The 139,009-nt window shown below is 50.8% G+C and overlaps 5 protein-coding genes across 12 annotated transcripts in view; 3 read left to right on the forward strand and 2 right to left on the reverse strand.

Moving 5' to 3' along the window:
- The first annotated feature begins 338 nt into the window (after positions 1 to 338).
- On the forward strand, positions 339 to 47,808 carry Ube2o (ubiquitin conjugating enzyme E2 O). 2 transcript variants are annotated; one of them, XM_029483952.2, is made up of 18 exons: positions 339 to 1,563; positions 36,614 to 36,673; positions 36,814 to 36,924; positions 38,720 to 38,817; positions 39,156 to 39,219; positions 39,726 to 39,869; positions 40,118 to 40,227; positions 40,356 to 40,431; positions 40,732 to 41,204; positions 41,533 to 41,687; positions 41,820 to 41,932; positions 42,016 to 42,144; positions 42,668 to 42,757; positions 43,509 to 44,208; positions 44,324 to 44,460; positions 45,388 to 45,591; positions 45,667 to 45,724; positions 45,812 to 47,808. In XM_029483952.2, exons 1-18 carry the CDS (start codon positions 1,153 to 1,155, stop codon positions 46,477 to 46,479), a joined length of 3,801 nt encoding a protein of 1,266 aa, XP_029339812.1. In that variant the 5' UTR covers positions 339 to 1,152; the 3' UTR covers positions 46,480 to 47,808. The 2 variants fall into 2 exon arrangements, with proteins under 2 accessions (XP_029339812.1, XP_021033300.1); XM_021177641.2 differs by having other exon boundaries at positions 342 to 1,563; positions 40,356 to 40,506.
- A 1,211-nt stretch (positions 47,809 to 49,019) lies between these two features.
- Positions 49,020 to 53,816, reverse strand: Sphk1 (sphingosine kinase 1). 5 transcript variants are annotated; one of them, XM_029483041.2, is made up of 6 exons: positions 53,574 to 53,816; positions 51,509 to 51,712; positions 50,669 to 50,821; positions 50,495 to 50,589; positions 50,302 to 50,417; positions 49,020 to 50,057 (listed from the first exon to the last, which is right to left on the reverse strand). In XM_029483041.2, exons 2-6 carry the CDS (start codon positions 51,516 to 51,518, stop codon positions 49,283 to 49,285), a joined length of 1,149 nt encoding a protein of 382 aa, XP_029338901.1. In that variant the 5' UTR covers positions 51,519 to 51,712; positions 53,574 to 53,816; the 3' UTR covers positions 49,020 to 49,282. The 5 variants fall into 5 exon arrangements, with proteins under 5 accessions (XP_029338901.1, XP_021033198.1, XP_085685537.1 ...); XM_021177539.3 differs by lacking the exon at positions 53,574 to 53,816 and adding an exon at positions 52,306 to 52,544; XM_085829411.1 differs by lacking the exon at positions 53,574 to 53,816 and having other exon boundaries at positions 50,669 to 50,818; positions 51,509 to 51,591.
- A 39,572-nt stretch (positions 53,817 to 93,388) lies between these two features.
- Positions 93,389 to 115,947, forward strand: Prpsap1 (phosphoribosyl pyrophosphate synthetase associated protein 1). Of its 3 annotated transcripts, XM_021177560.2 has the most exons (11): positions 93,389 to 93,695; positions 95,638 to 95,690; positions 97,837 to 97,903; positions 101,259 to 101,303; positions 106,554 to 106,726; positions 107,790 to 107,905; positions 108,314 to 108,369; positions 109,097 to 109,242; positions 113,779 to 113,849; positions 114,472 to 114,618; positions 115,243 to 115,947. In XM_021177560.2, the coding sequence occupies exons 1-11, from the start codon at positions 93,526 to 93,528 to the stop codon at positions 115,399 to 115,401; spliced, it is 1,203 nt and encodes a 400-aa protein (XP_021033219.1). In that variant the 5' UTR covers positions 93,389 to 93,525; the 3' UTR covers positions 115,402 to 115,947. The 3 variants fall into 3 exon arrangements, with proteins under 3 accessions (XP_021033219.1, XP_021033220.1, XP_021033221.1); XM_021177561.2 differs by lacking the exon at positions 101,259 to 101,303 and having other exon boundaries at positions 106,539 to 106,726; XM_021177562.2 differs by lacking the exon at positions 101,259 to 101,303.
- A 4,530-nt stretch (positions 115,948 to 120,477) lies between these two features.
- The window catches only part of Qrich2 (glutamine rich 2), a 26,878-nt gene continuing 8,346 nt past the window's right edge, over positions 120,478 to 139,009 (forward strand). The window contains exons 1-8 of the mRNA XM_021177558.2: positions 120,478 to 121,224; positions 121,343 to 121,408; positions 124,876 to 124,935; positions 125,412 to 125,525; positions 128,410 to 132,679; positions 133,240 to 133,325; positions 133,536 to 133,633; positions 134,054 to 134,168. Coding sequence (XP_021033217.2) covers positions 120,655 to 121,224; positions 121,343 to 121,408; positions 124,876 to 124,935; positions 125,412 to 125,525; positions 128,410 to 132,679; positions 133,240 to 133,325; positions 133,536 to 133,633; positions 134,054 to 134,168 — 5,379 coding nt within the window. The 5' untranslated portion in view covers positions 120,478 to 120,654. The remainder of the gene's footprint in view (positions 121,225 to 121,342; positions 121,409 to 124,875; positions 124,936 to 125,411; positions 125,526 to 128,409; positions 132,680 to 133,239; positions 133,326 to 133,535; positions 133,634 to 134,053; positions 134,169 to 139,009) is intronic.
- Positions 138,347 to 138,747, reverse strand: LOC110305545 (cytochrome c oxidase subunit 6C). Its single transcript, XM_021177559.3, has one exon. The coding sequence runs from the start codon at positions 138,717 to 138,719 to the stop codon at positions 138,489 to 138,491; it is 231 nt and encodes a 76-aa protein (XP_021033218.1). The 5' UTR covers positions 138,720 to 138,747; the 3' UTR covers positions 138,347 to 138,488.

Here is a 139,009-nt window from a genome sequence, read left to right on the forward strand (position 1 = left end):
CCCTATACCCTCCCCTGTCACTTTGGGGTTTTTTGTTTGTTTGTTTGTTTTTGTTTTTTTGTTTTTGAGACAGGGTTTCTCTGTTTAGTCCTGGCTGTCCTGGAACTCACTCTGTAGACCAGGCTGTCCTCGAACTCAGAAACCCGCCTGCCTCTGCCTCCCAAGTGCTGGGATTAAAGGTGTGTGCCACTGCCTTGCAAGACTCACTTTGTAAGTCATGGCTGGCCTCGAATTCACAGATATCCTCCTGCCTCTGCCTTCCAAGTGCTGGGATTAAAAGCATGTGCCATAACTAAACCGCATTAAAAAATTGTTTGGCTTTTTTTTTTTTTTTTTTTTTGGTTTTTGAGACAAGGTTTCTCTGTATAGCCCTGGCTGTCCTGGAACTCACTTTGTAGACCAGGCTGGCCTCGAACTCAAATCCACCTGCCTCTGCCTCCAGAGTGCTGGGATTAAAGGTGTGCGCCACCATGCCTGGCTGTTTGGCTTTTTTATTCTTTTGTTTGTTTTTACTTTTCGCGACAGGGTTTCTCTGTGTAGCCCTGGCTGTCCTGGACTCACTCTGTAGACCAGGCTGGCCTAGAACTCAAAAGTCCACCTGCCTCTGCCTCCCCAGAGCTGGGATTAAAGGCCTGCGCCACCACTGCTTGGCTTGTTTGGCTTTTTCGAGGCAGGGTTTCTCTGTGTAACCTGGACTTGCTTTGAGACCAGGCTGGCCTAAAACAGAGATGGGCATGCCTCTGCCTCCTGAGAGCTGGGGGTTAAAGGCGTGGCCACCACGTCAGACCCGGGCATAATTTTTTTTAAGAAATTACAGTCAGTTTTGCTTGCAGTCCCCGCCCCTCAACTCCGGTAGACCAGTACCCTTGCTCCTGCCCCTAATCCAGCATCTTTCGTTCGTGCAGCCCTGCCACGCCCCGCGGCAGTTCTTCCGCCCCCGCCCCAAGCATCTTCAGCGTCCCCTAGCGACCGGGCGGCGGCTCCTAGCAACAGCATCCCGGCGCCCTAACGACGGCGGCACGCAGGCCTACGTCAGTGCGCTCGGCCCCGCCCCCGCGCCGCCGGCCCCGCCTCCCCGCGCCTTAGGCTGCCGCCGCCGCTACCGCCGCCGCTGTCGCTGCTGCCGCCGCCCGAGACTCGCGCAGAGCAGTTATGGCGGATCCCGCAGCGCCCGCGCCCGCACCCGCTCCCGCCCAGGCCCAGGCCGCCGCCGCCCCGACCCCGGCCGCAGCCCCCGCCGCCGCCCCGCCGCCCGCGCCCGCTACGGACTCGGCCTCAGGGCCGTCCTCCGACTCCGGCCCCGAAGCGGGCTCGCAGCGCCTGCTGTTCTCCCACGACCTGGTGTCCGGCCGTTACCGCGGCTCGGTGCACTTCGGGCTGGTACGCCTCATCCACGGCGAGGACTCGGACTCGGAGGGCGACGATGACGGCCGCGGCAGCTCGGGCTGCTCCGAGGCCGGGGGCGCGGGCCACGAGGAGGGCCGGGCCAGCCCGCTGCGGCGCGGCTACGTGCGCGTCCAGTGGTACCCGGAGGGCGTCAAGCAGCATGTGAAGGAGACCAAGGTGAGGCGGGCCCGGGCGGTCGGCAGGGCTCGGGGAGGGGAACGCCGCCTCGTCGCCCGGTGCACCGTCATCACACCGGCCTGGGCGCGCACGCCGGCAGGGCTGCTCCGGGCGAGGGGAGGGGCCTTGCGAGCGATGCTCGGCTGTGGTGTTGGCCTCCGGGTGATGGACGCGCACGGATGCCCGTGGGGACCTCCTCGGGCGCTGAGGCGCATTCGGCGTTACACTAGTGCGGCGTTTTTTGTTTTTTTTTGTTTTTTTGTTTTTTTTTGCTTACAACCCCCACCGCTAAAGGAGGTCCGTGCTGCATTGTGCTTTCCGAAGGGAAGGCCGTGCCGGGGAGGGCTTGGCTGTGGGTATTCCAAAACAAAGATAGAGGTGAAAACCCAAGAAGTTGAGCAGATGCTGACGGAATGCATGGTGGGGCAGCGGCCCCACGTCTTTTTTGTTGTAACCCCTCTGCATCCTTTGCATTGCCTCGGAGAACTTTATGAGGAAAATGATAAACCAGTCCAGGGCCATGATATTAATAGTACTGAGGGAGATGGTGGCAGCTGCGACTGGGTGTCGTCTAGGACTTCTTGGGGTGGGGTGGCCTATGAAATCGTGGACAGAAGAGAGAGGGACCAATGGGAAAAGCTGCATCTTGTTTTTTCCGTTCTTTTGGTTTTAATCTGGGGCTCTTAAGCAAATACCACATTCTCCCACTGTTCGGGGAAGAGGCTTGTGAATGAAGCAGTTCCACAAGAGAGGACTGACATCATAAACCTAAGCCAAGATTGGTTTGCAGGCTTGTTTTCCTGAGTGTGTGTTTGTATCTGTCTCTCACATATCTTTACCTCACAGCTCCCCCTGTCCTGCCCCTCCCCATCAGGAAACATTTCTAAGCATGAATCAGGCCTCCTTTCAGGTCCCTGGAAGTGAGAGATCTGCTTTGGGGGAAGGCTGTTAAGTCTCTGTTTTTTGCAGTGCTGAGGGTTGACCCCAGGAACTTGATGCTAAACCTCCAGTACTTTGACATAGAGCTACGTCCTAAACCATTTTACTTTATTTTGAGAGTAAACCTTGCCAACTTGTTCAGACTGGCTTGGAAATTAAGATATTCTCACCTCAGCCTAGACAGTATGGAGGAGCCAAGCCACCAAAACAATCGCAGGAGGCTCTTCAGAAATTAATATAAGGTTGTATGGTGACTCATGTCTTTGTTTTTTCCAGACAGGGTTTCTCTGTGTAGCCCTGGCTGTCCTGGAACTTACTCTGTAGACCAGATTGGCCTTGAACTCAGAAATCCGCCTGCCTCTGCCTCCCAAGTGCTGGGATTAAAGGCACGCAGCACCACTGCCTGGCGACTCATGCCTTTAATTCCAGCACTAGGGAGGCTGAGGCAGGAGGATCTCTTGGGTTTAAGGCCATCCTGGTCTACAGAGTGGACAGCCAGAGTTATATAATAAGACCTTGTCTCAAAGAAAGCAAACGAACAAAAAAAAAGGTTTCTCACACTGGGTAAAAAAGACAGCAGAGGCACATGGCCTCATGCCATACTAAGAAGGGAGACACTGCAGCCGGAGGATGGCAGGAGACCAGCTGGGAAAAAGCCTGACTCTGAGGAGAGGCTGTGATCTAGTTCTTGTGCAGGGGTGATCTGTCTTTCAGTAACCAGTGTGTACCCACATCCACATGAAACACACACGCAGACACACGGTCTCAGCTTTTCCTCAGGAGCATGTAAATCAGGCAACAGCTTCTGACTCTTAGGAAAACTGAGTTCATTGGCAAAAGTGTTTGGAAAGTGCTCCATTTTGCAGCGGAATGCTTATTAAAAACCATCACAGCTGTGTCTGGGAAGAAGGGTCATTGCGCTCCTTCTGTGTCTGCATTGTGGGGCCAGAGGTTTTCTGTAAGGTTCAGAAAATATGTTCTGTCAGCCAGCTACTCCAGAAGTTTGACTCCCACTCTGGCTGAGGGATCTGAGCCTAGCTCTGCCACTGGGCACTGCCATTTTCTTTTGTCTGTTCCTGTTCATCTTGGAACTTTGCTTATGGCTATAGGCTATGTTCCCTCTGCCTTCCCCAACAGCATGTAATAAAATGCGACCTAAAAAGCCCATTTTGGAGGTACAGAGAAAACAACTTGAAAAGGCCTTGTTTTGGTAGGTTTTGAACATTCCCTCTTGAAATTTGGTTCGACTGCATTGGAGCCCATCTTGTCTCTGGCATTGTCTCCTCCACTATTGCAATTCTTGTGGCTTCCAGCAAAGGGATTCCAAGGAGGGTGGGCTGGGACTATCCAATGCAGGCCACAAGATCCAGGGCTGTTGTGAAGGACTAAGAGAATACATGTTTTGGGGAGGTTGTACATTTACAGGTAGCAGGTATCTGTCACCATGAGCTGTGGGCACAGGATAGAGGTGGGTCCTGGGACCCTGCAGCACTGTGTTTAGGGAGCTTGTCCCACCCTCCTCCACCTCATTGATCCTAACCTCAGGATGACAATGTGCCAGAGTAGACTCTCACTCTGGAGTCCTGCTCATCAGGTCTCTGGTTATGAGATGGGAGGACTCTGTTACTGGCAGTTTGTAGGCGAAAGTTCTCTGTCCTGGAACTCACTCTGTATATCCATCAGGCTGGTGGAAGACTTGGACCTGCCTGACTGCTTCTTCGGTGCTGGAATTAAAGACCTACACTACCACATCCAGCTGGAGTGACTTTTAGGAACTTGTTTGTTTGTTTCCTGATTTGGGGGAGTTGTTTGTTTGTTTTTTGTTTTGTTTTGTTTTGAGACACATTTTTCTATGTAGCTCTGGCTCTCCTGGAACTTGATCTGTTAAATCTGCCTGCCTATGCCTCCCAAGTGCTAAAGGCATAGTTTGTTTCTATAGCTGTGATAAAAACACCATGACCCAAAACAACTTGAAGGAATTAATTCAGAAAGATTTATTTCTCTTTTACTGCTTGTAGATCATCCAGAAATTCAGAGACCTGCCCCTGCCCCTGCCCCTGCCCCTGCCCCTGCCCCTGCCCCTGCCCCTGCCCCTGCCCCTGCCCCTGCCCCTGCCCCTGCCCCTGCCCCTGCCCCTGCCCCTGCCCCTGCCCCTGCCCCTGCCCCTGCCCCTGCCCCTGCCCCTGCCCCTGCCCCTGCCCCTGCCCCTGCCCCTGCCCCTGCCCCTGCCCCTGCCCCTGCCCCTGCCCCTGCCCCTGCCCCTGCCCCTGCCCCTGCCCCTGCCCCTGCCCCTGCCCCTGCCCCTGCCCCTGCCCCTGCCCCTGCCCCTGCCCCTGCCCCTGCCCCTGCCCCTGCCCCTGCCCCTGCCCCTGCCCCTGCCCCTGCCCCTGCCCCTGCCCCTGCCCCTGCCCCTGCCCCTGCCCCTGCCCCTGCCCCTGCCCCTGCCCCTGCCCCTGCCCCTGCCCCTGCCCCTGCCCCTGCCCCTGCCCCTGCCCCTGCCCCTGCCCCTGCCCCTGCCCCTGCCCCTGCCCCTGCCCCTGCCCCTGCCCCTGCCCCTGCCCCTGCCCCTGCCCCTGCCCCTGCCCCTGCCCCTGCCCCTGCCCCTGCCCCTGCCCCTGCCCCTGCCCCTGCCCCTGCCCCTGCCCCTGCCCCTGCCCCTGCCCCTGCCCCTGCCCCTGCCCCTGCCCCTGCCCCTGCCCCTGCCCCTGCCCCTGCCCCTGCCCCTGCCCCTGCCCCTGCCCCTGCCCCTGCCCCTGCCCCTGCCCCTGCCCCTGCCCCTGCCCCTGCCCCTGCCCCTGCCCCTGCCCCTGCCCCTGCCCCTGCCCCTGCCCCTGCCCCTGCCCCTGCCCCTGCCCCTGCCCCTGCCCCTGCCCCTGCCCCTGCCCCTGCCCCTGCCCCTGCCCCTGCCCCTGCCCCTGCCCCTGCCCCTGCCCCTGCCCCTGCCCCTGCCCCTGCCCCTGCCCCTGCCCCTGCCCCTGCCCCTGCCCCTGCCCCTGCCCCTGCCCCTGCCCCTGCCCCTGCCCCTGCCCCTGCCCCTGCCCCTGCCCCTGCCCCTGCCCCTGCCCCTGCCCCTGCCCCTGCCCCTGCCCCTGCCCCTGCCCCTGCCCCTGCCCCTGCCCCTGCCCCTGCCCCTGCCCCTGCCCCTGCCCCTGCCCCTGCCCCTGCCCCTGCCCCTGCCCCTGCCCCTGCCCCTGCCCCTGCCCCTGCCCCTGCCCCTGCCCCTGCCCCTGCCCCTGCCCCTGCCCCTGCCCCTGCCCCTGCCCCTGCCCCTGCCCCTGCCCCTGCCCCTGCCCCTGCCCCTGCCCCTGCCCCTGCCCCTGCCCCTGCCCCTGCCCCTGCCCCTGCCCCTGCCCCTGCCCCTGCCCCTGCCCCTGCCCCTGCCCCTGCCCCTGCCCCTGCCCCTGCCCCTGCCCCTGCCCCTGCCCCTGCCCCTGCCCCTGCCCCTGCCCCTGCCCCTGCCCCTGCCCCTGCCCCTGCCCCTGCCCCTGCCCCTGCCCCTGCCCCTGCCCCTGCCCCTGCCCCTGCCCCTGCCCCTGCCCCTGCCCCTGCCCCTGCCCCTGCCCCTGCCCCTGCCCCTGCCCCTGCCCCTGCCCCTGCCCCTGCCCCTGCCCCTGCCCCTGCCCCTGCCCCTGCCCCTGCCCCTGCCCCTGCCCCTGCCCCTGCCCCTGCCCCTGCCCCTGCCCCTGCCCCTGCCCCTGCCCCTGCCCCTGCCCCTGCCCCTGCCCCTGCCCCTGCCCCTGCCCCTGCCCCTGCCCCTGCCCCTGCCCCTGCCCCTGCCCCTGCCCCTGCCCCTGCCCCTGCCCCTGCCCCTGCCCCTGCCCCTGCCCCTGCCCCTGCCCCTGCCCCTGCCCCTGCCCCTGCCCCTGCCCCTGCCCCTGCCCCTGCCCCTGCCCCTGCCCCTGCCCCTGCCCCTGCCCCTGCCCCTGCCCCTGCCCCTGCCCCTGCCCCTGCCCCTGCCCCTGCCCCTGCCCCTGCCCCTGCCCCTGCCCCTGCCCCTGCCCCTGCCCCTGCCCCTGCCCCTGCCCCTGCCCCTGCCCCTGCCCCTGCCCCTGCCCCTGCCCCTGCCCCTGCCCCTGCCCCTGCCCCTGCCCCTGCCCCTGCCCCTGCCCCTGCCCCTGCCCCTGCCCCTGCCCCTGCCCCTGCCCCTGCCCCTGCCCCTGCCCCTGCCCCTGCCCCTGCCCCTGCCCCTGCCCCTGCCCCTGCCCCTGCCCCTGCCCCTGCCCCTGCCCCTGCCCCTGCCCCTGCCCCTGCCCCTGCCCCTGCCCCTGCCCCTGCCCCTGCCCCTGCCCCTGCCCCTGCCCCTGCCCCTGCCCCTGCCCCTGCCCCTGCCCCTGCCCCTGCCCCTGCCCCTGCCCCTGCCCCTGCCCCTGCCCCTGCCCCTGCCCCTGCCCCTGCCCCTGCCCCTGCCCCTGCCCCTGCCCCTGCCCCTGCCCCTGCCCCTGCCCCTGCCCCTGCCCCTGCCCCTGCCCCTGCCCCTGCCCCTGCCCCTGCCCCTGCCCCTGCCCCTGCCCCTGCCCCTGCCCCTGCCCCTGCCCCTGCCCCTGCCCCTGCCCCTGCCCCTGCCCCTGCCCCTGCCCCTGCCCCTGCCCCTGCCCCTGCCCCTGCCCCTGCCCCTGCCCCTGCCCCTGCCCCTGCCCCTGCCCCTGCCCCTGCCCCTGCCCCTGCCCCTGCCCCTGCCCCTGCCCCTGCCCCTGCCCCTGCCCCTGCCCCTGCCCCTGCCCCTGCCCCTGCCCCTGCCCCTGCCCCTGCCCCTGCCCCTGCCCCTGCCCCTGCCCCTGCCCCTGCCCCTGCCCCTGCCCCTGCCCCTGCCCCTGCCCCTGCCCCTGCCCCTGCCCCTGCCCCTGCCCCTGCCCCTGCCCCTGCCCCTGCCCCTGCCCCTGCCCCTGCCCCTGCCCCTGCCCCTGCCCCTGCCCCTGCCCCTGCCCCTGCCCCTGCCCCTGCCCCTGCCCCTGCCCCTGCCCCTGCCCCTGCCCCTGCCCCTGCCCCTGCCCCTGCCCCTGCCCCTGCCCCTGCCCCTGCCCCTGCCCCTGCCTCTGCCTCCTGAGTGTATACCACAGCCGGCTTGGGTATTTGTTTGTTAGTTTTGTTTTTAGGTAACAGCAGCAGTACAGGCCTTTAATCCTAGCCAGCAAGGCCTACACAGTGAGTGTACACAGGCAGAGATTTTGTATTAAAAGAAAAAAGTTGATAGTTATTGGAATAATTTTAACTGTGTGTGTTTGATGGCACCTCCCTCACATTCTGGAGTGTTTTTGTTTTTACATGTTCAGTTGGAGAGTGTGAATACTTCTGGGCAGTGGTGGCGCACGCCTTTAATTCCCGCACTCGGGAGGCAGAGGCAGGCGGATTTCTGAGTTCGAGGCCAGCCTGGTCTACAGAGTGAGTTCCAGGGAGAGAGAGGGAGAGAGAAAGAGGGAGAGAGAGAGAGAGAATATGAATACTGGCTTAATACGCTTTTTTTTTAAAGGTTTAGTTATTTATTTTATGTATATGAATGCTATATCTGTACACCTGAATGCCAGAAGATGGCATTAGAGCTCAGAATAGATAGTTGTGAGCCACCATGCTGGGAATTGGACTCAAGACCTCTGGAAGAGCAGATGTGCCAAGCCAGCTCTCCAGCCCCGACCCCTTGCTTATTAACCCCTTATTGTACATACTGACCTAAAACACAGCCTCTTGTCTCAGCTTCCCAAATAGTTAGGATTTCAGTGTGTCTGCCATGCCTAGCTTATACCTCCCTCTCTAAAAAGATTTGTCTTTAGTTATGTATGTAAGCATAAGCATATATAAACATGTCTGGAGGGGTGGTGGATATGCATAAATATGTCTGTGTGGATATGAGTAAATGTGAGTGCAGAGGCCAGAAGAAGACATGGCTGCTGGGAACTGAGCCTTGGTCCTCGGGAAGAATAGCAAGCTGCGGGCACATTTCTCCAGCCCTAATACCTGTCTCCAAAGGTCAGTTTTTAGCAAACATATTTATAAAGAAGGAGGAGGGGATGGGCAGCAAGCCTATTCCCTTCCTGTCCCCTCACTGTCAATGAGCAGCAGAAATAAGGTTGCTCCTGCCACAAAGCATGGGATTTGTGGCTGCTCCCAAAGCTCCCAGCAGCCAAGCTTAAGCTTCTCTAGAACCTAAAGAACAACTAGGCATGGTGGCACGCACCTTTAGTCCTAGCATCCTTCTCCATCTCTGTGAGCTGCAGGCCGCATGGTCTACGTTGTGAGTTCCAGGACAGCCAGATCTATATAGACCCAGTTTAAAAAAAAAAAAAAAAGACACCTTTCCCCCAACTCCAACCCAGCAGAAGACCTCAACAGCCAGCAGCTCCTCGCTCCTCCAGGCTCTCTTCTGGCATCCTGACTTCACCCTGGTGGCCCATTCCTCGGCTCAGAGCTTCTCACCTGGCTGGATAGTCTCTGTGGAAGCTTGCCCTTTCCCCAGCACTGCTGGCTAACCCTTTGAGTACTGTTCTGAAATAAAGCCAACAGCAACAGCCCCTTAGCTGCCCTGAACCCTGACTAGACAGGGAGGGAGCACTTCTTCATTTCCACCTATCCTGCTGGATGGAGCAGTCCTAGGAGGAAGGAGCCAGACTGCTGTCAGTCAGGTCAAGATTCTTTCTGGATCCAGGGTACTTGTTTTGGCTTGTTTCTCTCTCTCCTTCCTTCCTTCCCTCTCTCCCTTAATAGTGTCTCATGTCACCCATAGTGCCCTCAGACTCACCTTGTAGCAGAGGATAACTGTACTTCTGATCCTTCTGCCTCCACCTCCCAAGTGCTGGGAACGCAGGCAGGTGTGGGCCCCACACCCACTGTTGCTTTCCCACCTCTGTGTTGCCTTTTAAGTTGCTGCAGTACCTTGTGTCTCTAAGTTCAGGCTGCCTGGGATTACACTGCCTTTGTGAGGCTGGGGTGGGGGGTGGGGGAAGCTCCCTGATGACAGGTCCCTCCGGAATTGGCTTTGCAGTTTATTTTTGGTTCCTACTCAGGCCAGCATTTCCATGGGGAAAGCTATTTAGGTGTAGCATCATAGCCCAAGAAGTTTGTCTCACTTGCCCAGGTGCAGGGGCCCATTAAAAGGAATTGTTCTTAGTGATGTAGCAGGAAGGCGTTATATAGGGTTAAAGCAAGATGCAGGACTAAGTGATTCTAAATTACATTTTATTCAGATAGAATCACAGCTTGGAGACTCATAACAGCTGTCTTGTGATTTTATTTTGTTCCTTGATTTTTCTCTCTTCTAACTCCTTGGCCTTGAGGCCACAATTGTGTCTCTGTGTGGTAATTCCCTTACTCAAGGGCACTTTGACCAGATGAGGGATGTGTGTTTGTATTGCAATTGGAAGTCAAAACCCTTGGGTGCTCCCATGGCTGGCACTTGCTCTGCTTGACCTTGGCTGAGTCACTGCCTCAGCGCTCGCTCTTCACTGGCAGGTTAGATATGTGTCTCTAGCCCCTAGAGTGAGCCTGCACTGGTAGAGTGGTCAACAGGACAGTCCCACTTGTGCCTGGGATGGCCTCTTGGTCCTTCCTGATGCTCAGAATATCCCTTTTCTGTCTCATGGTGGGGTCACAGCAAAGAGGCACCTTGGAAAGCTTGTTTTGGTGACATGGGAATTCCTAACTCCTGTGTCATAGGGTGGGGGTAGTGGTGACAGGTGTGACTTGGGAGCCTTTTCCAGCAGTGCTCATGAAATCTCATGACTCTGTAAGTAATTTAGTAGTCCCTAGTTAATGTAGCATCTCCAGGAGCAGGCAGAACAGATGGCTACACAGATAGGTACTCAGCTGGCCGTGTGGCTCCCCAGGTCTGGAGATGATCATTACTGCCAGTAGTGGCAGCCACAGTTATTTTTGAGATAGTCTCACTATGTAGCACTGGCTACTCTGAAACTCAGAGTTTTGTAAGCATGCAGACCAGACTGGCCTCTGCCTCCCCAAAAGCTATGATTAAAGGTGTGCTTCACCACACGTGGCTGGAAGACTTCTTTTGAAGTTCCCAGAGGGAGGTAATAGATGAATCCCAAGGGTTGGAATGATGCATTGTCCTAGGATCACAGCTCAAACCTATCATGGTTGTTGTGCCCCAGGCACTTAGTGCTGTACTCTGTGCTCATGGCAACTGTCTGATCAAGATGCGGTTACTGACCTTGTGGTTCATAAACACTGTATTTCTGGGGAACCTTTGATTCCCTAGAATGTTGAATGAATACAACACTAGCCTGCCTCAGTCTAACACCTATCTACCAAGTGCCGCCTTCCACTGCTAGAAGCAAGAGGGCTTCTGTCAACAGTGGGACTCCAGCCTGACCTGCTGTCCCCTGCTGCTGCTGAGAATGCTGACTCATGAATCAGGGAAGCCTGAGCTCTGCCTCAGTCCCTTCCTCCCTCTGGCCTGTGGTCTGTTTTCTGCTTCAGGACATGCAAGGTGTCTCGTGCCTTCCCTGCTTCATTGATGGCCTTGCTTTTTCCTTTCTCATTTTTGTTTGATCAAGGACTTTCTCTTTTATTATTTTACGCAACATTGGGCCTCATGGAATTCCCTGGAACCTGTTTGGGGCCCACGTTTTAAAAAAGAAGTACCAGTATCATGTGTAATGTGAATGACTGTGGACACATGACAGTGTCAGCTGCCTCTGTGATCCCCTCAGAGTGGGAGTCAGGACAGTTGTGGGTGTCTCCCAGAACAACATGATCTGAGCTCCTGTTAGGTCCGTGGGAACTTTGAGACCCTAGTCTGTGACTAGCCTCTTTCTTGGGATTGCTAATCAGGCCTGACAATATAAAGTGAGGAAAAGAGCCCTCGGGAAGGTGTAAGAGCGTCCAGCTTAGGCGCTGTCACTGTCCTTTCTCAGTAGGAGTTTGGTAGTTTTGACTAGCTCCTTCCTCAGACTTTGTCTAATGGCATGGGGTTGGGGGGTCAGGAAGGGGAGGGGGCAGTGGTGGAGATGTATGTCAGTGCTGCAGCAGCCCTGGAACATTCTTTTGCTGAGCAGTAGTGTCCTTCAGAACCCCTCCGGACCTGACATCTCAGCCTGCCCCAGGGGTCTGTTAGGAACCACCCGATGTGTGGTTGGTTATACGGGGAAGAGCCAAGTGCTTACTGGAATTTTTTTGTAGATCAGAGTAAAATTGAATCACATTAATGGCTGTCTGAATTTATCTGTTCCAAGGTTATTTGTCCTTCAACTCAGGGTGACCGTGTTGAATGAAGCCTTGGTCACGTGTGTCCAGGTTGTCCAGAGTCCTCGACATAACCGGTGGTGTTCTTCCAGGGGAGGATAATTCAAAGCGAGATTTCATGATTTAATTGACCTTTGTCTTCCATCTGGCCCCCTCACAGTGGGCAAATGCTCCGCCCCTTCCTTCCAAGGACCCCCGTGGGCAGTGAATGTGGGATGGCTCCCCTTAGGGGTTAGATCTTGTTGGTTATTGTCTTAGTCAGGGTTTCTATTCCTGCACAAACATCATGACCAAGAAGCAAGTTGGGGAGGAAAGGGTTTATTCGGCTTACACTTCCATGCTGCTGTTCATCACCAAAGGAAGTCAGGACTGGAACTCAAACAGGTCAGGAAGCAGGAGCTGAGCAGAGGCCACGGAGGGATATTCTTTACTGGCTTGCCTCCCCTGCCTTGCTCAGCCTGCTCTCTTATAGAACCAAGACTACCAGCCCAGAGATGGTTCCACCCACAAGGGGCCTTTCCCCCTTGATCACTAATTGAGAAAATGCCTTACAGTTGGCATTTCCTCAACTGAAGCTCCTTTTTCTGTGATAATTCCAGCTGTGTCAAGTTGACACAAAACTAGCCAGTACAGTTATGTATGTGACTGGGCAGTCAGTTTGCTTGCCTGTTTTGAAAGACTGCAGCAGCAGCATTTGCTGTTCTACAGCTGGGCCAAGGGACTGAGACACTTGCTTTGTCATTTTTGGCTCAAGCTGATAACAGCCACATCTGGGGGACAGTCTGACTATGGCAATTTAAAGGTTTTAAAAAAAAATAAGATGCTGAGTCATCCGAGAGGCCGGGGAGAGCCAGTCAGCCCTACCCAACCAGAAAGATGAAGATGGGCTAGCACGGACAGATTTCCTGCAGGCTCCTTCAGAGAAAGCCTCCTTCATTTGCATACTGCAGCTAGAGCCTGGGTTCTGGCAGTCCTTCTGCCTGGCTCATCTCTGAGCCGCTTGTGAGAGCCTCGACCAGGGTGTGCAGAGTTCCTGAAGCAGCCTGGATGGCCTTCTCACCTAGTGCGTTTGCTGGCCCCTGAAGGGAAGTTTTACAGAAACACAACTGTCTGTCTCCTAGAACTTCAGGCTTGGCGTATGTGGTGCTAGAGGCATCCCGGATTTGTCTGCTTTTCCTTCATCTCTTAAGGGACATAGAGGGCCCTGAAGGTTGATGACATCATCTTCTGGCCAGGGAGAAGAGCTTCTCCTGGCCTGAGGGGCATCCAGTCCTGGGCTGGTGGAATTGGTTGTCTGCCTCCCATTTCCTCGTGACCCCTCACCTTTGGCCTTCCATCTGGCCTGTCACACTACATATGATGGCTCCCCAGAGGTTGTAAGTGACTAGGAGACTTCTGGTCACCATATTTGCTGCCTGTCTTAGTCACCGGACCTTTGATGCTATTTAATGCAGACACCTCAGCTCTCTTATTTTTGACATTTATTTTGTGTTTATATGTTTGTGGGCACATGTGTGCCATGAGAAGCATTTGAAGATCAGAGAAGACCTTGTGAGGTCTCTTCTACCTTACAGGTTACAGAAATCGAACTCTTAGGTTGTCAGACTCAGCAGCAAGCCCCGAGCACCCACGACCTGAGACTTTATCTTAAAGGACTTGGGTTCTTCCCTTTATATCTGACTTACCTTTTTGTTTCTTTTTTTCTTCTCATTTTCTTCCCTAGAAGCCTTGCTCAGCCTCTCCTTCCCTCCCCTCGGCTCCCATTTCCTCTTTTCTCTCCCTCCCTGGGTTCTGAGTACATGTGTGCACCTGGATGAGTGCCTGCCACGGCTGCATCACCTTCCCCGTTGCCTGGTGTACATCCTACCAAGCCATCTAACACCTCAGACTTTGTGGTGTAGTCTTGTGCTATGACTGCCCTCCCCTCCCCAGGTCTGTGGGATTCAAAACACGCCCCCAACTTTTTAATAGGAAAACATTGCAGACGTCCAGAAAAGCTGAAGAAGTAGACCACTGATAACTAATTGCCAGCCACCGTGAGTCAGCAGCCTTTGTCACTCTGCCATCTGGCTTCATCTGTGTATGTGAAAGTGAGTCCTTGGAAGCCACTTGTGAGTTGGGTGCAGACACGATGGCAGTGCACTCTGGGTGCTAAAGCTCGCAGCTTCTGACAGTCAGAATGCTGCCACCGCTAGGAGGTCCTTTTTGCCATCAGTGTCTTGTTGAGCCACCTGCTTCCTGGGCTTGCCTTTGCTTTTCTCCCTTGGTTATTTATGTGGGACTGAACATGGCCTCCTCATACATGGTAGGTGGGTGACCTCACACACCCCGTCCTTACTTTGGGTTCTGAGACAGGGTCTTACCCCAGGCTGGCCTTGAGCTCACTATAGTATTGCCTGCTCACTCGATTTCTGGAGTAGTTGGCACTACAGACCTGTAGCACCAGGCCTGGCTGCTCTGCTCAGTTCCTCCCTACAGCCTTGGCTTGTTCTTTTCCTGGTCTAGAGTGACCTTTCCTAGGGATCCTGTCTTCAGGTCCATCCCAGTTGTCTTGCTACTGATGACTTACACCCTCAGACCAGCCTTTCCCAGTTGTCTGCATCCAGTTTGACAGCTTTCCCCCAGTTGACAAGTGCCTCCCTCCAATGTCCTGTGGCTCACTGGCATTCCTTCTTGTGCAACAAGGGTAGCAAAAGAGCTGTGTGTGCAGATTCCTGGGAAACATGATGACCGACCCGCGCTTATTCACTTCAACTCACTCATGAAGGAGTCTTCAGTGCTCATCATCTTTCTTTCTCTTTTTGTGTGCTGCAAATCCACCCAGGGCCTTCCACAAACCGAATAAACACTCTGCTACTGAGCTGTCTCTGCAGACACCCTCCATCTGCAATGTCATGGTGCTGGAGCTGTGGGCCCTTCCTTACCTGCCCCTTATGCCAGCCCTTCTCCATTCTTGGTTGGCAGATTGACCATGCCCAAGCCGGGTTCCTTTGAAAGCACTATGAAGAATTACTCCAGGAGCAGCCCACACGCATATCCTAATACTAGGAGCAGATTAGTCATGAGACACCATATTGCAGTTTACTATTCTGGCAGCTTCCAGCACGGGCTTTCAGGCAAAGTACGATGGAGGGAGCTAGGACAGAGCTAGCTTCAGAGCACACATTCTTGCCTGCAAGGCTTCCCAGGAGAGGCTGGGTGGAAAAGTCAACCTGTCGGTCTGAGTTACCTTCTGTGCCTCTCAGCATGGAACACATCTGGGGGTATTGTCCCTGTAGGAGCTTTAAGTTCTAAAAGCTCTTGGCAGAATCTCAACGTGTGTTTTCTCCTTGGTGATCAGTGTGGCTCATTTGTTGAAAGCTCTGGTTATATGTGCTGCCTGCATAGACGCTCTTGGCGGAGCCTGCAGTTGCAGTGATTATAGCAGACTTGCAACTTGGGAGAAATTTAAAACCATATTAAAAATGGATATAATGACCACAGTTATCGGGGTGTCAGTGGTGGAGGAAGGGAGGGAGGCATGAATGAACACAGCCTAGGCTGGTCTAGGCAGAAGCAGCTGCCCACACGTAGACCTTTCCTCAGTGCAGATTACAGGACTCCTGAGTCACACTGATGGCATGTGGGGCCTTCAAAGGGTCACTTTTTTTTTTTTTTTTAAGATTTATTTATTTATTATATGTAAGTACACTGTAGCTGTCTTCAGACACTCCAGAAGAGGGAGTCAGATCTCGTTACGGATGGTTGTGAGCCACCATGTGGTTGCTGGGACTTGAACTCTGGACCTTCGGAAGAGCAGTCGGGTGCTCTTACCCACTGAGCCATCTCACCAGCCCCAAAGGGTCACTTTTTAACCCCTCTCCCCAAGTTTTAGTATGCAGTTGACTTTGAGTATTTCATTTCCAGTGTGTGTGTGAATAACCAGAAATCACTAAAATGACAGCCACGTCTTTTTCCTCCCTCTGCTATTGCTGCTGCTGCTGGTGGTCGTTAGTACATAGCACATAGTGCTTGCCCCTTTTGGGTGAAAACAGGGTCTCTGAGTGTGAACACTTAAGAGGAAGTACTGGTGAATTGAATGGACTTGCTGGTGAGTGCAGCCCGGCTCAGCGGGCAGCTGCTGGGGAGCACATGCTCTCTAAGCTTCGCTCCCCAAAGTGGCCAGCGCCCCATTTTAGAGATGGAGAGGGAAGCCCAGAGAGGGTTTATAACTTGCCCGAGACGAGTCCAGATTTGAAACCAGCCCTGTTTGTGCTGCTAAAGTACAGAGTTGATGAATTTAGTTAAGGCCTGGCCTCTTGCTTTAGGCCAGGTGCTTGAGGGAGAAGACACTTCCCACCCTCTAGACCCTGCAGCGGCAAGCTCTCTGGAAGGGGCTGAAGACAAATGGCTTAGGCTGTGGGCTTCACTGACTCCTCTCGTTCCTCACTCAGCTCTACGCATAAGCACTTAGGGTGATAATCAAGTGAACACCAAAGGAAGGGTCAGACTGAGTCCCAATAAAAGTGTTTGCTTGCTGAGACAAACTTTGTGTGAGACACTACATATCACTGGCTCAGGGAAGTTGCTAAGAGAGGGGGTGCATACCTGCACATTAGGCCACAAAAGCTGAGCCCATGTGGAGGGTGTATTTCATGTTCAGTGGTGCAGGAGCTTGGGGTAGGAAGAACTGTCATGGAGCGTACTTTAGCCTTTGAAAGAGAAGAGCATGGGACAGCAGTGGCAGATGGAAGGGCAGCTGGAACAGAGGTGCAGTGCAGTGTGCTAGAGAAATGGTTCGCTTTAGCTGTTCCAAACTGAGGGCCGAGTATGATGGCGCATGCCTGGAACCCCAAGCATTTGGGGAGGCTGAGGCAGGAGGAAGGAGAGTTTGAGGCCAGCTTGGGTTTCACAGACAAACCCTGTCTTACAACAACAAAACAAAACTTGGGCATCAGAATTCTTTTAAGCAGCCGGGTGCTATTGTCCTAGCACTCGGGAGGCAGAGGCAGGTGATCTGGTCTATGAGTTCCAGGACAGCCAGGGCTATACAGAGAGACCTTGTCTTGAAGAAAAAAAAGAATTCTAACCAAAAAAAAAAAGGTTATTGCGAACCTCAATGGGGTTTTATTTATATAGGTTGCATCTCTTAATGCTTTGGCATGGAATACATTAAAATAGATTTTAGAACACAAGAGTATCAGGTGCACATTCCATCAACCATAAGAGCAATGACATCATCACACATAGATCTGTGCGCTGATGAGAACGAAAAGGGGAATCACCTTTTCCCTGCAGCTGGAGTCAGAGTAAAACCTACTTTATAAAAGCTAAGCACACTTGGAGAGGCTTAGGGAGTTTCTCTGATGGAGTTTGTTAGGGAAAAGTTTTTTTTTTTTTTTTTTTGGTTTTTCGAGACAGGGTTTCTCTGTATAGCCCTGGCTGTCCTGGAACTCACTTTGTAGACCAGGCTGGCCTCGAACTCAGAAATCCGCCTGCCTCTGCCTCCCGAGTGCTGGGATTAAAGGCGTGCGCCACCACGCCCGGCCAGGGAAAAGTTTTGACATCAGACTTTCTTGGCCCTGAGACTGTGTTTTGAGCTAGAAGTGATATGGAAAGTGAGTGGCTTGGTTTGGTTTGGTTTTTCGAGCCAGGGTTTCCCTGGCTGTCCTGGAACTCACTCTGTAGACCAGGCTGGCCTCGAACTCAGAAATCCGCCTGCCTCTGCCTCCCGAGTGCTGGGATTAAAGGCGTGCGCCACCACGCCCAGCTTAAGCGAGTGTTGCTGAGAGATGCAGGTTCTGGCCAGGCGGTGACAGCTGCCATTCTCTGTGAGCTGCTGTGCTCCAGCCGAGGCTGGTAGTGTTCTCCATGCTCCCTCGAGCACTGTGACCGTCACTGTGTGTGTGGTGTTTGTTGCATGAATTGCCTGTGCACCACGTGTGTGCCTGGTGCTCTCAGAAGTCAGATCCCCTGGAGTGGGAGTTACAGAGGTTGTAAGCCTCCACGTGGGGATCAAAGTGGGCAAGTGCTCTTCACCACAGAGCCACGTTCCAGTTCCACGCTCGCTCGCTTGCTCTCTGCAGCCTTCTTGGCTGAGCCTGATGAAGCAGGTAAGGACAGGTCATGAGGCTGACCTGGAAGAGCTCCTGTGAAATCTGGGCAGTGTCCCCAGGCTGCTCAGTCAGCTGCTCCTTAGGAGACTTTGCGGCATGCTTGATCTGTGGCATTCAGGCAGGACTGGGGTGACAGACTCAGGAGCTAGTGAAGAGCCATCGCAGAGGGGTGAGAGGTGACCCACAGTGCTTGCTGTAGATTAGTAGCCAGCTGGAGTCTGCAGACAGTTAGGACACTTATGCAGTGCACATGAGCTGTCTTAGGGCATTTTGTAGGCATGACATCACATGCGTGGAGTGTTGAATTTGTTGAATTTTAGAACAAAATAACTCCCAGCTGTGAACCAGCAACTTTGGGACCCAGGGAAGAGAGCCTGTGTTGGACTTCTGATAGACTGGAGAAGCTTTCCCAGGTCAACTTCACTGCTGCTCTGTTTGACCAGAGCCCTGACTCCCCAGTTAGAACATCAGACAGTAGTGAAGGTTGGAATGAGGGTGAGCAGTGTGAGTGGAGAGGAAAACCAAAGCATGGAAAGCTTTGGCTAGTAACAGGCCTTCCTTCCCTGCATGACACACAGGAGCCATGTCCAGATGATCACAGCAGAGATGAGCAAACAGCCTGTGCATTCCTGGAGTCCCTCAGCCACCACCTCACCCCACCTTCCCATCATCCTGCCGGGGGCCCGCAGAACCTCTCTTTCAGAGAGACCCTTTATAAAGTAGGCTTTAGCTTGTGACTCCAGCTATTGGGGCATCTGATTCCATCTTCTGTCTCTGTGAGTATCCCCTCACATAAATAATAAATCTAAAAACAAACCATATTCACTATAAACATGGTTCCCTGTTGTGAGAATCTGAAAGAGTGACAGGGACCCAGGTGTGCTCTAGTGTCATGTCCTCAGAGGAGCAGAGCAGTGAGCACAGGAGACCAGGGTGGGAGGTTCTGGGCTCTTTTCTGTGTGTTTGTGTTTACATGTGTGGGTGTGTACATGTATACATGTGCACGTGGATATGGTGTGCACTTGCTCGGGGAGGCTGGAGGTCAGTACTAGCTGTTTTTCTCAATCACTTCTCCAGCCTTCTGACTGCCTTGGAACTCTAGAATAGGCTGGCTTCAAATTCAAGGGAATATAATATGCCCACCTCTGCTTCACAAGTACTGGGAATAAGGGTGTGTGCCACTATGGCAGCATAATTTTATCTATTTGTGTATGCTTGCATGCATGTCTGTGTATCTGGTACCTGGATATATCAGATCCCCCGATGGAGTTACACAGGGTTGTGAGCCACCATTTGAGACTGGAAATTAAACTCATGGCCTCTGAAACTGCTGAGCCATCTCTCTACTTCTTGACCAAACCTTTTTGATGATAGTGTTTATGTTTCAGATTTTATAGCATTTCAAAGTTTTGGAACAGGGATGCCCAATCTGTACCCCCCCCCCAAACCCAAGAATCTTTAAAAAAGAAAATGGGCTTATAAAAGTTTCCTGTAATATAATGTAACCACTGAGGTTATCTGCTTTTTATTTTATATTTCAGTGAATGTTAATTTTAATCTTTTACAAGTATACAAATATTTCTTTTCAGGAAAAAAAAATCACTATTCCCTGACTCTAATCTCTCACTTCCTACCACCTGACAAGCTGTACAAAGGGGTCAGGTTCCAAGGGAAGGGGCTCAACTTTGCAGCACCCTGTGCACTTCTAACCATGGAGACTTGAAAATCACTTAGCCTTCTCACTGTTGATGAATGTTCTAGAATGCACGAACAGCTTTGCTTTAGTGCGGTGGACCCCTTCTGGATGGCATTGCAGATTAGAGCTCAGCACCTGGACTGTCACCCACTGCATCCTGTCAGGGTCATTCCCTGACCCCTTGTCGGGATTCCTTCCTGCATGTTTGAAGTATCCCTGTGCACTTCCTGCTTGCTTTTTTACAGTACTGTTCAGTGGCACTCAATCAAATCCCCTTCTGAAGGGCAGTTGCAGTGCACAGGACCTTTGCTGTAGTGAGTGCAGTGGGCTCAGTGTTTGTCAAACATGTGACCAAGCCCTTGGCACAGAACCCCTTGGGTTCTTCTTTCCCCATAGTGCTCCTGAGATAGAGGTTCATGGGTGGAGGGGTCTGTGTGTCAGAAAGCCTTTCTGTCTCAAAAGAGCAGTGTTGGTTTGTTCACACATGTGTGTGTATGTGTGCATGCATGCACAAGCATGCGCATGTAGAATCAAAGGTTGTCTCCTGTCTTCCTTATGTTGTGAGTCAGGTCTTTGTAGTGGGTGTGGCCTACCGTGGCTTGTATTTGAGCTAGGTTAGGCAGTGAGCTGTGGGTGAACTCAGGCTCTAGTCTTCATGCTCGTCTGGCAAGCACACTACTGACTGAGCCACCCACCCAGGCCCTAGAAAAGCATCTTTACAGGGCTTCTGCTGAATGTATGCAATGCCCTTGGGAGGGTCTAACTGCTGTTTCCTCCTGGACCAGCTCAGTGCTCTCTCAGTTAAGGACTGGGGGACTAACCTGATTACATACACGTTCACATTACTATACTTTTTACATCTTCCTTTTAATTTGCTTAGGATAAATCTCAACATGGAATCACTGGGTCCATTTAAAGACCTTTGGCTCATGTTTCCCGTCATCTCAGATAGTGCCTGCTGCCTAGCAGGGTGGTAAGGATTTGGGGTGACATGCCAGACCCCTAGCTCATTAGCAAGCTCTAGAGGGCTTAGGCCACAGCTGACTCCTGCACCCTGGGCTGGGCTGTCCTTTTACCCAACAGATTGGTTGGTCTGGGCACCCTGAGTTACGGACGATACAGCCCTGTGTATACAAATAGACCAGGGGGTGAAGTGAGCCAGGAGGAACATGTGTAGGACTGTGATTGCCACGACAACTAGAAATGACACATTTCTTTCTTTCTTTTCTTTTTTTTTTTTTTTCAGTACAGGGTTTCTCTATGTAGCCCTGGCTGTCCTGGAACTCATTTTGTAGACCAGGCTGGCCTCGAACTCAGAAATCCACCTGTCTCTGCCTCCCAAGTGCTGGGATTAAAGGCCTGCACCACCACCGCCCGGCTGAAATGACACATTTCTACTTCCTGGGGATTGGATAACCTTTGAGGTGCTGAGCAGAGCACCTGACATTATGGGACAGTTTGTTCTGCCTGCTTCTCCCCACTTGTGGTTGGAAGCCCATTTAGTCTGATTGGAGGTATAGCGCGGGGCTGTACTGGCTTGCTCCTTAAAACTATTTTCTGGCTGAGCCGGAGATCATCTCAGAGCCTCTGAGGGCTAGGCAAGTGTTTACAACCACTGAAATACACCTGGAACCCTTTTGATATTTCTTCCTGATGGAAACTGTCAGAATCTCACCTTTAGGCTTTTGAAATATGCAGAGTACATTGTTATCTCTAGACTTAAGGCTGGCTTATATTCCTGTGTCCTAACAGATACATGCAAATGGCACAGTATTCCAAAAATGCCGGAAGAGTGTGTTCATGTTCCTGTGTTTCCATTCACCAAAGATGGGCTCTATGTCCAGATATGTTCCACGCATCTCTAGTGTGTATGTCTGGGTTATTTTTCTGTTCTTGTTTTATATAACCCTGAACTCTTCAGATCCTGCTTCCTCCATCCTCAGGGCTGAGGTTGTTAGGTGCCATCAGCCCTGGTTTATGTAGGTTGGATAATCAAACACAGAGCTCTGGTTTGCTAGGCAAGTACTTTATCCACTAAGCCACATCCCCAGGCCCCTTCTGTAGTTTTGGGGTTTTGTTTCTTTTCTTAGGGTCTCCCTGTGTAGCCGGGCAGGCCTTGAACTCATCATAGTGCTCCTTTCTCAGCTTCATAAAGAATGGAACTACAGTTGTGTACCACCACACCCATGTTTTTAATGATTTGTTTTGAGACAGGGTCTCTCTATATAGCCCTGGCTGTCCTGGATCTCACTATGTAGACCATGCTGGGCTCAAACACTCAGACCAGCCATCCCATGTCTCATAGAGTTTGCTTGTCTTGACCATAAAGAATATATCCTATACACAAATGATCCTCCTGCTTCAGTCTCTGAGGATCTCAGTAGCTGAGGATCTCAGCCCACATCACTTCGTATCTCTTTTTTGTATCTCTCTTTTTTAAGACTTATTTATTATTACTGTAGGTGTCTTCAGACACACCAGAAGAGGGCACTATATCTCATTATGGATGGTTATGAGCCACCAAGTGGTTGCTGGGAGTTGAACTCAGGACCTTTGGAAGAGCAGTCAGTGCTCTTACCCACTGAGTCATCTCTCCAGCCCAACTGCTTATCTCTTGTCTTTATTTCTTTACAGAGAAGAAAGGAAAGAAATGACATCCTAAACAGCTCTGAGGGACAGGATGGGAACCAAAGAATGGTCTGAGCCAGACCCAGCTATGCAGGTCCAAAGCAGTGACCCGCAGACTGTAAAGCAGCTACATAGGAAGCTCTATTTATGCATAAAGAAGCAAAGCTTTTGCTTTGTTCTGTTGGTTTCTGAGACAGGGTTTCTCTGTGTAGCCCTGGTTGTCCTGGTCACTCTGTACACCTGGCTCGCCACAAACGCAGAAATCCTCCTGCCTCTGCCTCTCCAGTGCTAGAGTTCTGGTGGGGTTTTTGGTTTGGTTTTTGGTTTTTGTTTTGTTTATTTGTTGGTTGGTTTTGTTTTTGGCTTTTTTTAAAGATTATTTTGTGTAAAGTGTTTGCCTGTATGCATGTCTTGTGTCATATGTATGCTGGTACCCATGGAAACCACAATAGGGTGTTGGATTCCCAGGAACTGGAGTTATAGATGGTTATGAGATATGTTGGGGGTAACCCAAGTTCTCTGCAAGATCAGCCTGTGCTCTTAAACCCTGAGCCTTCTCTCAGCCCCCTCCACTCCTCTGTTTTTGAATTGGATTACTTGTTGACCTGCTTGCAAGGCCTTGAGTTGGGACCTGTCTATCTATCCTTCAAGTCATACCACTCGTGTGCCGGTATCTTATATCATTTTGGTAGTTAAACCCCGTTCCTATTTATAAGTAATGTTGACCCTTAACAACTGAAAGCATTAAGTCTAAAATCTTCCTAGGAACAGTGTTCTAGAGCTGCACACCTTCCCTGGGTCTTTCTAGATGGTGTGTGACCTTTCCAAGGTACTGTCACTCCAACTGTAGTGTGCCGTGCCCAGTGTTGGTTTGTCAAAGGCAGAGGTCATACACTTGGCTTGGTCTCAGAGCCTCTGGAAGTTTGGAGTGTGACCCTCATAAAGCAGGAGCATGAACTATCTGTTGCTTGGCAGGAACTGCAGTGCTCCTGGGCTGTGTGACACCTGACAGTCATGGGAAAGAGGACCCTGCCTGTGTGTTTTGGGTGGGAGGTCCTGCGTTTTCCCAGTGGGTCCTGACTTCTAGCGCCTCACAGTTCATCCATCCCAGCATCCCAGTGCATGCAGGGGCAGCTCTCTGTCCAGGGCTCATGTGCTGCTATATATGTTGGTGACTTGGTTAAGGATTGCTTTTTAGTTTAGCATTTAAGAATCTTAATTTTATAAGTGTGTAAAGCGTTGACTACCTATGTCCGCAAGAAAGTCTCACCTGTATAAATGAAGCCTCTACTTACAGACTGACACATATATATCAATTAAAACCATGTTTGGGGGCTGGAGAGATGCCTCAGCAGTTAGAGCACTGGCTGGTCTTCCAGAAGACCTGGACTTAATTCCCAGCACCCATTTAAGTTGAAGGGGTCTGTCACCCTCTCTGGCCTCTGTGGGCACCAGATATGCATGTGGCACACAGACCATACGAGCAGGAAAAACACCCATAGACATAAAATAAAAATAAATAAGAAAATTATAGTGGTGCACGTGCCTTTAATCCCAACAATTTGGAAGGCAGAGACAGGCAGATCTCGAGTTCTAGGCCAGCCTGGTCTTCAGGGTGAGTTTCAGGACAGCCAGGCCTACACAAAGAAACCCTGTTTCAAAACAAAAATAAAAAACAAAATCCAACACCTGGGTTACCCCTAGAGACTCTGATCTTATCTGATCTCAGCATTCTAGAACAGGATGTGAGAAGCTGAGGCAGTCCCCTGCCACCAACAGCTCGCCAGAGCTGAGAACCGTGTTCATCATTTGTGTATCTAGGCTGTAGTTTGAAAGTAAAGTGAATGAGTACAGCCAGGTTGCATGTCTGTGATCCCTTCAGTCTAGAGACTCTCAGAAGGATTGAGAGTTCCAGGCTGGCATGGGCTACATAGCAAGACCCCGTCTTAAACAACAAGCAAGAGTGAGGCGATAGATTACCCCCAACCCCGTTCAGTCCCATGTGAAGCCAGGAGTGATGTTGAGTTCTAGAACCCACATCCACAGAGGCGGAGACTAGAAGCTCCTTGGGACTCGCTGGCTAGCCGGCCTTGCCCATAGGAGAGCCTGTGCTCTCGGGGAGACCCTTTTTCAAAAACCAAGGGGGCGGGGTGCTGGGGAGATGGCTCAGTGGGTAAGAGCATCCAACTGCTCTTCTGAAGGTCCGGAGTTCAAATCCCAGTAACTACATGGTGGCTCACAACCAACTGTAATGAGATCTGACTCCCTCTTCTGGAGTGTCTGAAGACAGCTACAGTGTACTTACATATAATAAAAAACAAAAAACAAAAAAACAAAAACAAGGTGGACAGCTCCTGGGGAATGAGTAAACACTCAGGGCTATCCTTTGGCCTCCACACACATATACACACATAAACACACATGCATGCTCACACATGGGCACACATTACCTTCTCCTCCCACAAATTAAGTTAGTGTGGTGAATGTAAATGTCCTTTTATATTAGTTCCCCATTTTACTAAGTGCTGGCTTTCCTGTCCCCCTGTAGATCTCTTGTCTGTCCAGCCCCCATGAGTGCTCAGTTCTCACCAAGCTGGAGTGTTCAGCTGGCTCACGGGTCCACTAGAGTGGGGTATTGTGCTGGCAGTAGATAGATGGGCAGGCCCTCCTGGAGCAGTGGTGAGTCTCTTGCCTTTGCGAGTGTAACTCTACCTGTAGAGCTAGAGATCATGGCTGACTCAGAATTTAAAGACCTCTTTCTGAACTGGAGTGCTACATAGAAACTTGGTTTCAGCCCTCAGATTGAAATTGCTGTTTTAAGGGTCCAAGCACATCTCCACCTACAGGGCCCATACCCTGGACCCTCATCATAGTCGAATAGTCCAATAGATAGGTGGCCCGTGGTGGGATTGGAAGGTGTGGTAGTCTGAACGACACTATAGCCGGGCAGTGGTGGCCCACACCTTTAATCCCAGCACTTGGGAGGCAGAAGCAGGCGGATTTCTGAGTTCGAGGCCAGCCTGGTCTACAGAGTGAGTTCCACAGCCAGGACTATACAGAGAAACCCTGTCTCGAAAAAACAAAACAAAAAAAAAAAAAAAAAAAAAGAAAAAGAAAAGGAAAGAAAGAAAGAAAGAAAGAAAGAAAGAAAGAAAGAAAGAAAAAGCTGCTATACGCCCCTGTGTGCTTATAGCAACACAGGAATTCCGGATTGGGGAAGAATTGGAGATGTGGAAGGGAGTGAGTCAAAGGACTCACCTCATCCCCAGGATGCGCTCTGCCCCTACAGATGGATCGGGATATGAGCTCTCTGCGTTTCTGCAGACATGCCTTTACTCTGCCAGCATGGACTCTGACCCTCTGGAACTGTGAGCCCGATTAAGCACTTTTATACGTTGCCTTGGTCGTAATGTTTTGTCACAGCAATGGAAATGTAACTAATACAGAAGACAAACAGCTGGGCTGGGATATTGGCCAGGCTTCTTGGGCATAGGTTCATGTGCCTGCTGTGGCCAGCGATTGCTGGGCTCTTGGGGGTCCCACTTGGGATTTAATAAGGACATACAGGGAAGCATTTGTATCCTGTAAGGCTGCTGGCCTGTTTGCTGGGCAGTCTCTCAGCTAGCCCATCTGACCTAACCCGCCTACCCGCCTTCTCCGCCACTCTCTCCACCTGGCCCTTACTCTGCCCTCCCTCCCTGCCTGCCCCGCTCTCCTCTGCTTCAGGGCCAGCTCTTTATTATGCAGAAAGCCAACCTGAACCAATCAGCAGCAGCACAGCACCTGCCCAGCTCTGTTGTACCTTTTGGCATAAGGATGATGTGACCTCTCCCACAGCTGCTTGCTTTCTTTTAGGGCATGTGAGGAAGCCGGAGACATTTATATATCTTGCCAGCCTGGCTTCTCCAGCACAGCAGTTAACAATTGAAAACACAGGGACTCAACTTGATAACCCACACTTATATTGTATCAACTGACTACCAACAGCTAGCCGTTAGGGACCACCCTCCCTGACCAGCACTGGCCTGCTTGAGGATTGCCCATATAGCAAAAAAGGGCTGCTGGGGGGGGGGTGTTTGGGGACCCACCTTTAAGGTTCTGGTGTATAGCCACTGTGGCTTCTCTGGGTGACAGCGACAGGTCCTGCTCTGGCCATGGGAATCCTGGCAGCCTACTGGAAACCCAGCTTCCCAGGGGGAGCAGTTTCTGACTGAGGCCCCCTGGCCTGGACAGTTTCCTCTTGGGCTTGGGTTCTGTGTGGACACTGCTCTGCACTGCCTCTGGCCTCTGAGAGCTATGGCTCATTCATCCCAGCTTCCCTCTGCAGTCTCCTGCTTAACCACATAAAACACTGATCTTAGTTCTAGTGGTGTATATGTAGATGTTTGTGCATGCAGGGGTCTTGAAGAAGGCGTTAGGTCTCCTGAAGCTGGAATTACATGCAGTTGTGAACCACTCAGTGTGGGGTTGGGAATCTTTACAAGAGCAGTGCTTTCTCTTAGCCTTAACCAGTGAGCCACCTCTCCAGCCTGTGCATTTTGTCACCTGCCTCTTCCTTTCCCCCTCTTTTTTGGTCCTAGTCTTCCAAGGGACATGAGTCTGTTCCTCTTTTCTGGGTTCTCTAGCCCCACCAGTGAGGCTTCAGCTCACACTGCCTACTGTGGGACCTTAGTGCTGGGTTAAGTGTGACACTGGGTCGCTCCACAGCACTGGACACTGCTTACCACTCTTGGCATGTGTCCTCTGTCCTGGGCTTCCCCTGCACAGTGTGTTTGCAGCAGCTCCTTAGGTACATCTTCCTGTGTTGCATGCTGTGGGGACACTGGCTACCCACGTGAGGTTCACACTTGGACCCATAGGCATCCAAAGACAGGGAATCAGGCCATAAAGTGCTGTGGAGAAGAGGAAAGCAAGGGTCAGGGTCACCATAGTGTACTTCTGTCAGAGAAGTGACATCTGGGCAAGAGATTAGTGTAGCCATGTTGACATGTGGACTGTTTGCCACCCTGTGCTTGCCCAAGCTAGTTTCTCCATGTTTCATTAGCATCTGGGACAGGGTCTATGGGACCCAGTAGTGTTTGATTGAATAAATGAGTGGACAGTATACCATGGAGCAAGTGAGTAGCGTCGTAAATGAGAGAAATCGAGCGGGCCAGGCAGCAGGAGCCTAGACTTCCTTATTGGGTAGCTGCCCAGCCCTTTGGGGAGGAAAGGTGAGCTTGGACACCACTATGTTAATGTTAGATGCCTCCTGTTCATACCTCATCCCTGTACCTTGGTTTTAGTTGGCATATTATCTGCCTTACTTGGAAAGGGGTGGATACATGAGAGAACAAAAGATAGAATCTCTGTGCTTGCAGTGCTCCTGGTTTAGTATAGCTGGGCCATCACCTAACCTTAAGAGACAGGTTTAATGGGCCCTTGAGATGCACTCTGTTCTCATCCTTCTAGGGATTGGTGGTCCTTGGGTACAGGGCCACTCCAGACACAGTCAGTCTGGTGCTCTTCCCGGTCATCTTTAGTTTCCAGGCCTGCTGCGTGCATACATCCCATCCCAGTCCCCCCAGGGCCCTGGGAATAAGGGAAATCGAGCCAGCTCAGGAGAGGGGACAGGCAAAGCATTTGTGAAAGGACTATATCTTCCTTCCAGGGTTTGAGCCCCTACATGCCAGTTGTGCAGTCTGCCTCTCCAGTGCTGCTGACCCCAGCCTGTGACAGTAGAAGGCGGGTACTCAAACCTGGGTACTGGTAGCTTCAGTGAGGATTGAGAGGTGTAGGATTGTGGGTCAGCCTAAGCCTAGACCCACAATAGCTGCCCCTTTTCTAGTGTTGTTCTTTGATTAGGTTCAGCTGTGACATTTCCCATTTTTCTGCCAGGGAAAAAGACCTGCTGGAGGGTCTGCAGCACCCATCAACGGCAATTCTCCACCTACCTACAGTTTCCCCAGCCTTGCCAATCACCACAGATGACTGCACATTCACAGTTAATTTGTCTTAGACCAGTGTTTCAGCCTCCGAGTGCTGCAGCTCTTTAGTACATTACCTTTAGTACATTTAGTCAGTGGTGACCCCCAACCATAAAGTTAGTCCATTGCTACTTCAGGACTGCATTTTGCCAGTTAAGAATTATGATGTGGACTACCCTTGGCCATTTCTGGAGCAGGTTAACGGACTTCTGTTTACCCTAAGTTGTGATCAAATACCCTTCAGTAGGACACATTACACCTTCACTGGGAACAGAAAGATCACAGAAAGTTCCTAACAGCCAGAGGTCTGGAAGAAGCAACACCTTCCTTCCAGGCATGCTCTGTGCAGTCATGAATCTGCACCACCTCTGGTTACCTGTACAAGAAGTACACACGATGAAGCCAGCCTCCATTCCAGAATGGAAGCAGGGGTGCTCCCAGCCCAGGTCCTAGACAAGTTATGGACAGTCGTCGTCGGGGGCTCCTGGGGGGAGGGAGAGTTGCTTTGTCTTGAGGGTGGGTCAGCCATCTCCAATGAATGGCCCCACACTCAAGAATTTATGGGCAACACAAACTGGGTCAAATCGTTTGAGGAGGGCGGGCTAGTCAGAAACTTGGAAGAGGGTAGGGATGGATCTGGGATGAGTTAGGGGAGATGTGGGTGTGACCAGGACACAGTGTATGTATGCAGTGGTAAGCTCATTTAAAGAAGAAAAAGAAACATGGCAGCACTGTCTGGTGAGCGGCCCTGACCCACAGGTTGTGAAGCTCTGGCTTAGGAGGTGCTTTTCCCGTTCTCACCAAATCCCAGTGGTTAGAGGTCAGTGTGGTACCTCTGCCAGCTCAGCAGGGCCAGCCTGTCCATGGGCAAGGTGACAGCATGGTGTGTGCCAGGCTTTAGAGACTGTTGGGACTGTCCCAGCCTCCTCTCATCCCTGGGGTCTTACAGCTCACCTGTGGCTTCCATGACTTTCCCAGGCTTTTGCTTCCCCGGGGAAAAGAGTCTCAACAGGCTGCAGGGCTGTGAGTGGACAGTGCTATTTCACAGTCGTTCTGCTAGGTCATGAGACCTCTCCCTGCCTGTGTGTGAGTGCTCATCTGCACGTCACTGGAAAGTTCTAGTGTAGTCTTCTTTGGCCACCAGGAATGATCCAAAACAAACGTAAGAGCATTCAGGAACCGAGTCTGCCATAGGAGGGTGAACGCCTCATGCTTCAGTGGGAAGGACCTGCCTCTGCCCCCACAGCCTCGGACCAAGGCTTTCATGGATCGTTTGTACTGCCTTTTCTTACCAGATTTGCAGTTTTAAAAATAGCAGTGCTGAGTGACTCCTTTCTCGGGCGAGTCTGCCTAGCGAGGCAGGGTAGTGCACTTTGTGGAGTGGCGATTGATTAGCTGTCATTGCCCAGCTTTGGGGAGCCTGGCGAGTCACTGTCCTGCTTGGGTGGAGCTCCTTGCTTCAGCCTTTCAGGAAGGGTGGTGGCTTGACGCTGCTGAAAGACCACATTATACAGATGAGGGACCAAGCAGGAGGAACACCTGCAAGGAGGTACCTAGGGCTGCCCCAGTGATTGAGACCACATCCTCCCACCAGGGCCACGGCTTACTCATGACCAGGAACCTACCTCTAAAATTGCCCTCTTGTGCAGGAAACCCTTCCCCCTGGAAGTCTTGAGTGGCCAGTGTCTTCTAGGCACTGGCAGAATCTGATCTGTGCTTCCATGGCAACAGCTGGCTGGACCCAGTTCTTGCCTCTGTATCTGTCATTCTCAGCACTTCCCATCGCCCTAGTACTGGCCCACCTGAGCAGTCTCCCAAAGCTCAGGCCATATCCTTTGAGAGCTTAGTGCTAGTGTGTCTGTCCCAGGCTGAGCCACAGAAGGGGTTGTCAGGGAGTTCTGGGTAGGGCATGGTGTTCATTATTTTAAGCCACCTTGTTTTAACACCTTGACCTACAGGTCAGTCTGTTAAAAACAAATGTCCCAGTGGAGTATGATAGCACAACCCTGTGATCACAGCACTCAGGAGCCTGAGGTAGGAGGACCATGAATCAAGGTCAGGTGTCTCTGGGCTGTGTGGTGAGACCTGAAGAAAGAAACAAGAAGGGAATGGATTCCTGATTTGTATGTCAGTGGTGGAGTGCGGCACCCATGATGCTCCGGGTTTGGTCTCCAGGCCTTGGGGGTGGGGTTGAGGGACTACGTGAACATTGCTGTCTTCATCCACATATTCATTCGGTAGGTTTGAAGTGAAAAAATTAGAACTCTAGTTTAATTAGATGTTTTTTCTTTCTTGTTTCTGTCAGTTTTCTTTTTTTCTTTTCTGAAACAGGGTCTCGCTGTGTAGCCTTAGCTGGCTAGGAACTTTATATATGTAGACCAGGATGACCTCAACCTCTGGCTCTGCCTCCCAAGTGCTGGGATTGAAGGCATGTGCCACTATATATACTACATGTGTATTGGTGGCTTGCACCATGTGTATGTCTGGTAGAGGCTAGAAGAAGGTGTTGGATCCAGTGGGGCTGGAGTTACAGACTGATGTCAGTTACCATATGGTTGCTGGGAACTAAACCCTGGAACTCTGGAAGAGCAGCCAGTGGTCCTAACCACTGAGCCATCTCCTGCCCCAGAACGATCTTTAAAGCACTTACTGGGATTCTGATTAGCAGCCACCCTAAACAGCCCCTTCCCCCCAGAGCTCCTTTGGCCACCTCTGGTTTTCACTGCTCCATGACCTCTCTGATGCCAGTCAGAATTTGAAGGGGTCCCTTGTCTGTTTCCACCAGCTAGTTGCCCTTCAAAAGCAGCGCGACAGCATGTAGCCAGCTATGCGCCATCTTGTGGTTGCTTAATGTAAAATGCAGCATCTTGAAACCGGCCGGCGCTCTCAGGACCTGTATCTTCTGTCAGGGATATGATGCGCTCATGAGATCAGAGATTCCTCTAAAGGTGTGCACTCCCAGGGAAAGGAAGCTTTGTGTGTAATTGTGCAGGAAGCATCATCTTTTGTCCTGGTCTTGGTGCCCTCGTACCAAGGGTCTGTGTTGTCCTGGGCTGGACCTGACTCCGAGGCTTACTTCATTGAGGCTCAGCCCAGCCCTGCACCTCCTATCTCTGAGTGGGACCAGACCTCCCCTTGCCGTGCCCAGCTGCAAAGCCCTACTTGTTCTCTTCCCTCCAGCTACTGCCGGGCCTGAGATAGCACCTGTTTCCTGTCCTGGGCTTGAGTGTTGCTGTTTCTTCCTGTAGCCAAGAGCTCTTTGTAATACTGTTGAGGGGTCTTAGCAGTAGCCTCTGAAGACAGACACACATCCACACATTCTGATGTGCTCAGACTCAGCCTCTAGCCATAAGCCATCACTAGGATTGGAACATCCCAGCACATAAAAGGAGGTAGGTAGAGAATGTTGACCACATAAGCTAGAAGGTTATTAATACTACACAATTCATTATGGTGTTTACTCATGACTCTCCCTGATAGACTTAAAATCCTTCCAATTTAATAATGCACTGAAGTCATGATACAACCTTGTTAATTTCTGCATCTCATTCCAGCCTTGGCGTTTTCACGAGCATTTGGCTTCTCTAGCTGAGCTATTCGCTCCTCAAAAGCCTGCCGTGGTGCTCTGGGCCCCGAGGGCCATGCTGACTTGCTTTGGGATTCTGTAGGATGTACTCCTCAAACAGACTACTCATGTGGTAAAGCAAAAGCATGCCTGTGGCAAGAAGAGGTGCCAGGCAGGTGGCCCCCAGGGCGCCTGAAGACTGTGGAACATAAGCTCTGGGGTTGCACCTGCAAGAGTGCATCCAGCCCAGGGCTGTCCTGTCCACAGGGAGACTTCTGGTTTCTAGGATGTGTGCTGGTACCCACTCGGGAGTGGCAGTGCTGTGTCCTCAGCAAAACCCGGTTCTTGTGTGCTCCCCATGCCTGGAGTCCCACTTTGCCCTGTTATTTTGCCTCCTGTGGTTTTGTCTAACTCTCCCTGAGAAATAGACAGATCTTGCTCCCAGGTATCCTGAGCACTTTTGGTGCTATTGTTCTGCTCCTATCCTGAGGTACTTACTGCTGCCATGTTCTAGAAGAAGTGGAGGTGCAAAGATGGGTGTTTGAAGCCTTTGAAGCCTTTGACTTAGTGATTCACCTAAGTAGTGATGTCACCCCTCAGAACCCATTTTGGTTAGCTCTGGTGTGTGCTCACCAGTTGTTACCTTGGGATGCCAGCATGCCCTGGCGCTTTCTTCTTATTGGCCTGGAAATAGCAAGTGTGTTTGTACAGCCAGTGATGCTGCTGTGGGCCGCGGTAGGTGGGTTCTTCCACAAAGGGTTGCCTGGAACCAGCTCTGCTCACTGACTCAGCCTGGCCTTCTAGTTCCCTCTCCTCCTGGGGAACATAGCTGCAAGGGATGCAGTCTCAGCTAGTTCTGTAACGTTTCCCTCTCTTTTTCTTTTCTGTTTTGTTTTTTAGACACAGTCTCTCTGTATTGCAGCATGCCCTAACCCCCAACTCCTAATCTCTTGTCCCCAACTCCTGAGTGCTGAGATGACAGCTGCACACCACCATCCCTGGCTGCTTTCTGATCTTGCATGCTAGCCTGGCATAGTGTCCCCTTCAGGAAGTGGCTGGAGTCCTGGCCTGTCTCTATGTGGCCTGTCAGTTTGGAGCAGAGGAACAAAAACAGGGTCCACTGCAAACTGTCTCTGTGTCTCCACTCATTCCTCTTCCAGGGATGCAGTGAGGGCAGTTTATCTTTGAACACTTATCAAGCTTCAGTGGGTGAAGCTTGGCTGGTGCTGGGTGCTCCTGTTCCCACATAAATGAAAGACCTGGTCGTGGATACACCACTGCCCCTGGGAAATACGGAGATTTATTGCTCTGAGATTGAAACCTGGCCACACCTCCCGTCTTGGCCTTCACTGGTGTGGCTGGTAGCTCCTGCTCTCCAGACATATATACTTAGGCCCATTAAAGCCTTTCCTGTGGGGACTGGAGAGCTGGCTCTTGCAGAGGACCCAAGTTTTGTTCCCAGTGTTGATGTCAGGTGGCTTACAGTTGCCTGTAACTATAGCTCCAGGGACTCTGGACACTGCACTCATGTGCACATGCCCACACACAGATGTACTAGATGCACAGAATTAGAAATAAAAATGTTTAAATAACTCTCCCTGTGGCCTTCTGGCAGCTCCTCCTTGGGTGAGGAGCCTGTTACCTGCAACTGTCTTTTTAGCTTCCTTCTGTTTTCAGACACTTAGTCGTGGAAGTTTTTTATACAGGAATTTTCTAGTGCATCTGATTGACCATGGCCAATTTAATGAATGGGCTTCTAGACTGGAAGCAGGACAACTCAGGTTCAAGAGCAGGCCAGGGAGGCATTTCGAGGAGGTGGCCTTGTTAGCAGATGGGCCTCTAGACCAAACCAGTTGATGACAGTGCCTGCTCACTCTACAGCAGCGCCTTCTCCCAGAACTGCAGCCCTTCCCTCTGCCCCTGCCTCATGGCTGTACAGTTGTGTGTGGAGGCCAGAGGCCAGGATCGGTTTCCTCTTGCCATTCTCCAGTTTGTTTGTTATTATTTTATGTGTATGGTTGTTTTGCCTATGTACATATGTGTGCACCACTTACATATAATGCCTAGCCCAGGAAGCCAAAGATGATATTGGATGCCCTGGAGCTGGAGTTACCAATGGTTGTGAGCTGCCGTGTGAGTGCTGGGGAGTCCCAATAATTGTATAAAAAGTAAATTGTTTAAAAGGCTAAAGTGGCTGAGCTGGTGAGAGTGATGGCTGCCCCTCGAGCACCTGAATTTGGTTCCCAGCACCCATGTCAGGGAGTTCACAACTGTTTCTAACTCCACTTTCAAGTGATTGACCACTCTTCTGACCTCCAGGGTACTGCACACGTGTGTGCACAGATACACAGAGAAGAAGGGTACTGCACACGTGTGTGCACAGATACACAGAAAAGAAGGGAGGGAGGGCGAGCGTGTGGCACATAGCTTTAATTCCAGCTCTCAAGAGGCAGGGTCGGCCTAGTCTAAATAGTGAGTTGCAGGCCAGCCAGAGCTATACAGTAGACCCTCTCAAGCGGGGGGTGGGTGTGGAGGGGGGTACAGTAGAGGTAGTGGAGATGACCTTTGACCCATCTTGTTTCTAGATGTCCTAAGCAGCCAGGAGTTCCTCGGCCTAGACACTGTTGATAATGCTGTCCAGTCATTGTGACGGGAGCTGTCCTGTGTCTCTAGGGAGGGGAGAGGACAAAGTGGCTCTAGCTAAAAACCACAGAGCCACTGCCTTCCCTTCCTAGGCAGGTGACCCAAGTGTGTTGCCTTGGCTCAGGCCCCACAGGTCCTCCTTTGCTCAGGGTTCCTCTCCTAAGGCCTGAGTAACTTCTCTGTCCTGCCAGCCTCCAGACAGTGCCAGCATCTAGAAGGCTGGCGTTATCTAGGAAGATCACTGCCTTATTCAGCCAGGTACATGGTCAGAGTGGCCCCTTTAGAACCCCGGGTTGCGTTGTTTATAGCTATGAACACAGCCTGGCCTGCGTCTGCTGTGCTTCCCTCGCTGCCCTAGAGCTGGGGCCGGAGTCAGGCAGAGCAGAGGCTAGTGTTGTCTGAGCTTAGACGCCATCAGTGTTGTCCGGCTCTGGGTTGTTTTCAGCGGAGGCAACAGAGACTGCCTCTTGCCCTGTTCCATGCCATTACATGACCAGTGTCTATTTCACGTAGCCCATGACTTCCCCCAGGCTATTTTGGAATAGCTTCTTTCCTGCTATTCCAAAACTTCGGTTCGCCGATGCTTTCCAGGAAATGCTAGACACTGGCTGGTAAACTCGGAGTTGCTGCTGGGCTTTTCTTTTTTTTTTTTTTTTTTTTTTTTCTTGCTTTTTAATTTTTAATGATAGAAACAAAAATATACCTAAAAGCATAGCTTGTGGAAAAATCATTTGTTCTCTCCTGTCTTGTATTGTTCCTCCAACTGACCTTGGCCTCCCCAGCCTTGCGTTTCAGAGCTGAGTCTCTAAAGACATCCTTCTTGACAACAGTTCCCTCTGAGAGGATATCCAGAGCACCCGTCGGCGTGAGGTGGTTCTAGTTATAAACGCTCATAAAGAACTTGATCTTGGAGGTTTTGGCAATCTTCTTTTTGCCTCCATTTCACACGTCCTGTACGAGCTTGTTCTGATCAGGCTGTCCATGTGGATCCTCCCCACCTCCCCTGGCAGTACCTGGACCTGACAGAGGCCAACGGGGTGTGTGCAGACGCAGCTCAAGGCTCTCGTCAAGGCCTCTCTACTCCTTGAATTTCCCTCCATGTGCAGCTTCTGCTTTCTGCGATGACTTAGGCCCCGTAATTGGTGGTGGTATGACATCTAAGCTAAGAAGACAGTTGAGGTGAAGCTGAGGGTGGGGCAGGCACAAAGGGTCTTCACATTAGAAAAGGGGGCTGGCCTCTCCACGTTCCTTTCAGTGCCTTGAAGCTAGCCTTTCGGGACCTCAGCCTGTGTCCCTGTGGACGGGGAGTCAAGCAAGTATGGATGGTTGTAGTGGCTGTATGTGACTGCCTGCCTGCCTGCCTGCCTGCCTGCGTGCGTGCGTACATGCGCACGCCAATGCTTTCTTTGTGGCTTCAATCCTGTCATGGGTCTCAGAGTTGGCTGCTGAGATACCATGTGTACTTGGAAGCAGCAGGCTGACACCAGTCACAGTGTTGTCTGTGGAACAGGTCCTGGGTCCCTGCAGCAGTTTATGCTTCCTGCTTGGCGGTGTGCTTCAGTGCTCCCTGTTAGGTCACAGCTTACCTAGAGCTTGTGTGAGTTGTCCTTAGTGAAGCTTCAGTGACCTTGTACTTGCTTTTCAGCACTTCTGTCCTGCTCCTCTGCCAGTCACCTTTCACAGCAGAGAGCAGAGGACAGAAGGTTGCTGAGAGATGGGTAGAATTGGAGAGAGCTCTCCCTGGTGTGTGCCTGTCTGTCTTTGAGCAGGGGAGGGAGATGCAGCAACCACTTACAGGTTGTCCAAGAATGACAGAACAATCCCGATTTGGAGATACAAGAACAGAGAAGACAAACCAGCCTAGCAGAGAAGCAGCTCTGTCTGGGCCACAGAGGCCGCCCAGCAGCAAGAGGTGGCAGTTCTGGGGGTTCAGTTGGGTCAGGACAGGGTCTGCACTGCCACAGATAAGGAGCAGGATGCAGCTGGGCAGGCAGGATAGCCAGATTAGAAGGGTTGTGTCTAGTGACAGCTGGCTTCAGTGCCATGCCAGTCCTCCAACCACTCCTGAGCACCCACAAGCCAAGGTCAGAGGGAGGACCCTCAGAGAAGGATTTGACTCATCAAGATGTTGGTTTTTGTAGGATGAGCTAACCTTGTGTGGTGTGACTATGCTTCCCAGTGCACAAGACTATCTCCAGTGTGTATGCTGGGGGGGAGGGGGGTACAGATAAAATCATCCTTTGTCTGCCTTTGGTGGGATGTACCTGGGTGGAATGCGTTCTGCCTCAGATGTCTGTTTCCAAGCCTCTCATTCATGTTTTCTTCACAGCTGAAACTGGAGGACCGCTCTGTGGTGCCCCGGGATGTGGTTCGACACATGCGCTCAACTGTGAGTCCCTCATCCCCATCCCGCCCTGGCTCTTGAGCCTGTGTGCTCCCACTCTTATTTGGAAGAGATCTGCTTGGTTGGAGGAGTGTCTTGGTGGGGTCTCCTATGGCAACCTGTGGGATGTTTCCTTCCTCCTCTAGGACAGCCAGTGTGGCACGGTGATAGATGTCAACATTGACTGTGCCGTCAAGCTCATCGGCACCAACTGCATCATCTACCCTGTCAACAGCAAGGACCTCCAGCACATCTGGGTGAGTGGCTGTGTGGCCTCTGTGCTGCTGCTGCTGCTGCTGCTCCTGCCAAGTGTAGTCTTAATGGGTCAGATGGCTCGGTGCTTGGTCACTGTGGCCAGCCTGCTCCAGGCAGGCTCCGTGTTGCCCTTGCCTATGCGCTACTAGACAGGAGGTCAGAGTGTGCTCTGCCTCAGGCATCAGGACAGATCATGACAAATGTGGTCACTTTACTTGTTTCTCACCGACCACAGACACGGACGTACATTTGTTTGGTTGTTGTATGTGGGTATTTTGCAGGAATATAGTCTGTGTGTACTACTTGCATGTCTGACACCAGAAGTGGGAGTTGGATACCTTGGAACTGAAATAAGAGAGTTGTGAGCCTCTGTGTGGGTGCTGGGAATGGACCCAGGTCCTCAGCAAGAGCAGACAGTACTGTTAACTGCCGAGTCTCTATCTCCATCCAACACTTCTCTCAAGAAGGCTGGAGAGATGGTCCTACGGCAAGACTACTTACTACTCTTGCTAAAGACACAGATTCCGAGGACCCAGCTCTGTCCTTGACTTCTGAGAACACCAGGCACACACATGGCTCACATACACACATGCAGCAAAGTACTCATACACATAAAAGTAACAGCAAAACAGTGTTCTTTTTAATAATAATTTCTTTTGTAAAGGACTTTAAACTTACCCAGAAGTGCTAAGTCTATGTGCCCACTCTCCAGTGTGTGCAGCTGCTGACCTCCCACTGACCCTGGTCATCTTCATCTCCTGAACCATCTGAAAGCAGCCCCCAGCACTACTGCTCACTACTACATTTTGTGCTTTCCAAAATTTGGATATAGCCCGTAGACGGGGGAGTAGTGGTAACCATACTGCCTGAGCCTCAGACTGCTCGGCTGTCCTTTCCCTCTGGCCCTGAGCCCATCCACCTGGCATTTACCTGTCAGTTCTTTTTCTTTCCCATCTGGGATGTTCTTGTACACCCTGGACAGTGGTGCTGCAAAAGCTTATGCATGATGATGTCTCCTGGACAGACTCACTCCCAGGATGCCTCTGTGCTGTGCAGCTAGCTCTGTCTGGGCTTTTTTTATGTCCAGTGCTACTCTGCCGCTGGAGATGCTCACTCTGCGCACAGGTCATGTTGGTCTTCACAGCCCTCACCACTGTAAAATCATCCTTTACCCTCAGTAAGCAATTATATCCCACACATCACAAGCTTCCGTGTCAGACCTGCAAGCCTGACAATGTTCTTGGGAACATTGCCATGTAAACAGTCGCAGGTGGGGTCTTCCTCAAGTCACTGCCCCCGCATTTCTATTGGTTGGCATTCTTGTGTGTGCCTACAGAGCTGTGCCTACTGCCCTGTTTCTTTGCTTATTCGTTTTTCTATGAGGTGCACTTGAGAGTTGTGTTTAATTCGGCAGCTCAGTCCTCTCGTTAGTCAGTCCTCACATCCCATTTTGCTTCAGTTGTCCCAGTGAGGAAGGTCCTTTGGGATGGCTTCCGTTTGCCGAACACTTCAACAGTGAGAACACTGCGCTCAGTGTTCCCAGTGGATCACCCTTGATTCATGCTCTTTACCTATCCACAAAGCCCACCCCCACCCATGCCAACCTCCTAGTGCTGTCCTCTGCCGCTGGGACACTCCCACCCACGAGGCAGCCATAGGCTGCTGCTGCCTGCTTGGTGGAAAGGGACTTGGGATGCAGTGCAAATACAAATACCTTTTACATCCTAATGGGGCGAAGAAGACCCCAGGCTCCATGGTGTCTGCCCTTGCTCACTGCTCTGTGTCCTTGATCTGCAGCCCTTCATGTATGGAGACTATATCGCCTATGACTGCTGGCTGGGGAAGGTCTATGACTTGAAGAACCAGATCATCCTCAAGTTGTCTAATGGTGCCAGGTAGGTGTCAGCTTAGGGACAGCTGCCTGCTCTACAGTCCAGGAGAGTTGTTCCAGGTCTGGGAGGTCGGGTGTGGTCCAGGACAGTAATGGTGATGCTGGCATTCAGCTTCTGGAGCTCAGTGCTCTTGTCTCTGCTGCTACAGCTCAGGAGTCTCTGAGGGCCAGTGCTCTGTTGTGCATGTCTTAATAATGGCAGGCACTTAGGTTGAGCTGGGGCTCCTGTCCTGTGGCAGAGGCTGAGCTGTAGGAGCAAGGTGAATGGTGTGTGTGTTTTAGTGTTGGTGTTTGGTGCTGACTGAGCCCTGGTGGAGACCAAGCCTCTGCCTACTGTTTCAGGTGCTCCATGAACACAGAAGATGGTGCCAAGCTCTACGATGTCTGCCCTCACGTCAGCGACTCGGTACATATCTCTGCCAGAGGGAGTCACCCCTGTCTGTTCCCCAGCTTCTTAGGCATGAGGACTGTTGGAGGCTAGGCAAGACTGTGAGCCAAAGGGAAGAGGGCACCTGAGTAGCTTGAGGCTTGGGCGGGGCCGTTGAACCAACACTGAAGGTCATAGTATCAAGCAGGATTTTTGTTTGTTTGTTTGTTTGTTTGTTTTTTATTTTAATTAATTAATTTATTTATTTATTGGTTTTTGGTTTTTCGAGACAGGGTTTCTCTGTATGGCCCTGGCTGTCCTGGAACTCACTTTGTAGACCAGGCTGCCCTTGAACTCAGAAATCCGCCTGCCTCTGCCTCCCGAGTGCTGGGACTAAAGGTGTGGCCACCACGCCTGGCCAGCGATAGCGAAGAGCTCTTAAAGGGCTGGTTTCCTAGCAACAGGGCGTCCTTGAAAGCATCAGGTCCACCTGGTGAGTCACCAGAGCCGACTTGTGCCCTTTCCTCCGCTCTCACACCCTGCAGGGTCTCTTCTTTGATGACTCCTATGGCTTCTACCCAGGCCAAGTCCTTATTGGCCCAGCCAAGATCTTCTCCAGTGTCCAGTGGCTCTCGGGGGTCAAGCCTGTACTCAGCACCAAGAGCAAGTTCCGTGTGGTGGTGGAGGAGGTGAGCACATTACTGGGGTGAGGGCCGATGGGCGCCTGCTGCCTCCCCAGTGCCCAGACCCCGGGGACCCGGGTGAGATCTGAGCATTGGAGCAGCCTAGGCTCTAGTCATGGCTTGGCTAACTGGCACTGATCCCTCCACCTGCCCTGCTATCTGTCCATCCATGTGATGAATGGATGGTTGGCTGACTGATTTGTGTTAGGATAGGCTCTGGGCAGCTATTTGAAGGACGTATCCACTGTCCTCAGGTGCAGGTTGTAGAATTGAAAGTCACGTGGATTACCAAGAGCTTCTGCCCCGGCGGCACGGACAGTGTTAGCCCCCCACCTTCCATCATCACTCAGGAAAACCTAGGCAGGTGAGTGAGCGTGCCCCCACCCCAGAAACCCAGCACTCACCCCTAGCATGTATTGGTCTGCCTATAAATGACCAGGCATCCCACGGAGCTCTCAGAAGTGCTGCCAAGCTCCCGGTTTTTCTCTTCAGGGTGAAGCGTCTCGGATGCTTTGACCATGCTCAGCGGCAGCTTGGGGAACGCTGTCTGTATGTCTTCCCAGCCAAGGTAGAGCCGGCCAAGATTGCCTGGGAATGTCCAGAAAAAAACTGCGCCCAGGGGGAGGGCTCTATGGCCAAGAAGGTATGTCCTTGAGGTGGGCGGGTGTGGGCACTCAGAGAACTGGCTGTGAGCCATTTCCACAGCCAGCAAGGTGGGTCTGGGCTTTAGGCCTTAGGGAACAGCCCTGAGGACCCTCGCTGGCCACTTAGGTGTGTATAGCTCTACTCCCCAAGACAATGTCTGGGGCCAGGATGGCCCCTGCCTGCCTCAGTCTACAGCTCCCTCCCCTTTGTTCTGCTCTTGTAGGTGAAGCGTCTGTTGAAGAAGCAAGTTGTGAGAATCATGTCCTGCACACCAGATACCCAGTGTCCTAGGGACCATTCCATGGAAGACCCAGACAAGAAAGGGGAAGCCAGAGCCGGAAGTGAAGTAGGGTCTGCCAGCCCGGAGGAGCAACCTGATGGGTCAGCGAGCCCCGTGGAGATGCAGGATGAGGGGTCGGAGGAGCTTCAGGAGACATGCGAGCCATTGCCCCCCTTCCTCTTGAAGGAGGGTGGAGATGATGGGCTACACTCGGCAGAGCAGGACGCAGATGATGAGGCGGCTGACGATACAGACGACACCAGCTCTGTGACCTCCTCCGCCAGCTCTACTACCTCCTCCCAGAGTGGCAGTGGCACTGGTCGTAAAAAGAGCATTCCCTTGTCCATCAAAAACTTGAAACGAAAACACAAGAGGAAGAAGAATAAGGTCACCCGTGACTTCAAGCCTGGAGACAGGTGAGTTCCTAGTGTGTTCCTTATCCTGCGGTGCACATGTAGACTCAGTAGCCGGAGCTCTGTGTGCCCTGTAGGGGCTTATGGTGCTCCCATCGCCAGATGATGGTGGCTAGGGTAGGCCTGGGTACGTGGGGGAAGATAGCAGCTAACCCTCCCTAGCCTGGCTTGCTGGGATCACGTTTGGGGCACCGTACAGGTGAGCTTTACACACACTAGACATTCACCCTGCCCGTGTGAGACTTGGTTAGGCCTAGAAGGTGGAAGGTCACCTGCTCTGTCTACAAGAAGCATATTTTTGTGGCCTGGCTCCTGGGCCTACACTTCACAGGGTGGCGGTGGAGGTTGTGACCACGATGACCTCAGCTGATGTGATGTGGCAAGATGGCTCTGTGGAATGCAACATCCGCTCCAACGACCTTTTCCCTGTGCACCACCTGGACAACAATGAGTTCTGCCCTGGGGACTTCGTGGTGGACAAGCGAGGTAGTGCTGCTTTCCGGGGGGAGGGTGGTGCATCGGACTTGGGGTCCAGCGGGTGCCTGTGTGGTTGAAGTGTGTTTGCAGGCAAGCACCCCAGAGCTCTTCAGTTAGTCACGGCCCTCCTGATTTCCCTAGTCCAGAGCTGCCCAGACCCTGCTGTCTATGGTGTGGTGCAGTCTGGGGATCATGTTGGCCGGACCTGCATGGTGAAGTGGTTCAAGCTGCGACCAAGTGGGGATGACGTGGAGGTGAGCATACCGCCCTGCTTCCTTTGGGTGGGCTCGGGCAGAAGGGGGGAAGCCTGGCTCATTCAGCCCTGCTTTTGCCACAGCTCATTGGCGAAGAGGAGGATGTGAGCGTCTATGACATTGCTGACCACCCTGACTTTCGCTTCCGCACAACTGACATTGTCATCCGCATTGGTAACACGGAGGATGGGGCTCTGCCCAAGGAGGATGAGGTAGGTGTGATGAGGTAGACTGCAGCTTCTGTCTGGGTGGTGGCTGCAGTCCCTCACACTGCCACCAGATGCCACCAGAAGCTCAGACTTGAAAGTCTTTGAATTCTGCATCTCAGGATGGCTGGCATGGCTGTGTGGACACTGGCAGTTAGGTTCCCTCAGGGGCTACCCTCCATTGCAGCTGAGAGCCCACACAGTCAAGTGCAGCAGAGCCTAGGCAGGCTTAGAGATGGAGCCTGAGCTAGAGCTGGAAGAAAAGCTGGAGGTGTTGAGAAAGGTCAAGACAGTCTGGACCCAAGGGGCAGAAACAAACTGGTGGCAGGGTACCCACCTGGGAAGAGTGCCAAGCCAGGGAGGCCAGAGCACTGCTTGTGGGGAGAGAATTGCTGCAGACTTGGGAAAAGACATTTAGTGTTTGCTACAGTCCAGGGGATGGGAGACGGCTGGGTGGAACCCACTAGAGCTTACATCCTTTGGAGTCTTGCCCCTGCACCCATCTCACCCCACGCCCTCTGCCCTTCAGCCCTCAGTGGGCCAGGTGGCCCGAGTGGATGTCAGCAGCAAAGTGGAAGTGGTGTGGGCTGACAACTCGAAAACCATCATCCTACCACAGGTGAGGCTCCAGGACCCAGACCACTGGCCACTTAGAAGCCCAGCCTCCTCTGTAGCTTTCCCACGTAAGCCCCAAGGACAGGGACAGCAGCTTTCTAAATCTCGTGGGTGTACGAGGTTCCCACAGTGTGCTAGGAAGTGCAGGGTGTTCCCTGCTGCTGTTTCTAGGACAGTTGTTGGCACATAAGGAAGGGAAGGAAAAGGCTGGCCGATTCTAGCCATCTCCAGCTGGCCCCCTTCTTCTGCCATACTTGAGCTGACCCTGTTGTCCAGCTCTGCTTTCCTGGTGCACACAGGGGCCGGGCCAGATGGAGAGTGGCTGATCTCTCCCCTCGGCAGCCATTCAGGGGGAAGCAGGCCACAGTGTGGCCAACTCTTGTGCCCCTACTTTGCCTTCCAGTAAGGTTACCTACTCATTCCTGGTGCAGGCCACACCAGTACCTGGCCTGAGTCCTGGTGGTAGGCGGGCTTTGCTGAGGTTCCTTGTGCCCCACACTCACTCCCGCTGCCCAGAGCCTGCGAGGAGGTAGCACAGGTGTTAACTTAGCTCTGTGTACTGCTTGGGGTGCAAGATGGGCAAAGGGTCTGTTGCAGAGAACGGGGAATCTTGTAGCAGAGACAGGATCTCAGATGAAAGGTTGAGAACAGGGAATGGGGTCACCCAGGCTTCGGTGAGCTGTAGACAGCAAAGAGGGGACACCAGAGCTCCCCAGTGTTAGAGTTGTGTCTGGACTTAACTCCTCTTCCCCTAGCACTTATACAACATCGAGTCTGAGATCGAGGAGTCCGACTACGACTCGGTGGAAGGCAGCTCCAGTGGGGCCTCCTCGGATGAGTGGGAGGACGACAGCGACAGCTGGGAGACTGACAACGGGCTCGTGGACGACGAGCACCCCAAGATAGAGGAGCTGGCCGCCATCCTGCCTGCCGAGCAGCCCGCTGCCCCCGAGGAGGACAAGGGCGTGGTCATCAGTGAGGAGGCGGCCACGGCTGCCATCCAGGGCGCTGTGGCCATGGCTGCCCCCGTGGCAGGGCTGATGGAAAAAGCTGGGAAGGACGGGCCTCCCAAGAGTTTCCGGGAGCTGAAGGAGGCCATCAAGATCCTGGAGAGCCTCAAGAACATGACTGTGGAGCAGCTGCTCACAGGCTCGCCCACCTCGCCCACTGTGGAGCCCGAGAAGCCAACCCGAGAGAAGAAGTTTTTGGACGATATCAAGAAGCTACAGGAGAACCTCAAGAAGACCCTGGACAATGTGGCCATTGCTGAGGAGGAGAAGATGGAGGCAGTACCCGACACAGAGCGCAAGGAGGAGAAACCTGAGGTGCAGTCACCAGTGAAAGCCGAGTGGCCCAGTGAGACACCTGTGCTCTGTCAGCAGTGTGGTGGCAGGCCTGGCGTCACCTTCACCAGCGCCAAGGGCGAGGTCTTCTCTGTGCTGGAGTTTGCACCCTGTGAGTCACCATGAGTGGTAGTGTTCTTGCCTGCCTCTGCCATCACCCTGTGTCCTGGGGGATTATAGTGCGCCACCCCGGGCTTCTCTCCCTGCTGACTGTCCTCTTCCCGCAGCAAACCACTCTTTCAAGAAGATTGAGTTCCAGCCCCCGGAAGCCAAGAAGTTCTTCAGCACAGTGCGGAAGGAGATGGCTCTACTGGCCACCTCGCTGCCTGATGGCATCATGGTCAAGACTTTTGAGGACAGAATGGCAAGTGGGCTGCTGGGAACTTGGGGAGGCGCCTGGGTACAGATGCCATGGGGCATGAGGGGTGGCAGTGTTACCTTGCTGTGATTCCAGACATGGTGGCTCAGGTAACTGAGGTATCAGAATAGAGCCCTGCAGCCACATGGACACCCTTCTGGGAGAAGCACTGTATCCATGTAGCTGTAGGAGATTGGAGCCTGCTAGGAGGAGGCTGCCTTTGGTATCCTTTATCCAGTCCCACAAACTCAAGGCCTTTGCTCCCTCCTAGTGGCTCCTTCCAAAGGACCTTTTCTGAATGTAGGCTGTCCTCCCTGTCACCACAGCACATGGTCCTCTGTGCAGCCTGTCATTACACACAGCTACCCTTCTCAGTCCGTGCCAGGAACGCACAGTGGTCTTGCTGGGACTACTGGTGGCAGTTGTCACGCCCAGCCTTGCTTAAGGACCCTAGGGACATCTGTTTCTCTTGGGTTTAGTGAAAATTCTTTTAGGAAGTCCCCAGCCTGGCACAGTTCAGCTGAGGGGGTAAGAGAAACACACAAAGCAGACTTTTCCCAGTCCTCAAGGCATCGTCCAGGGCACCTCAGACCCCATGCGAGGGTCCTTCTTTCTCTGCTATCCACTCTGCTCTGGTACCCTGGCGAGGGTTCACACATGCAAATACTTAAGAGACACACAATGCTGGATAGCATAGTTCTGCTGGCCTCTGCCAGTGTTTGCCTTCCAGCTCAGACCCTCAGTACCAGTGCCATCCCTCCAGCTGTGACTCTACACCCCCACCCCCACCCCGAAGCAAATGCTGCTTGGCTTAGATGTCTCCTTGGCTGTGGCTCTGGAGTGCTGCCCTCGGATCTGCGGATCTCGGCAGTGCTCTGGGAGGATGTCAGAGCAGACCGCAGACATGAGCCCTCCTCCTGTGACTCCTTCTAGGACCTCTTCTCTGCACTGATCAAGGGCCCCACTCGGACTCCCTATGAAGACGGCCTCTACCTATTTGACATCCAGCTTCCCAATATCTACCCTGCGGTGCCCCCCCACTTTTGCTACCTCTCCCAGTGCAGTGGCCGCCTGAACCCCAACCTGTATGACAATGGGAAAGTGTGTGTCAGCCTCCTAGGTACCTGGATTGGAAAGGTGAGTATGGGCCCCATTGCCCGGTAGAGCTGGTGTCCATTTGGGACAGACCTAAAGATTGTGTTTGTGTTTCAGGGGACAGAGAGGTGGACAAGCAAGTCTAGTCTTCTCCAGGTGCTCATCTCCATCCAAGGTAGGATGGGCTCTGGGCGCACTGACAGTCTGTCCTCTTGAGGGCCTCGGGGCTTACCCCACTCACCTAAGGGACGCTTCCTGGCAGGTCTGATCCTGGTGAATGAACCATACTACAATGAAGCTGGCTTTGACAGTGACCGGGGCCTGCAGGAAGGCTATGAGAACAGTCGCTGCTACAACGAGATGGCATTGATCCGTGTGGTGCAGTCCATGACCCAATTGGTGCGACGACCTCCTGAGGTCTTCGAACAGGAGATTCGGCAGCACTTCAGTGTGGGTGGCTGGCGGCTGGTGAACCGAATTGAGTCCTGGCTGGAAACCCATGCCATGCAGGAGAGGGCCCAGGTGATGCCCAATGGGGCCTCTAAAGACAGCAGCTCTCTGGAGCCCATGGCTGCAGCTGAACTCTCAGACTCCGGCCGTGAAGAGCCTGAGGATGTCGGGATGGCCCCTGGGGAGGCATCCCAGGGCTCAGACTCAGAGGGTGGCGCCCAGGGCCCTGCCTCAGCCAGCAGAGACCACACAGAGCAGACTGAGACAGCCACTGATGCATCTGCACCTCCCAGCGTTAGACCAAAGAGGAGGAGGAAGAGCTACCGCAGCTTCCTGCCTGAGAAGAGTGGTTACCCTGACATTGGCTTCCCCCTCTTCCCGCTCTCCAAGGGTTTCATCAAGAGCATCCGGGGGGTCCTGACACAGTTCCGTGCTGCCCTGCTGGAGGCAGGCATGCCGGAGAGCACAGAGGACAAGTAGCTGCCCACACTTGAAAGGGAGTGTCATGGTGGGAGAGGTCAGCCGCTGCCTGCTCCCTCCCTTCCTGAGGTCCTGCCCCTCTTCCCGCCCCTTCCTGTACCTAGTTGGAGCCTTCTGCTGCCCTCTCCTCCCTGCGGCAAGTTTGATGCTGAAGTGCAAGAAGTGTCCCAAGATGCTGCGTTCTATCCCTCATTTATGTTTCAAAGGCAGGCACCTGAGGCACTGGGAACTCACTCCGGTTCCCTGTCACCCCAGGCAGAGAGTCCTGGCACTTGTTCCCTAGCTGTCCCTTCTCAGGTCAGAGGTGGGGTGTTGAGGAACCTGCAGATGGCAGGAGGGTGGGCGTGCCTTGCATGAAGTGTGGCTGCTCCTGCAGTGTTCCCGGTCCCTCTCCTCTCCAGCTTGACAGTAGCCTCCCCATGTCCCAGCCCCTCCTGCGCCACACACCAGGTCCCTCATCCCCTGTACCTCCATCTCGGAGCTGTGGCTGCTGTGGCTGGCTCTGGCCTGCCAGTGCGTTATAGCCCTTAGGCCTATTGAACTTACTCTCTAAGAGAGGATAGGATTAAGCTAAGGTTCAGAGTGACACCAGGAGAGGCTGCAGCCCTCACGGGAACGGAGTTGAGAATGTGCTGCCTGGACAGAAATGGCTACAGGTGCCTTGCTCTTCCAGTCCAAGATGGCGGTGATAATGGCAGTCCTGCCCAGACCTGCCTGTCATCTGCTCCATCCAGCCTCATTTTATCCCCACTGAGGTGACAGGAGCATCTGCACAAACCAGGCTAGAGACAAGGGCCTCTCCCATCCGGTGGCTCAGCCTCTCCAGTCAGCCTTGGCTTATAGACTCTCTGCAAGGGCAGTCTGAGGGGGGAGGCTGGCCGGCAGCGGGAGCTCCACCCCACCCCACAGGCCCAGAGGTTTACAAGTTTCTAAGCTTTTGATAATGTGAAGCTCCAGGTAGAGAGAGAGGACGCCTGCCGGTGAGCACATTACAACGCTTGTCGTTTCTGGTGTATGTAATATTTAAGGTTGAAAAAATAAATCTCAAAAGCAAAGATACTAATAACTCTTACTAGAAAACAAAAAGACAGACAAAATACAAAACACAAAAAAAGCCAAAGCATGATGCGTCTTGTCAGCCTTAAGTGGGCTCCACACCTGTGCTGTGCCAGGACCACCGGGGCAGCAGAGCCTTGGGAACACTCACCAGGGACATGGGCCTGGTGGGCCATGCTTCCCGGGCCATTGTTCACGTGGAGATGTGAATGCCTACTGCTTACAATACCTGTATAAAGTGCTGTGTGATTAAACTTTTTTTTTTAACTTGCATTTTTTGGGGGGAGCTGGCTCATTAACAAAACAAGATGGCACATTAAACCTGCCTCTGCCATTCATTCAGGCTGTGTGCCAGGACCCACCCCCCTAGACAGCTTCCCCAAGGGAGACTGGTGGTGGTGGGTCTGGCTCCACTGCCTGATGCCTTCATCTCTTGTCACGTGGAGTCTGTTGGGGTGAGTGTGATTATCCAGACAACAGCCACCTCTCACCGCTGGGTATCGGAAGCCAGTATCCTACAGCTGCCTCCTCAGCTTCTTCTGGGTTCCCGGGAAATTGATACCACAGCATCTAGCAATGGTCAAGTGTCAAGGATTGTGGGCTCCAGGCTGGAATGGTTGCCCAGGATAGGGGATTGGCATCTGCCCTGTCCCACAGCTTCCTTTCATTCTGCCTAGAATTCCTGTTAAGTGCAAGCAGGGAAGGGCTGAGGTGTCCGGGGTGGACCCAGAGATAGCTCATGGGTGCAGCCCAGTTTATTTTTTAAGAAATTGCGCCTGTCATTTTTCAGTTTGGTCAGAAGAGTCCCTTGAGACATAGGCAAGTCTTCCTCTCACAGGGTCCTAACAACGTGCAGGTCCACCAAAGCTTCAGGCAGGAGCACGGGGCACTGACGCAGCCACACTAGAACATCCACCCAGCACGGATGGTGGCTTCCCTGTAGCTACAGGAAGCCCACTGCATAATACTCTCTAGCACTTCCCAAGACCACTTGAAATTAGAGCAGAATTAAGCCGGGCGTGGTGGCGCACGCCTTTAATCCCAGCACTCGGGAGGCAGAGGCAGGCGGATTTCTGAGTTTGAGGCCAGCCTGGTCTACAAAGTGAGTGCCAGGACAGCCAGGACTATACAGAGAAACCCTGTCTCGAAAAACCAAAAAAAAAAAAAAAAAAAGAATAGAGCAGAATTGTATGTAAATGGCTGCAGAGGAGGTCCCAGCGTCTGTGAAGAAACCAGCAATTGACAGTGCCTAGTAAAGAGGTACGGTTGATCTGAGGTCCACAGTGTGTGAAGTAGGGCTGCTGGCCAGGCTGAGGGCCTCTGCAGCTGAAGTGGGTCTGATTATCAGCCCATAGGGGGTGAAGTGCCCAACACCAACATGACTGTAATGAGTTCAATCCCTGTTAACACAATTCCATAGCCCTTGCTGGTGTTAAGACCCCATTCCCTTCCCAATCCCCAGGATAGGATCAGCAGGTTGGAAAAGTCTCTTTATTTGAATTTGGTTCCCAGGGAAGGTCCCCAAGAGCAATGGGGAGTGTCTTCTATATGCTGGTCCAGCCAGCAGGGCTCTACTGGGGATCTCTAACTGGAAGGTAGAGCCTTTCTTTCCAAGACATAGCCCCACCTTCTAGCTTTCTCTTCAGGAGTCCCCACCACCTCCATAGGAACTTTAGAAATAACCTCCCATACCAGGAGATGGGTGCGGGGGAGGGTCCCATCTCAGCGTAGACAGAAAGGCACAGAGTCATGGATCTTCTGGAGGTGGCCTCCGCCGGGAGTCCCGGCCAGACGGGGCATCTCGACTGCCACAGACCATCCAAAGGTAGTTTGGGTGCACTTGGCCCTGCACAGCTTCACATACCATCAGCTCTCCATCCACAGAAAACACGCCCCTCTGGCTCCTGGGCTCCAGGCGGAAGGCAACCACGGGCACGTGAACCAGGTATGGACAGTCAAGTTCCATATGCTTGCCCTTCTGCATGGCCAGGAAGAGGCGCAGCAGCACAGCCCTTGACACCCCCGCACGTACGTAGAACAGATGCATAACACCAGCCTCACAGCGGCCCATGGGTGCTGCAAACAGCTCGGAGCTCAGGTGGGTGTGTAGCAGCACCAGCACCAGGACAAAGTCCTGTTCTGGTACCACAGTCCAATGAGAAGGCACTGGCTCCTCCAGAGGAACAAGGTGTGTGTCGACGGGGCCCTTCTGCACCAGTGTAGAGGCGGGTCTCTTAGAGGCCACAGTTCCTACAGGAAGGTAGGCCAGTTGGCCTTGGTAGATGCGCAGGCTTGCTAGGCGAAAGAAGGTGCCCACCGTGAAACGAATCTCCCCCAAGCGCCTGTACTTCTCACTCTCGAGGTCCACGTCGGCAACAAAGCCCCAGGACAGACTGAGCACAGAATAGAGCCGCAGCCCAGAAGCAGTGTGCAGGGACAACAGGTTCATGGGTGACAGGCGCCGGCGGCATAACAGCAGTGTGCAGTTGATGAGCAGGTCTTCATTAGTCACCTGCTCGTACCTGCAAAGTTAAAGGTCAGATGGGACAGGAGCCCTCTTGTGTTCTCTTTGTTCTCCTTTTGAGGAATGGGGGCTAGCAGTGCAACCGTGGTCCCTAGGGAGTCACTGGAGCCAGTGACAGTAGATGGAGGCTCCCTAGGGCCAGTAAACTGAGGACGAGACTCCAAAAGAAAGTGGGGCTTCCCACAGGAACTCAGAAAATGGCGGTAGGGGACATGATGCCCACTCTGACCCTCAGCTCTCACCCAGCATAGTGGTTCACGGAAGCTGCCAGCGCATTGCCAGAGCCTCCAGGGAGGCTACACAGGGGTTTCTGGATGGCGGTCTCCCAGTCCGGCCGTTCCATTAGCCCATTCACCACCTGTTAAATAAGCAGAGTGTCTCAGTCTAGGAAAACCATCCCAAGCCCTCTGGGCCATCCTCTAGCCCATCCCTGACCTCATGCATCAGACCATCACCGGACATGACTGCCAGGGCGTCCCAGCGACCCAACTCCTCTGCGCACACCAGCTCCCGGGCATGGTTCTTCCGTTCTGGTGGAAGAATTGATGTTCTCAGAGCTGGTTTTCTGGCATGAAATGCTCCCTTCACCCTTTTGGGGTCAGCACTTACCGGTGAGTATCAGCTTAAAGGATATCTCCGCCTCCTCCAGGAAGGGCTGCACACGGCTCTGGAAGAGCTGCAGAGCCTTGCCCTTGCCACTCCGGGGGTTCAGCAGCACCAGCACTCTGCATGGCCGTGGGAGCAGTCCTCGGGGGCAGTCTGCTACAAACAAAACACAACCCCACCACATGGGGCTGGAGAGAGGGCTCGGTAGGTAAGAGCACTTGCTGCTCTTCTACAAGACCCAGGTTCAGTTCCAGCACCAGAAAGGTGGCTCACAGTGGTCCCAAACTCCCAGGTCCAGTTCCTGGGGATCTTACGTCCTCTTCTGGCCTTCAACGGCGCCAAATACACAGCCTAGTGCTTATACATATAAGTGTTCTGTCAAAACACTTAAACACGGCCCGGCATGGTGGCGCACGCCTTTAATCCCAGCACTCGGGAGGCAGAGGCAGGCGGATTTCTGAGTTCAAGGCCAACCTGGTCTACAGAGTGAGTTCCAGGACAGCCAGGACTACACAGAGAAACCCTGCCTCGAAAACCAAAAACAGAATGGTAATGTCCACAACCAGCCGCTAGAGGGCCGAAGAGAGCTGCGGGAACATGGGTCCCAGTTCTCTGGGATCCTCCACCCATCAACACAACCCTGTCAGAGGAAGTGGCCTCCCACAGGTTGTCTGGGAGTGAGTGGGACACCGCAATACCTCTTTCCTTGGCCCCGGGACAGACGTTGTCTGGCCTCGCGGGACAAAATGTTTCTTTCGAGTGACCCTAGGCTTCTTTCTGCTGTCCATCATTTCTTGGGGAAAGAGATCTCATTAGCCTTTCCCAGACAGGTACCCCACAAACCTGGTTCCATAGCCAGGTCCCGGGGCTCCCGCTGACAAGGGGCCACCGGTGCTGCCCTGGCGCTGCTAGAGGTAACGGCGGCTCCTGCGTTCAGCTTCTTATCGGTGTTGCCCAGGAGGGTGTCTGGCGACTGGCCGTGGGGCTCGCCCTCTCCACCTCCCTGGGCTGTGTGAGCGCCCTCGTCATTCCCCGAGGCGGCCAGATCTGAGGGACAGGAGGAAAGAGTGGTGGCGTTCTCTGCCTGGGCTCCATGCACGTGGGACAAAGTGCCCAACCAGAGCCCCTGGCTCGCGACTGAATCACCAGAGCCCTGTGGGTCGGGGATCTAGCTTTCCAGAATGAGCTTCCCACCCCACGGACATTCCGTTCCAGGGGACACCGGATTCGGGCCCGACGCATGAGTCAGTGACCCGTGGCTCTCTTCGTCGGGCCGGCTCTTCACCCTTCGGGGTTGGTGGAGAATCCAACTGTATACAGTTGAGAGGCGCGTACTCTGGGACGAGAGTACTCTGGGACGCATCGCAACCTGCGCAGTCGCCGGGTCCCCTGCCTGAACTACGAAGCCGCTGAAGCTCCGAGTCTCCAAGAGGGTGGGGGTGGGGGTGCGTGCCGCACTCGTGAGAACAGCGCCCAAGTCCCGCCAAAACCTGCCCGTGCTGGGCGGACCCACAACTATGGTCTGCCCTGCTGGAGCGCGAGTGTGCACTGAGGCGCAGGCGTGGGGCCGTCTCCTTCACGGACCCACGAAGGCACGGCCAGCTACGGGAGGGCGCGCGCGGGGGAAAGGGGATCCCTACCCAATCTGTCCCACTGGCGGCCAGTGGCGGAAAGCAGCTCCTCTCCCGACTCAGACCCGCGACAGAGGGACAACTGAAGCACTGGGCTGACACCGACTCCAAGCGATCGCCCCCCTCCGGTCTCAAACTTTTTGCTCAATTTCGCGGTGGCCCAGGGAGGGCGCTGAGCCTCTGGGCCGGCCTGGCCACGCCCCGCGTTCCTTGTGCTCTCGGGGTGGAACCAGAGTTGCGCGCCGCCCTGGTCCCCCACCCGCCCGGGATCTCACTGCATGGGCTCGGCCACGCGCAGATGAGGGGCTGGATCCCCGGACACGATTGTGCGCCCCGTGCTGGAAGAACAGCTTAGGAAGTCCGCAAGAGGTGGGGTTCTGAGCCCGGCCTGAAGCAGCGCATCCGCGGAGCGCGAAAGCGAGGGCGCAGCCCACATGCCGGCGCCCAGAATCGGAGCGGGCTTCGGGTACGCGTGGGTCTGCGCTTGCTGAACCTCGAAACTGCTGTTCACAGTAGGGAGGCAGCGCCTCTTTGGCGTCGCCTAGCCCTAGCCTGAATTCCACATCCAGACCCTAGTGCTGTCCTGACTCTGGGCCAGGATCGGGTCACCCGCCACCCGCGAACTTCTCTTCCTCCCCTGCTCCTCCGCCGTGCCTTTACTTTTAGCTTCCAGATGCAGCCGCTGGATCACTCAGACGCCGAACCCGAAGCAGTCTGGCACGCCTTTCAGGAGAAAGCTGAACCGGTTTGGGGACGAAGTCGAGAAGAGAGAACCTCGTCAGCAACCTCCAAAGGTGGAGTCTTTCCCCCCAGGGAACACTATCAAGGCCTGAGATGCTGCCTGCCGCGGATGATCCGGATCCACGATCCTCACCGACTGCAGGAACCCAGCAGTGTGGACAGGGCAATGGGGGCTCTCATCAGGATTGGAGAGGCTAGCATGGGGGCGTGGTCCCACCGCTCCCCACCCCTTCGGGCGAACTCCGGGTGAAAATGCACACGTGCCCCGGTGTATGCGCTTCGGTGGAGATAAACAAGACGCATAGTTGTGTAAGTGATATATTTCATGGCAAGTGACCTGACGGTGTCCGTGACTAACCGGAGTTAAATTCTTGGAAGATTATTAGCGGAGACTGGGAAAAAGAAGCTCCCAAATACGACTTGGTGACCTACCAAGCACCAAAACAGACACCAAACTCCCAAGGAAGCTGCGTTGGTTTAGCTCGGGTTACAGAGAACTGGCGCGCCCACACCGGCCCCCGCGCGACCCCACCCACCTCTATCTTCGCATCGCTTCTTAAAGTCCAGAAGAGGCGAGTCCAAGAGGAAAACGGACCCAGATAAGAAAGGATTGCAGTGAACTAGGTCACGACTTGAAGGTGGCTTCTCTCCCAGAGGACCCTGGAGTTCCCCGACCGAGTTTCTCAGTATTTTAGGAGTCCCCAGGAGGGCCAGGGGCACAGGCTGGACCTGCGGTTCCTCACGCGTTACTGCAATATATGCCTTGGCTCTGTACCGCCGCGGGACAGCCTGACCGGATCATGAACGCCCCGAGTGCCTTCCGAGAAGGTGACTCAGCGACACGCTCACGGGTGGAGAAACTCCCGGAAACAACCAACCAACCCCCCAAAAAAATGAGGGAGCAAGGGCGTCATCACCCACCCCCGGTTCCGCGACTCGTGGCCACCAAGATCTGGTCCTGCACCTACCCCCATCCCCGGCTTCCCACCTTACACCCCTGGAATCTAGCGAGGACAAGGAAGTATTGCAGCTCTGCAGCCGCAGTGCCGTGGTCACGCGCTGCGGGGACACGAGTCGCGGTGGGAGGAGGGGGCTCTGCGGGGGAGCCAGGCTCTCTGCCGCTCGCTCCCTTGTCTACCCTGCTCCCTCCCCTTACCAGAGACCTAGGGTCCAGATCTGGCGTTGGTATCTAGCAGACTCAGGGAGGAGGCTATTCTCTATTCTATTTAGCTTGGAGGGGGACTGGCTGCCCAGACTGTAGGAAACCCCCTCCTCTGCTCTCCCACGGTTTGGGAAGGAGTGTCTATCAAGCCCGAAAAGCAAGTCATTAACAACTAAAGAGGAGAAACTGAGGCACGGGGAAGGAAAGATCGGGCTGTGTGTAAATTTACGCTCAAAATGCCGACCTGGATCAGGGTCTAGCTTTTCTTTAAGGCCGAGGGCTGGAACTTCTCATACTCTGCCAGCAAGCGTGGAGCAACGTTGACTGTAAACTCAGTCCGTGGGAGAGAGCAGAAGCAGCCTGCAGGACATTTTATACTTGGGCCTCAGGACCGGTTCCCCTTCTGCTCAGAAGAGACCCAGTGGGAGGGGGGTTCCAGTCTGGCACTGGTTCCAGTGGACACAATGGCTCCTCTGTGTCGGCTGCCGCCTCATCCTCTGGCCTCCTCACCTCTCTGGTCTCTGCCTCTTTCGTTCTTGTTCACCTCCCCCATTCCATGCAGCTTTCTAGACCCTTTCCTTTCCTAAAGAACTTTACCCTATCTGTAGAAACCGGCAAACAGCACCCCTGGCCCTGTAGCCGGGAATGGACGAGAACAAGATGTTGGTTTTCTTTTGTGTCTCTGGAAGGATTGGGAGGTGAAGGGCCTTATGGGAGCTGTCAAACCAATTCCCAGCAAAGCTTATAACAAACCCCAAGCCCTTCCCCCAGTCTGGGAGGCCAAGTACCACCAGAGCTTACTCTGTGTTAGCTAGGCTGGTGTGTTGCTCCCCACTTCAGGAACCCAAGGCCTGAGAATCTCCAGGAGAAGCAGTAGCTAACTCCAAGCACAAGTGCACAAACACAAGCATGCAAGCATACACACACACACACACACACACACACACACTCATTAACCAGCCTGTGTCAGCAAGGCCCACCTGGCCTTGGCCTTGGGCCAGTCTGGAATTTTGACTTATCAGCTCAGCCACTGTTCCCAGGCCATACCTGTCTCACAGGTGAAAGGAATTGTTTTCCTTCCTAGGCTCCTCTGGGCAGCTTTCCCTGAGATAAAATACCCACGTGCCCCCCACAGCGCCACCTCCTCCCTCCCACCTCATGCTAGAGAGAAGACCAGGAGTTATTCATTAGCCCAGGCCTCTGCACCCAGGAATTTAAGGCTGCCAAGTGGCCAAATGTTTAAATTGTGTGTGTGTGTGTGTGTGTGTGTGTGTGTGTGTGTCTATGTCTCTGTGTCTCTCTCTGTCTGTCTATGTGTCTCTCTGTGTGTTTGTGTGTATGTGTGTGTGTATGTGTCTGTGTGTGTTCATGTGCACACCTGTGTGCCACAGTATGAGTGTAGAGGTCAGAGGACCTTCTAGGGTCTGCCCTCTGTGTCCATCACGAGGTCTCAGGGTTTGAACTCAGGGTGTCAAGCTTGGTGGCGCGTACCTTCACCTGCAAAGCCTTCACTGGTCCTGGTTGTTTTCATTAGGCAAGAATACCTGGAACCTTACCTGCCATGCCTGAAGCTAACTTCCCTGGGTGATTTTTTTTTTTAATTTTTTTTTTTTTTTTAAAGAATCTGGTCTTACTGGAAAGAGATGGCTCAGTGGTTAGGAGCACTGACTGCTCTTTCAGAGGTCCTGAGTTCAAATCCCAGAAACCACACAGTGGCTCACAACTGTCCTGGGACTCACGCTGTAGACCAGGCTGGTCTCGAACTCAGAAATCTGCCTGCCTCTGCCTCCCAAGTGCTGGGATTAAAGGCATACGCCACCACGCCTGGCTTTTTTTTTTTTTTTTAAGTTGTATTTATACTGTCCTCAGAGACACCAGGAACTAAAAAACTAGGAAAAACTAAAGGTCCCACCCACCCTGTCTCCCAGTCTTTGGCCACTGGCATCTTTCTTGATCGATCCAAACCAATGGGGACAGGGACCTTTAACATTTGGACATGCAGATTCCCAATTAAATCAAAGCATTAGAACCAGTCCCCATCAAAGAGAGACCCTCCTGTTCCCAGACTGTCCAGGACATGATGTTCCATGCTGAGAGTTCATAGATGCTGTTCCATGATACCAGGCACTGGCCTGGGGTGCTGCAAGCCACGTGGGGAGACATGAAGGCACAGATCCCTGGCTGCCTGTTGGACTATAGACTTTGGGTTTCCTCTTCTGTGCAATGTTTTTACTACCACATCTGCATGGTGACAGCCCTCATCTCTGTCATATGAATAAGAATGAATAAGAATGCCCCCCCATAGGCTCATACATTTGAATGCTTAGAGAGAGTGGTCTTAAGAGGTGAGCCCTTGGGGGCTGGGGAGATGGCTCAGTGGGTAAGAGCACCCGACTGCTCTTCCGAAGGTCCGGAGTTCAAATCCCAGCAACCACATGGTGGCTCACAACCATCCGTAACAAGATCTGACTCCCTCTTCTGGAGTGTCTGAAGACAGCTACAGTGTACTTACATATAATCAATAAGTAAATCTTTAAAAACAAAAAAAAAAAGAGGTGTACCCTTGTTGGAGGAAGTGTATGACTGGGGGTGGTGAGCTCTGAGGTTTCAGAGCCCAAGCCGGCCCAGTGTCCTCTCTCTTCCTGCTGCCTGAGAATCCAGATCTAAGAACTCTCTCCAGCACCACACCTGCCTGTGTGCCATGCTTCCCACCATGCCAGGATGAACTAACCCTCGGAACCTGTAAGCCAGACCCAATTAAAAGCTTCTCTTTATAAGAGTCGCTGTGGTCACCTCATCTCTTCACAGCCATAGAACACTACCTCCCTTGTTCTCTTGGGCCACTTTACTAAGACTGGGGCTCAAGTCCCACTGAGCCTTTAGGCTCTGTCTCCCATATAAGCCTTACCTTTAGGCCTCGTTGACCCTGGCTACACCTCAGGATCATTAGAATTCCAGAATATTCTGAATATGAGCACCCACAGGGCATGCTGCTTTGCTGATCCCAGCAGCTTACCTGACATCAGTTTCCTGGTGTCTTCTGAGATTTGGGGGAGGGTAGCCCTGAGGACTCTACTGTCTTCTGCTGCTTGGCCTACAGTCTTTGCTGTTCCTTGACCTGTTTGTGATCATGGTAAGCTCTTCTTTTCACCCAGTGTCATCTCTGTCGTACGGCATTTGCTTATATCTTTATACGCATGAACAATGTTTTTGAAGCTAGGAGCACTCACTGGCACATCATATGTGAAGGCCAGAGGTTAGTTAGCTCTGGTGCCTTCTATCGATATTCATTTGTTTCGTTTTTTTGAGGTAGAATCTCTCTGTGTAGCTCCGGCTGGCTAGAACTTGCTGTGTAGACCAGGCTGTCCTTGAACTCATAGAGATTCACCTGTCCCTGCCTTCCAAGTACTGGAGTTAAAGATACACACTGCCACTGTGCCTGCCTTACTTTTTGTTTTGTTTTGTTTCTTTGTTTTTTTTTTTTTTCCCAAGACAGGGTTTCTCTGTGTAGCCCTGGCTGTCTTGGAACTCACTTTGTAGACCAGGCTGGCCTCGAACTCAGAAATCCGCCTGCCTTTGCCTCCCAAGTGCTGGGATTAAAGGCGTGTGTCACCACTGCCCGGCTGCCTTACTTATTTTTGAGACATTTCTCTGTGAACCTAGAGCATGCTGTTTTAGCTAGATGGTGGGCCAGCATGCCTCCCGGCACTGCCCTTCCATCCTCACCCCGCTCCATTGCTGGAGCTTCAGCCATGTGCCCTAATACCCAATTTTAACGTGGATGCTGTGGACTGAATTCCGGACTCTATGCTTACACAGCAAGCATTGAACCTACTGAGCCCAACACCTGAAGAATATCTTATGTAATAAAATGTCTTAGCCGGGCGTGGTGGTGCACGCCTTTAATCCCAGCACTCGGGAGGCAGAGGCAGGCGGATTTCTGAGTTCGAGGCCAGCCTGGTCTACAAAGTGAGTTCCAGGACAGCCAGGGCTATACAGAGAAACCCTGTCTCGAAAAACCAAAATAAATCAATAAATAAATAAAAATAAAATGTCTTTATGTGGTACTGGGGCTTAAATCTGGCCCTGTGAGTACCTCTGAGCTACACCTCCAGCTTACTGTGCCCAATACCTGAATGATATCTTAGATACTAAAATGTCTCTATGTGGTACTGGAGCATAAATTCTGGCCCTTGTGGCTACTCTGCCTCTAAGCTACACTCCCAGCCCACAGTGTTGGTTAGACTTGAATGGGTCCTTCATTGCCTTGTGTAGAAATGTTCCTCAAACTTGAAGGATTGAGAGGGAGAACCAATTAAGCTATTAGGACCGATATGAAGTAATATTTTATGCCTTCAGTGGAAAGATGTAACAACACTGGGCATCTTGAACAAGGGAACTAGTGTGAATAGTTCCTGCGGGTTCAGGAGAGAAAACATTGCCGGGTGCAGCCTCTTGCTTGTATCTGTGGACGGCCAGGCTCCCTCTCTATTTTGGTTCCTTGACCTTCAGATCCTGGCTTTGACCTTGGTTTATGGCATCTTCAGCTTCCTGAGCAGATGGGTTTGTTCCCAGTGACTGGGGGAGCAAAGCTGGGTGAGTTTCGGGTGTTTCATTATGTGTCTTCACTTCCGATCAGACTTCACACAAATTCATCCTCACTGTTCTGGAAGCCAAAGCCCAGGGTGGACTGGGTCTGTGCCACTTGGCCTTTTAGCTTTTAGAAATCACCTGCATTCCTTGGTCTGAGGACCCTTCATGCCCAAAGCCACCAATCAATGCATCTTCAGATTTGATTTCAATAGTCATGGCTCCCCCTTCCTTATTCCTCTGGTAAGGTCTCTGAGAACATTGGCACCAGCCAGGTGCCCCTAGATACGTTTCTATCTCTAGGATCTTCCTCCTTTTTTTCCTCCTCCTCCTCCTCCTCTTCCTCCTTTCCCTTCTCTTCCTTCTCTTTCTCCTTCTCTTCTTTCTTCTTCTCCTCCTCCTTCTTTTCCTCCTCCTCTTCCTCCTTTCCCTTCTCTTCCTTCTCTTTCTCCTTCTCTTCTTTCTTCTTCTCCTCCTCCTTCTTTTCCTCCTCCTCTTCCTCTTCTTTCTTCTCTTCCTCCTCTTCCTTCTCCTTCTCTTCTATCCCAAATTGGTCTCAAGGATGTCCCTGAATTCTTGATGTTCCTGAAACCATCCACTCTCCTCAAGCACTGGGGCACAGGCACGTGCCGTCACACCCAGTTTGGAGGATATTAGGGGTAAAACAAAGGGCTTCTTTCATGCTATGTAAGGACTCTACCAACTCAACTCCATCCTCAGACTTGCTGTTGTTGTTGTTGTTGTTGTTGTTGTTGTTTTGAGGCAGGGTCACACTATGTATCTCCATCTGTCTTAGAGCTTGCTGTGTAGACCAGACAGGCCTTGAACTACATCCCAAGTGCTGATCTTCACTTTGTTGAGAGAAGCATGGCAGAGAAATTCTCCTGGCATCCCTGCTGGTCTTGGTTACTCCTGCTGACTTGTGCCGATTCGGCAGAGGCCTGGCAATTTCTTCTGGTTCATGCCAATGCTGCTGATTCCTGTTTGCTATCCTGACATTACTAAACTGAGCCACTGGTATCCTTCCAATCTGTTCGCCCGTTCACAAGTGTCTGACTAGGGCTACCAAGGGCTCCTCAGTGAGAGCCGTCCACAGTCATCTCCCCTTGTCTCAGACCTCCAGCACTTACTGATGGGAGGAGCATCCCATATGGATGGGAGCATCCCATACTGATGGCAGCATGCCATACTGATGGAAGGAGCATCCAATACTGATGGGAGGAGCATCCCATACTGATGGGAGTATCCCAAACTGATGGCAGCATATCATACTGATGGGAGGAGCATCCCATACTGATGAGAGCATCCCATAATAATGAGAGCATCCCATGGGGACTCAGATCTGTGCTTCTGACTGTGACACTTAAGCAGGTGTGAACCTTACAATCCAGTCTCCACACATCAGCCAGCCTGAGCTCTACATATCAGAACTCATCAGACCCTCTCAGGTTGCCCTCCCCAACAAATCTGTGGTTTTTCCATTGCTTTTGGAATAAAAACTAACTTTCCTATAGAAAAAGCAACAATTTGCCTTTACTCTCAGACCAAAATCTATATAGATTTCTGTGACCTCAAGGGTGTGGGGCTCTCTATTCACCAGTGAGTAATTAGTTCTGTAAGAGACACCCACTCTGTGTCTTTTTTCCCTCCTCCTCCTCTTTCTTCTTTGAGGAGTGGGGAGGAAGGCAGGTCAAGAGTGGCCTGTGTAAACCGGGCGAGGTGATGCTGGCCTGTAATCCCAGCACTCGGGAGGCAGAGGCAGGCGGATTTCTGAGTTCAAGGTCAGCCTGGTCTACAAAGCGAGTTCCAGGACAGCCGGGGCTATACAGAGAAACCCTGTCTGGAAAAACCAAAAAAAAAAAAAAAAAAGTGGCCTGTGTAACTGAGAAGGATCTAGAACTTTGATCCTGCCTCGTATCCCAAGAGCTGCAATTACAGGCCAGCATCACCACACCCAGGTTATGCTAGGCTGAAGACGGACTCCAGGGCTGGGAGTGTACCAAGCAAACCCTCTAGATTCCCATCACATCTGCAAGGTCCCTTCTGCACATAATGTAATATGTTCATTCACAGGCACCAGAGACAGAGGTGAGGCCACTGTTTTGCTAACCTCAGACGGAAATAATGTCAGTCTGTCCTCACTTGGCTCTGGAACCTTCTTTCCCAACTTCTCCCTTCTCTGGTTTTACCCCCAGGATTTTGCTTTCCCACAAAAGCACTTATATCGAGTGGGGCTGGAATCAGGCTTGCTGGGACTGAGGCGTGAGCCTACAGACTGTATGTCTTAGACTTATCTAGAGCCTAGAGAAAAATTAGTTTCCATTTCTGAAAATTACCTAAGAGGAAGAATCTAGCATTGTTGCTAAATGTAGTACTGACAGGCTTGCAAAACCCCATCCTTTCGCCTATGGAAGGGATTGGAAGCAGCCCAGCCCGTCCATTCTCAGCCTGGCACAATTTCCTGATACTACTTTGCAGAAAGAGCTCACCCATGGACACTGTCCTCTCCCTTCCCTCCCCAGACACCAATGGAACTCTGTAGCTTTGCCACCTCCGGTCATGTGACCTGGAAGCCCAGTTGCTTTTATTCTTCTGCGACAAGGCTGGGCCAGGCTAACCAGCCACAGACCTTGGAAAGAGTCGCTCAGTGGAAACATTCCTTAGGCTCCCTCTGACATCATCTTCCATTTGGGCCTGAAGTGGGCTGTGGCCTGGCCTTTGCCCAGCCCCACATCCTGAATCCTAGCAGGATGGATATTTCCTGGTTTGCTCAGGAATCCTAGTCTGACGACTTTACCTCCTGAACAAGAGAAGCTATGTCAAACCAACAGATTTGGCAGGTCCTAGAAAGAGGAGGGGCTGCAGGAAGCAGGATCAGCGCCCCCTGCAGTCACGGAATAGGAAGCAGGGATCCCTGTGCAGCCCAGGAACCCAGTGTAGAGATTGGGCTCCGAGAGGATGGGTGTGTGCATGGTTTTCACCCTGCGTTTTGGTTTTGAAGTGTTTTCTACTTTCACAGTCCTCAGAATGTGTGTCCTTGGGTGTTACCCAAAGCAAACAGACAGACAGTGGGTTGGCTCTGGCCCCCAGCCAAACAGTGACTTCGTGCTAATGATCTGGGGCCATGTTCACCTACCTGATGGGGTCCCTCCACAAGCACAGGAGACTTTGGGAATGCTGCCCTTAGGGGCGTACATTTCTTTTGTACAAATGCACACCTATTGGGCTGCCACAGTTGTAGCCAAATTATTGAGGGCCAGGGGCAATAGAGGGAGAGGGAGGCAGATGCCCTGATTCATCAAGCAGGAAAAGATACCACAAAGCCAGGAGCGAGGCTTGCCTGCTCCTCTCTCTCATTATCCACATCCCAAAAATAGAACTTCCCCTTCCCTGGAGGCTCGGTTCCTGAAGGTCAAAGCCTTGAATTCTTTGCAGACACGAGCCTAGTAATTTAAGTAATGATTACACGGGGTGCGCTGGACAGCTGGGGCTTTGGACAAGGGCTTTGTCCCACGCAGGCTGGATGAGGAGGCTTCATACAGCAGAGCATGACACTGCTCCTATGAGTTGGGAAAGCCAGTTTCCAGAAGTGGCATGTCCCTCCTTCACTCCTGTCCTCACTCCTGTCCTCCTTCCCTCCTTCCCTCCGCTCAATGCCCTGAAGTCCTGACCACAGCAACGTGACTGCATCTGAACATGAGTTGAGATGTCATTTCTCCTTCAAGGCACTGTCAGATGATCCCAGCTGCTTCCTCTCCCGGTTCAGAATGGAGTGTGGTCACCAGGGATCGATCACCTGCCTAGGTGCTGGGGAGCTTGGCCTTCTTCCTGCTTTTTCTTTTCTCTTCTCCTCTTCTCTCTTCTTCCTTTGTTCTTCTTTCTTCGGTTTTCTCTCTTTTTGTTTCTCCCTCCTTTAAAATCATTGTTACTTTTTACTTTTTTTTTTTTTAAAAGACAAGTCCAAACGTAGCCTAGGATGACCTTGAATTCCTGAACCACCTCTGCCTTTCCCTCCTTCTGCTAGGATCCCAGCATGTGACCCCACAGCTGGCCCCAGTCTTATCGTGTGTGTGTGTGTGTGTGTGTGTGTGTGTGTGTGTGTGTGTGTGCGCGTGCGCGCGCGTGTGTCCATGTGAGTGTGTGTGGTATGCATAGGATGTCTATGGCTAGATGCAGTCTTGAGGCAATGAGCCAGTGGGTGACATCTTATTTTTTGAGACAAGGTCTACCCCTGATCCTAAAATTCACTATTTTTGATTAAAGTGGCTGGCCGGTGAGTGCCCAGCCTGGCCCCATCCTCCTGGCTCTGGAGTTAAGCACACCCAGCCTCTCTGTGGTATCCAAACTCAGGTGCTTGTGTTTGCAAAGCAAGCGCTTTACCCACTGAGTCATCTATCTCTCCAGCCCTTTGTTTTGAGGCAAGGTATAAGGAGACCAGCCTGTCCTTAAACTCACTGGGTAGCCAAGAGGGACTTAGAATTCCTTACCTTCCTGCCTCTACCTCCCGAGGGCTGGGGCCAGGAATGTTCTACCACAACCAACTGGACTATTTATTTATTTATTTATTCATTTATTTATTTTATTGTTTGTTCGTTTCTTTGTTTGTTTAGAAAGGGTTCCGCTAAGTAGCCTTGGCTTGCCAGAACTCACTATGTAAACCAGACTGAACTCAAACTCATAGAAATCTGCCTAGCTGTGTCTCCAGAGTGCTAAGATTAAAGACGTGTGACATCATACCTAGCTGGGATTTTGATTTTTGCTGTCTCTTATTTTGAAGCTTGTAGATTAATTGGTTAGCAACATTTCTTTAAAATTAAAAAAAAAATGAGTTTCTCCCCCCCCCCCCCCGCCCCATGCTGGGGATTGATCTCTTAGTGAGCACTGGGTAAGAGCTCTACCACTGGGAATAAAATACGGATATTTTAAATATATATATATAAAAAAAAAATGTATAGGGCTGGTGAGATGGCTCAGCAGGTAAGAGCACCGACTGCTCTTCCGAAGGTCATTAGTTCAAATCCCAGCAACCATATGGTGGCTCACAACCATCCGTAACAAGATCTGATGCCCTTTTTCTGGAGAGTCTGAAGACAGCTACAGTGTACTTGCATATAATAAATAAGTAAATCTTTTTTTAAAAAATGTAAAGGGTGCTCTGAAAAGCAGAGGAGCTCAGAGGCGGTGCCAATTGTCAACTCGACAAAATCTAGACTTCCCAGAGAGATAGATAAGCCTCCGAATGTGCCTGCGAGGATTATCAGAATAGCCTTAAAGTAGGAAGACCCGCCCACTGTGGGTGGAGCCATCCCCTGGGTGTGTCCTGGACAGCGTAAATAGCTCAAGGCAGCTGAGAAGCATACAAGCATACATTTACCGTTTGCTCTCTGTTGCTTCGATGAGCACTCTATGAGGTAGCTATCTGGAGCCCTGGCCACAGTAACTTTTCTATGGATGATGGACTGTAACCTTGACCTGTGAGCTGAAAACCCAATTCTCCTTCAGTTGCTTTTGGCAAAGGGTTTTATGACAGCGACAGGAAAAGAGACAAAGACAGGCAGTGTATACTATACCTTTTATTCTCTCTGTCTCTGTCTCTCTCTCTCTGTCTCTCTCTCTCTCTCTCTCTCTCTGTTTTCAAGACAGGATTTCTCAGTGTAGCCCTGATTGTCCTGGAACTTGCTCGGTAGACCAGGCTAGCCTGGAACTCAGAAACCCACCTGCCTCTGCCTCCTGAGTGCTGGGATTAAAGGTGTGTGTTACCCGGTTTTTGTTTTCTTTTTGTTTCTTCCTTAAAACTCCTCTGCAAGGTTGTTCAAACAACACAAGGGAACTGACCTCACCCATTCACTTCTCTCTGGTAGGACATCGGAGCCCCTAGCGGAAGATACACATCTGGAATCCAAGTCCCCTGTAGAGATGTGGACACTCAAGAGAAATGTTTTCCCTCCTGACGCTCTGACTTAGCAGGACTGGAAAAATCCCCACATCAGAACTTGGCATTTGCAAATAAGCACTTTAGGCTGAGTTCCAAATGTAGTGGCATCCCAGATTGAGAATTAGACTCTAAACTGGGTATCATGGCTCATACCTTTAATCCCAGCACTTGAGAGGCAGAAGTAGGCATATCCAGGACTACACAGGAAAACACAGTCTTGAAAAATCAAGAGGGATGGAGGAAAGGGGGGGGGGAGAGAGAGAGAGAGAGAGAGAGAGAGAGAGAGAGAGAGGTAGAGAATGACTGGGGACACTTCCTGAGTGCCACGGACCAGCAGGCAGTCAGCTCTGCTTCCTTTGAGCTCTTGGCAGGCATCAGCATGGGGGGCATGCTGAGCCCTCCCCAGGAAATTTGTCTGTCCTCTCAAAACCTGCAAAGGCACTAGACTTGGGAAAGGTGAAGCAGAGCCAGGAGCCGCAGTGAAGTGAGCCTCAGGATGTTGAAGGAGTTTGCTCTCATGTTAAGATATGTTTAATGCACGCCCTGGGATAAGTGAAGAGCAGGAGTCTTTGTCCCAGTCCACACTGGGACCCTGCATTTGTGCGCTCAGCAAAGTGTGGCAGTCCACCAGAACAATGCATATCGGGCTGAGAATATGGCTCAGAGAGTAAGAGCATGTCTGTGCAAGCCTAAGGACCTGGGTTTGAATCCCTGATCCCCATTTAAAATCCAAGGGTAGTAGCTGTGTGTGTTCCTGGAGCTCTGCTGTGCAGACAAGGGTAGATCCAGCAGCTTGCTGGCCAGCCTAGTCAAGGCTGGGAGTGTCAGGTTCAGTTAGAAATCCTGTTTAAAGGGAGCAAGCTGGGGAATAACAGAACAGGACACCTAGCCGGGCAGTGGTGGCACATGCCTTTAATCCCAGCACTTGGGAGGCAGAGGCGGGTGGATTTCTGAGTTTGAGGCCAGCCTGGGCTACAGAGTGAGTTCCAGGACAGCCAGGGCTACACAGAGAAACCCTGTCTCAATAACACTAAAAAAAAAAAAAAAAAAAAAGACCCAAGGCGCCTTTAAAGTTCACCAGAGAGGGCTGGAGAAGGGCTATGTGGTAATAGTTGCCTAAGAGGCCACGGTGATGGTAAATCTCAGAACTCTGTTCAGCTGCTGGCACCAGAGATTTGACCTGAATCAGGGCAGCGTAGGGATGAAGAAACCACAGACACGCACTGGCACACGCTGCAGCTCTGACTGGGTGGGAACGCCAAGTCCCTTAACTTCTCCAGCTGGTTTTCCTCTTACTAATTACTTGGAGGCCAGTGCCTTGCTTCCTGCTGCACTTAGCAGAACTGTATCCTTCACATCAGCGGCAGGAGCAGCCAGCAGGCATTGATTGGAGGGCCTTTCCTTTGTCTACAAGGTAGTGCCATGTAGCCTGATGTGTTTATAAAAAGATAGAGGAGGGAATATGTTCTGTGGGGGTGTGGTGAGGTGTGGGGGACGCAGTTGCCTCTGCGGGCCCATGCTGAGGCATCCCTTCCCCGTGAGGGACCAGCCACGCGACACTGTAGTATAGAATAGAGTTTATTCAGGAATGGAGGAATGGAGCATGAGGAATGGAGCTGAGAAGGTAGGAGAGACAGAGAGAGGCAGAGAGAGTAGAGGATGGCCATGAGCATGTTGAGTGAGAAGGGGAGGGGAATGGGGGGAGAGAGGAGCTAAGGGACAAGAGAACAGAAGAAAAGCAAGAAGGCAAGAGAGAGAAGAGGAGGGGAGCAGCCCCCTTTTATAGTGAGTTAGACACACCAGGCTGGTGCCAGGTAACCGTGAGGCAGAGCTTAGACAGAGGGCTAACATAGCCCATGCTGGCCTCAAACTTGCTATGTAGCTGAAAACGAAGTTGAACATCTGGTCCTCCTGTGTCCTCTGTGTCCCCTGTGTCCCAGGGCTTACAGTGAGTTTGCTTGTGCAGCACTGGAGATGGAACCCAAGGTCCCATGCGTGATCTGTAAGCATTGCTGTCAAGGAACAACATCCCCAGTGCCCAGTGGGGATGAATTTACTTACTTATGAGACAAAATTGCACACTGTAGTCCAGGCTGGCCTCTTATCTCTCAAATACTGGGATTAGGGTATGGGGCACATCTGACTCTCTCTCCCTCTCTCTCTCTCTCTCTCTCTCTCTCTCTTTCTGTTTTTTTTTTTTTGTTTGTTTGTTTGGTTGGTTGGTTTTTTTTTTTGTTTTTCGAGACAGGGTTTCTCTGTGTAGCCCTGGCTGTCCTGGAACTCACTTTGTAGACCAGGCTGTCCTCGAACTCAGAAATCCGCCTGCCTCTGCCTCCCGAGTGCTGGGATTAAAGGCGTGTGCCACCACGCCCGGCTCTTTCTGTTTTTTGTTGTTGTTGGTGGTGGTGGGGTTTTTTGTTTTTTGTTTTTTGACAGGGTTTCTTTGTGTGGCCTTGGTTATCCTGAAACTTGCTCTATAGACAAGAGCTGACCTTTAACTCACAGAGATCGGGACTGAAGGCATGTGCTACCAAAGTCTGTCCTTACTTTTATTTTTTTAAGTGTTTTAGCAGGGCTGGAGATTTGGTTTGGCAGTTCTTCCAGACGGCCAAGGGTTTGATTTCCAGCACCCATGTGTTGGCCCACAACCATCTGTAACTCCAGTTCTCAGTAATCCCATGTCCTACTCTGCTTCCGAGGGTACCAGATACATACACGCTACATATATGCAGTCAGAACACCCATACACATGAATACGATGATGGTGATAAATCTTAAATTTATTAATATGGGCCAGGCAGATGGTTCTCTGGGTGAAGGCAACCCCTCCACCCTTGCTTGATAACCTGACCAATCCCCAGGACCCAAGGGCAGGGGAGAGCAGTTCCCAGAGCTTGTCCTCTGACCTCCACATGTGTGCTGTGGTTCACACATGCCCACACACCCCCAGAATACATAAGTAAAAATAGAGTGTAGCCAGGCATGATGGCGCACGCCTTTAATCCCAGCACTCAGGAGGCAGAGGCAGGTGGATTTCTGAGATCAAGGACAGCCTGGTCTACAAAGTGAGTTCCAGGACAGCCAGGGTTATACAGAGAAACCCTGTCTCCAAAAACCAAAAAAAAAAAAAAAAAAAAAAAAAAAAAAAGACCGTAGGTAAATGATGACTATACCATCATCAGTGAGTGCTGGTGTGGAGGGCAGTGGCTGTGCCTCACTGCACAAGGAGGTCGTGGACCGCTCGCTGGAGTTGATCTTTCCCCCTGTATCTGGGTTCTGGTAAGAGCTCAGGTGGCCAAGCTTGTGTGGCGAGCTTACTCCCTGGGTCACATCACCAGCTCCTAGGTCCAACTTTTAGCTTTAGGGATTTATAAAGAAACTCTATTAATGTAATAGAAAAACACTTCCTAGAAACTCCCCGTGCTCTCGACTGTCTTCATTGCCCCTACAGGTAGCCATACACTTGAGGAGAAAATTTTATTCATTTATTTATTTATTTGAGACAGGGTTTCTCTGTGTACTGTTAGACTAGGCCTGCCCACATCAGACAGCTTACAACTTCCTATAACACCAACTCGAGGCAATCCAACATCCTCTTCTGGCCTCTGTAGGACACACACACACACACACACACAGGTCATTTAAAATAATAAAATAAATCCTAAAAAAATATGTGGAAACTATAAATTTAATCTTGGGCTGGGCTGTAGCTCTCTGGCAGAGCAGGTGCCTAGACCGCCCAATGCTGGCTTCTGTCCTTTCATGCCTGCTGCTAGTAGTGGCGGGAGTGGGGTGGAGGGGACGGGAAGGTGTGTTAGTCAGGGCTTCTTTATTTGAGGAGGTCTTACCCAAAGGCTCAGTTGTCCAAGTACTAAGACCGCAGGAGTGTTTGGCCTGTGCCATCCCCTCAGGCAAGCTGCTCCCCGGGAGAGGAGGTGGCAGGCTCGGTCCACCCAGATGGCTGCTGAGGGCGCTGCACCTGGCTCCTGCAGTAGGCAGCACATTGAAACCACCTGCCCTGGGTTCAGCCTTCGGAAATTGCGACTTAACCGATCCACTTCCTCACCCTCACCCCCAAAGGATACCAAGTCGAGAGAAACACAAACAGACCCAGAGCTGTCCTAAATTTGAGGGGGATGGGAGGATGGGTGAGACATTGGGACCACCGGTCATGTGTGAGGCAGGCAGAGCACCGCTACACCGCCCTAGCCCTCTGCCAGCCTCAGGGCATCACCGCTGATCAGGCTGTGCCATCTCGGGGTCTTTCCTGCCCCAAAGCACTCTTCTTCGCTTGGCCTAATCCCCTCTTCATTGCCAGCGCAAATGCAAGGAGACAACTAGGCTTTCCATTCCCTGGTTCTTATAAAAGTGTCCGGGCTGGTGAGATGGCTCAGTCGGTAAGAGCACCCGACTGCTCTTCCGAAGGTCCGGAGTTCAAATCCCAGCAACCACATGATGGCTCACAACCATCTGTAACGAGATCTGGTGCCCTCTTCTGGAGTGTCTGAAGACAGCTACAGTGTACTTACATATAATAATAAATAAATCTTTAAAAAAAAAAGTGTCCTTAGCTCTCGGTCCAGCAGGCAGCAGTGTCCTGACTTCTGCTAGCCCTGCTGCTGTGGGTTGAAGGCTTGCATTTTTAACTAGTTTACAATAGTTATGCACGATGACATGATAATGTTCCATGTGGGTATAGAATGTATTTGGGTTAGAGTCACTCCCATAACATTTTCTTGTCGTCTCTCCTTCCTCTTCCCAATGGGTTCCCTGAGTTCCCTTTCTACCTCCCTCTGCCCCACCCCACACCTCCCACTGTGTGAGTGTGTGTGTGTTTCTGTGCTTGTGAAAGTCAGAGGACAATTTCAGAGAGGTAGTTCTCTTTTCCAACTATGTGGATCCTGAGGCTTGAACTCAGGTTGCCAGGCTTGGTAGCAAGCACCACTAAGCCATCTTGCTGAACCCTGGCTAACTTTATAAAATTACATCATTACATCTCTTCTTCTTCTTCTTCTTCTTCTTCTTCTTCTTCTTCTTCTTCTTCTTCTTCTTCTTCTTCTTCTCCTTCTCTTCCTCTTCCTCCTCCTTCCCCTCCTCTTCCTCCCCCCCTCCTCCTCCCCCTTCTCTTCCTCCTCCTCCTCCTTCTTTTTTACTGTACTTTCTATTTTATCTTATGTATATGGGTGTTTTGCCCATGTGTCTATCTGTGTACTACATTCATACCTAGTGTTTATGAAGTCCAGAGAGGGTACCAGATCCTCTGGAGCTGGAATTACAGATGGCTGTGAGCCACCATTTGAGTTCTGGGAATTGAATCCCAGTCCTCTAGAAGAACAGCCAGTGTTTTAAACCACTGAGCCGTCTGTCTAGCCCTGGATAGTATTTTGATTTTGTTTTTAATTTATCTATCTTTTTTTTATAAGAAAAGATTTCTTTGTGTGTAGCCTTAGCTGTCCTGGAATTTGACCAGGCTTGCTTCAAACTGAGAGATCCGCCTGCTTCTGCCTCCTTAGTGCTGGGATTAAAGGTGCGTGTCCTCTACCAGGCTCTAGCTCCGCCTGGCTCTGGCTAGCATTTTTAACAGCATGAGAAGCCATTTTCTTTCAGGAGCCCTCAGTCTCAAGAGTATTCTTTTCATGTTAGATCCCAGCGTGAGCATAGATCCACCAGTGCAACACACAGTACCCACTCTCATCTGCTCACACACGAGCACCCCGGGTATCCTTCACTTCCCCACCTGCCTGTCGATTCTTCCTTCCCACCCTCCTCTTCTGCAACTCCTCTCTGCTATCAAAGTAACCACCAGCCAGGCTCTTAAAGGTCTGACCAGGGGCCAGGGGCATAGCTCAGGCGTTCAGGTGCTTGCCTAACTTGCCTGTGACTCCAGAGCTCAGGATCTGGAGGCAGGAGGATCAGAACAGAAAATTCAAGGTCATCCTCACATACACAAATGAGTTTAAGGGTAGTCTGAGCTACATAAAACCCTGGGGAAGTATTTGTTTCACAAGATGAGGACCTGCCTTTGAGTATCCAGAACTCAAGTAAAAAGCCGGATGCAATGGCACACACTCCCAGTAATGGCAAGATGGGTGGTGCAGACAGGTGAACCCTTGGGAGCTTGCAGCTGTCTTGGGTACATAAAATTCCAGGCCAGTGAGTCTGTCTCAAATCAAAACTAATCTACACATACCTACACCCATTATGTGGGCACGTGAAGAAATCTGACCCTATCGAAAACAGTGTGCTGGAGAGGGGAACCAAAACAGAGCATTCAAGGCTGGCATCTTAGCCAGCCAGCAGGGTAAGGTCTTCATGGTGGAAAATAGTTTCACTTCACACACAAGGGCAAGCTGGATCCCCTAGTAATTAAATACCAATTAATTTGGAACAGACATTAAGAAAAAGCCTGTTCCAAATCATATCCTGGTTCAACAGGGAAATAGGAATAATTTAGCTTTATTAATTGATGAAAGCTTTTGGGACTGACACAATCTAGCAGGAATGAACGAATGTTAAGAATTACAGAACCGAGCCGGGCGTGGTGGCGCACGCCTTTAATCCCAGCACTCGGGAGGCAGAGGCAGGCGGATTTCTGAGTTCGAGGCCAGCCTGGTCTACAAAGTGAGTGCCAGGACAGCCAGGGCTACACAGAGAAACCCTGTCTCGAAAAACCAAAAAAAAAAAAAAAAAAAAAAAAAAAAAAAAAAAAAAGAATTACAGAACCAGGACCAGGCTGCTCCTTTCCCTGGAGCGTGGGTGGCACCTCCTTATTTTCTTGGAGCAGGGTGGGCACACACACCCTTTTTTTGGAATGTGGGTGGCAGCCAGCTTTGTCACCACGCCTGTGCTCCCATGCTGGTGTCTGGGAAGAAGTGGGAGGGATTGCAATAGCATGTGTCATTTCTGTCCTATGCCTGGTTCATTTCCAGGGCTGGTTATAGTTATGGTACACGTCAGAGGGTGCCAATCACCCGTTAGGGAAGCACCTGTGCCCTTGTGTGCTTTTTCTGCTAGTTCCACAAACAGGTTTTGAGCCTGCTTTGGCACACGCCTTTAATCCTAACTCTCTGTAGGCAGAGGCAGGCGGATCTCAGAATTCAAGGCCAACACGATCTACAGAGCGGGTTCCAGGACAGCCAGGGCTACACAGAGAAACCCTGTCTTGAAAAGAAAGAAAAAAAGTCAAAAAACAAAACAATTTGAACCTGTATTAGTGGCCTTTATCCACTAGCCACGATAATTCATGGTGGGGACCTGTAACAGCTAATCTTGGCTGTCAGGTTCACACACTTGGGAAGAGGGACTTTCATCTGAGACGTTGCCTCCATCAGATTGGCCTGTAGGGCATCTCTCGATTGCTAATTGACTTAAGAGGGTCTAGCCCACTGTGGGCATACCATCTGGAGGCAGGTGAGCCTGGGCCGTACAAGAAGATGGAACCCATGTTAGAGAGCAAGCCCATAAGCCCTGCACTGGGTTCCTGCCTTGGGTCTGTACACTGACTTCCCTTGGAGATGGACTGTTAGTACAATTGTAAGCTGAACTAAACCCTTTGCTTCCCCAAGTTGCCTTTGGACATGGTGTTCCAGAAAGAACACTTCAAGGGTGATGATCCACACTGGGGAGGAGCACGTGTTTCTGAAGGTACTTGGCTCTCCGGGGGAGTGTTCCAACGATCTGTAAGAAACCACCCTTAAGTGTAGTGGCCTAAAGCGATGACGATTGCTCATCTCTCTGGGGACTGTGAGTTGGCAGGGCACAGCTGAGTACTCTTTACTTGGGGATGTCCTGTGATTGCCCTGTTACTGGGACTGAACATCTTCTATGGCTCCTGACATTTTCATAGGGTTCGGGCAGTACGGTCCTTCCATGCAATGCTGGGTTCTGGGAGACCCCGTCGGAAGTGACATGACTTCTACTTCAGCCTCATGTCCCATCATCACTTCTGCTGCATTGCGTTGGTCAGTCAAGGAACTAAGGTCATCGGCCCAGATTCTAGGGGGACAGAACAATGGACTCTTCTTTTTTTTTTTTTAATTTTTTTTTTAGATTTATTTATTTATTATATGTAAGTACACTGTAGCTGTCTTCAGACACTCCAGAAGAGGGCACCAGATCTCGTTAAGGATGGTTGTGAGCCACCATGTGGTTGCTGGGATTTGAACTCTGGACCTTCGGAACAGCAGTCGGGTGCTCTTACCCACTGAGCCATCTCACCAGCCCAACAATGGACTCTTCTATCTATGAGGAACGGAGCGGGAGGTAGGGTAAGAAGGGGTTGATGGTGGCTGTCTTTGGAGATTGTCCAAAGAACTGGGACAACTATACAGATTGGTTTGTAGGTTATGAATATATTCCTTCCAGTGTGTCCATCATCAGACACTGCTGTGGTGATCAGTGCCCAGCCCTCTTGGTTTTGATGCTACAACTGTGATCGACCCCACAGGGCAATGTTTATCTGTAACGCTATCTACCCACTGGAGGTGGCCGATTTTCCGTTTAGCTGTTTGTTTTCTTTGAGACAGCTCTTACTGTGCAGCTGGTTAGTTTTTCAATCACCTTGATGCAAGCTGTCTTCAGGGAAGAAGGAACGTCTGTTGAGAGAACGTTGCCATCAGATTGGCCTGTAAGCTCGTCTGTGGGAGTCCCCGCCCATTTTGGGTGTGCCCCCCCACCTTGTCCTCCAAGGAGTAGGAAAGGTAGCTGAACAGGAGCCTGATAGCAAGCCAGTGAGCAGCCTGTGGTTAGTTAGCAGGCAGTAAGGAGCCTGTCTGGTTCCCTCTGGGTTCCAGCTCTGATATCCTTTCAGTGATGGACTGTGGTGTGGAAGTATAAGTCAAATAAGACCTCTCCTCCCCAAGTTGCTTCTGGGCACGACACAGGAAGCAAATTAAAACTTCCAGCATGCACTTTCTCTTTTTCCTTACCCATTTGTATGTGTGCCTGTGTGAGGAAACCAAAGGCCAACATTGATCATCTCCCTCAGTTGCTCTCCACCTTAGTCTTGAGTCAGGGCCTCTCACTGAACCTAGAGCATGCTGTTTTGCCTGAGATGGTGTCTTAGACAGGGTTTCTATTCCTGCACAAACATCATGACCAAGAAGCAAGTTGGGGAGGAAAGGGTTTATTCGGCTTACAATTCCATACCACTGTTTATCACCAAGCAAACCAGTAAAGAATATTCCTCCATGGCCTCTGCATCAACTCCTGCTTCCTGACCTGTTTGAGTTCCGGTCCTGACTTCCTTGGTGATAAACAGCAATGTGGAAGTGTAAGCTGAATAAACCCTTTCCTCCCCAACTTGCTTTTGTCATGATGTTTGTGCAGGAATAGAAACCCTGACTAAGACAAATTGGTACCAGGAGTGGGGTATTCCTGTGACAACCTGACCATGTTTTGGGGAGGACTGTAGAAGGACTTTGGAACTTTGGGCTTGAAGATCCATTCGTTGTTAAGAGCTCTGTCAGATGTTGTGTAGGATCTTGGAAGATAATGTTGAGAACAATGTTAGGAGGGGTGATAGATCCAGATTACCATGGGGAAATTAGATTACCTCTTCACAATGGAGGCAAGCAAAATTATGTCTGGAATGTAGGAGATCCCTTAGGGTGTCTCTTAGTACTACCATGTCCTGTGATTAAAGTCAATGGGAAACTACAACAGCCTAATCCAAGCAGGATGACAAAGGATTCAGACCCATCAGGAATGAAGGTATGGGTCAATCCTCCAGGAAAAGAGCCAAGACCTGCTGAGGTGCTTGCCGAAGGTGAAGGAAATACAGAACGGGTAGTAGAGGAAGGTAGTTATAAATACCAATTAAGGCCACGTAACCAATTGCAGAAACAAGGATTATAAAGTAATATGAATGCCCCTGACTTATCTTGCTAATGAATATATTTGTCTTTCTTCCAATTTTTTTTGATTTTTAATATTTTTATTACATATTTTCCTCAATTACATTTCCAATGCTATCCCAAAAGTCCCCCATAGCGCCCCCCACTTCCCTACCCACCCATTCCCATTCTTTTGGCCCTGGCATTCCCCTATATTGGGGCATATAAAGTTTGCAAGTCCAATGGGCCTCTCTTTCCATTGATGGCCGACTAGGTCATCTTTCGATACATATGCAGCTAGAAACAAGAGCTCCGGGGTTCTGGTTAGTACATCATGTTGTTCCAACAATAGGGTTGCAGATCCCTTTAGCTCCTTGGGTACTTTATCTAGCTTCTCCATTGGGAGCCCTGTGATACATCCAATAGCTGACTGTGAACATCCACTCCTGTGTTTGCTAGGCCCCGGCATCGCCAATTTTTTAAACATCAATTTGTATTTAAGTTGAGACACTAAAAGGATGTTCCCAAGAGACATTACCCCATTGTAAATTTACAAATGTGTTTGTGATTGTACGAGGGATAGTTATATCATGTTAGGCATATTCACAACCTTGTTACTGTTTCATGTGAACATGAGATATTATTTGTGTCAAGTTGACAAGGGGTGGATTGTAGTGGCTATTCCTGGTTGTCAACTTGACTATCTTTGGAATGAACTACAATCCAGAGTTGGAAGGCTCACCAGTGATCCTTACCTGGAGGCTGGGAGATAGAAGTTTCTGATCTGGATCTTGGTATGGAGATCTTGAGGCATTGTGGCTATGGATTCCAGAAGATTAAATCTCCGAGTTCAAGATCATCTGGGATTAAAGGTGTGGTGGGACACACCTTTAATCTAGGCTACACCTTCTTCTGGAGACAATATAAGGACATTGGAAGAAGAGAGTCTCTCTCTCTTACTCCCTTGCCTGCTTGCCGTGTGGGACTGAGTAACTGCTAGATCCTTGGACTTCCATTCACAGCTACTACTGAACCATTGTTGGGAATTGGACTGCAGACTGTAAGTCATCAATAAATTCCTTTATCCATAAGTTCTGTGACTCTAGAGAACCCTAACTAATACAGGTGGGTACACTGGCCAAGCAAGTTCCCAGGATTCTCCCTCTGCCTGGGATACTGGGATTACAGACATCTGTCTCTCTGTTCCTCTCTCTGTCTCTGTCTCTCTCTGCCTCTGTCTCTCTCTCTCCTTCTCTCTACCTCTCTCTCAAACATGAGTTTTAGAATAATCAGGTTCAGGTCCTCACACTTGCCTGACAAGCACTGTAGTGACCAAGCGTCTCTTCTGGTCCTCACTCCTGTCTCAATATTGAGGATGGCATTTTTAGAGCTCTGGTTTTGTGCCTGACTCTATACTCCACCACACAGCGGGGGCTGGGGGGGAGGGGGAGGGGGATGGAGGGTCTTATAGTGAACGTGGAGAAAATGCTGCTTTCCCTTCCTTTCTTTTCATTTCTTCATTTCTTTCTTGAGAGTCTTGTAGTCTCTCTCTCTCTCTCTCTCTCTCTCTCTCTCTCTCTCTCTCTCCCTCTCTCTCCCCCCAGTAACTCCCACCAGATGTGCTTGCTCAAAACCCCTTTAACCCCTTTCCCAGCAGGCCCCGGACTCCTTGGATGTCCCGCAGTCTGAGTCAACACTTTAGGACTGTTTCAGATTTCACATGCGTTGGCAGACCCAGAGGGGACCAGAGCAGGGAACTCCTGTAGCTTGCTCATGTCCCTTGCCCTGCCCCATTCCGTATTCCCCTTCTGCAGGACTGAGGCAGGAAGAAGAGAAATGGAAAACATGTGGCTTCCCATGGTGCTTGGTTGGTGGTCAACATACTGCTGTTCCATTGCTGTGGGTGACTGTAAGGACTCTCTTTGTTGATACGGCTCATTCCTGGGACCCGCACAAGCTTTGTGCTAAGAACCTTACCCTTGCTGGGCGTCCCAGCACTTGGGAGGCAGAGGCAGGTGGATTTCTGAGTTCAAGGCCAGCCTGGTCTACAAAGTGAGTTCCAGGACAGCCAGGGCTACACAGAGAAACCCTGTCTCAAAAAAAAAAAAAAAACCCTCACCCTTGGGGGATTCAGCAATGTCCTTGGTCTCTACAACTAGACACTGGGAGCTGTCACCCAGTATGACAATCAAAACTGTCTCCAGGGTCCTGCTTGAGATGCTGCTCTATAGACTTATCGGGAGCCAGTGAGGTCTTCACAGTCCTCCTAAGGGACAGCCCCTAGTCTTCCTAATTCTAGGAAGTGACCTTGTGCCATGTTGCTCTGAGAAGGACTCCAACCCCCAATCCTGGAAGCTGCAATTCCATTCAGTACTAGGCCACAACCCTGGGACCTGTGGACACAGCATTCATCCCCTAACGGGCATGATTGTCCCGGGCACTTGAGTCCATTGGCTCAGCACTCACTATGTTATCTTTGGGCATTTTGCAAACTTGCTTTAGCCCCAGGAAGGATCAGCTAGTATTTGATCAAGATGGCAGCCAACTGGAACACAAGGACTTCCCTCTTCTCTCATGTTCTGCACAATGGTTCCCCTGTGTCCCCAACTCTTCAAACCCCTCACCTGGATTCAAGAAAAAAAGAAGCAGCCAAGTCCTCATGAAAGAGGATCCGTGTTCTCTTCCCAAAAGTTACCTTGACGTAGGAACACCAGCTCCTTCAGGTCAGGCCAGATGTCCCATGGGAAGGACACCGATCTATCCCTGGGCTGCTCTTATTTCATACCCAAGGCACAAAATTCCAGAGTCCTAAACCGGCAGTGGAGGTACACGCCTTTAATCCCAGCACTCAGGAGGCAGAGGCAGGCAGTTTTCTGAGTTCGAGGCCAGCCTGGTCTACGGAATGAGTTCCAGGACTACACAGAGAAACCCTGTCTCAAAGAAACAAAACAAAACAAAACAAAATTCCAGGGCCCTCACTTGCGATGCAGTCTAGAGTCTTAAAATGGGTTCGTTTTCTCTGCCAGTCACAAAACAAATAGAGCACACACACACACACACAAAAGAAAGAAAAGAAAAAACTAAAACATGCACTTTCACTAAACATTTAAGCTTTCACTTAAACTTCACTTAATCTTTATTTTTATTAATTAATTAATTTGTTTATTTATTGTGTTTTTTTTTTTTTTTTTTTTTTTTTTTTGAGAGAAGGTTTCTCTGTTTAGCCCTGGCTATACTGGAACTAGCTCTGTGGAACAAGCTGGCCTTGAACTCACAGAGATCCACCTCCTGCCTCTGGTTCCAAGTGCTGGGGTTAAAGCTGTGAACCACCACCCGCCACTTAATCTTTACTTCTTTTTCTTTTTTGTTTCTTAAGACAGGGTCACACTATGTAGACCAGGCTGACCTTTCACTCACAGAAACCCACCTGCCTCTGCCCCCTGACTTTGCTTAATTTTTAAGCCTGTACATCCTCTGAAGGACCTAGCAAATGGCCAAATAAAGCCATTGTAAAGACTGGAGAAGTCTTTGTGTCTGAGCACTGTGTTTCCCCCCTAGGACTCTAAGAATTTAAATTATTAATGATTAACAATAAACTCGCTCACTTTGCTTCACTGTGGCTTGTACTAAAACTCTCTTCTATAGCATAGTCCAGGATCAAGAATTCATTGGATGGATGATTGTCCTCAGGGGAGGGGACCTCCCCAGGCTACCGTTGCCTATCAGGGTTTACGTTCCTGTCACCGCTGACAGATGGCTCAGAGAGATCATTGACATTTGTGTTGGTTGGAGGTTTTAAGTGCCATCCGCCCGTATCTCCTCGAACCTAACCCATTTGGCACACTTGCACCAGGAGCCTTGTGACTTCCTGTATTGTTTGCTTTGGGGTTTATCGTGGCTAATCGTCTGTATCTTTGCCTATATCCTGTATCCAGGTCTCGGTGGGTGAGGACTCTCCTCCCTCTGTTGCAAGCTCTAACTTTTATCTACCCGGTGCTTCCGAGTATGTAGCCATATGTCATGGAAACTGCTCTTGCTTGACAGGAGTGTCCCCATGCACAGAGAAGGCACAAGACAGTGTCTACTGAATCAGATCTTCAAGGGTGCATAGGTACTGGAGCCCACTGGAATGCTTGCAAAGCCCCCACTAGGAGCCATCGAAACCTCACAGGCATTGGAGGTCTCAGTCCACCCAAGGGCACTGGACTTTCAATTCCATCTCCGCTTCTCCAGCGGCCACTGAAGCATCTGCTCCCTACCACTGTCCTTGCTGAGCTGGGAGGGTCACTCCTAGCGTGCTTGGCTCCGCTGCCCTGTGTTCGGCCCTTGTCCCCAGCAGGGTTTTTGGGATCCTGTAGAGAGAATCAGCTTAGAGATCCAAGTTAGTGTTATTTTTAGAAATAAAGATCATCAGACCTCAGCTTTCAGAGATGCTCAGAGGATGAAAAGAGAGAAGGCACCTGGTTCTCTAAAGTTCAAGTTGGAGTGAGGCAAAAAAACCCTGAATGTCTTAGGCTGGTGAGGCAGGGCAGAAGCTTGGACCTAGCATGTGCACGAGGTCCTGGGCGCCAGCCCAGCACTGCAGTAAGATTGTAGCCTGAAAGGGCCTCATTTGTTAGAGACAGATCTTGTCTTCCCAACAGTCCACCTCGGTGACAGGCCCAAACACATCCTCCCTTGCTTGCTCTATCAGGCCCTGGCTAGTACCTCAGACCACTTGGAATATATCCATCCCTTATCTTCTGGTTACTAAAGCAGAGAAAAACGGCTTTCCATAATCGACCTGCTGCCTAGTTCACAACAGGACCAATTTTTCCCCCTCTTAAAACTGTTAAAAGTCTGCCTGTGGAAAATGTCACCTCGTGGTGGGCAGAGCTGTGGGAGAAAGCCATCAAGTCTGGTGCCCCAAGGAAAACCTGAGTTATTTATTTGTTTATTTATTTTCGAGACAGGGTTTCTCTGTATAGCTCTGGCAGTCCTGGAACTCACTCTGTAGACCAGGCTGACCTCAAACTCAGAAATCCGCCTGCTTCTGCCTCCCAAGTGCTGGGATTAAAGGTGTACGCCACCACTGCCCAACCTGAGTATTTTTTATAATCAAGTATTTACTTGTTATGCTTGTGTGTGCATGTGTGGGTGCATGTTTACATGGGTGCAGGGTGTGTGTGTGTGTGTGTGTGTGTGTGTGTGTGTACCAAGGTCAACCTTGGGTGCCATTGCTCAGGTATCAATCACTTTGTTTTGTTTTCTTGTATGTGTGTCCATGTGGCAGGGTTCCTGCATGGATGTCTGTGTACCACATCCATGCCTGGTGCCCACTGAGGCCAGAAGGGTGGTACCATGTCACCTAGATCTAGAGTTACAGATAGATGGTTGTGAGCCACCACATAGTTGTTGGGAATTAAACTGGTTCCTCTGGAAGGGCAGTCGGTGCTCCTCCCCCACCCCTGCAATGATCGTTTACTAGGGGAGGCTGCATCAATCCTTGGCCATTGCCTTCCTCGTGGCTGCCAACACATTGTTCAGTTTTCCTCCGGCTCTCTTGGCACGGCTGTGCGCGCCCGCCTTAAGTGCGCACTTGTCCTAAACGCGTTGAGCAACTCTATGGCGCGCCACTTGCTCATAGGGCGTGAAGCCGCACATCTCCCAGATCGTGTCCCGAACGAACTTGGTGTGCTTCCTGAAGTGCCCGAGGTGCTGGCTGTGTCTCAGCTTGTGATCCTTGTTGAGTCCCATGGACATTGGGTAACTCAGAGTCATGGCGGCTGCTCTCGCTGGTAGCCCGGACCCAGCCAGTTCTCTTAAGCACTGAGCCATGTCTCCAGCCCATTTTGTGTTTTGAGACAAGGTCTCCCTTTGACTTTGAACTTGCTGAGTAGGTTAGACAGCCTGGCTAGTGAGCCCCAGGAGTCCCCTTACCTCTGCTCCTCCGGTGCTGGCTGTTACAATCACAGGGCACCACAGGTGGGCTCTGGAGATCCAACTAAGGTAGGTCTTCATGGTGGCGCAGCAAGCACTCTACTGACTCTACTGACACACACTGCCAGTCCTCAACCTGGTTTTGTAAAGAGAATTAAAACCCAAACAGGAGCTGAAGAGATGGCTCAGTGATTAAGAAAGCTAGCTGCTCAGCCAGGCAGTGGTGGTGCGTGCCTTTAATCCCAGCACTTGGGAGGCAGAGGCGGATTTCTGAGTTCGAGGCCAGCCTGGTCTACAGAGTGAGTTCCAGGACAGCCAGGGCTACACAGAGAAACCCTTCTCGAAAAACAAACAAAGCTAGCTGCTCTTCCAAAAGACCCAGGTTCAATTCCCAGCACTCATGGCAAGTCACAACTGTCACACAGGAGTCTGTAACTCCTGTTCCTCTAGAGGAACAGACATACATGCAGGCAAAGCACCCATGCTCATAAAATTGGTGGTATAATAAATCATTAAAAACAAACATAAACAGCCTGGGTAGAGGTGGTATACACCTTTAATCCCAGCACTCTGGAGGCAGAGAGAGGCAGATCTCTATGAGTTTGAGGACAGCCTGTGACTACAGAACAAGTTCCAGGAGAGCTAAGACTGTTAAACAGAGAACCCTAGTCCCAAAAAGCCAAAGCCAAAATCAAAGAAACAAAAAATTTAACTTGACAATTAAAATCTCAAAAAAAAAAAAAAAAAAAAAAGGGTTTTGTTGTTTCAAAACAGACAGGAGTGTCTTTCTGAAGGTTCCAGAAAAACCCTGTATTGAGGGTCAAACAAAAACCAAGAAGGATTTCAGGGAAGGGGCTCCCACACTCGGCTGTGGCAGAATTCCTGTGCTCCCCGGAAGCTGCATTTTCTACTACTCAGATCCATAACCAATTAGGTGAAGCCCAACCGAAGTATGGCACGTAATCTGCTTTATTTAAAGTACACTGGTTTAAACGTTAAAATATTCAAGAAAGCACCACCGTGAATAATGTTTAACCAAATATCTGAACAACATGACCCAGCTAATTTGACACTTAAAATTAACCCTCAAAGACCCTAGCTTACACAAGGAAGACCAGGTGTGGTGGCAACAAGCCTGTGACTCTCACACCCAGGAGGCTTAGGCAGAGGGCTCATGAATTTAATGCCAGCCTGGGCTACCCGATAAGTTCAAAGTCTGCCTGATTGACTTAATGAAACCTTGTCTTTTTTTGTTTAGTTTGTTTTTTGTTTTTTTAGACAGGGTTTCTCTGTGTAGCCCTGGCTGTCCTGGCACTCACTTTGTAGACCAGACTGGCCTCGAACTCAGAAATCTGCCTGCCTCTGCCTCCCAAGCGCTAGGATTAAAGGCATGCACCACCACCGCCTGGCTGAAACCTTGTCTTAAAAAGGAATCAAAAGCTGGGAGGTTGTGGCCCATGCCATTAATCCCAGAACTCAGGAAGCAGAGGCAGAGGCAGACAGATCTCTGTGAGTTTGAGGCCAACCTGATCTACACAGTTCCAGGACAGCCAAGGATGTTACACAGGATGGTTTGTTATGGTTGTTGTCTCAAGAAAAAAAACACACACACACAGAAGGAAGGAAGGAAGGACGGAAAGAAGGAAAGAAGGAAGGAGCCGTACCTGACAGTGCAGGTCTGTGATCCTAGTTACTCAGGACACTGAGGCAGCAGAATCACAAGTCCAAGATCTACACACACACACACACACACACACACATACAAAAGTTTTATTAGCGTAGTTATTAGCTATGGTCCGTATACTCCCAACTCTCCTAAAGGAAAGGCCCAGGAGCTGAAGGTGTTCGGCCCATGTGACTGATGTCTCTGGTGCTCCAGTCCTAGAGAGCTGCCAGCCTTTGGCCTGTGTTGGAATTCTGAAGAGGTGGGTCCTAATTCCCCACAGGTGCGCCCAGCCGCTTGGATTTTAGTCGATTCCAGACACAGCTGGCAACCAATGAGCCACTACACTGGCTTGAAATTAAAAGTTCTCAGGAAGAGGGGGCTGGAGAGATGGCTCAGCGGGTAAGAGCACTGACTGCTCTTCCAGATGGTCCTGAGTTCAATTCCCAGCAACCACATGGTGTCTCACAACCATCCTTAATGAGATCTGATGCCCTCTTCTGGTGTATCTGAAGACAGCTACAGTGTACTTAAATATAATAATAAATCTTTAAGCCAGAGCAAGCACAGGTCCTGAATTCAAATTCCCAGCAATCACATGATGGCTCACAACCATTAGTACAGATACAGTGTACTCATATACAATTAAATAAATAAATCTTTTTTTTAAAAAAAAAGGAAGTTAAAAGATATAGCCTATTACCTCACATACCCCATGGGGGGAGAGAGGGAGGTAGGGAGGGGGGGAGAGAGGGAGAGAGAGAGAAAACCCATCAAGGCAAAGCCTCTCCAACTGCATTCCCCCAGAAGCAGATGCCCTGGACAATGTTGTAGTCATTTATCTAGGAAGTGAAACTGGGGCTGCTGATTTCTCTCACTGCTTTTTCAGAGGACCGAGGTTGAGTCTCTAGCACCCTATGGCGACTCTCAACCATCTGCAACTCCAACCCAGGGAATAAGACGCCCTCTTTTGGATTCTGGGGGTACTGCAAGCATGAGATACACACATGCAGACAGAACACCTTGCTCAGAGCACTGCAGCCAAGATGTCCCCTCTGGGTGCCAACCACACTGTCCTGATGCCAACCCCAGGTGCCTTTAATGCTCCACAGATGCCTGGAGGAAGCCGTTTGCAGCTGAAGCACAATCCGGAGAAGGCACTGCAGTCGCTGCTGGTTCTGAGCCTGGGCTGCCCTTTTGCAATCAGGAGCCTTAGTGAACTCTCTGTAGCCATCTCTATTCTGCTGACTCAGCACTTCCCCCAAAGGCCCCCCACATAAGTCCTTTGTCCCTTCAGGCACACCCTTTACTTGCTTGAGGGATGACTGTATTGTGAATGCTCCAATTACTGCTCTCTAAAAAAAAACGCCTTCTAGCTACGCAGATGGTTGATCCATTTCCTGAGCCAGGCAGAGATCCGTCCTATACCGCCCCCTAGTGCTCCAACATTTTAAAATATTATTTATTTATTTATTTATTTAGAGACAGGGTCACACTATTTGTGATGGTGTAAGAGGAGGACCATTAAACGAAGTATTCAAGGGCCTGGGAATGGCTGCGAAGGAAGAACTTTGCCTAGGCTATTTGCAAGTCCAGAAGGACCCCAGCCAGGGCATTGGTAATTTGAGTAGCAGAATGTAACAGTGAGCAGCCAGATTCTAGGGGGCACATGTACAACTGTTCACTAAAGATTCATTTGCCTTGGGTTTGTAGAAGATTTCAAAGAAATACTGATGGCAAAGTTTTGGAAGAAGAAATTGGAACTGGAGCCAGGTGTGCTGTGGATGAATCAGGTAGGCAGTGGATGGGCCAGGTGTTCTGGTGGGCACTTGGTGTTTTTTGTTTTGTTTTGTTGGGTTTTTTGTTGTTTGTTTGTTTGGTTGGTTGGTTTTTTGAGACAGGGTTTCTCTGTGTAGCCCTGGCTGTCCTGGAACTCACTCTGTAGACCAGGCTGGCCTCTGCCTCCCGAGTGCTGGTGGGCACTTGTAATTGAAGCACTTGGGGAGGAAGTGGAAGGAGGATCAGGATCAGGATTTTAAAGTTATCCTCTGTTACAGAGTGAGTTTAAGGCCAACCTAAGCTACATGAGACCCTCACACACACACACACACATACACACATACGGGGGGGGGTTGGGGGAGACTCACATACCTGCCCCTGCATCTAAAGAAATTAGAAGCCGGGCGCGGTGGCGCACGCCTTTAATCCCAGCACTCGGGAGGCAGAGGCAGGCGGATTTCTGAGTTCGAGGCCAGCCTGGTCTACAAAGTGAGTTCCAGGACAGCCAGGGCTATACAGAGAAACCCTGTCTCGAAAAACCAAAAAAAAAAAAAGAAATTAGAACTAGAATCTGCTCTCAGTACAACCTCACTGCTGGGTCAGGGAACAGTCTTTTGCTCCAGGGTCCAACATCTCTACTAAGACTTAAATGTCAGAATCAGGACCATTGCATGTGATAGCTGTGTGGCAAACCAAACTGATCTCAAGGCTGGGGAAGAGATAGGAGAGTCAGCCAGTGGGAGGAAAGCAGTGAGCATGGGGTCAATAGAGAAAACAGAAATTCTGCATGGGCAGGAGAGATGGCTCAGTGCTTAAGAAGGGTGTGGGTGAACTGGTGAGCTGGCTCAGCGGGTAAGAGCACTGACTGCTCTTCCTGAAGGTCCTGAGTTCAAATCCCAGGGACCACATGGTGACTCACAATTACCTGTAATGAGATTTGGTGCCCTCTTCTGGGATGTCTGAAGACAGCTACTTTTTTTTTTTTTTTCATTTTTTAAATTTTATTTTATTCAGTGTATGGTGGCAGAGTGAAAATGGGTCAAAAGGGAAAGGGGGAGGGAGGTCTTTCCCATGCTGGGATGATCCGTGCCTTGAGAAGGAAGGCAGCCAAACGGGTTAGTGTGTAGTCAGTTGTGGTGCTCTATCCAAAAAACTTTGGTACTGGCCTCCCATTTTATTCTCAAAGGGCAGCCTGGGAACCCTCCTCCTCCATGATTGTTCCCCGCTGTGGTGGGTGCGTGCGTGCGTGCGTGGGTTATGAAAAACAGAAGGCAGGAGGAACTGGCGGACCTCCTTATCGCCCCTCGTGGACACAGAAGAGCCAGACAGGAAAGACGCCCGGGAGCCGCCGTGGTGGGGTGGGCGACCATAGTTGGAGACAGAGAAGGGAGGGGAGAAAATCGGAGGCGGTCCCCGGACGGATCCAAACCGACCCCCTCCTACCCCGCTCCAGAACAGCTCCAAACGCCTGGTCCACAGGACCCGGGACGGGCCTCCCGGCGGTGAAGGTAAGGACACACAAGACAGAGAGAGAGAGAGAGAGCGAGCGAGCTGCCACCTCTCCACAGTCTCCGGTCAATCTGAAGTCAGCTACTTATGTATAAATAATAAATAAAGCTTTGGGCCGGAGCGAGCAGGGATAACCAGGGAGAGTGGGGTTGACCAGAGAGAGCAGAGGTTCTAAATACAATTCTCAACAACCACATGAAAGCTCACAACCATCTGTACAGCTACAGTATACTCAATATACACAAAATAAATAAATAAGTCTGAAGAAGAAGGAGGGGGAGGAGGAGGAGGAGGAAGAAGAAGAGGAAGAAGAAGAAGAAGAAGAAGAAGAAGAAGAAGAAGAAGAAGAAGAAGAAGAAGAAGAAAGAAGAAAAAGGAGGAGGAGGAGGAAAAGGAAGAAGAAAGAGGGAAGGAGGACCTGGGCTCTGTTGCCAGCACCCACATGGTGGCATCTGTAACTCCAGTTCCAGGGGATCTGATGCCCTACTTTGGCCTCAGTGGGCACCAGGCCTATGCATGGTACACAGACATACATAAACAATTTTTATTTTGTTTTGTTTTGTTTTGTTTTTTAGACAGGGTTTCTCTGTGTGACCCTGACTGTCCTGGAACTCACTCTGTAAACCAGGCTGGCCTCGAACTCAGAGATCTGCCTGCCTCTGCCTCTTGAGTGTTAGGGCCACTACCAGGCCCTAACAACTTTTTTTAAAGATTTATTTATTATTATACCTAAGTACACTGTAACTGTCTTCAGACACACCAGAAGAGAGCATCAGATCTCATTATGGATGGTTGTGAGCCACAATGTGGTTGCTGGGATTTGAATTTATGACCTTCAGAAGAGCAGTTGATGCTCTTTTTTTTTTTAAAGATTTATTTATTTACATGTAAGTACACTGTAGCTGTCTTCAGACACTCGAGAAGAGGGAGTCAGATCTCCTTACGGATGGTTGTGAGCCACCATGTGGTTGCTGGGATTTGAACTCCTGACCTTCGGAAGAGCAGTCGGGTGCTCTTACCCACTGAGCCATCTCACCAGCCCCAGTTGATGCTCTTAACCACTGAGCCATCTCTCCAGCTCCCCTCCCCCCCCCTTTTTTTCCCCCCTGAAACAGGGTTTCTCTGTATCGCCCTGGCTGTCCTGGAACTCACTTTGTAGACCAGGCTGGCCTCGAACTCAGCAATCCGAACTCAGCAATCCGCCTGCCTCTGCCTCCTGAGTGCTGGGATTAAAGGCGTGCACCACCACGCCAGGCCCTTCCCCCCTTTTTTAACCCCAGAAACTGAAGACTAATTCTGCAGGGAGATGGGCACAGTCACATTGTCTTAGTTTCCTTCCCTCCTGTTTTGCTACAATTTATTTCAGCTCAACATTCTAGGTTATCCCCTCATTGCAGAAGCCTGAGGTGGCTTGTGTGGCCAGACTTTAGCTACTTTGTGGGTTCTTTTTGCTTCCACCCCTCTACCCCAAGGGCAGCATTATCATTAGATTACTTCCTGCTGATTAGGGGTGTTGAGTTCCTTGGAGCAAGTTTGATCTTTGCTATTTTTTTTTTCTTCTTGTTTCTTCTTCACACTCAACTTTTAACAAACGTAGATCAACAGCAACTAACCACCATCCAACCCAGTGTCTCGGGCCCTAGCACTTATATACGCTCTGAAGAGTTCCCAGAATTCCTGAAGTTGCATAATCACAGAATCTGCTGCCAACAAAATCACGCCCCTACGAGAGCATGAGACAAATCGGAGTCAGCTGCTGCAGGACAATCTGAAGCAGCCCCACACATCCCACACCTGGGATTAAAACAAAAACATATTCTTACATTTCTGTGTTTTGGGGTTTTGGCTTTTTCATTTTGTTTTTTTGTTTGTTTGTTTGTTTTGGTTTTTGGAGACAGGGTTTCTCTGTATAGCTCTGGCTGTCCTGGAACTCACTTTGTAGACCAGGCTGGCCTCGAACTCAGAAATCCACCTGCCTATGCCTCCCGAGTGCTGGGATTAAAGGTGTGCGACACCACGCCCAGCGTGTGTGTGTGTGTGTGTGTGTGTGTGTGTGTGTGTGTGTGTTTGGTTTTTGTTTTTTTTTTTTAAAGAAACCAAAATTCCAAAATTGTCACTACAGCTTTATATTGCATCTGCAGTAAAGAATGGGCTGTCAAATACAAGGCCGGTTAACTCTTCATTTTTAGTCTAGGATTCTCTGCTTAGGGGATGATTCTACCCACAGTAAAGCTGGACCTGCTGGCCTATGTCTCCACTCTAAGAGCTGAGATGGCTCAGAGGCTAAGAGCATTGGCTCTTAATAGAGTTCTTAACAGAGGAGCAGGGTTCAATTCCTGGGATGTCTGACACCCTTTTCCGGTTTCCTTGGGCATCAGGTATGTGGTGCAGAGACATACCTGTGCAAAACACTCACATATGTAAAAAGTGTAAAATAATTTTTAAAAAGAAAGTTGTCAGGCTGGTGAGATGGCTCAGTGGGTAAGAGCACCCGACTGCTCTTCCAAAGGTCCAGAGTTCAAATCCGGCTTGCCGGTCTGCATCTTCCTCACAGCTAGGAAAGACCCCCTCTCACCAGAGCTGGGGCACTCAGGGGCATTTCAGCTTCTCATCTTTGTGAAGTTAGGCCTTGGTTCAATAATAGGTCCCCAGGATGTGTCCCTGTGTGCCCTCTCTGTCTTGAGGCCACGTGCAGGAAAGTAAGACTCAGCCTCCTTCTAAATAAGGTCATTTCGCCCTCTGTTTCTGCAGCGTTCTATATACTACCCTCAAGTCTTCCAGTCTCCCAGGATGCTTTGAAAAGGAAATGTTGATGGCTGCCAAGTGTCCCAGGGTCTGAGTTGATCATTATTTATTTACGTAGCCAATCCTGTTCTCTTGGGGCACTCAGGGATGCGGCTAGATTCCTCAATGGCTGATTTGAGCAGCTGTTCCCCCGACCTGAGAGCCTATCTGGAGATTAAGACACAAGCTGTTCAGTTACTTCTCTTCCCAGGGAAGACCTTGTAAAGGTGCCATGTGAGTGGGTGGTGCGGGGGGGGGGGGTCAGGGGAACAGCAAAGCACAGCTATCAAAGGGTTGAGATGACACAGCTGCTAAAGCCACTCTCTGCCAAGCCGGGCTACCTGAACTCCGTCCCCAGGACTCACTTGGTGGAAGAAAACAATTAACTCCTGTAAATTTTCCTCTGACCTCCGTTTTTTGGGGGAGTGGGAGGAATTCTCACCGTGTTGTCTAGGATAACCTATCATAGAGATCTGTCCGCCCATGCCTCCGGAGTACTGGGATTAAAGATGTATACCACTATACATGGCCATCTTTTTTTTTTTTTTTAAGATTTATTTATTATATGTAAGTACACTGTAGCTGTCCTCAGATACTCCAGAAGAGGGCATCAGATTTCGTTACGGATGGTTGTGAGCCACCATGTGGTTGCTAGGATTTGAACTAGAGACCTTCGGAAGAACAGTCGGTGCTCTTAACCACTGAGCCATCTCGCCAGCCCATACATGGCCATCTTACCTGGTTCTTGAAGCTGGAAGTCCCGTGGGGAACCAGCATGGCTGGTTCTGGTGAAGGGGTCTCTCTCTCTCTCTCTTTCTCTTTCTCTCTCTCTCTCAGTGGCAATGTGAGTGTCCTCACATTGGGAAGAAATAGGGCACTCTGGTGTCTTTTCCTCTTTTCAGTGACTCCCCCTTGTTGGGACTCCACCTTCATCTATTCCCAGTTACTCCCCAAAGCCTAAAGCCGTGGCCTGGGGGGGGGGTCAGGCTTCAACCCTGAACTGAGGACAAAGAGCTCAATCTGTGACAATGACCACCAGGCAGCCTGAGGCTTCTGGGGCTGCTGAAAGGCCTATCCTGGTGCTGTGCAGGTTAGTCACCAGTAGGGGGCGTGTCAGGGTGACCAGCTGCTCTCTTCTCTGGGGAATTGAGCAACTAACTACCATAGAGATGGGATTTCCTCCTTTGAATCTAGGCTGACCCTGGGATGGAGTTTTGGTTTTTGGTGTTGTTTTTTGTTTGATTGGTTTAGTTTTTCTTTTTTTTTCTTTTTTTTTTTTTTAAAGATTTATTTATTTATTATATGTAAGTACACTGTAGCTGTCTTCAGACACTCCAGAAGAGGGCGCCAGGTCTCGTTACGGATGGTTGTGAGCCACCATGTGGTTGCTGGGATTTGAACTCTGGACCTTCGGAAGAGCAGTCGGGTACTCTTACCCACTGAGCCATCTCACCAGCCCTGGTTTAGTTTTTCAAGACAGTGTTCCTGTGTGTACCTCTGGCTGTCCTGGAACTCGCTCTGTAGAGTGGGCTGGTATCTAACTCAGAGACCCCTCCTGCCTCTGGTGGGATTAAAGGCGCGTGTGTCACCACCACCCGTCAAGATGGAGTTTTGTTAATGGGATGTCAGGGAGGGTCATCTGGGTCATGTGTCCCCTTGTTCCTTGTCGAAGGGGAAGGGAGGATGGTAGGACTACATTCAGACAGCTACTCACTGGATCCCTGGGAGCCTACTTCTCTGCTCCTGGAGACAAAAAAAAAAAAAAAAAAAAGAAAAAAAAAAGAAAAAAAAGGAAGGAAGAAAGAAAGAAAGAAAGAAAGAAAGAAAAAAAAGAAATGGCATGCACATGCCTGAAACCCTGTCTCGTATCATGGACCCTCGTGCTGCAGTTTATCCTTGGCCTTCTCTGATAAGACTCCTGTTTCCAAATTACTTTATTACAAAGAGGTAAGAGGACAGTGGGTGGGGAGATAGGGAACTTGGCTCGGTTGGTAAAGAGTTTGCTTGATCACACTAAACCCTGGAGTCAATCCCCAGCCAAACATAACATGGGTGTGGTGATGCAGGCACTTGGGATGTGAAGGTAGGAGGATCAGAGTTCAAAACCATCCTCAGTTACATAGGTCACTGTTGACTCCTCCCCTCCCCACACACACTCGGAGGAGGAGGAAGAGGGGGAGAGGGGAAGGAGGAAGAAGAGGAGGAGGAGGAGGAGAAGAAGGAGAAGAAGAAGAAGAAGAAGAAGAAGAAGAAGAAGAAGAAGAAGAAGAAGAAGAAGAAGAAGGAAGAGGAGGAGGAGGAAGAGGAAGAGGGAAAAGAAAGACACAGACACCTACAGAACTAATTACTTACTGTTGAGTAGAAAGCCTTACACCCCTTGAGAAATCTATATAGATTTTGGCCTAAGAATAAAGGCAAATGGTTTGCTTTTTCTGTAGGAAAGTTAGTTTTTATTCCAAAAGCAATGGAGAGCCAGATTTATTAGGGAGTGCGGCGGAGGAGCTCAGGCTGCCTGCTGTGTGCAGGGATTGCAAAGTTCACACCTGCTTAAGTGTCACAGTTAGCATCTAAATCCCCATTGGATGCTCCCATCAGTATGGGATGCTCCTCCCATCAGTATGGGATGCTCCTCCCATCAGTATGGGATGCTCCTCCCATCAGTATGGGATGCTCCTCCCATCAGTATGGGATGCTCCCATCAGTATGGGATGCTCCTTCCGTCAGTATAGCATGCTGCCATCAGTATGGGATGCTCCCATCAGTATGGGATGCTCCTTCCATCAGTATGGCATGCTGCCATCAGTATAGGATGCTCCCATCAGTATGGGATGCTCCCATCAGTATGGGATGCTCCTTCTATCAGTATGGCATGCTGCCATCAGTATGGGATACTCCCATCAGTATGGGATGCTCCTCCCATCAGAAGTGCTGGAGGTCTGAGACAAGGGGAGATGACTGTGGACGGCTCTCACTGAGGAGCCCTTGGTAGCCCTAGTCAGACACTTGTGAACGGGCAAACAGATTGGAAGGAGCCCTTGTTGCTTTGATTTTTTTTTTCAAACCTACTTTTCATGATGGTTCTTAAATGCTTCAGCCTCCGCTCTAGCCCACCGCTCACCTGAGGCAGTGGAAAAGAACGGTTACTAGGATACGGGGGGAAGCGGACCTGTTTAGAAATGGTTCTCTGCAGCGATTTCAATCTCCAGCTGACTTTCCAAAGAAAACTGAAGTATCCACTTCAAGCCCTCACCATACACTTCTGATATCAAGATACTCCATTTTGGCTCTGACCAGAAGCAATGGATCCAGTCGATTTTGGATTAAAACTGGCGAAACCAGGAACTTAAATACATCATCTCCCCTTTCGTATTTCCTCAGGTATGTGTCATAGTATGAGATGTGTTGGGGGCCAGGAATCGCCTCACAAGCCACACAAACACTGATCTCAGTCAAACTGGGATAGTTTATTGAGCAGATGCCCCAGGACTGGTTGACGAGGGTCACGGTCCAGATTCAGGTTGCCAAGGTCATGAATGTGTTTTGTAAGTCCCTTCCTTGCATAAGATATGTATCAGCAATCGGTGATTCTTGCAAGACACTGAAGCTTCACCCTTGTACTGTGGTCCCTGGTGTCTGGCCCTTGAATAACACTGAGGGAATAGGAAGACAGAAAAGGGTACCTGCCATGCGCTACTTAAAGAGCGGGAAGGGAACAGGCCTAGTACTGTGGTTTAACACGAAACAGGTTATGAGGTGAGGCCAGAGAGCTTATTGGCTCTTCCTGATTAGGTCTAGTGTAATCAACCTTGGGGGTCACAATCTGAGTCCAAGTCAGGTCTGGCCACCGTCTTCAATATGTTAATTAAAATTGCAACTTGGGCACGGGAGGGAGGGATGGCTCAGCAGTTAAGAGCACTGAAGACCCAGCAGCCCACCACTGACTCCAAACTACAGTTCCAGAGAATCTGACACCCTCTTCTGGCCTTTGCGGGCACTGTGTATGCACGGTGCACAGACACAGAAAGACTCAATGCTCAGGCAGATTTCTGAGTTCGAGGCCAGCCTGGTCTACACAGCAAGTTCCAGGACAGCAGGGCTACACAGAGAAACCCTGACTCGAAAAGCCAAATTAAGTTAAATTAGATTAAATTAAAAGTCGAATTGAAAACAGAAAGCAGAAAAGGGAGATTTATTCAACCTGGCAACATCGGTAAGAGGAACAGAGGAATCCAGAGAAGACCACAAGTCTGTCCTCTGTCCAGAAGTGAGATAAAAATGTAAGCTTGAAGGCCGAGGATTTGCCACCTAAGCTGTCCCTTCCAGGGCGCGGTCCCGACCATCATTGAGATGCCCTTGCATGGGCTTCAGCCTCAGCCTGTAAGGTGGTCTGAGAAATCGCTGGAGCTCTGTGAAAGCTGTTTCTGGGAGTCACGTTCTTTTCTTTTCTCCCAGCATGACATTCCTGAGGTGGGTGGGGGGAATCTTTACCTCTTTGGGGTCCGTTTTTCAAACAGTCTGATAGATCGAGAGGCTCAAATGTCCCTTTGGGATGGCTTCATCTCTGCCAGGCCTATTTACACAAAAGTAAATGAACACACGCGCCTTCTGTATTTGCACAAGGCGAACTCATGCGGGCAGAGCGGCTGGCTGGGGTTGAGAGGGACGGGTGGGAGCGAGGGCGCCGCTGTGATGGAGAACTGAGAACAAAAACGGGCAGGAGTGCAACCTTGCCTCACGCGCAGACACAGGGATAACATCTAGAGAAGGCCTTCATGTCCAGATTCTGGAGCAGTTAGTTTAAGTGCCCGCAAAAGGGAAAGGGCCGGCTGTCCCTTTTCAAATAAATCCCAGCCTGCGCAAGCGTGGAGGGGAGCGCCGGAGGCTCGTTCATCATAGAGGCGTGAGGCTAGATTGTCTCCGGTCCCTGGGCGGACATTTTAGTTCCTGGCAGTAAATTTGAAAACATTTAGAAGTACCGCTAAACGTGGCTGCACCTCCCAGAATAGTGAACATTAAAATACCTGTCCCTGGAGACTCAAAATTAGGCGAACACGCGAGTCAGCGGCGCCTGTGTCAGAGGAGGCTCTCCATGCCATGCCCAACTCCCTGCCCTTTTCCGAGATGGCGGCGGGGGCGGACGCTCTAGCTGCTCGACTCGGTATCCCGGAGGGGCGCGGCCTGCCGCGGGGTCCGGAGGAGGCTGCGGCGCTCGGCTGCGCCTTCGGTGCTGCTTGGCGATCCGGACGCGTCGGTGTCGCGCCTCGTCCCTCTGCGGCCCCGCGCGGACCGCCGTAGCCGCGCCTCGGGCCGGAGGATGCCCAGGAAGCTGCTGCTGCTGCCCCCGCTGTCCGCGTGCTCTGCTCTGCGTGTCCCGCGGGCTCGGCCCGCCGCCTCGCCGGCCATGAACGCAGCCCGCACCGGCTACCGAGTCTTCTCGGCCAACTCCACGGCCGCCTGCACGGAGCTGGCCAAGCGCATCACTGAGTAAGCGAGGTGGTCCCCGGGGTGGCCCTGGCCCTTCTCCCCGCCACCTCCACCTTTGCACCCGGGAGCAGCAGCTTTGGGCCGACTCCCCAACCCCGTCCCAGGGCCGCGGCGCACTCTTAACCCTAGAGAGGTTTCCTGCGCTTGCCCTGAATCTGACCATCGCCATTTCCAGGCGTCCCTAAAGCGACAGGCGATGTGGGTCCATCCTAGACCGAAGGGTTAGGACAGTCAGGGAGAAGGGAACTCAGAAGTACTTCGGGCTGGGCGGGGGAGAGCCGCGATTACAAGTGTGTAGGATCGGTTGTACAAAAAAAGTGTTTGCTTAGGGGTGTGTGCGTGTGTGGTATAGCGTTAACCACTGACCTCAGGGGACCGTGGGGGCCCTGAGATGTCTTTCCAGGCTTGTCTGTTGTTACCAATGCTGGATGGATGAGGGACGTGATTTTTTTTTTTTTATTTTTTAAACCTTACTTACAAAATGTGGGTGCTTCTATGGGGAAGGGATGGGAGCGTGAGCCTGAACTTGGCGGAAATCATGGAGAAGAATCCTGCAGGGCAGAGCCTCCCGGTGCCCCGCTGATAATAACCGGTCTACTTAAAAGCCCCCTTTCAATTTTGGAGAAAACTAGAGCCCTGGTATAAAGAGCCTTAAGGGCCCTTTGTGAAATAAGCTTTTTAGTAGTACGTATCGTTTCTCCTCTCCTTTATGGGACAGAGATTTATCGTAGCTCCTGCTGGCCTGGAACTTAGTGAACGGATGAGGCGTGAACTCAAGAGTTCAAGCCGGGAGATCTGCCTGCTTCTGCCGCGGGAACACCACACCCATCATGGGCTTTGGTTTTCTGAGATAAGGTCTTATGACCCTGGTCACACTCTAAATGGTGTGATTTTTCTGGCCTTGGCCTTTCCGATGCTGGCAGTACAGGTGCACACCTGGACTCCCCGGCGTAAATGACTTGACTTTGAACATTTAAAGTCATTTTCATATTTCAAAAGTTCTTAGCTCCACCTGTTTTATTATCAGTTGGACTTTGAAGTGGGTTTAGGAGAGTATAGGGAGACAGTCAGCTGCTGCTCTCCGGTTTCTGTTTCTTCTTTTCAAGATTTATTTATCATGTATACAATGTTCTGTCTGCATGTGTGCCTGAAGGCCAGAAGGGGGCGCCAGATCTCATTACTGATAGTCGTGAGCCACCGCGTGGGTGCTGGGAATTGAACTCTGGACCCCTAGAAGAGCAGCCAGTGCTCTTAACTGCTGAGTCATCTCTCCAGCCCTCGTTTCTATTTCCAACCCCTGATTATTTGTCTTTCTTGTCCAGGCCAAGGATCCCTTTAAACATTGGAAGTTGAACTTGTTTGTACTGGGTCAGACTTATCACACGTGACCTTGCCTTGAGAAAGCTCTAGCTCCACTTTAAAAATTAGTGGTTTTGGGCTGGAGAGATGGCTCAGCAGTTAAGACTACTGACTGCTCTTCCAGAGGTCCTGAGTTCAATTCCCAGCAACCACTTGGTGGCTCACAACCACCTGTAATGAGATCTGATGCCTTCTTCTGATGTGTCTGAAGACAAACAACTACAGTGTACTCACATATAAATAAAACAAAGGAAAAAAATTAGTGTTTTTGCCTTTTTGTTATGCTAATTTCAGTAAGCTTTGTAGACCAGGATAGATAGCCTTGCAGAGATCCTCCTGCCTCTGCCTCCCAAGAGCTGGGATTAAAGGCGTGAGACACCACACCTGGCTTTTTTTTTTTTTTTTTTTTTTTTAAAGTTTGGTCTTGCTAGTAGTCCTGGCTGGCCTGTTACTCACTATGTATCCCAGACTGGTCTTCAACTTACAGCAATCCTCCTGCCTCAGCTTCCAGAATGCTGGGTTAATTAGTTACATGCTCTTAACATCTTGTTTTGTTTTGTTTTGTTTTGTTTTTGTGTAATAGACGTCTTGGTGCTGAATTGGGGAAATCTGTTGTATATCAGGAGACCAATGGAGGTAAGCTAAAAGTTGATTTTTTTTTTTTTTTTAATTTGGATTTGTTGTTATTGTTGCTGCTGCTACTGCATTATCTCATGTAGCCTGGCCTGGCTTAACCTCTGAATCCTCCTGCTTTGCCGCTAGTGTTGGATTACAAGCAGTCTCCACCACTTCTGACTCAGCTTCCTTATTCCATTCATTCATTTATGATAGGTATTAACTATATAGTCCATCCAAGCCTCAAATTCCCCACCCCCCTTCTTCTGCTTGCTCCCGCCCATAGGTTTTTTTGTTTTTCATTACGGATGGTTGTGAGCCACCATGTGGTTGCTGGGAATTGAACTCAGGACCTGCAGAAGAGCAGTCAGTGCTCTTAACCACTGAGCCATATCACCAGCCCATGGCCTCAAACTCTTGATCACCGTGCTGGGAGCTGGGTCTCTCCTTCTACCCTGTGGGCTTCAAGGGGCCAAATGCAGGTCATCAGGCCTTGTAGCAAGGACCTTCACCTTCTGTGCCATCTTGCTGGACCAGCCCCTTCAGCCTCTCATGTCCTGGGATTGTAGGCATGTACTCTCATGCCCAGCTGATAGCTTTCTTTTTTTGGTTTGTTGAGACAGGGTTTCTCTGTACAGCCCTGGAACTCACTCTGTAGACCAGGCTGGCCTTGAACTCAGAAATCCGCCTGCCTCTGCCTCCCAAGTGCAGGGATTAAAGGTGTGCGTGCGCCACCACCGCCCGGCTGCATTTTTTTTTTTTTTTTTTTAAGCATGCTTTTTTGCTTTGTTTACTTGGATGCACTAGAACTCACCACCCTAGCTTAGTACTTGCCCTGCCTTGGAGCCCGGTGGCACCATCACCTCCACGGTTGGCTTGCTTTTACAAGCAGACAGGACTCCAGTTTTGCTGTGTTACTTGTGCAGTGGGTGTGCATTGTGCATGCAGGTGTGGGGCTCAGAGGACAGCCTTAGGGGATCAGTGCTGTTTTATTGAAGCAGGGTCTCATTGTTTCTGCTGCTCTGCATAGAACGTACAGCAGGAGGGCTGGGGTTGTGGATATGAGGCTGTGTGTGTGTGTGTCTGTGTGTGTGTGTATGTGAACGCAGAAATGTTTTCTTCAAGCATTAGAGGTCTGCATCCTCTGTTCCCTTGCTTTAGATTTTCCGTACTGAATCACATGCCCTGTGATAACAAGTAAAGGAGAGATCTGTAATTTGTCTTTTCTTCTGTTTGGTGAATATGTCTTAAACTTGCTGGGCGGTGGTGGCACACGCACGCATTTAATCCCAGCACTTGGGAGGCAGAGGCAGGCGAATTTCTGAGTTCGAGGACAGCCAGGGCTACACAGAGAAACCCTGTCTCGAAAAAAAAACAACAACAAAAAAAGGCTTTTCTCAATCAGAGATCAAGGGTGGGAGGGCCCCCAACCTCCTTTATGGGTGGAGCCATCCCTGGACTGATGGTTCCGGGTTCTATAAGAAAGCAGGCTGAGCAAGCCAGTAAGCAGTGCCCTCCATGGCTGCTGCATCAGTTCCAGCCTCCCGGTTCCTGCCCTGTGTGAGTTCCTGTCCTGCTTCTCTCAGTGATGAGCAGTGATGTGGAAGTGTAAGCTGAATGAACCCTTTCCTCCCCAACTTGTTTTTTGATCATGGTGTTTCGATGCAGCAATCGAAACCCAAAGACATAACCTTAGCAGCTTTTTTCTCTTAAGATTTAGTTTTCATTCATTTATTTATGTGTGTCACGTGTGGGGGCATCCAAAGAGGTAAGGAGAGGGTATCGGATGTCAGTGTGGGAGCTGCAGTTGGGGCGATGGAAGAGAAGTGATGAAGGCTCTCCTGTCCATCCCTGCAGCAGGGCTCAGCATCCCTGGAACTGAGGCAGGGACAGAGTCCAAGTGTCAGCAGCCTCCTGTCTAGCTCATCCTGACAGGGATGCTAAGATTCAAGTTCTCTTTACTGCAGACCCTGTCTTCCGTGTCATTTTGGAAATGTTTGACACATTTGTTGGTTTTGTCTTACCCCAGCCTTAACCACTGTGTACCGTGTTCTAGTTATGATTACACTAGGTGAGGCTGCTTGGCTCCCTCTTTACCCAGCTACTGTGTGTTTACTGCACCATCAACTGTTTTCTTAAAAATTAACATTTTTTTTTTCTCCTTCAGAAACAAGAGTTGAAATCAAAGAATCTGTTCGTGGCCAAGATATTTTCATTATACAGACAATACCCAGGTAAGACTTGGCACCACTTCAGGTGTCCATTTTTCTCTGGGAAATTTCCTGCTGTAAGTGGCTGTCTTTTCATGTGACCGGTAATCCAGGGTTGATTTCTGTTGTTTTGTTCAAGGTCTGCCTGGGGTGCAGACCCAGTGAAAGCCAGGCTGGGTCGAGTAGTGAGGTTGCCTCAGAAGTCAGGAAATGCCGAGCATGTACACTCACTGTTAATCCTAACACTCCTGAGTGAGAGTTCGAGGGCAGCCTAGGCTACACAGCAAGTTCCAGGCCAGCCAAGGCTGCACAGTGAGACTTTTTGTCTTAAAAACGAACCAAAAAAAAAAACACCTTGTTTTTTGTTTTTTTCTTTTACATCACTTATTGGGGGTGTATTTTCATGTGTTGTGCACATGGGCAGAGAGAACAGCTGAGAGAGGTTAGCTGTCTAGTACTTGTTCTACCATGAGACTTAGGAGTGGGTCTAACCCTCATCATCAGAATTGGCCACGAGTGTCACTGAGCCAGCTCACTGGCCCTCTGCAATGGTTTTAAGATCCACTGTGAAAGTAAGAAAGAGGGTTGGAAAGATAGCTCAGTTAAGAACACTGACTGCTTCTCCCGGGAGGACCCAGGTTCAATTCCCAGCACCGGCATGGCAGCTCACAACTGTAGGCATAAGTTTTTTTGCAACCTACTTTTAATAAGGGTCCAAGCTCTCTCTCCTCTAGCCCACCTCCCAGCAGAGGGAGTGGAAGAGAGAGTCATTAGGATGTGGAGGAAGTGGACCTGCTCAGCCATAGTTCTTTGGGGGTGAGCTCCATCTTCTTGGGCAGCAGCTCATTCCCATAGCAAATGCCACATACGACTCAGCAGCTGCAGTCCAGTCCTTTCAGCAAGCAGACACTAGGCAGCTGTAGTCCAGCCCTAAAGAAACCGCCTGGCTCGCCAACCGGCCTGAGGCGAGGCTGCAGAAGCAGCAAGCTGCCTCGGGAACCTCACGAGCAGTTCTTGGGTGAGTTGCTCTTAATGGTGGGGTTATCACATGTTGAGCTCAACGATGCTATGTATGGTAAAACCAGTACATGCGAGTCTTTACCAAAGAATAGCGAGGCTGACTGAGCAAACCAAACCAAGGCTCAGGGACTGTCCGTCCCCCACTGTCTGTGGGGTCATATTTATACCCCTTCATCAAGCGGTCTTTCACCTGTGTCTGCTTTAGCAAGACATCCTTTCCCTCTGTGCCCCAGCAAACCATGATTTGGCACAACTAACTTTCCAAAGAACTACAAGTTTCTGCTTCACACAACTCTAGTGTCTAGTTTTAAAATTGCTGTCACCTTTGCCCATGATCAGACCGCACTGTGGCCCCTCCCGGCTTCCCTTTTGTTTACCTGCCTTTGCCCTGGACTCTGGGGATAGAGGACACTCACACAGCTTGTTATTTTACAATTTGCCTTCTTGGCACAGTTGCTGAATGCAGATATCACCTGCAGGAAAAGCTCTACCGTTACCAATTTATTGTCTCTCCTCCTACCCTAAATGTAGTGGCTCGTCCCACCTAGCCCATGCCAGACATCCTTGACCACCCGTCTGTAGTAGAGGCCAAAGGCCCTGCCTAGCTTCTCCCTTCCATCCCCTGCCCCCGGAACCCTCCACCCCCCACTGCCCCATAGGCCTTACATGATTGTTGGTGTTTTTCCTTCTCCAAAGTATGGCAGAAAAGGTTGCCCCCCTCTCCCTCCCTCCCTCCCTCCCCTCTCTTGTTCCCTCCTCCTCCTCCTTCTCTCTCTCTCTTTCTCTCTCTCTCTCCCACCTAGCATTAGTACACAAGGCTCTGCTCACAGAAAGAGACTCATCGCACCTACACATGTCCAGTGAGTCCACGTCCCCTCCTCTGCTGCCTTCTTTACTGACAAATTAAGAAGCATTTGGGGAACAGGGCGTTGGCATCAGAACCTCCCGTACACACAGTTGTCTGGAACGCTGAGATCTGACCCCTTCACACAGATACAGGCAAAACACCAATGCGTAGAAATAAAAATAGCTCAGTGGTGGAACACTTACCCAGAATGGGCAAGGTCTTGCACTGTCCCTAGCCCTGTCCAGAATAAGAGAAGAGCTGAGAAGCCATGGAAGTGACCTGTACAGTCCTTTCTTTTTCCCCTCTAGCACTGGACAGGTACCTTAAGGAATGGCAGATGCGTGGGAAGCACTCGCTGTCCCGCTGGCCGGGTGCAGGTGTGATGAGTCCCCTTTCTCATGATGAGCGGAGCCTGTGTCATTTTCTGACTGCTGGGTTTTGATGCTGCGCTATGCATTTTAAAGGAAGCCTCTTACTGTGTGTGCTTGTATGTGTACCTAATATTGTCTGGTGTCCCAACACCCTTTTGCCAGTCCCCAGCAGACTGCTGACTTTGAACCTTACAGAAGTAGCAGTAACCTACCCAGAAGTCTGTTTCCTTGCTTTTCTTACGCTGCCTCTGCCCAGAGACGCCTTCCCTCAAAAGTTCATGCCTCTTGCTCACTCAGACCTTTGTTCAAACAGCATGGGATTAGACGGCTTTTTTTTTTTTTTTTTTGGTTTTTCAAGACAGGCTTTCTCTGTGTAGCCCTGGCTGTCCTGGAACTCACTCTGTAGACCAGGCTGGCCTCGAATTCAGAAATCCGGCTGCCTCTGCCTTCCAATTGCTGGGATTAAAGGTGTGCACCACCACTCCCGGTTGATTAGAAGGCTTTTATTTCCTTGGCGGTCTGTGTGGCTGCCCCGAGCCTCCTCAGTTTATCCTTTGGCAATGAGCATTGCCATCTCTTTTTCTCTTACCACTAGAGTTCCTTGGGAGATGAGAGCAATTTTCAGAAAACCCTAGGTCCTTGGCAGCCATCTTAAATTACCAGATTCTGTGGCCCTTGAATGAGGGTGGAGAAGGATGGAGTCTCTGGCATTTTATTCTCACGGGGACCAGCTTTTTCCACTAATGCTTCTCTAAATCCAAAGTCAGGGCCAGGTGTCAGTCTCTTAGCTGGCCCTGGGCTGCAGCAGAAGGTGGAGTTTGAGCTTCCATTTTCCATTTCCCTTCTCCAGGAAAAGCTGTGCTGCCTGCTCTTGGGGTACCTTTGTTATGTCTATTGATTGTCAGAATGGGCCTTGAGGCTTGTGGGGAGGAGCTAAGCTAGGAGACCCTGTTGATTTGGGTGTGGCAGATGACACATATGGCATGGAGGGGCTTATGAGCCTCCTCCCTGCTGATTGTTAGCACTGTGTAACGTGCTTGACCATTCAAGCATGGCTGTTAGATGGGGAATTAGTGTCTTGTTTTCAGGATGTGTTGGGAGGATCAAGACTGACATCTGGACAAAATATCTTCTGGTTTAGTTTTGATGCTGAGGATGGAAGTTGGGACTTGCGCATGTTAAACAGGTGAGCTGCTAGCCTGCTCCAGTGCATTCTTTTTTTATTTTTCAAGACAAGGTCTCTCTGTGTAGCCTGGGCTGTCCTGGAACTCACTCTGTAGACCAGGCTAGCCTTAACTCAGAGACCCACCTGCCTCTGCCTCCTGAGTGCTGGGATTAAAGGCCTGCACCACCACCACCACCCAGTCAGAAGGGTCTTTTTTTAAGCACAGGGTCTCTGTATGTAGCCGGCTGGCCTTAAGCCCTCCATCCTCCTGCCTCAGTTTTTAGTAATGGGATTAGGCATGTCCCACCACAGCCAGAGGCCTTGAGAATTGAGTATACTGGCCTTAGCCATGGAAGAACCCCTTTGTTCTTGCAGGAGGAGTGTGGGCACAGACGTGTGCCTGTCTTGAGGACATGTCTTCCCTTTCTTAAGTTTGTTTCTCTGGTGCTTGCCACACAGTGCTAAGACAAAGCCCAACCTTCCCAAGTGTTTCCTACATCTCCCCCCACCCCCGTCCCCCTGTGTCTTAAAGTGCATTTTAAAATTCCTGTGCACACATACACCACAGCACATGTTTGAGGTTAGAGAATAACTTTAGGGAGTTGGGACTTTCTTCTCTGTCATGTGGGTGCTGGGGACTAAACTCAGGTCCTTAGGCACTTTACCCACATGGCCCCATTTCCTATGGCTTTTAAGATGACAGGGTGGGGAGTAGGCGTGTTGTCATTGTGTGAGTATCCTGCAGACAAGGACTGGACATGGCAATCCCAACACGTTGTCGTGTATGGAGGGAAGAGGACAGCGAGTCGGAGGCCTGCCCTGCCCACATCTGTACGGGGATTCGGGGCTGGAGAGAGGGCCCAGGGTAGGAGGACTTGTTCTTTCTGAGGACCTGAGTTAGCTTCCCACCCACATCCCTAACTTCAGTTCTAGGGGCTCTGACACCCTCTTCTGACCTGCATGGTCACCAGGCACACATGTGGTGCACATTCATACATGCAAGCAGAACACTCTTACACATACATGAATAATAGATAGTCTTTTTAAAAATACTATGTAGGGGGCAGGACGGCTCGGAGAAAAGCTCCCTCTACCAAACCTGACAGCGATCTCTAGAGCCAGCATCAGGGGTAGGGATCTCTCCATGAGACACACACACACACACACACACACACACACACACACACGAGAAGATTTAAAAAACTAAGTGGAATCCACACAGGGCTAATCAGTAGTTGGGGTAGGGCGGAGTAAATCCTACCCATTACTGTGTCCCAGTGCTTGGCAGGTACAGGCAAATTCATATGGATATTGTGTTGTATTTCCCTAGCCCACATTAAGTTTTGTTTATTGAAATGATAGGACAACCAGAGCTGACTCTTAACGCAGAGTAATTGCCCTAAAGAAAGAAACACTGGTGAAAAATTCAGCTGGTTCTACTTATGTATGCAGTGACTCCAGAGCCCGCGAGGAGCTGGAGCTTCACAGACAGAGCCACGGCCGCCAAGTCCTCTCAGCCACACAACACTGCCTGAGTCCAATTGTCAGGACAAAGGCTCCATCCTCACGTTCCTGACCAATAGAGGCTGAGGGCTGGAGGATGCTGAATTCTTTTTGTTTTGTCCTTGAGACAGGGTCTCCATAGCCCTGGCTACCTGGAGTTTGCTATGTGGACTAGACTGCCCTCAAACTCAAAGAAATGGACTTGTTTTTGCCTCCTGAGAGCTAGGATAAAAATGTGCATCACCATGCTTGACCGTGGGTGTTGAATTCTTTGGTATAGATTTACTGGGAAGAGGGAAAAAAAATGGAACGTAGGAAATCAGTAAATCCCGAAATCAGGACCTCTCAGAAGTCACTTTTTACTGTGTAGCCCTTCTCTCCGTGGACTCTGCAGAAGCCATGCGTCTAATGTATGTGTATAATGTGCCAAATCAAGACTCCTGGTGTTGAGAGTGTTGAGGCAGGCAAATCTCTAAGCTCGAGGCCATCCTGGTCTACCCTGTTTCAAAACAAAAACAAAACCCAAAGGAAAAAAAACCATCCACTGCGTGGATGAGGCCACGCAGTGTTGGCAACTGGGACGTAATCAATGCTCGCTTTACCCCAAGGCTGCCCAGGTTAAAGCTGTGTGATGTCTGCTCTGGAGCCTGGGTGTTGACTTCTTGTCACTCACCTGCTGTCCTTCAGGTGCTGTGTGTGCATCTGCCTTAACATTCACGGTCACAGTGCACAGCAGTGAGGGTGAGCCGCTGAGAGTGGCACTCCCACTGAAGCACTGTAGCATAAGCATAAGTCTGTTTTTGCATGAGGAATATTGCTACTCGATTGATGTCTGCTGCTTGGCAGAGATGACTGTGGCAGGAGTGGCCCCAGTGTGTTCCAGCCTGCTCCTGGGATGGAGAATTCCCAGGTGCCTTGAGAGTGTGTGCTTGCTTTGGGTCATTGACCAACATATGCCAACCTTGGGCATTGTCACTGTGGAAATAAAAGACAAATGCTCCAGCGTACCCTAGAGAAAAGAAGTAACTGTCAAGGAAGGGACTCACCCAGGGTCCAGGGGGAGCACTGCAGTTGTGAAGATAAGCCCTCAAGTCCGTCATCCCTGCCCTCTGAGAGACGGGTTTGTTTTGTGTTTCAGATTCATTATTGTGTGTGTGCAAGTGCCCTCAGACCACATAGGGCAATGGATCTTCAGGAAACCTCTATGCTGGAAACTGCGCTTGGGTCGTCTGCTAGGATAGAAACACTCTCATTACTGCTGAGCTAGCCAGAGAGATGGGTTTTTTTCCTTTGGGTTTTGTTTTTGTTTTGAAACAGGGTAGACCAGGCTGGCCTCGAGCTTAGAGATTTGCCTGCCTCTGCCTCCTGAGTGCTGGGATTAAAGGTGTGTGCCACCACATCCAGCTTTCAGAGAGTTTTTTTTGTTTGTTTGGTTTTTTATTTTTTTCCGAGACAGGGTTTCTCTGTGTAGCCCTGGCTGTCCTGGAACTCACTCTGTAGACCAGGCTGGCCTCGAACTCAGAAATCCGCCTGCCTCTGCCTCCCGAGTGCTGGGATTAAAGGCGTGTGCCACCAACGCCCGGCCAGAGAGATGTTTTTAAATCAAGATTCCTATAGTGGCTATTACAGATGTAAGAAGTAGATTGTTGACTGTTAGGTCATTGTCCCTGTGAGGAGTGCTTCATAGTTGATGGGAGTCACCAGAGTTACACTTCTCTCTTGGCTCTTGGTACCTGCTTATCTCAGAACCTAGGAAGTTACAGGTAGTCGGCCATGTGACTGAGTCCAGGGTCAAAGCTGGGAGACAGGATGATTCCCCGTCTCAGGTATTCATTTGATAAGACTTTGCATCCTGAAAAGCGGAGACCTGGTGGGGGAGAAAGTCCCAGGCTATGGGAAAGAGACAGGAGGATCTCTTTATTGCATTGTGGGATTAAAAAAAAAAAAAAAAAGGGCTGGTGAGATGGCTCAGTGGGTAAGAGCACCCGACTGCTCTTCCAAAGGTCCGAAGTTCAAATCCCAGCAACCACATGGTGGCTCACAACCACCCGTAATGAGATCTGATGCCCTCTTCTGGTGTGTCTGAAGACAGCTACAGTGTACTTACATATAATAAATAAATAAAATAAATCTTTAAAAAAAAAAATGAGAATAACCAAGCCCTGTCTTGCACTAAGTCAGTGTGTCAGCGCCTTTGCATCTTCTCCATGCCTGTATCCCTTTCTTTTCTTTCCTTTTTTTTATAATTTACTTATTTTTGTTTATATACATTGGTGTTTTGCCTGTATGTGTAACGGAGTTGAACTCTGGAACAGACGTTATAGACAGTTGTAAGCTGTCATGTGAATGCTGGGAGTTGAACCTGGGTCCTCTGGAAGAGCAGCCAGTGAGTGCTCTTAACCACTGAGCCATCTCTCCAGCCCCTGCCGGTGTCCCTTTCTGTCCTCATCTCTAAGAACATTTTCTTGAGTGGGTGAGTGGTCGGAGGAGTAACTCCAAAAGTGGGGATGGGATGGGCAAGCCAGAGAGGGGGGTGTCATTTAGACCAGACTGGCCTTGAACTTACAAAGATCACTTGCTTCTGTTCCCCGATGCTGAAATTACAGTGTGCATGCCATGCCTGGCTCACATACAGAAGTGTGGCTTAGCACCGCTTTGCTTTCACTGGTCTCTTGACTCAGGGATGATCTTATTTCTGATACAGATACTAGGAAGAGTACTTGAGGTTGGGAGTTTCGTGAGTTTAATGTTGAAGAATAAAACTGTCAGTAAGAGGAGGTCCTTGGGCTGGTGAGATGGCTCAGTGGGTAAGAGCACCCGACTGCTCTTCCGAAGGTCCAGAGTTCAAATCCCAGCAACCACATGGTGGCTCACAACCATCCGCAACGAGATCTGGCGCCCTCTTCTGGAGTGTCTGAAGACAGCTACAGTGTACTTACATGTAATAAATAAATAAATCTTTAAAAAAAAAAAAAAAAAAAAAGAGGAGGTCCTTGCAGCTCCTCAGTCCCAGATACAATGCCTTCAAGGCAGGCAGCCTGGTCCGCACAGTGGGCTCCAGGTCTGCCTGGCAACGTAGAAAGACCCCGTCTCAGAGGCAGAGGGGGAGAGAGGGAGGACTGGGAGGCTGTCTTGCAAACTAAACAGCCTCATTTGGTCTCGCTAGATGGTGGTGGTTTGCACTCTTTCTTTAGCGTGGGTGGCCTCACTTCCACTTATCTGCTCTAGAACTGCATCTGGAAAGCCAGAGGAGAGGGTATATGAGAATGAGGGGCATCTGCCAGAGAGGTGGGGGCAAGAACTTGAGCTCTTCCAGAAAAATCCATCCCCTCACCTCTGCAGAGAAGCATCTGTTCCCATAGGAACCACCTCCCCTCCTCAGATATCCTTCAGGGTCCTGTTTCCTTCTCTGTCTCTCTCTGTTAGGAATGTTTCAGGCAAAGAAGGGATGAGGGACTGTGAGCTGTTCCAAGGCCTCCCCACTCCTTCCCTTCCCCCAGGAAGACAGAGTGCTTTCTCTCAAGGCCAGCGGCCACCTGCATCTGCACCCCTGGCTGCATGCCAGCATGTGTCACATTACGGTTGCTGATGGGACAGAGATGAGAAGGAGGGGTCATTGCTAGGGTTTGAGTGACCACTGTAGCTGATCCAGCTGAAAGCGGAGTTGCTATACTTGCCCTGCCTAGTGGCGGAAGCTGAGGGCTCTGCGGTTGTCAGTGTTGTGAGTATATAGGTTTCACTCCAGAATACAAGTCTTTACTGTTTTAGAGACGTGAATACGGCTGTGATGGAGCTGCTGATCATGGCGTATGCACTGAAGACCGCCTGCGCCAGGAATATCATTGGCGTCATCCCCTACTTCCCCTACAGCAAGCAAAGCAAGATGCGCAAGAGGGGCTCCATTGTGTGCAAGCTCCTGGCATCCATGCTGGCGAAAGCTGGTGAGTGTGGGCAGAGGCCCTGGGTCCCAGCGCGATGGTCAGGCTCCTCCTCAGTGTCTGCTTCGGGACCTGTCTCTCTACATGCTGTGCACTAAAGACATCTTGTTTCCTTTTACATTGTTTGGAAGGGGTGTATGGGCTGAGGTGACATTCTTCAGAGGTGTGACATCCTCTGTCTCTAGAGGGATCTGCTTCAGCGACTTCTCTGATCTGTTTTTGTGTTCTTGTCATCTGTATTTTAAGTGACAGGCTTGTCTTTCTTGTGACCTCTGGAGCATCAGACCTGACTCGCTGTTGGTCTGAGTTAGGTGCATTGTTCAGAGCGAGAATTGATCAGGATTTTTCTTTAAGAGCTTCTGGCAGTTCATGCTCCGGTCCCTGTGTAGAGCAGTGCGTGCGTCCTAGCCTGTGGAGTAGACAGCGAGTTAGCATCAGCCAGTACCTGAGGTTTCTTTCCCCTGTGTGACATCTGTGAGAGTGCTGGTTCTCTGATCCACCAGATTGGTGACCTTTGAACTCCTGCAGTGTTTGTAGTGTCCCCTTTCTCTGCTCCGCTGTCACACCATCTTTCCACTGGACGCCCAGCGTCTTGCACTTGGGCCGTGAGTCCCTCCTCTTCTGTTGCTCTGCTGCTGATCCTTTTGACGTAGCCATGGTCTGTAGCAGCGATGGAGTTTATATTCTTTGATGTAGGCCTCCTGTTTCAGCCCTGCTACCACTTCCCATTTACTCCCTGTTCATATTTCGGCTTCTGTCTGGCTTTCACTTTCACTGCGCAGAAGGCAGTTCGCCCCCCCTCTCCCCCCACCCCACCCCACCCCACCCCCCCCACCCCCGCCTCCGTCGGCTGTGCTTCTTCATCCCTGGCTCCTGGGCGTTAGGCTGGGCACTCTACTCCATGCTGTGCCCTGAAGACTAACAGTAGCAGCGTTTGTGCCCCTAGTTCACCGTGCCCCTGCCTTCAGTCTCCTGAGAGGAGCAGGGCTAGAGCATCTAGTTTGCATCCACTGTGGCCATTTACTTGTAGGGGAGGACTTTGTAATTTTTTGTTTTAAAATTTCAGGTTTAACTCACATTATCACTATGGACCTTCACCAAAAGGAAATACAAGGCTTTTTCAGCTTTCCCGTGGACAACCTTAGAGCCTCACCTTTCCTGCTTCAGTATATCCAGGAAGAAGTGAGGAGCCACCAGCCACCTCCCATGTCCCCAAAGAGATGCTGTTTAGGTTTTCCCTGGCGTCAGAGTTCAGTACGGAAAGGCACAGTTACCCAGGAGCTCTCGCTGCGGCCGAGCCCACCACGGCCAGATAGGCTCAGCGTTTAGTTATGGAGGGCCGTGTTTTCAGAGACTTTAGAAGTTAGAAAGCACATTTCCTCCTTAGCACTTCATGCTTGTGGTTTCTAGAATGAAGCGTGTGACGTTTCTGGTATCTCGGTGTAGCACAGCTTTCTCATGGAAGAACTGATCATACGGGAATGTCCTCATGAACTCCAGCGCATTGCTGGAGGAAAACCTGTATCCAGATTTAGGTGTTTTTTTATTTTTAATAATGCTTCAGTATTTTTATTTTTCCTCCAAATCTAGATTCCAAATTACAGAAATGCAGTCATTGTAGCTAAGTCTCCTGATGCTGCAAAAAGGTAAATATGGCGGGCACTTCTCATCCCAGTGCGGCCGTGGCAAGAACTAGTGTGGGGATCCAGGGCCGTCCTAGTATGGCCAGTAAGAGCGCATGGGTTCTCCTCTCCTGCCTCACTGTCAGGCCCACTCAGCAGCTTCATCTCTACGCTCCAGACATCATGGGTGCCTCTCGCACTGTGTTGCTCAGTCTGGAATTCTCCCAGTCTTCAGGGAAACGGAGACTGAGCACTTAGCAGTGATCTTATTTGGGTTTTGAAGACAGTGCGTCCTTTGTGTACACCAGGCTTTTTTCAGGCTCCCTTCCTTCATAGCTGAGGATGACCTGGAAATTCTGACCTTTCTGCCTTTACTTCTGGAATGCTGCAATTAAAGAGAGTCACTCTGCCCTGTTTATGTAGTGCTGGGAATCAGACCCACAACCCCACGCATGCCAAATGAGCACTCTACCAACTAAGCCGCATCTCCAGTCTGCCACTGATTTTTGAAACATTGTTTTGAACAAGGTTCTGGAAATAGCTTTAAGGAATACTGGGGAGAGAAACCCCAAATTATCGAGACTCCAACAGTAGCCCTTGAGGCGTTTATCTTCTGGCCTGGTTTATAGAAATGGCTCTTTGTGCCCCCTCAAAGACTGAATGCGGGTTCTGTCTTGTGATCACTAGAGTGGGGCTGTGGGCTGGGCGTTCTTCCCATCCGTGTCACCGTGGCCAACCATTGTCTTCTCAGGGCTCAGTCCTATGCTGAAAGACTCCGCCTGGGGCTGGCTGTGATCCACGGAGAAGCGCAGTGCACAGAGCTGGATATGGACGACGGTCGGCACTCGCCACCCATGGTCAAGAACGCCACGGTGCACCCAGGCCTGGAGCTGCCCTGTAAGATTGCACCACCTTTGCTTGTGAACCTTGGTGTGAATTAGAGGCTCTTCGAGCTGTTTAGTGCTCTTTAAGTAATCGAGTGGTATTGTCTTGACTTCCCCATTCATAAAAGAAGAGTTAGGGGTTCCCTCACACAGCACAGTTGGCTAGGGAGGCTTGTAAGTGTGAATGTGTACCTTTAGTGTGCAGCTGTGTGTGGCGGTGTGGAGCCCAGAGCCTTTGCTTGTACTTTGGTAGTTGGCATGGCTTTGGGTTTTGGCCATTAGGCCTCTTTACCATTTGTTTGTTTTAGTCGGGCAGTCTTGGACCTGGTATCTGACTAAATTGCTGCTCTTACTCCAAATGGGTGAGCAGCTCCCTTCCACAGACACTCTGGCACTGACAAGGGCTGTACACTGCAGAGAGGCCTAAGGGGTTTACAGAAAAGAGAGTAAATCTGCCCGGGAAACGGTCACAGAGTAGCAGGGAGAAGTACTGCAGTTGATTTCGGGGCCCCCTGGCTCAAGTGTAGGTACTCCCCATCTGTTAAAAGGAGTGTACAATATGCTTTTAGCTTTACTTGGATTTTTGTTTTTTGAGGATTTCATTATTTTACGTTTTTTAGAGCTAGACACTGAATTTGGCTGTAAAAAGTACGGGTGTGCGCTGCTCTCTTCACAGAGTCTGCCGACAGAACAGTGCTGTATGCTTCCTGTAGCTTGAGCCTGGGCTGTGAGTCTCAGGCCCCTTTCTTTATTCCTAAGTATTTGAGTGTGCAAAGGAAACCATGGGTCTCACCCAGGACTCCCCCAAGGACTGTCACCTAAGCTCCAGGCCTTATCACTCCCCAGTGTCCTGTAGAGCAAGAGGAAAACCTTTGTCTTTTTGTTTTGGGTTTTGGCCCAGGGCCTGGTCTGTGGCTGCACATTGAATGCAGTTGGCGAGTCTGTAGCCTTATTTAATCCAGAGTGGCTCCTCTGTGCTTAGTCTCTGATGACCTTGATACCGGAGGGCAGCACAAGCCAGTTATTTTGTAGATTGTCCCTTAATTGGGACTCGTTTATGTCCTCGTGCTTAGATGCAACTTTGAGTATTTGGCAGGAATGTCACAGGAAACACGTGGTGTGTCCTGTTGCTGGAGGGGCTGATTTCGGCGTCTTGGTTAAAATGGTGTCTGGCAGCCTTCTTACTAGGACAGTTCCTTTTTTTTCTCTTTGTCAGTAGTGTGCTGTGAATCCCCACCTCCCTTCAGACTTAGCCTTTATGGATCGTTCTCACCAACTCAGTTAGAGAGTCCTGATTATTGGCAGATGGCCTCTTTTCTTTGTTGCTGCTGGATTTAAGACAGTCTTGCTTTGCAGCCTGGGTTGGGCTTTTGAGATTCCCTAGCCAGTGGCAGGGCAAGATTACTAACTCACACCACCACGCTTGGGGGGTCGGGGGGGAGCACTCAGGTGCCTGCAGAGGCCGAAAGAGAGTGGCGGATTCCTTGTGGGCATTTGTGAGCTGTGTGCTGTGGATGCTGGATCCACGACGGAGCGGCAAGCATCCTTAGCCGTCAAGCCATCTCCAGCCTCCCATACCCCACACGCCTTTTTTTTGGGGGGGGGGGGTTTGGTTTTTCAAGACAGGGTTTCTCTGTATAGCCCTGGCTGTCCTGGAACTCACTTTGTAGACCAGGCTTGGCCTCAAACTCAGAAATCCGCCTGCCTCTGCCTTCCGAGTGCTGGGATTAAAGGCGTGTGCCACCACGCCCAGCCCACACACCTTTTTAAGATGGTATCTAACTGTGTTGCCTACCTGGGCTCAGACTTTTGGACTGAAGTACACTTGTCTTGGCCTCCCTCATTCCCTCATAGCTACAAGTTCACACCACTTTACACAAGCAACCTGGAGCTGAGTTCTGTTGAGAGGACCTTGATATGTGCCCAGGCTGGCCTGAAATTCTCAATGCTCCTGCCGTCCCCTCTTGAATGCTAGGATTATCATCTGTCACCATGCCAGGCTGTCTAAATTCAAGAGATTTCCCTGATTCTGATGGGAAACAAAGACAGATATATTAAAATTGGACCAGAAAGTGGGGGTGGGGGGTGGGGTGTCTGTTGTTTGAGACAGGGTCTCATGTGGCCCAGGCTGGCCTCAGACTGGTTATGTAACTGAAGGTTACTTAGAACTTCTGACCTGCTGCCTCATCCTCCTGAGTACTAGAGTCAGGATGGTGTTGGTGCTGCCGTCCCAGTTTTATGTAGTGTTGGGGAATCAAACCAAGGAAGAGGCTTAGGCGTGCTGGGCAGGCCTGCTCCTGGCTGAGCTGTCCCCAGCCCTGGCTGGTCTGTGCTGTTGCTTGGAGAACAGTCTCTCATAGCCTGTTGTCAGTTATGAATGGGTTTATTAAGTATATAACAAGCCGGAGTAAAAGGATAGGGAGGGAGGGAAAAATAGATGATTGATTGGTTGATTGATTGATAATGAAAAGAGAAGGGGGCTGGTGAGATGGCTCAGTGGGTAAGAGCACCCGACTGCTCTTCCGAAGGTCCGGAGTTCAAATCCCAGCAACTACATGGTGGCTCACAACCATCTGTAACAAGATCTGACTCCCTCTTCTGGAGTGTCTGAAGACAGCTACAGTGTACTTACATATAATCAATAAATAAATCTTTAAAAACAAAAACAAAAAAAAAAAAAGAGAAGAGAAACCCTCTCTGCACCCAAGTAAGAACAGAGAGAGAAAAAAGGAACACACAAGTGGGTGATCACATCTTTAAATTGGGTGCCCACCCCACCCCATCCAGCAGGAACCTGGGAAGCCTGAGTTCCGATTGAGCCTCCCACCATAGTGGCTCCCTGCATCCCTCTCCCACTGCGTGTGCTTTTATACCATGGATAAAAGTGACCTCTGCAGATGGTCACACCTAGCCATTCCTACTCTGTTCTTGAATTGATTTTGTTGTTGGGGATTTCTTTGGGGTTTGGGGGGGTTCTCCTTCCTCCCCGTCACACAGTTGAGCAGAGTAGCGCATCCCCAGACCTTGGAGACCGTGTGGATACAAACATTCTTGAATCTGAAATACGGTGTAAGGGTGGGGTGGAGACAGCCATGCTTCCAGAGAATTCTCAGTGATTCAAGCAGCACCGGGCAGTTTCCCAGCATGACACACATTACAGCTGACTTGTTGTATTTGAAATGGAACCCGAGACTTAGGGCGTCACACGGTGCAAGCACTGTGTCCCTGGGTTACTCTCCAGCCGCCTTAGTGTGGATAGACGTGGTCAGTCCTGGAGCTCTATGCTTTACGGTGAATGAGAAGACGGTGATCTGGTAGTTACACCTTCAAGTCCTGATTTCCAGGGAGATGTGTAGAGCAGATATTTAAAACTAAGGCTGCAGTGTCTAAATCAGGTTCTTTTTTTTTTTTTTTTTTTAAAGATTTATTTATTTATTATATATAAGTACGCTGTAGCTGTCTTCAGACACTCCAGAAGAGGGCGCCAGATCTCGTTGTGGATGGTTGTGAGCCACCATGTGGTTGCTGGGATTTGAACTCTGGACCTTCGGAAGAGCAGTCGGGTGCTCTTACCCACTGAGCCATCTCACCAGCCCCTAAATCAGGTTCTTAAAAAGTGAGCCTAGCCGGGCGTGGTGGCGCACACCTTTAATCCCAGCACTTAGGAGGCAGAGGCAGGCGGATTTCTGTTCGAGGCCAGCCTGGTCTACAAAGTGAGTTCCAGGACAGCCAGGGCTACACAGAGAAACCCTGTCTCGAAAAAAAAGTGAGCCTAGTGCCCCTTGATGGGACTGTCTGTCATGTGGGTTAGTAGGACAGCTTGTCTACAGTTCTTTGTCTGCCTGGCCAGGACACAATGACAAGGCCTGCTCTCCTTATTGGGGAGGTTGTGGCTTCTCCCCTGCTCTGTTGTACGATTTTCCTACCTGTGCTGGGACAGCCCTGACACAGACCGTCACAGTTGTTCAAATGTAGCCAGTTTCGCCTGAGAGAAGAGGTGGATGTTGAGAGTGACTGCAAATTGTGATGGCTGCCGTGCAGACATAAACTATCTCATCCGTGTAGTTTACACCGGTTATAGAGCGAGATGGTACAGTTGTGTATGCTATGTAAAGTAAAATAGCAAATTTACCCTTTTGTGTGATGTTATTTATATTTTAGTTTTGTGTGCATGAACATTTGCCATACATCTGTCTGTGCACCACATGTATGCCTGGTGCCCTTGGAGGTCAGAACAGTGACTAGAACCCCCCGGAGCTGGAGTTAGAGGGGTTTGTAAAACACAGTGTGGGTGCTGGGAACAGAACCCAGGACCTCCATAAAAGCAACTTCTCTCCCTCTAACTCCTACCTTCTATTCTCCCATAGTGTAGCTGCTAGAAAATTTCAATGACTTTTCTGTCTGTGCTGGTGTTTCTGTGAGCAGCCGGTTCTTGAGAGTCCGTCTGAGAGGGGTCTGTGTGTTCGGTTGGTCAGTGTGTGCTGGAGCCTGCCACCGGGGTGGTGGCTACAGCTCCCAACTAACTCAGTCTTGTGCTGTGTTTTGCTAGTGATGATGGCCAAAGAGAAGCCACCAATAACAGTGGTCGGAGACGTCGGGGGACGCATTGCGATTATAGTGGTACGGACCATGTGTCGTTGTGTTCATGCACAGAGGTGACACTGCTGGCTGTCAGTGTGGGTCCATGGTGGATTTCAGTGGATCCACCTGCCTTCCCTTACTCTCCTTTAAGAGAGTAGCAGATTTACCTAATACTTAAATGGACAAAATTAACATATGTAAAAGCCTGGTACCTCCCACAGGAAGATTGAGCCCCGTGACCCTTCATCACTGGGATTCTGGGTCCCCTCAGACCAGCTCCCTTGATCATCCATACACTTCAGGACCATAAGACAAGCCTTTCCCATTGTCAGGGTGGGGGGGTTAGAGGGTCACAGCAGCAGCAGTTCCCCTTGGGACAAAGCAAGTGGCTTGCTGGCTCTCTAGAACAAGTATGAGGGAAGGAAGCTGCCCTGGCAGTCATCATGAGGGCTCCAGCTGCCGTGTCACACGTACTGGACTAGAGTGCCTCACTGCTCCAGCCACTCCTCCCACACAGTGCCTTGCTAGCTTGCAGTCCCAGAGTGCTCAGCTCTCAGCCATGGTTTCTAATAGGCTGACCCACGTGTGAGAGAAGAGCAGGGACTTGTGTCTTTCTCAGCTGGGGAGAGGGTGACTTGACTGTACCTGCCTCTACTTACAGGATGACATCATTGATGACGTGGAGAGCTTTGTTGCTGCTGCAGAGATCCTGAAAGAGAGAGGTGCTTACAAGATCTATGTCATGGCCACGCACGGCATCCTGTCTGCTGAAGCCCCCCGTCTGATTGAGGAGTCCCCCATTGATGAGGTTTGTCTCTGTAAGGGCTTAGGACAGTGAGCTTGAGTCCGGCTGAGCTGCTGTGCTGACTCAAGAGTTAAGATGCCTCATCTCTGGCTGGGGCACAGCTGCCTGAATGTTCTTTTTGCTTTCAACCTTGCTCAGGCAGATGGCTGGGTAGGAATTGGGATTTACATGAAAATTTGTTTCATGTCATTAGAGTCACATGTGGCACCTGAATTCTTGACAATAGTTGAGTGGCGATGGGTCTGGGCAGTGCTAGGACAGAAGGTTTGAGCCTTGGATGCTTGGTTTGTAAAGTCTGTACTTTAGCAGATGTGATTTTTATGTTTGTAATCCCAGCAAATGAGACATGAATTACAGTTGCGCCCTATTCTAAGTTACATATCAAAACCCTGTCTCAAAATGAAAGCCAAAAAGCCAAGTCTGGGGTGTAGCTCAGCGGTAGTGCGCTCACCTCGCCTGTGTGAAGCATTCAGTCCCCAGTACCACTACAGAAACCCCTCTGCAGCAAAAGTTTTGTTTTGGGGCTTGGACTGTGGGCATTAAATTAAATGTTAGATAATGCTTTTCTGCATAGCCACTTCCTGGCTCACCTGCATAACTGTGTACTCTCTGTCGCTTTGTAACTAGGTGGTGGTGACGAACACTGTCCCTCACGAACTTCAGAAACTACAGTGTCCCAAGATAAAGACTGTGGACATCAGCCTGATTCTTTCTGAGGCGATTCGGAGAATCCACAATGGCGAGTCCATGGCTTACCTCTTCCGGAACATCACAGTGGATGACTAGATGACAGGGAGCTGCCCTGACCTGCAGAGGCGGACCGACACAGCAGCGTGTCAGCCTGCAAATGGGCTGCAGTTAGGGAGTCTCTACCAGGCTGCTGGCTCCCTTCTTCCCCTATCTGCAGAGTGCAGTACCTATCTGGAATGTGTTCTGCTGAAGAAGTAGGCATCCAGTTGTAGGCTGGTAACACCTTGCAGTAAGACAAGAAGCCTGACCGCCCGTGACTGGGTGCATGGCACAGCCCTCCTGTCCCTGTCGTCAGCCTTGCTCTTAGTGCTGAGCAGACCCTGACGGTTTGTTCACTGGTGTCTGCTCTGGGAAGGCAGCTGAGCCGCCTTGGCACTGGTGTGTGCAGTTGTCCTCTCCCTGCACAAGGTCAACTGAATCTGTCAGAGTCACTTTTCTTTCAGAAACTGCTGTGCCTGCTGCCATTACACAACGAAGTGTCCCTGCCTGCTTTCACTGAGCTAGTCAGATGAGAGAGTAGCACCCTGTCCCTCAGAACTGTGTCACTCGGAAGCTGCAAATAAAAGTTCCTTGTCTCCCTTGGGTCTTCAGTCGGCTGCTGAGCTCCCAGCTCCTCCTAGACCGTGACAAGCCTGTCGGTGCTGTGCAAGAAACTGGGTTCAAAACAGGGATCAGGTCCATGGCTTCAGTGAGCCACAGATGTGTCTCCCACGGCCTCCATTCCCTTCCTAAGCACTGTGGGCACATCTGTGTGTGTGAATTGTGTGATTTGGGCAGTTCTGGGGGTTGGACCTAGGGCCTCCTGCATGCCGGGTAAGTGTTCCACCACCGAGCCTTGTCGCCAGTCCCTAAAAAAGGTGAACTGAGTGATCATCTTCCGTTGTGAGCTGTGGTGCATTGCTGAAGAGACTGCACTTGGCGGCCAGCACAACCCTAGTCTGCACTGTCGGAGGCCTTCTGCAAACACAGCAGAGCTTGGATCTTTGAGCCTGCTCCAGTTCAGAGCCAGGAGTCAGAGAGAAAAGGGCCATCCCACGAAAGGAAGAGGACTTGCTAATGGGCTCTGGCAGACAGGAAGGAGTCTCATTTGTATGATTGTATTTCACTACAGGGAAGTTTCCTCCACTCTTTTATCCCTTAATGATGAGGAAGCTTCCCAACCCACAATTAGGACCTTGTGCACATTGGCCTTTTCAAGCTCACAAAGAAGCTTGCCTTCTGTGAATGGGCCACATAGGGAAAAACTGAGCAAAGGACTCCGGTCATTAAGATAATTAGCTTGGAGGCAGAGAAAATGTTGTAGCCTAGTGGGCAGGAGAAGCACACACACGCGCACAAGCACACACACACACGGAGAGGGGTGTGGGTGTGTGTGCTTGGAGGCAGAGAAAAGGCTGTAGCCTAGTGGGCAGGAGAAGCGCACACATGCATACACACACATGGAGAGGGGTGTGTGTGCCTGTCCGCCTGTCCAGTGCTTTGTTCTCCAAGACATGAACAAGGATGGATGCTTGCTGTTTTGGCTAGGCTGGCTGGCTGGACCTGTGAGCCCCCAGTGCTGGGGTTTCAGGCATGTGTAGCTATGCCTGGCCTTTGAAATGGGTTTTGAGGTTTCTCATGTTTGGGTCACAGTGTTTTTTACCCTCTGAGCCATCTCCCCAGTTTCATGAGACTTGTTGTGGAGTCTTTTTCAAGATAGGGTTTCTCAGGGCTGGAGAGATGGCCCAGCGGTTAAGAGCACTGACTGCTCTTCCGAAGGTCCTGAATTCAAATCCCAGCAACCACATGGTGGCTCACAACCATCCATAATGAGACATAGTGCCCTCTTCTGGTGTGTCTGAAGACAGCTACAGTGTACTTTTATAATAATAAATCTTTAGACCGGAGGGAGCAGAGATCTTGAGTTTAATTCCCAGCAATCACATGATGGCTCACAGCCATCTGTACAGCGACAGTGTACTCATATAAAATAAATCTTAAAAAAAAAAAAAGAGATAGGGTTTCTTTATGAAGCCCTGGCTGTCCTGGAGCCCACTCTGTAGACCAGACTGACCTGCAACTCAGATCTGCCTGCCTCTGCCTCCTGAGTGCTGGAATTAAAGGCATGAGCCATGCAGTCTGTTCTTAACTAGCCAAGGTACACAGCTAGCTAGACCTTTCTAGGTCTGTCTGCAGTTGTGGACTGGAGAGTTCTCTCAGTAAAGCGCCTACCGCAGAAGCACAACGACCATCATGGGCTTGGTAGCACACACTGATAATTCTAGCACTGGGGAGGGCAGAGACAGGCTGGAACTGCAGACAGACAGCCTTGCCTATTTGATACTGCAGATGTCATGAGACCCTGTCTTAAGCAAGGTAGTGGCTCCAACAGGTGGCATTGACATCTGATCCACAGGTACAAATTAGAGATGAAATAGAGGTTCTTCTGAATTCTAAAAGTGACATTTTCAGCTAGTACTTTCCTTTCCCCCTGGTTCCAAAATACAGATTTTAAAGATGTATGTAGCGCTAGTAATACAGATAGTTCCTGACTTAGAACATGTCACTGCCTGTTGGTTTTTGTGATCTCTGATACACATGACCAGAACAAAGTTGCAGGCTGGTGCTAGCCCTCAGATTTGATGCTCTGCATCATCAAAAATCCTTCCCTGGACTGCTCTTATTTCATACACAAGGCACAAAATTTCCAGGGTCCTAAGCCGGGCAGTGGTGGCACACGCCTTTAATCCCAGCACTTGGGAGGCAGAGACAGGCGGATTTCTGAGTTCGAGGCCAGCCTGGTCTACAAAGTGAGTTCCAGGACAGCAAGGGCTATACAGAGAAATCCTGTCTCGAACCCCTCCCCCCCAAAAGTCAAAGATGGGGCTGGAGAGATGGTTCATTGGTTAAGAGCACTGACTGCTCTTCCAGAGGTCCTGAGTTCAACTCCCAGCAACCACATGGTGGCTCACAACCATCTGTAATGGGATCTGATGCCTTCTTCTGGTGTCTCTGAAGACCACTACAGTGTACTTGTCATATATATATATATATATATATATATATATATATATATATATATATATATATGATGTATATATAAAAATAAAAAAAAGTCAGAGATGCTAGGCCTCAGGGGTGCGAGAAATGGCCCTCTGAAGCCTCCTGGCTGACTCCTTGGTGGTGGCCTAGCTGGCCGCTGACATTCTGCAAAGATTGGACTTGAAGGTAGCTGGAGACGGCTTAGCTGTTAGGGAGACAGGATTTGGTTCCCAGCACCTGTGTAGTAATCGTAACGAGGTCTAGGGGATCTGGGGACCCTCGGGGTCCTGTGTACATGCCTATTCGTCCACATATATACACGCATTTCACGTACAACACTAATATTTAAAAAAGATAAAGCCAAGTAGATCTCTGAGTGTCGATGCCACCAGCCTGGTCTACAAAGTTAGTTCCAGGGCTACACAGAGAAACCTCTAAAAAAAACAGTAATAAATTAATAAAATAAGCAAGCCTGTTTACTGGTCTAGCTGTGTGTGCCGTACCCAGTGCTTGAACCCAAGGCTTACCTGCAGCCTAGCTTTAAATTCTTTCTTCCTTCCTTTCTTTCTTTCTTTCTTTCTTTCTTTCTTTCTTTCTTTTTTTAAAGATAGATTTATTTATTCTATGTATATGAGACACACCAGAAGAGGGTGTTAGATCCCATTATGGATGGTTGTGAGCCACCATGTGGTTGCTGGGAACTGAACTCAGGACCTCTCGAAGAGCAGCCAGTGCTCTTAACTTTGGAGCCGTCTCTCCAGTCCCTAGCTTTAAGTTCTAAGACAGTGGTTCTCAACCTCCCTAACTGTAACCCTTTAACACAGTTCTTCATGTGATGACCCCCAATGAGTCATAAAATTATGTCGCTGCTACTTCATGACGAATTTTGCTACTGTTATGAATCTGTAAATATCTGATATGTGAACCCAAAAGGGTAACAACCTACAGCTTGAGAGCTGCCGTTCTAAGGTCACTGATCAAATGCTCAGAGGATTAGAAAGTTGGCCTTTTGGCTGCTGTTGCCAGGTAACGGGAATACAGTAGTGGAAATTCCCTTTAAAAACTGAGGAGGGGTGGGGGTGGAAGGGGAAACCAGGAAAGGGGATAACATTTCAAATGTAAAGAAAATATCTAAACAAAACAAAACAAACAAACCTGTCCATTGGGCAGGAGAGATGGCTCAGTGGTTAAAAGCACTGACCGCTCTTCCAGAGGTCCTGAGTTCAATTCCCAGCAACCGTGTAGTGGCTCACAACCATCTGTAATGGGATCTGATGCCCTCTTCTGATGTGTCTGAAGACCTCTACAGTCTTATGTAAATAAAATAAAAAATTTAAATCTTTAAAAAGCCGGGCTGTGGTAGCGCATGCCTTTAATCCCAGCATTTGAGAGGCAGAGGCAGGTGTTTTTCTGAGTTCCAGGCCAGCCTGGTCTATAGAGTGAGTTCCAGGACAGCCAGGGCTACACAGAGAAACCCTGTCTTTAAAAAAAAAAAAAAAAAAAAAAAAACCTGTGCCCATTCAGACTAAACTACAACTCTTAACTCTATAGTCATGGTAGGATCCTTTTAGTGTTTTCCTCAGCTGCTGAGACCTCCAGAGTCCTGGACAGAGATAAATGGGGTTAGGAAAGCCTTCCCCACCTCTTGAGTAAACAAAATTATGTAAAGGCTGCCTCTAAGAGGCACCAGTGGGAGCCCACCCACACCCCCACTGGCCCAGGCACGTCATCCCTTAGACTTGCCTGCCTAAATGCAGGTCGCCATGACGCCCCATGAATCATTGTCTCTGGTGGCCTACAAGAGCTAATGGATCTGGCTTTCTGTGTTGAGGAGTTGAAGTGGGGTGGACCCACAGGAGCCATCGCAGTTTCTCCTCCTAACTCACGTGTTCATAATGCAAACGCTCTGACCCTGATAATCATCCCTTTCATTAAGCGCGTTACTGAAAAACTGGTGGCACCTTGGAGTGTGGTCAAAGCCTCTTTTTTAGTCCCAATAAGGGCTGGCCCAAGCGAATGTTCTTAGAATCTCTAGCGTCCCGTGCCTCAACAACCCTGCCGCAAACCGTGCGCCCTCGTTCCAAACGTCCACCGGCCAAGAGCCGGGCTGGCTAGGAGAGCGGAGCCCAGGGCTCCAGCTAGGAAGCCACAAACCCACAAACAGGGCCACCTGCTGAGACCCCTGCTGGCCCCATAAGCCTTCTGGGAACGAGGAGGCATTTGGTCTCCCTTCTTCCCTGATTCTGTGCCTCCCCCACAGAGCACACGATGCCGCCCTCATTGGTGGCCAACAGGGTCTCCCTCCGGGAGCTAGCTGACCTGGCAATTGGCACTCCAGAGGTGGGCGCGGTGAACTTTACGGCCTTGCACACACTGATAGTAGCTATTCTCAAGAGCCTCAACCTCCAAGAAGTACTTATCGACTTCCGCTACCCATCGACTGAGACTGGCCGCGGAGCTGAGTCGCTGCATGACACCCACAGTGCCCCGCATTTGTCAACCAGCAAAGAGAAGCACCGGAGTCTACCTAGGCTGTCACAGACTCCACAAGAGCTAGAAAACCAGGTGAAGGACTTGGGTAACCAGGTACTGGACCTCACCAAACAGTTTAAAACTATAGACGACAAAGTACAGGGCATGGCCACACAAATAGACCAGATCTCAGTCCCTGAACTCCAGCAGGAAGAGGAGATAGCTCTGATGACCCAACAGATATCCCTAACAAAGTTCTCCAAGATCTATGAATCTGAGGAGATGATGGAGAAGCCTGAGCCCACAGTCAAGATGTCCACAGAGATGGTACAACTAAAGCCCTCAAGGACTCCCAGCCTGACCACGGTGGGTACATTAGCCCTAAAAATCCTCTGCTCCTCTGGGCTACCCTCCGGGCCCTAAGCTACCCCCAATACAAGGGGTACCAGGTCTGGCTTCACAGGACTCCTTCTCTACCTTGCAGCCCAGGAGTGTGCTCCAAGACCTCATAGAAGATGTGAAAATTCTGAAGCAGGCTCCTGAGCTGCAGGTGAGGACACCCTAGGGACCACACCCTAGGGACCACACCTCACGAGTGCGTTGATGCTTTTCCCCTACTCTCTCGCCTCATTTAAAAAAAAATAATTGGTTTTGTGTGTGTGTTGGTATTTGTTTGTATGTGTGTTTGAGCACCCACATGCATGCAGTGCCTGAAGACTCCAGCAGAAGGCATCAGATCCCAGGAACTGGAGTTAGTTGTAAGGCGCTATGTAGGTGCAGGATACCATACCGGTACCCTTCACAAGAGCAGCCAGTGCTTTTACCTGCTGAGCCATCTCTCCAGCCTCATTCCATTTCCTACAGCTATCAATAACTTATCAAGACACCTAGAATACCTAAATTGATTTAGAAGGTAGCTGAGACATTGCAGGATATTCTTAAAGTGAGTTTCCTTAAAAATTGAGACTATCAGCCGGGCTTGGTGGCGCACGCCTTTAATCCCAGCACTTGGGAGGCAGAGGCAGGCTGATTTCTGAGTTCGAGGCCAGCCTGGTCTACAGAGTGAGTTCCAGGACAGCCAGAGCTATACAGAGAAATCTTGTCTTGAAAAACAAAAAAAAAAAAAAAAAAAAAAAAAAAAATTGAGACTATCCTGGTATGGTGATTCCTTTAGTCCCAACACTTGGGAGGCAGAGGCAGGAGGATCTCTGTGAGTTTGAGGTCAACCTGGTCTACATAGCCAGTTCTTGGCTAACCAGTGCTACACAGTGAGACCTTGTCTCAAAGCAAACAAAGTACACAAGTTCTGTTCTCTTCCTGTGAGGAGACACCATGAGCAAGACTTGCTTACAGTTTCAAAGGTTTGGTCTATCATCTTGGCCAAGAGCATGGTGGCCCACGGGTAGACACGATGCAGGAGAAATATCAGAGAGCTCTGTAGCCAGATCAGCAGGCAGTAGAAGAGAGACCCTGGGCCTGGCTTGCCCTTCAGTGACACAATTCCTCGGAGACTACGCCTCCCAATCATTACAACATTTAATCCCTAAACATTTAAATATAAGAGCCTACAGGGGCCGTTCTTTTTTTTGGGGGGGGGGGTTGGGTTTTTTGAGACAGGGTCTCTCTGTGTAGCCCTGGCTATCCTGGAATTCATTCTGTAGACCTGGCTGGCCTTGAACTCAGAAATCCACCTGCCTCTGCCTCCTGAGTGCTGGGATTAAAGGTGTGAGCCATCACTGCTCAGCTACAGAGGCCATTTTTATTCACACCACCACACAAAGTAAAGTAATAGAGAGCGCGTAAGGAATGGTGGTTACTGCCTGTAGTCCCAGCAGCACTCGGGAGGCAGAAATGAAGAATCCTGCAAGCCCCAGGAAAACTAAGTCCTCTGCAAGTTTTGAGCTAGTCTGGCAACTGGAGAAGTGCTGGGTCTTTGCTCAGCCTGCAGGGGGCAGCAGAGGACTGAGGAAAACACCCCATGGATACACAGAAGAGGGCGGGAGGTGGAGGAGGAAGGGAGATGGGGGTGGGGCAGAAACTCGGGGTTGACCGGCTCTCAGCTGGAGAAATCTCCACACCCCAGAAGCTCAGTATGTTTATTGCTTACAGTTGAGCAGGGAGGTAGGGTTACTGCACACAGATGTACAAAGAGACAGGTTTAGGTCATCTTTGCAGGAGCAGAGCCCTCTGTAGGGGAGCAGCCTCCAGTCTATAAATATTTAGGGATGAGATGTGGCTGGTTTCTGCACACACACACTGTCAACATCTACACAGAGACCAGAAAAAAGGCTTTGCCATGAGCCATGATTCACCACCACCACCACCCTGAGCCTTATGGGTATGTGTGTGTGTGTGTGTGTGTGTGTGTGTGTGTGTTTACTATTCCCCCATGGCTCTGAGGATGTGGGGTCCCCTACTCAGCTGTACCCGTATCAACAGTACACATTCACAAAAGATTTCACTCAGAGCTTCCTCCACCCCCTGCAAGGGAGAGTAGAGGAATCCGGGAGCCAACATGTATATTGCTAACCCAAGGGTCAGTCCTCATGAGGACAGTAGGGATGGAAAGTCGGATAGCAGTGCCTTGTCAAGGTCACAGACACAAGCTGCAACAAGCTGGGGACACTTTCATCTTGCCTTGGGTTTTCCTGAGGGAGAAGTTAGTCCCAGTGGGTTCTTCATGTACTGTCCTGTGAGCACGAGGAGGCCCAGCCCTGGGAGATCTCTGGCTTTTAACCCAGCCTGAGCCTCACATAGGCCTGGGGAACCGTCACATCTCTGGTCTTGGCTCTGGGAAGTGGACCCCACTTTCTCTGTTGTTGTTGCTGTCCTTTCCTTTGTTCAGTTTTTTAAGCAGGGTCTCCTTGTAGCCCAGCTGGCCTTGAACTTAACTGTGTAGTCAAGGCTGACCTCTGACCTCTTGGTCCTTCTAGTCACCTCTCAAGGGCTGTGGGAATCAGCATGCATGCAACACCATGTCTGGTCTTATCCAAACTTTAGTGTTTGAAGGATCTGTTTAGAATCCAGCCTTAGATCCTGGAGGTCAGCACAAGTTATAAAGAATAGTTGAGCCGGGCGGTGTGGCGCACGCCTTTAATCCCAGCACTTGGGAGGCAGAGGCAGGCGGATTTCTGAGTTCGAGGCCAGCCTGGTCTACAAAGTGAGTTCCAGGACAGCCAGGGCTATACAGAGAAACCCTGTCTCGAAAAACCAAAAAAAAAAAAAAAAAAAAAAAAGAATAGTTGAGGGGGGCTAGTGAGATGGCTCAGCGGTTAAGAGCACTGACTGCTCTTCCAGAGGTCATGAGTTCAAATCCCAGCAACCACATGGTGGCTCACAACCATCAGTTGAAGTCCCGATCACTTGCTGGGGCCCACCCCTTGATGGCTCCTCTCCTTCCGTGACTCAGGCTAGCAGGTACTGCTGATGTCCTTGCTTTTGGAGAGACAAGGTGGACTTCAAACTGTCGAGCTGGAAGCTTTAGGTAACGAGCAGCATTTGACGAAGCCAAGATCAACTCTTGCCCCACACGAACCCTGACTGGTCACTGTTTTCACTACTTCCTTCCTTCCCACTGACCAGGAAAAGAACTGGGAACCTGGCCGGGTGGTGGTGGCACACGCCTTTAATCCCAGCACTTGGGAGGCAGAGACAGGTGGATTTCTGAGTTCAAGGCCAGCCTGGTCTACAGAGTGAGTTCCAGGACAGCCAGAGCTACACAGAGAAACCCTGCCTTGAAAAACAAACAAACAAACAAACAAACAAAACCCACCACCACCACCACCAAAAAGAACTGGGAACCTGGCTTTCTATGCCACCTAAAACTAGGTAGACTAGGAACCAGAGACTGTGCCTTCACTAAGACACATAGGCTTCTCATTTCTTTTTCTCCTTTACACCAAGGCAGTGTGTGCATGCGTGCGTGCGTGTGTGTGTGTGTGTGTGTGTGTGTGTGTGTGTGTGCATGTGCACACAGGAGGGCGGAGGCGATGGTCCATTTCTAAACTCTGTTTCCAGGAACTCCTTCAACGTTTTAATGAACTGGAGAAGCTAGTTAAAAGCCGAGAAGAATACCTGGTAATATGAGCAAGCTCTGGGGGAAGGGTCCTGAGGGCTAGATAGAGGACTTCTCTTCAGCCTGGCTTCTCTTTAGGCCTGGTCCCAACTCCCATCCCTGAATATCTGTGTCCTTTGGGGGTAGGGGGCATATGCACTCTGCCACCTTAGCAGGACTATTTCTGGGTAGAAGTGCACATCCTTGCCATCTTTGCTCAGGGCTCTATCCAGAATCCATGTGAGCTAAAGCACCCATCAGCCAATTCTGTGCCTCTGGCTCGTCACTGAAGGCCAGTGAATCTTCCTGAGGCTGTGGCTGTTGGTAGCACCCAATCAACCCTGTTGGTCCCAAACTGCAGGGAACGGGATGTGCATGCATGCTTACACATGTGTGTACATTCATACGTACACGTCTGTGTGTGTACATTCGCACTTACACCACGTGTGTCTGCACTCATGCTTATACACGTGTCTGTATCATGATATGTTATTCACAGGATCTATTAAGTCGGAGGCTGAATCTTCTTGCTCCGGGTGGTGAAGAAATCACCATGGTCACCTGGGAAGAGCTAGAACAAGTGATTGGTGATGGCTGGAGGGCCTCCAAAGGGGTAAAGCAAACGGGTACTGGGCAGCAGCACTGGGTGGTATTCCAGAGAACATCTCTCATATGTTCCACTGTCTCATATTCTGCTGTTTGGACTGTCACTACTTACTTTGTAGATATTTAAAACATTTTTCCAGGATGACATCGGCATGAGTAACCCAGATAAATTCCTGGGTTTGGAATGACAACTTTACGCTTTGTCTACCTATTGCTACTGTGCGGACCCAGTTTAGAGTCCAAATAGAAGCTTGTAGGGAGGTCATTTCGTCTCTCGGTCTCCTCCCACATAGACGATAAGCCACTGTTGAGCTTTGCTGGTGCTCTGGGTGGAAAATGATGCCCGGGGCTGGTTTGCTTTGCTTCTGTAGCTTGTCCGACTTCCTTTTTATAGTCTATGCTTAAAAAAAAGCATTCATCCCGCAGCTGGAGAGATGGCTCAGAGGTTAAGAGCACTGACTGCTCTTCCCGAGGTCCTGAGTTCAATTCTCAGCAACCACATGGTGGCTTACAACCATCTGTTATGGGATCTGAGGCCCTCTTCCTCTTCTGGGGTGTCTGAAGATAGCTACAGAGTACTCATATGCATAAAATAGATCTTATTTTCAAAAAAATAATAAAAGCTGTAAACTTAAAAAAAAAAAAAAAAGCATTCATCCCTTAACATCTATGGACCAGGGTAACCAGAACTGGAAACAGCTCTCTAGCAAGGGGTCCCTGCTAGTGTTTCTGTCCATCTTGAGATGGTACACATTGTCCCTACATCCTTGGCAAACCCTGGTGATTTGTTTGTTTGTTTGTTTCTGTTTTGTTTTTTCAAGACAGGGTTTCTCTGTGTAGCTCTGGCTGTCCTGGAACTCAATCTGTAGACCAGGCTGGCCTCGAACTCAGAAATCCGCCTGCCTCTGCCTCCCAAGTGCTGGGATTAAAGGCGTGTGCCACCTCTGCCTACGGTATCAAAAAATGCCTATGATATATCAAGCTTTGGTGGCCTGGCAGGCTAGAGAAAGCAAAGGCAAGAAGAAAAAAGAGAGAGAAATCCAGGGCAGGCATGGCGAGAGCGCAGCAGGAAGAGCTATGTGTAGTCCGTGTAAAACCTGTCATAGGCTGGGCAGTAGTGGCGCACGTCTTTAATCCTAGCACTTGGGAGGCAGAGGCAGGCGGATTTCTGAGTTCGAGACCAGCCTGGTCTACAAAGTGAGTTCCAGGGCAGCCAGGGATACACAGAGAAAACAAAACAAAAACAAACAAACAAAAACTGTCATAGAGGAGTAGGCAGTAATTCATGTTCTGGGGGGGGGGGGAGAAGGAAGGGGGGTCTTGGTGGGGGGTGTTGGCCATCCACCCATGCTAAGTATGTGAGCTCACAGTTCTGTGAGAAACCCTGCCTCAAACAGACCAAGAAAGAAGACTGAGAAAGCCAAACCATGATGACCTCCTCTGGCCTCCACAAGTGTACACACACACACAGGAAATAGCCAGTAAATGACTTTGCCCCTCATAATCTTAAGGCACCCAAATTCCAAATCTGCACAAGTACCTTGAAGTCAAAACTGGAGGAAAAGCTTGCCGAGCCTGTGGGCAGGGTGTCAGTCTGCCTAGACTGCAGGATGTCCCTGCTGTACGGGAACAGCTAAACTGCAGATCAAGAGCTATGGGTTATGAAAAATTAATTCCCATATCAACTGCTTCAAAATCTTGAGCAAAACTTTGTGATATATATATATATATATATATATATATATATATATATATATATTGAAGACTGTTAGAGGCACTGGATCCTTTAAATTATTATGGCTGGGGTTACGACTTAAACTTCCATTACACTTAAATTTACTCTGTGTGCCTATATATGGCTGTGTGCATTCCAGGATGCCTATGTGGAGGTCAGAGAACAATCCTAGAGGTGATTCCCTCCTTCTACCACGTGGGGGCCAGGGCTTGTACTGAGGTGAGGCTTGGTGGCAGATGTTTTTACAAACCAAGCCACCTCAGCACTCCCTCAATGAGTATACTCCACGTTACATTTTTTTTTCCCTAGAACCCAGCTGTGTTCACCCATTAGTAAATAACAGTGCCCCCACCCCAGGGACTCTCTCTATTTCCCCACAACTTCTGTAGCTGCTGTGTCCCTTTTTTTTTTTTGTTTTTGTTTTTGTTTTTTTGTTTTTTCTAGGATTTCATCGGATGTGCCTGTACTCACTGTAAGGAGTCAGCAGCCCCAGAAACCTCTACATCACTATGCTAACCCCACCCCCCCATTCTGACCTTTCAATGACAAAAGGAACTTTGTAGGTCTGATGAAGTCCAGGATCTTGAGGGAGAGTCCCCTGGATCTTGCAGAAAAGACTTCATCACAAAAGGCCTCTGTAAGAGGCAGTGGGACAGAGAACAGCTATATGGAAGGACATAATAGGTATTGAAGGAAGGTTGTAAGGTCAAAATCAAGGCTGACCTTGGGGGTTGTCAAATAACAACAAAATCTAGCAGGCTTGTAATCCCAACTATTGAAGCAGAAAGACCAACAGCTGAAGGCTTGCCTAGGCTACAGCGTGAGTTCAATTTATGGAGACCCTGCCTTGAGATAAAGAGTAAAACAAAGGACTTGGAATATGGCTTAGTAGTAGTAGTAGGAGAGGAGCTAACATTTGCAAGGCCCAGGTTTATCCCCAACATCCATCCATCTCTCTCTCTCTCTCGTTCTCTCACACACAAAGACACACACTCACACACAAATATAACAAAATCACACACAAACACGCGTGTGCACACACACATACAGGGTTGCTTCACTGCAACAGTCTTAAATCATCCCAGTCAAGTACCCAAGACAGCCTTCCGTTCAGCTTCTTAGTGATTGTAATCGGTTTCCCTTTCTCTTTACCCAGAGCTCGGATTCGTCCACAGCAACAGTTGGCAAACACAAATTTACCTCAAGTGACCTCTTTCCGAGTGGAATGTTTCTCAGGGCTGCTGACCAGGCTCTGGATTCCACTGGTGGTATAGAAAGAGTCTCCAGCAGAGATCAAAGCAGATCTACTACTGCATTTCGGGATATGGCCCGTGAGCCATCCCAGGTCATATCCGAGACAGATCGCCAGACATATGCAAGAAGAGATGAGCAACTCCCTGGTCAGACTCAACGTGGTGGGATACCCAGGACGGAACCACTTGGCATGGATCAGCCTAGACTGATAGACTCTGTGATGCCCATCACTACGGGTCAGTTTGGTGTAAAGCCCCCCGAAATGTATGGCCAGGAATCGGTACCTGTTGATAAAGCTCAGAGTGGTGGGCTGCCACCATCAGGACCTGACAGGGAACTGAAAAAACTGAGTACAATCCAGCTTGGTATAGTTCCACCTAGCACATATCAGCAAGGCATGATGCTTCCTGGAATGGACCGAGAGGGCATGGAACAGGGTGCTATGCGTGACAGTGGTCAGGGACCATGGCCCACGGCTCAGCAAGGGTTGACAGCAGTAGGCGTAGATCAGCATGGATTGCCGATACCAGGCACAGGCCAGCAAGGACCGCCCCCACATCATATGGATCAGCGGGGACTGGTAGCACCTGGTACAGACCAACGTGCGTTCTCTCCATCTCGTTCAGATGAACGTACCTTGGTGTCACTTGATTTGATGCAAGTTAGTACTGATCAACAAGGTTTTAGACAGTCCAGCTTAACGTCACGCTTTGTACAACCTGGTGCAGAACAGCTCAGGTTAGAGCAGCGTGATGTAGCACAGCCTGGTTTAGATCGGCGCAGTTCAGTGCCTGTAGGGACAGAACGGCGGGCTTCATTGCAGGCTCTTGCAGAGAAACGTAGTTCAGTGCCCATTGAGGTAGAACGGCAGAGTCTGGCACAGTCTAGGTCAGGTCAGCAAGGTTTGGGACAACCTAGCGCAGTTTGGGGTGGTTTGATACAGCCTGGCACAGACCAACATTTGGTGCCTCCTGGTGTAGGTCAGCCTAGCTTGATTCAACCTGGTGCATTTCCACTTAGTTTGGCACAACTTGGTGCAGATCAGCAAGGTCTCATACAAACAGACACAGGGCAGCCTGTTTGGGTTCAACCAAGCACAGATCAGAGTGGCGGGGTACAGCCTGGTGCATATCTGCCCGGTTGGGTACAGCCTAGTATAGATCAACGCGATTTAGTACAAGTTGGAATGGATCAGCAGGAGCTGAAACAACCTGGTGCAGTTCAGCACGGGCTGGTGCAGCCAGGTGCATATGCAGCTGGGTTGATGCAAGTTGGTGCAAGTCAGGATAGTTTGCTTCAACCGGGAATGGACCAGCGTGCTCTGGTACAGCCTGGTACAGACTGGAGTTTGGTGCAGCCTGGTGTAGATCAGCTTGATATGGCACAACCACGTGGAGTTCTGCCTGGCATGGTCCAACCAGGTGCAGTTCAGCCTGGCGTGTTGCAACCAGGTGCAGTTCAGCCTGGTGTGTTGCAACCAGGTGCAGTTCAGTCTGGTGTGTTGCAACCAGGTGCAGCTCAACCTGGCTTGGTCCAGCCAGGTGCAGCTCAGCCTGGCATGGTCCAGCCGGGTGCAGTTCAGCCTGGCATGGTCCAGCCGGGTGCAGTTCAGCCTGGCATGGTCCAGCCGGGTGCAGTTCAGCCTGGCATGGTCCAGCCGGGTGCAGCTCAGCCTGGCATGGTCCAGCCGGGTGCAGTTCAGCCTGGCATGCTGCAAGCAGGTGCAGTTCAGCTTGGCATGGTCCAGCCGGGTCCAGTTCAGCCTGGTGTGTTGCAAGCAGGTGCACTTCAGCTTGGCATGGTCCAGCCAGGTGCAGCTCAGCCTGGTGTGTTTCGAGCAGGTGCAGTTCAGCTTGGCATGGTCCAGCAGGGTCCAGTTCAGCCTGGTGTGTTGCAAGCAGGTGCAGTTCAGCCTGGCATGGTCCAGCAGGGTGCAGTTCAGCCTGGCGTGTTGCAAACAGGTGCAGTTCAGCCTGGTGTGTTGCAAGCAGGTGCAGTTCAGCCTGGCATGGTCCAGCTGGGTGCAGTTCAGCCCGGTGTGTTGCAAGCAGGTGCAGTTCAGCCTGGCATGGTCCAGCCGGGTGCAGTTCAGCCTGGTGTGTTGCAAGCAGGTGCAGTTCAGCCTGGCATGGTCCAGCCGGGTGCAGCTCAGCCTGGTGTGTTGCAAGCAGGTGCAGTTCAGCCTGGCATGGTCCAGCCGGGTGCAGTTCAGCCTGGTGTGTTGCAAGCAGGTGCAGTTCAGTTTGGCATGGTCCAGCCGGGTGCAGCTCAGCCTGGTGTGTTGCAAGCAGGTGCAGTTCAGCCTGGCATGGTCCAGCCGGGTGCAGTTCAGCCTGGCATGGTCCAGCCTGGTACACTTCCTACTGGTTGGGGGCAGCCTGTTGCGTACTCACTTGGCTTGGGCCAACCTGGTATAGGTCAGTATGGTTTGGTTCAGCCAAGAGATGATCGATATGGTTTTGTGCAGCCCGGTGTAGCACGTGGTTTACTCCAACCTAGTGACAGTCAGCGTGCTTTGATGCAACCTGGAGTGGGTCAAGTTGAGTGGATACAACCTGGAATGAGTCGTCGTGATTTAGTACAATCTGGTGCAGACGAGAGTGTTTTAGCCCAAGGTGGGATGGCTCAGCAGGGTTTGGTACAACCTGGCATAGCCCGGCAGGGTTTGGCACAACCTGGCATGGCCCGGCATGGTGTGGTACAACCTGGCAAGGCCCGGCATGGTGTGGCACATCCTGGCAAGGCCCGGCCTGGTGTGGCACAACCTGACTTGGCACAACCTGGAGCACCTAGTGAGGACAAGTTTGGCTTGGCACAGCCTATAGTGGACCAGAGTGCTTTTATGCAGCCTGGCATGGACCGGCGTGGCTTGGTACAACCTAGAATGTACCAGCATGGTTTTGTGGAACCTTCTGATCTTCAGCGTAACTTCTTCCAACCCAGAGGAGTTCCGCCTAGGCTAGTCCAGCCTGTCGTGGATCAGGGTGGTCTGCTGCAGGCTGGACTGGCTCAGTCTAGGATGGTGCAGCCTATCACGGATCAGAGTGGCCTGGTGCAGCCTATCACAGATCAGAGAGGCCCGGTGCAGCCTGAAACTCTTCAGCCTAGGCAGATGCAGGCTGGTACTAGTCGTCGAGGCCTGGTGCAGGCTCTCCTGACTCCATATGGCCTGATGCAGCCAGGTGCAGCTCAACTTGGTTTGGTGCAGCCTGGCATGGAGCAGCTAGGGGAAGAAAGACGTGGCTTACTGCAGCCTGGCATGGATCAGCCTGGCTTGTTGCAGCCTGGGGCAGATCAGCCTGGTTTGTTGCAGCCTGGGGCAGATCAGCCTGGTTTGTTGCAGCCTGGGGCAGATCAGCCTGGTTTGTTGCAGCCTGGGGCAGATCAGCCTGGTTTGTTGCAGCCTGGGGCAGATCAGCCTGGTTTCTTACAGCCTAGGACAGCTAGGCTTGACAGGATACAGCCTGGGATGGTTGAGCCTGGTGCAGGCCCTCAGGATCTGGGTCAGCCTGACTTGGCCCCACCTCCTTTTATTCACCCTGGTATATTTCCTCGTGGTATATTTCAACCTGCTACACTTCCACGTGGTTTCAGACAACCCACTCCAACTCAGCCAGACTTTGTAACACCAAGCATAGACCTTCGCTTTCCAACAATGGAGGTTGAAACTCAGCAACCACAATTGCCCCAGTTATATCAGCTTCCTACAGCACTCCAAACCAGGCAAGATAAACTTCCTGAAGGGGTCCATCGAATCTCAGGTCAAAAAGCCAAGACAAGGACAGTTGAAATTCAGTATGATACAGAAGAGGCCGGCCTGCCTGAACAAGTGCAGAGAGTTGAGGTGGATACCCAGGTCTCTTGGGAGCTAAGTCACCTTGACTTGGCTGCCCCAACTGCCCCAGAACAAGTTACCATCGACTCCAGGACTCAGGAATCCTGGAACTATCTCCAGCAGTTTTCATCAGTAAGCGAGACTCGTCGAGAGCAGCAGCGGCAGGAGTCACTGGAGAAAATGACTCCAAGCTTCCCCATGGCGGTGGAAACGTTGCGCCTGATCGGGGAGCTCATCTCCCTCTATTTAGAACTGAAGGAACAGTTGAAAGACTTGGACGAGGAACTGGCTGGCCAGACTGACTTCGAGAAAATCCAGTACCTGATCACAATGATAGGTGAGCATCCTTTGCCACAGAGGGAAAGTAGCCTCACTCCCTCTCTCCCTGGGGCAGAACACACTCCTACCCAGACCTGACTCTACACGTGGCGGCAGCGGCAGCAGCCTGTGGGGAGGCCAGATGTATAGATAGCAGAGTGTGAGAGCAAGCCAGCAGGATTGGGGTAGACTTGAGAGAGGCATGAAGCAGGCTTCTGGGCCTTTGCCAGGGCAGCAGAGATGAAGGTGTACAAGGTGAGGGCATAGCATGGGCGGGGGGAGGGGGGCGTCAGGGGGAGAGCTGCAGAACGAAGCTCACCACTACCCAGTCACAGCTCAGTAGTAGGTAGAGATGGCAGAGGCAGCAGGAGATAGATACCTAGCAGTCAAACACCATGTTGACAGACACGGGTCCTCTCCTCTTCTACCTCCTTGCCCAATTACTTGATCCAGGGAAAGCAGGGTCAAATAATCCACTGATTTGACCTCTGGGCTCAGTTCATTATTGAAAGACTGTAAAACAGATTAAAGAGCCCAATGGGAATCCTGCTCCCTGATGCTAGCCTCCATATTCCGTAGTCAAAAAGACCATACCCCAGGACCTGGCAGAGCAGCTGAAGAGCCTAAAGATGTTGAACAAGGAAGTTCGGCAGGACAAGGCAAAAGTGCGTATGGGAGGGTCGGCTTCCGTAGTTCTAAGTTAACAATCTCGAGCACTGTTAGGAACTCTCTAGCGATGGAGGCCATTGCAGGAGGCTGCTGGGTACCCACCGCCTCACCCATGAGATAGAAAGAGGGGTTGAACAAGCAGTCGGCTGCCTTGGGGAAGCCAACCCTCAGGCCTGTCTGACACTTGGCTTCCTCGGTGCTTGTAGCTAGAGAAGATACAGAAGTTTGTGGACAGTGCTGCTGACACCACCGGAGGGAAGGAAGTGAAACCTAACCATCTGAGCTTGCAGCTGGGCATCCTCAGGTGACACTCCTTCGCCACCTCAGGGGTGGGGTGGGGGATGGGGTAGGGTGGTGGTGCATCTGGCCTCATGGTTAAGGCTCAGGAATAGAGGCAGCCTTCCACCTCCCCACATCCGGCAATGGTCATTGCCTCTCATCTGGATTGTACCGGCTCCTCAGGGTGTCATAGTCTTTACAAGATCTGGTAGAAGACCCCCCCACCTCAACATTCCTAAAACAGCAGCACCAGGGCTGGGAAAAACACCAGTGTCCCTCCTTGGGCTATGACCCACCACCCCACCACCACCCCCTCTGATTTGGGATCCATAGACACAGGCTCCTGGTGGCCTTATTGTGCTGTGTGTCCCACAGTCAGATCTCTGCTCTTCTGAGCAAAGGGTTATGGGCAGTGGTGGGACCAGCTGTTCTCTGACCACTGCAGAGTCACCGTGTCTGACATCGAGAAGGAGCTGAATGAGCTGAGAGAGAGCCAGGATCGAGGCAAGGCCACCATGGAGAACTCTGTCTCTGAGGCGTCTCTTTACCTGCAGGATCAGGTGAACAGTCTGTGGCCAAGGTCCAGGGCCCCTCCCAGGGTCAGGGTAGAGGGCTGGCAGCCTAGCCCTCACCAACCTGGAGACCAGCCATGGGGGGCGGGGGGGGGGAGGTATGGAGTCACTTTTCTGTTGCTGTGATAAAATACCATGACTAAAAGGGACTTCAAGAAGATTAGCCCTTCATGGCAAGGAAGGATAGGCAAGTCTGGCTGCCAGAGCCAGAGACTGGCAGGCTACATTTCCACCAACACAAAGGAATCAACAGCCATGGACCAAGTGTTCAAATGCACAGGCCTCGGAGGGCACCTCTCACCCAAAGCACTGCAGAACAGCAGGAGCACTTGACTGCTGCTCATCTGGGTCCGAGCTCGCAAGTTCAAAGGCAAGGGCACCAATGCAGGAGTTGAGATACAGGCTCCTCCCCTGCTTGATTCCTACTGTGTATTTCCTTTAACTTATACATCATAAAACACATCTTCAGTTCCAGCACTCGGGAGGCAGAGGCAAGCAGATCTCTGAGTTCAAAGCCAGCCTGGTCTACAGGGTGACTTCCAGGACAGCCAGAGCTGTACAGAGAAACCATGTCCTAAAAAACAAACAAACAAACAAACAAAAAACCCAAAAGAGCAAAACAAACAAACAAAAACACCTTTTAATCATATTTTGTTATTTTTTAATAAGTTAACATTTTACATCATTCCCTCCTTCCTTTTCTTCCTCCCCACAAGCTGTCCTATATATCCTAGTTTGTTCTCTTTCAAATTCATGGCTTCTTTTTCTTCCACTGTGTGTGTGTGTGTAAATATAAAAGTGCATCCTGCTCGTTCCGTGCAGTGTTCCTCGTCCTTATGTTGTCAGGCCTGGCCATTGATATTGGCATGATTCCCCTAGAGAAGACGCTCTCCTTCTGATCTCAGTATTCCTGGGTTGCCCGTACTTCTTTGTGAGGCTGAGAGGCCCCAGGAGCGCTTCCTGCCCCTCAGTAGCTTCTCTCTCTATGGTGTCAATCTTGTTTGACAATGACTTTTAGTAATGTGTGAGTGTGTGCATGTGTGAGGGGAGGGGTGTTGCTCAGGGAATTCTGAGGCATAGGACCCCTAGAGCTGGAGTTACAAGTGACCCCCTGATGTGGATGCTGGAACCTGAGCCCGGGTCCGCTGGATGAGCAGCACATGCGCTTAATCTCGGAGCCAGCTCTTCAGCACTCCGTCTTTTATTTTATTGCATGCTTTGGAACTTTTGCCCTCACGTATGTGCACCACATGTGTGGAGTCCTCTTGGAGTCCCAGAAAAGGGCATCAGGTCCCCTGGAACTGGAGTCATAGATAGTTGTGAGCCACCATCAGGTGCTGAATCCAGGTCCCCTTAGGGAGCAGTAAGTGCCCTTAGACACTGAGCTGTCTTTTCAACTCTGGGATCCACTTTCATTGGGACTCAAAATAATCCATTCTGTGGCCAATAGAAGGTTCTCCCTCCACCCATCAGGTGGACAGCCGGGTTGCCTCTCTCTTCTAGCTACTAGGATTCATGCTGATGTGAACACTCCTGTGCTTTTCCTCTTGGGCACGGACCTTGGAGTAGAGCTTCCGCATGGTACAGTGACTGAACACTCAAGAAGCTCGCTGGCTACTTCCCCAGACGAAACCCTGGCCAGCAGGGCATGCCGGTTGCCGATTTCATGTCTTTGTCAACACTTACCCCTCTCTTTTAAGATTTATTCTATTTGTTCTTAATTATCAGACCCTGCGTGTGCTTGTGTGTGTGTGTATGTTTATGTGTGGTATGTGTGTGCATTGTATGTATATGTTTATATGTTTTGTGTGTGTATGTGTGCCTGTGTATGTATATGTGTGTATGCATGTGTATTAGTATGTGTGTGTGTATGTACATGTTGTGTTTTGTTCTGTGTGTGCTGTGTTTGTTTATGTATATATACATGTGTGTGATGTGTTTGTATATGTGTGTTTGTGTATGTATATGTGTGTTTTGTGTTTTTTATGTGTATATATGTGCTGTGTGTCTTTGTGTTGTGCATTTATGTGTGTTTATATGTGTGTTTATGTGTGTATGTGTTTGTGTATGTATATGTGTGTTGTGTATATGTGTGTGGTTTGTGTTTTGTATGTGTATGTGTGTGCTGTGTATCTTTGTGTCGTGTGTGTATGTGTGTGCATGTGTTGTTGATGTGTGCACAAATGAGTATGGGTGTTCAGAAGGAGGTGTCAGATCTTTTGGGGCTGAAGTTAAGGTCACTGGGAGCCATCATGTGGGTGCTGGAAACCAAACCTGAGTCTCTGTAAGAGCAGCACCAGTGGGGCTGGAGAGATGGCTCAGCGGGTAAGAGCACTGACTGCTCTTCCAAAGGTCATGAGTTCAAATCCCAGCAACCACATGGTGGCTCACAACCATCCTTAATAAGATCTGATGCCCTCTTCTGGTGTGTCTGAAGACAGCTACAGTGTACTTACATATAATAATAAAATAAGTCTTAAAAAAAAAAAAAGAGCAGTGCTCTTGGCAGCTCAGCCATTTCTCTAGCTCCTCTTCTCTCCTTTTAGAAAGTGACAGGGTGTGGAGTGTTACTATGGCTTGGATTTGCATTTCCCCAGGAACTAGTAATGCCTAGACCTTCTCCTGTGTCTACCGGCCATCAGGTGCTTTCCGCTCTGAAACGCATCTTGCTGGAGAGATCAAACTCAGTGCCTTATATGGCAGTGTTTTCACCACGCTACACTCATCCAAGTTCCTTCATGACTCCAAGTGGATTGTCCTGTAAGGGCAGGTGTAAATGTTGGTTTTATCTCTTCAGATGAAGGATTGAGACAAGAGTCATACCCAAGATGTGCAAATTCACAGTGTAGGCTGAGCCCAGAGCATTTTTTCCCCCTCTGTTCTATTCCTAGGCCTAGAATCTTCTAACTTCTGTATAATCTAATCTTCCAAGCTGACTGATTCAATCCTGCTTCTCTTGGATTCTGACTGAATTGCTCTGCCTGGCCTCATGCTAACTTTGGCAATCTGTTGTGATCTTCTAGCTCCCTATTCTCTGGCTCATTCCGTTTTCACCTGTGTCTAACCTGTCTCTGTGAAACTGTCCCAGTAAAACTGACACACACACACCCCCACCACCCACCACATACCACACACTACCTCTGTAGTGTGTAGTTTTTGCTACCCTGCTTTAAGCTCTGGGAACAGGCCACACTTACCAACCCTTGCCCAGAGAATATTAGATCCTTGGATAAAAAACACAAACACAAACACACATTGTTCAATTTTAACCTGTCTTATTGGTCCTTCCCAATACTCCTAGCTCAACACTCTAACCTCCCACCTGAGGAAGTGGCCTATGGCTGCTCTGCCCTAGATCCGCCCTAGGCTGTTCACCTTTTATGCCTCCAAAACATGGTAAAACAAAGACAAAAAACAAAAAACCAACAACAACCTTTTCTTCCTCTGCATCTCTTCACCTCCCCTCTCAGGAACCGCAAGACCTGCCTCTTTCTTTCCACCCAACAATTGACCCCTGACATCTTTATTGATAGATCAAGAACCAACTGGAAAACAAGACCTTAGCATCAGATCCACCCTCTACACACCACTGTCTCCCCTGCCACCCCCTCTGCTCTTCAGTAGCTTCTCTTTTCTGTGCTGTTTCCCTGTGAGCTGGGCGTATCCTATGTCTGACCCATTCTGTCAAATCTTTCTCTGGTCCATCACTTTGTCCGCCCCTCAATTAGACTTCACTTTCAGACATGAGTGCTTCCGTCTGCAGTCGAACCTTACCTTCATTGTTAGGGATTAAATGTGTGTACTAAGGGCGTGTCTTGTATTCCAGCCAGGGCATGTTTGTATTCTGTCTGGATCATATCTTTGGATATGATGCCCTATCAGAGCAGCCATGTTGCTGGATTAAAAATCTCTCTACAGGCAGGGGGAGGTCCAGAGAGTCAAAGGTCACCTATCCGCTCGATTATCAGCCCAAAGTACACACCTGAGCTTGGCAGCCTTGGGGGACCTCCCAGTACCACAATGAACTTTTTTTTTTTTTTTTTTTTTTTTTTTTTTGAGACAGGGTTTCTCTGTATAGCACTGGCTGTCCTGGAACTCACTCTGTAGACCAGGCTGGCCTCAAACTCAGAAATCTGCCTGCCTCTGCCTCCCCGGCCACAATGAACTTTTTTTTTTTTGTCCATATAATTACTGTTTATTGAAAGAAACTACTCCTTAGCCCACATATTCATGTTTCATAGTTGAGGAGCGCAGGTCAGCAATGAACTTCTATGGAGCGCAATCCAGAGAATTCTTTGCATTCTGAAATCACTTCGCACTCTGAAAGACACCAGCCTTCCTCATCTCTTCGAAATCTTTCATGGAATCATAATTTCTGTAGAATTCTGCATATGCCTTCTTTCTTGGCTCAGCCACGCCAAACTTATAGGCAGCAGCAACTCCCAGGGCCACAATGAATGCGCCAACAATATGAACCCGCAGACGCTTGGCCAGAAGACCACGCATCTGTGGTTTGGGCAACAGCGCACCGGAACTCATGGTAGCCAATGTCCTCTACACCAACGTCCTTCCCAGTTCTCCCACAATGAACTTTTAAAGAGACCCTATGCCCCACCCCACCTACCCCCGTCTCTTTTGCTTTGTTTGTTTGTTTGTTTGTTCGTTCTGCAGTGCTGGGATGGAACCCAGGCTCCCACACAAACACTCCATACCCAGCTCCGGGTATCCTTGCATCCTTTCCAGCAGGTTCCACCTTCTGCACCACCTGCTCACTCTGGCTCCTGGCTCCCTGGCCTTCTGCCTTTCTCCCAGCATATTTATACCTTCTT

The sequence above is a fragment of the Mus caroli genome, unplaced genomic scaffold (genome assembly GCF_978045245.1).
Source record: "Mus caroli unplaced genomic scaffold, Mus_caroli_1 scaffold_13, whole genome shotgun sequence".
Taxonomy (NCBI): domain Eukaryota; kingdom Metazoa; phylum Chordata; class Mammalia; order Rodentia; family Muridae; genus Mus; species Mus caroli.

Bases quoted from the DNA above. Each gene is read 5' to 3' on its own strand.
- LOC110305545 (XM_021177559.3), bottom strand. From the start codon at position 138,719: ATGAGTTCCGGTGCGCTGTTGCCCAAACCACAGATGCGTGGTCTTCTG.
- Sphk1 (XM_021177536.3), bottom strand. From the start codon at position 50,849: ATGTGGTGGGGTTGTGTTTTGTTTGTAGCAGACTGCCCCCGAGGACTG. The intron at 50,590-50,668 runs GTAAGTGCTGAC...TTCTTCCACCAG, and splicing joins CTTTAAGCTGATACTCACCG to AACGGAAGAACCATGCCCGG. The intron at 50,418-50,494 runs GTCAGGGATGGG...CTTATTTAACAG, and splicing joins GTGATGGTCTGATGCATGAG to GTGGTGAATGGGCTAATGGA.
- Prpsap1 (XM_021177560.2), top strand. From the start codon at position 93,526: ATGCCCAGGAAGCTGCTGCTGCTGCCCCCGCTGTCCGCGTGCTCTGCT. The intron at 97,904-101,258 runs GTAAGACTTGGC...CTTCTGGTTTAG, and splicing joins ATTATACAGACAATACCCAG to TTTTGATGCTGAGGATGGAA. The intron at 107,906-108,313 runs GTGAGGAGCCAC...CTCCAAATCTAG, and splicing joins TTCAGTATATCCAGGAAGAA to ATTCCAAATTACAGAAATGC.
- Ube2o (XM_021177641.2), top strand. From the start codon at position 1,153: ATGGCGGATCCCGCAGCGCCCGCGCCCGCACCCGCTCCCGCCCAGGCC. The intron at 36,925-38,719 runs GTGAGTGGCTGT...CTTGATCTGCAG, and splicing joins AGGACCTCCAGCACATCTGG to CCCTTCATGTATGGAGACTA. The intron at 42,145-42,667 runs GTAGGTGTGATG...TCTGCCCTTCAG, and splicing joins CTCTGCCCAAGGAGGATGAG to CCCTCAGTGGGCCAGGTGGC.